The following is a 144,179-nucleotide window of genomic DNA, read 5'->3' on the forward strand; positions in this document are numbered from 1 at the left end:
CTTAAAAAGTCAAGGAAATCTCAGTGAATTATACTTCTCAAGAGGATGTTGCAGTTATGCAAGCACTTTTATGAATTCAAAGGATTAAGTGTTTTTTCAAATAACCGTTCTCTCTCAGTTTATGTTTGGGCAATACATGAAAAACAAGTGAAAAAAAACCTAAACAGTACAGCATAGAACACTTTGGCACAATTAAATAAACAGCTTCTGACAATCAAACACCTTCTGTTGTTTGGTAGACGTCCCAGAGTTACTTATCACTTTGCTCTTTGTGGTCTGCTCTGGCCACAAAAGCATTAGCTCAAGATGCAAAGCATTTCAAGTCATCTCTGCAATGGAGTGACATTTCTCAGAATATTTGACTCATGAACGCACCACCTTCTGGGTTGCGACTGGTGTTTACCTCTGATGTCGCTGACCAGACAAATTGAATAATGTACAATACAGTCAGACATAAAAATGTTAATTGTGGTCGATTTAGTGGTAAAATACGGAGTTTCAATAGTTTACATTATGGAGGTAATGGTTATTGTGAAAACATACTCTAACTGGTTAGTTCATTAGGCACATCTGTTCAATTTCTTTTTAACACAAATATCTAATCAGCCAATCAATTCCCCTTTGCAGCAGCAGCAATTTCTTACATATAGGCATGGAGACATGGTCAAAATGACCTACTGAATTCAAACTGAGCATCAGAATAGGTAAGAAATGTCATTTAAGTGTCTTTGAATGTGGTCTGGTTGATGCTGACAGACAGGCTGGTTTGAGTATTTCTGAAATTGCTGATCTACAACAGTTCTCGGTAGGGCTGTGCGATATGAACAAAATCTCATATCCCGATATAAGAATTCTATCGTCCGATAACGATATAAATCACAAAAATGTAACATTTTCTGTAAATTACGTGAATCTCGGGCAGCTCGACTTGTGTGAAGTGTTTCCAGCTGCACGTCATGTACCTGGAGTCGAGTGTTTTAACTGATGCATGAAACGATACATTTTTAGACATAAGTTGTAAAGGCCGCCGTTTTCTTTGTGAGTATTTATTACACGGCGTGCTGCGGGGAAAAGCCTGTTCTAACGTTTGAGTCTAAGGTTTATTTTTTAGCACCTGGCGGCTCTTTTAATTCTCATCCGTAAATAATCTGCTCTTTCACGTGATTCAGTTTATTTTGAAAAGTCTCAACAGGATCTTGAGCTTTATTGTGAAAGGTTTATGTGGAACATAAACAAGCGGACATGGTGTTACCGTCGTTGTTACTAACCACAACGCATAAAAACAGGTGCTTGTCCGTCAGTGTGGTTATATTACATATAAGAGAAAGAGAGAAAGAAGAAATTCATATAGCCACTACAGTGACCATCAAAAGGATGAAAAAATATTGCCGTAAACAGTTTATTTTGCGACACCACGAAACAAACGATAGCGTAAAATGAAACATAGACGTTTTTATATCATCTGATATATATCGTTATATCGAACAGCCCTAGTTCTAGTAGTTCTCTAGGTAAAAAATACCTTGTTGATACCAGAGGTCAGAGGACAATGACCAGACTGCTTTGAGCTTATAGAACGGTATCAGTAACTCAGATAACCACTTTTTACAACAAAGGCATGCACAAGGACATCTCTGAACCCACATTACATTCAACCTTCAAGCAGATGGGAAACACCGGGTGCTACTCCTGTCGACTAAGAACAGGAAACACAGTGTACCCATCTTCTAATAGCCAGATCAAAGCTTAGATCATCTCAATGGGTTTTTTGAACCTGACAGTGAGTCACAGTACACAAATTGGTCTCCACAGTCATGGGATCTCAAGAGCACTTTGGGCATGTGGTGGAATAAAAAGGTTCAGTCATTTCCTAAAACAAATGAGCACTTGTAACGTGTAAATAGTGCATTTTAAGTAATAATTTCCCTTTGCAGAACTGAGGCCCATTACTTTGATTTTAATTTTCTGAGTAGGATTCATGATTTTATTGTATTCAAATACAAACTCTTCCATTTTTACAGAGCCTTAGTTCAATGTACTCCTGCTTTCAACCCACCCATTTTCTGATTATAGACCTTGGACAAGGAATAATTTGCCATAAGGTCTTTACTTAGGTACAATTACACCCATTAATGATGGACATCATAATGGATGTGGTGAAGGAGGATTTTTTTTGATAGCCCACTGCTCTTTTTGTTGTAGATTTGTGTATATCAGGTTGCATGTCCTGCATTTAAATATGTTATGTAATTGTACAGCTGCTACCTTGACCAGATATCTCTTGTAAACAATATTTCGATCTCAGTGGGACTTCCAGGTAAAACAAAGGTAAAATAAACAATGAAGACATTATTCAGTTTCTGCTTACAACCAGTACTTGGCAGCTGTACAACACTGAACATAGCAGAGCCCTTGTTGTGATATCTAACCCTTTATCTCACAGTGCCAGGAGCTACTTTTAACCACCACAAATTGTTAAAGAGATTTTCACAACAAAGAAGTTTATATTCTGGAAAATTGTACTATCATAGTCACCATCTCTTTTTCACGTCCCCTACTGTCTCTTGCTCTTGGCGAAAAAAAAAAAAAATCCACCCCGAGTTTCTTGCATGTGTCTACTTCAGAAAATGTTGTATTTTCTTGTGGTGTGAGGAGGAGAGGGCACCTTTGTGCACATACTTCTTAATATGCAGTAAAAGGCTAGAAATGAGAAAGGGGCAGGCTTTTACAAAGAGATAAAAGAAAACCTAGCAAAGAGAGGCTAATCAGGCTGAAGAAAAAGTATCATCACACCACCACCCCCATCTCACTTATCCTCACCATTCCCATTTTGCTCCATTTATCATCTCTTCAAAGCATTACAGAGTCTTGAGATATGGGGTAGATACATTAAAATGCATCAAAATCAACGTATTTCCTGAATACCAAGAGATCTGTCTGTGAAGAGTAAAAAACCTCACATAGCTGTGTTCTTTCACTTTACTGGCATGTGTCCAGGACTTTCAATCAATTCCTTCACAGCAAGGACTCTGAAAGAAATTAAATTAGGTCCTGGGCATTGAACCACAGTTTCTCAATTGGTACAGAATTTGTTCACATTGATTTGGCCTGATTGGAGTCCCAGGCTTGTGTTTCCACTTAATCACTGAGCACGCCCATCTCTCGAACCACTATTTGCATGCACCCTTCCCCTCCGCTCATGTCAGTCATTCACAGCCCATGGTAACCTCGGGAATTTGCATGAACTCACTGGCCTGGACTTTTGCTGAGCCACTATTGCAGCTTCCGTTGCTGCAGCACAAATGTAATAATCAGATTTTGTTGTGTTGTTGTTATTATTATTATTACAGTGTCTTGTTAGAGTTAGCAATAGGCTGATGCTCTGCCAGGTCCAGAAAATTGTCCTCTGGTTACAAAAAAAAAATGTTCTGATAGATCGCTGTTGTTATTCTGACTGAGCACTGGCAAGTGATAGAGTGAAAAAAGAAGAAGCTTGGGAAAGACAGACAAAATTGTCTCCAGGGAAAGTAAAGTGAGGACAGGAAAGAACACAGATTATGCATGAGAGCGAACAAAAGAGTGGAAGAAAGTAGGGAAGAAAAGATTGCGAATAAAAAAGTGGCATCTGAACGAGACTTCTGAATGTCTGTCCGTATTCTATAGTCGGAGAAAACCAAACAAAGCATATCAGTACAAATGCTTCATACCAGCTATCAAGCATGGTGGTGGAGCTGTGATGATTTGGACTTCTTTTATAGCCACAGGAGCTGTCAACCATGAACTCAAAGTATTCCTGGGCCAAATGTGAGGGCATCTATCTGACAGCAAAAACTTGGGGACGATGAGCCCAAGCACAGTATCAAAACTTTAACAAAATGGCTCGTAAAGAAAAGAATCAAGGTATTGCAATGGCCCAGTCAAAGTCCAGACTGCAATCCAGTAGAACCTCAATCCACCCTGCTGTGGTGAGACCTTAAGAGAGCTGTGACAAGAATAAACTTGTCACAGCTCTGTACTTAATGTTTCACATGACTGTACGTGTTGTGTGCCACATTAACTGTATGAAATTGTTTAACAGTGGAAATAGTAACACTTACCTAAAGGCAAAGAGAAAGAAATAGTCCGCAGGGCTGTGTTATGCTACCAATCACCATCTACTCAGTCAGACTGTAAGGTGGAGAACTGTATAGAGTGATTGGTGCTTTATGCTTTTCTCTATCACAGTGGTGTTCACTTTACTTTAAGACTCATTGCACTTACACAGTCAGGGATAATGCACCATATGTTCTCTTTATGCTTCCACTACATTTCAACTGCAGTTTATAGTGGATCGTTTTGGAAACTCTTCCTGCTTTGGATGCTGTTTTGGATGTTTTAGGATTTATCCCATAATATGTTTTGACATAAACTCACAAAGATGTCAAAGATAATAACAGATATAGACAGATGATAACAACAAAAGATAGCACATCGAATTTTATACCTACAGCATGCTTTCCCCCGTGTAGTCAAAGATACATTCATGCTTGGATCTATCAAGAATCAACAGTTGGATAAGGAAGCAATCTTAAATCTAATTTTTCAACTCTACTCTTCTCTCTGGATAGCTTTAAGAGAGGTACTAAATTTAAAACTAGTTGCATAAATATGGTGACATCCCACAAAACTGGAATCAGTTGAAATATTGGTGTTACAGATAAGTATATAAAGAAGTAATTTTAAAAAAGAGATTTAGAAGTTGCGTGCAATATGACACAAATAAGCTCCAGCTGTAAAATAAAACTTCTGTCACTTGTAAATAAGCTTGTATCATTCATGGTAAATAAGCTTGTTATCTCAGACGGCACACAACAAAAGCTTCTACAGTAAGGATTCAAACATCGTCTTGATTCTCCGTCCTGTATTCCATGCATCTTCACACATACTGATGTACGCACAAACACACACGCACAAACACACACGCACAAACACCTGCTTTTTAATAAATGAGTACCTGTCATCAGTGTGCGGTTCTCACATTACAGCACTGTGAATTCATTAAGTGTGCCCTTTGGAAGTCCAACGAGCCAGGTGGGGTGCCGTCAAGCCTCCCGCCTTGCCTCACAATCACGCCCAGCATTTCAATTGCAAATACTGTACACATCTCAGTGCCCTTGTAAAAACACACATTCACAGTCATGCACATGTGTCTATACATCTAGCCATGCTTCACGCTTAACCCACATCAAAATGTTTACCCTGCATCTGTCTCACTGGACAGTAGCGATAACACAGGCTTGTCTATATTTCAGAGCAGCTGAGGTATTTTTGTAAGCACTGAAAAAATGACTGAAACTTTAACCTTGAAAGATGCATCCTGGTTAGTTTAGTCATCCCCTCGATTAATTCAGAATCTGGAATTATTTTAATCATACAGAGATTTGGTTGTATTTTGAATCGGATTAGTTTGTTTTCCTGCAGATAGATGAGATTCTACAAGTTCCCGTCTGACTCTCTATCATTCTTTCTTTCATTATGTAATGCATGGCCCTCTGGACTTTGAGAGATGCTTACTGTACGTGCATACATGACTGGGTTTGTAGCGTTAGGGTAAGCGCTGATAGAAAAGATGGGGTCAGAGCAAACCACTGCTTGGAATAAGTTTCCTGAGCAATGTCAGTTCAAAGTGACCTGACACGGTCTTATTGAGTCATCGCTAGTTTATGTGTAAGTGGTTGTACATGGAGGGGAGAGGGGAGGAGTTAGAGGCACTTGCGGACTGGCAAAGCTAAATCTAAATCCCCCTCTTTTCTGTCAATAATTCTCAGCTTTTTCACAACCCCCTCTAATCCTCTTTCTGACGTGAATCACCTCTATTTAGTGTCTGCACATGCTTTAAACAATCGGGCACAAGTGCACTAGCAGTTTGCTTGTGTGTATTTTTACGTGCTTCCATGCGTGTAAGTGTGACTTCCAATCTGTGCCGATCTTGATCTTCAGCATGATAATGGTCTTTGCTTTTATTTATGTGTTTCTGTGTGCTGTGTGCTAGCAGATAAGAAATACCGCAATGATTGCAGGTTGATGTTATGAGCTCGTGCTCCACAAATTCCATCATTGTCCAAAATGAGCATCAACATCAGATCTGTAGCTGACTGGTGAGAAGTCATGCTGCTGTGAAAATGTAATAAAGCAAAGAGATAATCACTGCTGAAGTTTGAATGATGGCTTTCTGTAGTGGATCTGTGCTACACTATAGTGTAGAGATTATGCACAATGCTGGCCAGGCAGGGAGCCTGCCGCTGCTGCTGACTCAGTGCAGGCATAGCTGGGGCTTGGGGGGTTAATGCAGCAGGGCCACGGGCTGATCCACAGTCCATCCTCATCTGCCAAAACTTCAAAGGATGCCCCAACAGAGTCTAAATCGCCATCTCCTCCAGTCCAGGCTCTGCAGAACACTCTCCCCTCCCCCTCAGTGCACAGGTCAAACTCAGCCTCATCTTTTATGTATTGCTTACCCCATTGATTGTGCTCTTAAGAGATTCATGAATACAGAGGGCCTATTTCCGTATCACACTCCAACATATGAAGGTTTTTTCTTTAACAAGAGATGGATTTTTCTCTCATTTGTTCATTTTTTGGGTTTGTTTCTATCTTTCTATCGCTTCTCTTCCCCATCTATGCAACCCTCTTCCACCTATTTTTGCAGGCAAGGTCGTAGTCATTTTTACTTTTGACAGACGTGTTTTGCCTATTTAACTATTTATCCCGCATACATGAATTATTCACAGTGCAGGTAGTGAATACTGTAATACTGGAGAGCTGCAGTTTACTTACAGAAAGATTAAAGGAGATGTTTAGTTGAAGTCAAACGCGTCATTTAGGTTAAATAATGTAATAAATATAACAAAGGTTATGCCGGTAACTTTTCAATGCATGTATATGGTCTTTAGGTCTTTTCTTGTGTCTAATGTATTCATTTATGTTCATCCCTTGGCTGTTTACTCATTCATGAATACATATGTTGCTCCATTTTTAACAAGCCAACCCTCCCCCCATCTGTCTGTTTGTGTACCTGTGTTTTAGTGATGTGTGTGTTATGCACCCCAGCAGAGTGTGAAATTGAAATTCTCATCTTTTCTGACAGAGAAGAGAGGGCACAGAAGATGTGAAATCTCATCTTTGACTTAAGTTTTTGCTATAATGTTTTTTAGTGGTACAGTATTCATACCAAAAACATTGTGTGGTTGAGAAGTTCCTTCATAAACATTTCATATTATAAATGTGTTACTATAAAAATTGTAGCGTATCTATGTCTGTTCCCTAACTCCTCGTAGATACGTTAATCAATCTGGATGAAATTTATAGCGTAAACTACCAGGATACCAGGATTATCAACATGTATATTAGGTTCCACTTTAGCTCAGTAGGGTGAGCAGGGGGCCATTGCTGCATATCTTCTGCCTGTCTCTCTCCACACTATCCTGTCTCTCTTCGCTGCTTCACTGTCTATCAACAGCAAAGAAATGCCAAAACAATAATCTTAAAATAGAATCTTTATAGAAACTAAATATACATGTAGTAGCTCATCTCAAAATGAACAGTGACATTGTACGTGTCTACATTACGTCTACGTATACGTTGCTCTTGGTAAATAACTGTCACTAAACCATTTTTAGAACAGTGTCTCTGGAATTTGTTGTTATGCATATCTGTAAATAAGTGTCCATCACGGACTGACACTAATACTAACAGTTTAAGACTTTGTCTCATATATGAATAAGTAGCTTACAAAAAAAAAGAGCAAAAAAATTTAACTTTAATTGTTAATTTGTTTGGTGTGTATGAAGAGCTGTTTTTGATGTCTCACTGTTTGCATTTATGTAATGAGGATAAAAGCATATTATGATAAATTAGTCTGCTTTTTCATATATGAGCATAGTGAACAAGCAGACATTAAAATATAGTTTTTATGTCCTACATGGAAAAATATTTAATAAAGTACTTCATGGTTTGAATTTGGTGTTCAAGATCATTTTACGTGTGGATAATTCCATCTAATTCTTAACACTCATTTAGCACCAGACCTCAGAATTAGTCTATGATTGGAGCTAAAATGTTTGATAAGCACAGCTTGCTCAGCTGGTTTTATAGGTCAGGTTCTTGATTAGTTTTTATCATACCTGAAGGGCAGAAGTTTTTTTTGTTTCCATTAGTAGGTTTAGATCTGCAGAAATAAAAATATAAATCAGGGTTTGATCAAGGGTTAGTTCTTGGTCTGTTATTCTTTAACCATTACATGCTCCTAGTTGGTACTATCGTAAACAATCATGACATTAACTTGTGGATGTCTAGAAACCTTTTTGTAACTCAACAGAGATGAAATGGAAATATTTGTTGTTGGTTTAAAAAATTTCCTAAGGTAGTAATTAACATGTAGTTTACATGTCAGGAACCTTGGCATTGTTTTGGTTAATGGTTTCAGTTTTGATAGCCATTTAAATTGGATTACCAGAACTGCTTTCTAACATTTAAACATGTCAAAAGTTGGAGAATCATTATCTCCAACTTACTTTTGTTCAAAACAGAATTACCACTAAAACCCTTCTCTTATGTCATGAAGCTCCCAGTGGTTTGGCCCTCGCCAGTAGGTCTCTGAATTGGTCAGTGTACACCAACCAGACCTCTCAGGTCATCAAGTGCACATCTTTTAGCTGCTCCTAGAATTAGATCTCAGTGTGCTGAGGATGCTTTCAGTTGTTGTGCTCCAGTTTGTTGGAAGAAGCTGCCCGCTGCCCTGAGGTCAGTTAGAACTGTCTATTCAAAAACAAACTTAAAACCTTTTTTATTCTCACAGACTTGTATTTAATTGTGTGTTTGTGTGTTGTGTTATGAAATGTGCTATATACATGCAATATCATATTGCTAAGTTATTTAATTTACATGTTTAACTTAGCTGTCTGGCATGGTAGAAATAATCTTTTCTGTATTCAGGCAAGTCAAAAATGACCTTATACACTTACTTAGCATTTGTTTAAGCTCGTGAATCCCTTGGTCATTAACCAACACAAAAAACCACAATGAAGAGAATATGATTTATTCCACTTCTGCACCAAATTCTAATGAACTTTTCATTACCACCCTGTTTGGAGCATCCACACATCCTTGTCATGTAAAGCAGACCTAAAGCCCCCTGGAGTGTTGGTGCCCTCGCCCTGACCTGTGTCTGTGCGAGTGGGTGTATGTCCAGCCTGTCCAAACCAAGTCCCACCCGGCGAGCGTCAGACAGACCACCATCTGTTCCATGCCCTCGCAATGAACTCCCTGCCACATCCTCTTCATCACCTTCATGGAATATCAGAAAAGAGATGCTTTCTAGAAACCTAATTTGCAAAAGCTTTGTTGATTCTCAAAAGCATAGTGACTCTAGTTTGACAGGATATTACAAGGAAGGAATATTTACTAAAAACACATCTCACTGTTGTTCTTTTTCCATACATAAACCTTTCTTTAAAACTTTTCAGAAGCTGAAAAAGAGTATAGGTGATCTGCACACTCTGCTTTTCAATATTAGAGAGTAGTTACCCTGAAACAAAGACTGTTTTCACCCTCCCTCAAAACACCTCAAGGATTTAACGCACTAGATTAAATAAGCACAAATAGGCTTAAAATGAATTCTGCATATCTCCTCCCTCTTTCCTGAAACACAGCTCCCCAAAAGATGAGTTTTAGGCTGAAAACAAGCATGTTAGTGCTGTGATTTTACAGCCAAACAACACGGGGCTTAGTTGATTATGCACACAGTCATTTAATGTCTTAAGCCAACCACTCTGTCCAAAGAAGACTAGAGTTTTCTTATTGGTTCTACAAAAAGGGGGAATGATTTGTGCATTAATTTAATTTTTTATTACATTATTTGTTGTATGTCTGAAGTGAACCTAGAAAAAGAGCAGAGAGCAGCAGCACAGCATGAGCACATGGCACAGGGACCAGCACGTTAGCCAGCAGAGCACCACAGGAGTGTTTTCATATGTTATAAATTCATTCTGACTCTTTTTATTCACTTCAAGGTGGAGAAATGTGCATACGCAGACAACAAGGGGTGTGGAATTAAGCACAGGAGAGAAAAGATGCCGAAGATGAAGCAGTAAAGAAGGTGAGTTACATTTTAAATGTTTGTTCTCCACTGAATCATTATATTGAACAAAGTGCTGCTATAAGCAGCTTTGGATGCACCTTTATTATTGCACCATGGCCAGTGACCACTTAGAAAGTGGCTAAAGTAGTATAAAGAAACACCTTAACATATATAATATCAACTTTATTAAAGCTCCTTCTCAAAGCACCTGCACATTCATAATTCACGCTTGACCTTTTGCAATCACTCTTCTGCACAGCAGATATAACCTTTTAGTGCATCCTTAGTGGAAACACATCTGTCAAGATTGACAGCCTACCATCAGTGACAGCAAAAACAGAAAGAGACACAAACACAGCACAGAGTGGCTGTGGGGTGAGTGGCAGGAAAGAAGGGGGGTGATAGAAAGATGCGTAGGTGAGATGAATGGGTAAAAAAGAAAAAAGGTTTCTTTCGGGCTGCTGGATGAAAGTGTTTTTTTTTCCCTCTTTGTGTAATGATAAGTTGTTAATAGGGCTGCCATGATTAGTCGACTATCAAAATCGTCGACGACCGATTTAATAGTCAACGCGTCGTTTGAAGCTTTGTAAGATCACAAAAGACGCAGGAATAAGTAGTAGGATTTAAGAGTGTAATAACGGACTGAAACAGAAGATGGCAGCACTGCATGTACAAGGATGCCAGCTGCCGTTAAACCCCGAAGAAGTAGCTGTGTCCCAGAATTCATAGCGCGGCCCAGCTCAGTTTCCAACAATGGCGGCAGCTACTTAGTTTTAATATTACTCTTATTATTCTTTCTGGGTCACAAAATAAAGTTTAACATATTTTCAGGTGAGAATGTAGCCGTGTAAACCTCAAATATCTGCTCAGTTTATCAAGACACCGCATATTTTCAAAAGTGCTCCGACGTTTTCTGAGACGTCTGTTACCCACTAGCTCGATAGCTAGCCGGGGGCAAGGCTCACTAGAGCCTGTGAGAACACCGGACTCCCAGCAAATCGTTTTCAAACCCACCGCCGTCTTTCACTACTCAGGTGAAACATTTAATATAAGTCACTTAGATAACTTCAAAATGTTATTGTTTGGCTTATTTTTTAGTATTTTATTTGTTCCTGAGTAAATCGGTTTGGCTGAGATTAAACTTATAGTTTTTACACAGCTGAATAAACGTCAAGCAGACAGCTGATTATCAGAAGTGTGAGATGCTGGGGAAAATACTCCGGTGTCCTGTTATATTTTAGATAGCAAGGAGTTTATTAAACCGAAACAATCTGCAAATTTCATTAAAATTTAATAAACTATCATCTTGTCTTTATTTTTAGTTACCACATACCTTAAAATCTTAAAGCTGTAAGCTAATGATAGTTATATAAGAGCAGATGCTGCTGGTGCAATAAGCCGTACGTTTTACGTCCAATGGATGCATGATCTGATTAGTCGACTAATCGCAAAAATAATCGGTAACTAGTCGACTATCAAAATAATCGTTTGTGGCAGCCCTAGTTGTTACCGAGTGGATGGTGGTGGTGAGATAAACAGTTTTTAAAAGGTGTGTGAAAATGCGTAATAGTGCTGAACATGTTTACTCTGCCAGCATAAGCACTCTAGCAATGTGGTGGAGACAACAAACAGACAGGAGGCCAAAGGATTTCTAAGGAGAAACAATAAAAATGCTAATCCCAGCATTAAGATTAACAACCCCACCTGATCATTTTCTTTTGCTTTATGTTGTGATCCATCCTGCTCATGAATTTGACATTTTTGTGCTTAAAAACACAACTATATAGCGTAAAATACAAACAAAGATCTCGCCTAGTGCTCGGTGGTATGCCTCATGCATTATAACCAAGTCCCAGTTCTAAGGATTTTATGTCCTAAAAATAATACTAATAATAAATAATACCAAACAATCTGGCAAAACTGTAGCTGTGCCCAGAAAGTACTTCAGTTTGTGTTGAGCACACAAAATGTATTACTGATACATCAGCCATATTCAGTAGAGTACTTGTTTTGTGATATAAAACTTCATATACCCCAGACCTGTTTAGTAATTGTTTCAGTTAATTCTGTTATTAATATTAACATATCAATTTAAGTGAAAATGTAGTAGTTAAAGCTGTAAAATCATAAAATTTTAGCTTTCTATATTCACCAGACATGTTAAAAAATCACTCTCCGTGCAGTCAGTCGACACATTTATCAAATGTGTCTGTAATTTGGTTGGCATGACAAAGCCAATGGACTGGACAAACCTTAGAAACACACACCTGTTTATTCATATATGTTCTTACAGTCCACACTGCATGTCAGCCAAAAAAACCTTAAGTCATAACATCTATGGCATAGATCAGGGCAGAATTTATGAACTATAGATTTATGTGTGTAACCATTAAGTTTTGGGCTAACTATAGTATCAATAATTGAATTGAGAAAAACTTTGGAACAAATAGGAATCTTATTCAAATAAACCCTTCATGAAGCTCATCCAATCAAACTCAGTGACTGGGCATGCAGAGAATAAGATTTTCTAGGCTGATGAGTCAAAGGCTGAGTTCTTTGGGCAGATCTCAAACCAACATATTCTGAAAACATGAATTAATGCCAGCTAATTGCTAATGATGTGACTTAAGTGAGGCATGTTGGTGGTAGCATCATGCTATGGGGCTTGCTTCTAAGCAGCAGGGACATGGAGAGAAGTCAAAAGTGAAGAAAGGATAAGTGCAGCCAAATCCAAAAAACCTGCCACAGTGCCAAAACCTGACATTGGTGAAGTGGTATGACACTCAACCTGAAGGCAGGAGTGGCAGAGAAGTATGTGAGGCTGGTGCAGGACATCTATGAGATGTATGTATGATCTCTGCTGTGGAGGCCTCTAAAGGAAGAAGAACAAGGAGGAATGAGTTCATGTATATGGCCAAGAAGAGCCTTGGCCATGTATATATACATTTACATGAACTCATTCCTTCTTCTTCCTTCTTTCAAAACAAGTCTCTGGTTGTCCTTGATGGGAGCCTAGACCTAAACTCCACAGAAACATCTTTAGAGAGACCTGATGATCACGACTCCTAATCCAATCTGACACGAGTTTGGGAAGATCAGAAAGATCCACAAAGATGCAGAGTTTATGGAGACTTACCAAAGAAACCGTGGGTGTGCACTTTCTGCCAAATGAGCTTCTACAAATTACTAAAACAGGTTTCTGAATACAGAATCCATAGTTTTTGATATTTTTGTTTTCACAAAATTGATAAAAAAAACAAAAACAAATTACCACTTTTTACATTATGGGTTACTGAGTGTAGCTAGATGGGAAACGGTGCAATAATGTAATAAGAAGTATTTTTCAGAAACTTGTGTTTTTTCATTTTTCCAGTATAAAAAGTGTGTTCTGCAGCTGAATTAGATAGGAACTAGTCCATCATCATTTAGTGGTTAATACAGAATCATGCATGGGATGACATTTTTGGCTCAGCTCTTGTACACAAGCCAACCATGAACCCTAAGGTCTGGGGATACTGCCAAAAAGCTGGATTTACAGCAAGCACAGCTTACCATTTGAAAACATATCATTGTATTGGCATGGGTCAACATATGAATCTATTTGAAAAGAAGTAATGTTCTTTACCAACAGACTCAAAGCCAAAGTACTGTGAATCCCAGGGAAGCCTGAAAAGGAAGTGAGGGGAACTGTAGCCAGAAGCAGAAATGGGTCGATGGCTGAGGCTATATCTAAGAATTCCTGCTGTGCAGCTACACTTTTCAATTCACAATTTTGAAAATGCTAAAATCTTGATGTTTTCCTGTGGAAATGACACATTTGGTATCCAGCATCGAGAGGCTTCTTTAGACTGTGTTTGTGGAGATTATGTGGCAAATGAGGACCTAATTAGATGAAGTCAATCTTGGCCAGTGGGAGGAGAGCCATGATGCTGATACTAGCAATCACAGCAGAACAGAATGAACACCTGGGGTTGGGAATATGGAGAAGATGGAAGAAGAATCATCAAATAATTGGGAAAGGTTATAAGTAAGGCAATGAGTAGGGAGAGTGCTTGGGAGTAAATGACTGGACATCCAGATGGATATTTCATACACCACTAACAGTGTGTAAATGAGATCTTTTCTTCATGCCACATTCACTCAAATGTGCTTGTCAATGATACTCAGAGATTAACAGAAAACAGCAAGGATGAGATTATCTGCTCAAGTCTCATTAGAAGTAGCACATTTGTTCTGCAAGGGGGCTTCAGTCGTGATTCGCTGCTTTTTTTCTTACATAAGTAGGCTGCAGTAGAGACTAGTTGAGAGATTAAGTGTAAGAAATCAGTAGTAAATGATTTAAATAGTAGCACTGTGCACATAATAAATTAAGGATACAAGCCCATTGAGTAAAAACAGGGTGCAATTCATTTAGACAACAATCTTAATTGAAAATAGTACAAAGAAAAAAAACTGAGAGATGTTATTGTATTTAATTGCATTATGTTTTTATCTACATTTTACACAGCATCACAACTTTTCTGGAAGCTTTCAGCAAATCAGCCTTAATCTACTGTCTGTCAGACAGAGAAGTAGAAACCAGCTTGAACATCTCACTTTTGTAGTTCACAGTAAGACATATTTAAACTTTTTCCTGCAAAAATGATTCCTCCCGTGATAACATCTGAAATGTAAGTGATGTTTAATGTGCTTGTTTGTTACCTCAGTATACAGTACCGGTAAGTTGGAGGCTGTTATCTGTCGGTACCTAAGCAATTTATGAAATGGGAAGCTAATTTAACTTGCTCAATGAACTGCACATTTCACACTTCATTTAGCTGTTCATAAAAGACTCAACAGCAAAGCATTATCAACACTTAATGCTTTGTTTCTAATAAAAACCCTTGACAGTAAAGGACCAACTTAAGAAATACTTCTATAAATGTGTTCTTAGCTCATTGTAAAAATGAAAAAACAAATTCAGTGACTAAGCATAATCAGGTGATATGATTTACATGATACTGTAGTCCTGATATCTGTGAAAATAGATGGTATTCAGCCTCACGCTTGAAACTAAATATTGTAGTTTGGCTCAAGTTTAGCAGTAGTAGATAACTTTTTAAAATTTGCAAGTCACTTACTTGTATTGAAACTTTCTTTAATGGAAAAGAACATTGTGAGCAGAGCAGAATATTCTGAACATTGCTTAATGCATCTCATTGAAGCAAGTAGAGAGGTGACCCTGAAAAATCCCTGAATCGTGCAAAGGGAAGTTTACGTATGCAGAAATATTGATTAAGATGGCCCTATGTGCACAAAAAACACGCAAATTATTAAACTGGGAGTTATTTTGCTTTTAGGATATTGGCTCAAGTAATTCTATCAAAGAGGATAAGATCGTGCATCTTTAAAAATGGTGCAGTTCTGTTCTGTTCTAATAGTTTGTTATTGATTATAGATGTTGTTGAACATCTGCACAGAGTGACATATGAAGGTGACCACTATCTTATGCAGCTGCCAGCTGCTGAGTCTCGACTAGGGTTGAGTTGGCAGGAGATGCTTTTTTGGTGACATGAGCCTTGTGGATGCTATTTAGTTGGGAATTTGCATGCCCTGTCCGTGCCGCCAGGTTTTGATGCGAGGTCACATGCTACCTGTCAGTGCACAGTACTCACCTGGTCTGACACCTGCTCTCTGTGCAGGCAGCATGTTTGGTTGAGGATCAACTCTCCACAGTGTGCAGGGGAGAGCTGGAAGAATGCCTCCTAGCCTCTGTGTGAGTGTGTGTCCAGCATGTTTATTCACTGGCTAGTATCTGTTTTTACGATTGCTTGCCTTGTGCATGTATGTGACACATTGGATTTGCATCCACCAGCACTCATACGAATAGGCAGTGGGTTAGACCCCCCATCCTCCCCTCTTGCTCAGTTGGATCACACTCCCAGATCTGTCAAGCATCTGTTGACGTGTCCTGGATGTGACATGCCACCCACTGCAAGGGAGAGACACAAATTGCCAAGCTTTTTCTTAGAGGCGTTGCACAGTTAGGACTTAAAGATGGACTAAAAGATTCAGAGCAGCATTTTGACACCTTCAATTAATAAGCAATTAAATCTGATAGGCAGGTTAATGCATTTTAGTGTTGAATGGGTTAACTTTTCCCGTGCGGCATCCTGGCCTTGCTTCCAGTGGCAGCAAGGAGACACTTGCTTTGTAATAAGAAAATAATGACATCTCAAGGCCCACTTACAGCCTCAACATCCCTTTTTACTTTCAGTGTGATGTGTTGCATTGTGCAGATGTAAAGTTATAGTCACAGTACTTGTGCAGCTACATAGCTACAGAACAGGAGCTGACATTAAGTATTAATATTTTGAAGTGGCAAGAAATTTCAGAAGCAACAAAAAAAAGTAAACTGTTTCTGTGTGTTGTCACAAAAAATGTGTGAGGGAAATGTACAGCTGCTTTGTTTCCCAGTGAAATAAAAATCATCAGTGTGTAAGAAAGAGGGGAAAGGAGAGGAAGGGAAATTTTATAGGCTGGAAATTTAAAACTTACATTTAATGTCCTAATTCATTTTTGAATTTTTAAATCAGACATTGTGGACATTGGATCTCTATTTGGTGTGTTGCTGAACTATATTTTTGTTAAACTTATTGCAAAACAAATTGAAGTTTACTAATTTTGTGTTATTTAAAGATTGCATGAAAATAATAGCCAGTTTCATCCTGTGTTTGATTCCTGTGTTTGATTGGTTACATCTTAGGTACTGTTACTAGGTCAAATCAAGGTTAGCAGTCATTCATTTATATTTAAGATGATAATGCTGAGTCGGTGAAGGAATCTAATGCTAGCTTTATGGTGTCTAGGGGTTGGAAATCAGTCATAATAGCTCATGAAACATTTGCCTCTTGTTGAATTCAGATGGCTAAATCCACAAAGAGCAGTGAATATTGGAGTAGTGACAAAGGCCAGCTGATAACAGTCTTTACACAAAGAAAAATATACTGGAGCTTACAAAACAAGTTAATATGTGACATATTTCCAAGTTATTCTTTTCCCCATGTTGCACTGCTGCACTCCTGTGTACAGGTAATCTCATCAAAAGGCCTCAGTCAGCTGCCAGCCCTTAATGGAAAGTGCCTACCAAACAGAAACAGATGTTAAAATTAATGCTTTTGCAGGGGCTTTTTTCCTGGATTTTTTAATCTGTTTAAGTTATTTCATTATAGAATTACAATAGTGGCAAATCACATGTCATTGTTTGGCATTAGGCCTCATGTGTATTAGTTTTGTTTTTGCATCAGTCCCGTACAATAAAAGTTCAGAGTACTATATTAGCTAAAAGCATATTAACACATAGCTATGTGCACTTTATGCCAGCTTTGTTTTCTGACATGTAATTAACTGTAGAGTCAGTTGCTCAAAGTCACGTGACACTGTGCATGCCTCTGGCAATACTGTGATGCTAATCTTGCCCGACAGTAGCAAGTGACTATACTGTGCATACAAGCAAAGTGCATGCACATAACCTGATTTTTACTGCAGTGAATGTGGGTCTGTATGCCTTTTCACATCACGAATGCTTTTACAATATGAATGAAGTCACGCACCATGCGGCATCACAGTGTTGGATAACAGGAAGAAAAATCAGAAGGCGGTCTAATATACCCCCCATTTAATGCTTGTTTTAAATGCCCTTTTTCAGTTTATATGTGCTGCTCTGAAACGTTTGCATCACTTAAATCAGCCGTAACAATGAAGCAGCGTTTGGCTACAAGTGTGTTAACACAGCAAAAATGCCACAAGGAGGAAAGAGTTGCAAGGCGTACATTTACATCAGCAGCATTAGCAACTTTTTCACATGTGGGTCATGCATGCGCTTGATGGATGAGGGTACAAAGAGTTATGTAGCACATGCACACAGATGCACATAGATCCTGACTCTCCACGTTTCGATTTAGCTTTCACCGTCATCACTACACCACTTCCACGTAGTCCCGAATTAGGCGCCCCAGATTTCATAGCTCTTAAGAGACAATAAAAGCACAAACATTACTATTGTGTGAGATTGTGTGACACAGGCTATACTTTTTACCTTCTGCTTTATGAGTTTGTGCGTTGGCAGGCTCGGAATAGCTTTTTGAATGTTACAGCGTCCCACTTAGAGGAATTGTTGCAAAATGCAAATTAAGGAGAATGATTGAAGCTCTTCATTTTTCATGCCATAGAAATATATAAATAAACAATCTGTTTTGGTCATTGTAGTGCAAAATCATAAACAAAAGTGAAATAATTTGGGTTTTTATTCATTCATCATGTTAAATTAGACGTTTCTTCAGGAACAAAAATAAATAGGTCAGAACTGTTTTTGTCACCACTCAGAAATTCTTCCCTCTAAATGTAGATGATAAGTCTGAGGTTCACACATTTTTCACAGTTTCCCTGCATGCCCTGGGGACACATGAAGATATAAAGCACAAGAAATGGTGACTCCTGTTGCTGTCCGCATGTATGATCCCAAAGCGGTTGGTACATATGAGTTGTCACTAGCTGAGCTGAAAACACATTGTTTTCCACCAGAAAATCCATTTGTTTCCATGGCGATGCTGTCCAATTTCCTTGACTGCTTTTTATGGATAGCTTTATTGAACTTTATTAAAAAAAAAGAATTGAGAGAGGGAGGAGAAAGAAAATAGTAATTTGTCACACTAATATAATATCAAGGTTTGTGAAGGTGGATTATTTGGAACAGGTCAAAGTGACCTTTTATTCTTATAGCCTTATTATCCTCTAAAATTGCTTTTGGGCAACACACATACTCCCCATAATCAGTTCTTCTTGTTTGTGCACCTCTGTTGTTGCTTTGTATTAAGTTTAATGTTCTAGTCTACATTGAGGATTTTGGACCGAACCCTAATAGCCTATTCTATATTGTTTTACTAAACTAAAGTTTTAATTTATCAGGGAAATATTTCATCAGCAGTTTTGGTGTTACCGACAGCTTTATTTAGGACAGCTGCACTGATATAATGTAGCCTGTAGGGTATTTCATAAATTACCATTGCTGGTGTATAAGTCTGTTGGTTTATTGCGCTTATATACTGCGTATATTCAAACAATCTGAGTTGTATTATTATTAGAAAAACCTGCCCTCGGGGCAGTTTTTGGCAGGCCCCCAGCGCTTTTTCACTGTGCTTGTGTGTGGCGCAGAGTTGTATTGTTAGTTTATCTTGTTCTTCTTTATGTCTTCATCAAACCACAAAAAACAGATGACAAAAGTTGTTTGTTTCTAAACACTTAACAAAAAATTCATATATGAATGAGAATACATATATATATATATATATAACAATAATATATATCTATTTTTCTTAACAAGCTACAAAGTCAGGCGACATAAATCTGTTCAGTTTTAAAGGAAAGCAAAACCTTGGGTTTAATGTTTACGTGGAATATAATAATGTTGGTATAGCCAGTGATAATCACCAAATAAACTTACATTTTTAGCCTCTAATTGTTAAAGACACATTTAAGAAACATAATACATAGTAATATTTAACCTTAAACTGCTGATTTAATAGTAAATCATTTATAGTTTAATTCGTTTATATTATAAATCTATTTATAACTCATTTAAATAGAATTTATAACACGTGTTTTAAAAGATAAAGATGTTAATATCTGCTCTGTGTTTGTGCAAGTTTCATTCAGATTGGCCCACCCTTAAGGAGGAGATGGGGTACATACAGAGTTACATATATACACACATGCTACAGTCATCATAGAAGATATTTTATAGTAGAGATCTTAAAAAAATAGATTGGGGTTGTTAAAGTTGTTAAAATTACAAATAGCAAGCTGAAGAAGTACCCTTACAGATCACATGACTGCCTTATAAAACTGATTTTATCATATCTGACTACAAACGTACCCTTTAAAAAGAAAGTGGCATCTAGAAGCTGCATCTTTGTCCTTTATTCTTACAGTATATCCATGATATATTCAACCTGAAGCCATACAACTGCAATCTCAGCAGAGTCATGGCCTTTCGTTATGGAGGCAAAGCAGTGTCAGAGCTACTCGAGTCCCTTTTCTTTAAAGACCAAAAGCTTCCTGAATGAATACATTATTTAAGAGAAATGTCAAGAATCCTGTTCAGCATGGGAGCTTTACAGTACTTTTCTATTGTTATATTATATCTTTTTTGTTGTTTCTGTTCATAATGTTTAACAGATGAAATTCACTTAGAATAAGAGAGTAACAGTTGCAGGACAAAGCTGTTGAACAACACCCTGCTGCACAGTATAAGTGTAGTTTTTCCCACATATAACCCAAAGATAAATCGCAAATAATTCTCAACAAATTAAACATTTTGGCAACTATTACGTTGTTCAGGCTTTAAAGTGTTAAAAATTCAAGGATTAAACTTTGAAAAACAACTATTATTATATTTTTATAGCACCTTTAACAGAAGTCGACTTTAAAGTTTGCTACCGTTAACATTAAAGTTCCTCCAAAATCTCAGAAATAGAAGAAAGGTTGAAGTAAATATAAATGAGCAAATCAAAAAATTACACAGAAATGCACTCGCACAATCCACAGTCCCTGACATAACATTAAAATGACCTCTGAATCGCTTGCGTGGTTGCCTCCGTTGGGGCATTGTGTACATTAGCTTGTGTTATTGAATTTCTTTAAACATCCTGCAATGACAGCTCTGCCTGACACCAACAACACCAGGCTTTTTCTAAAGTTAATGCATGCGTTAATTTGTTTACCTTCATCAAATAGACCTCATCAGCAGAGGAATTTGTCTCTGATGGGTCCTGAGCTATAACTCAACACAGTCACTCCATTTGTCAGAGGGAGCCCTGACAGTCAGCCTAATTAGTTTGGTTGTGACAAAGGAGCCGTCTTGTGGAAACCAGGAACATCAATCCATCCATGACGGCATGCAGGTTTATAATGCAGCCAATACAGTGAAAGGAAACACGCTTATTATGCGTCAGGTGAAACTACCTCAATCAGAAGGTAGAAGAATCTGTTTGGCTAAGCAAAAGAAAAAAACGCTTTAAAGCTGTGCCTTAAATATGTGTTTATTTGTCAAGTTATTTAAAATGTTTTGATAGGATGCCAGCAGCATATTTCATTCTTAAGTGTTTTGAATAAAGCCCACTAACAATCACAAATTACGGTGGAAACACGTTGCGTAAGCTGTCATTTATATGGTAAAGATATACTGCCTCCTTATCTTTTGGTGTAACATCAAGTGTTCTGGGTTGGAAATGAGATGGCATGCTGAAAGTGTGCTATTTCTGTCAAGTTACCTTTTTGTGTGACTCCTATCATGTCTGATATTGCTTGTGCAGACATACGTTTAATGAAGAATATCTCATAAACCAGAAGCAATCATGTGTAGCTTTTGTTCAGAGTGTTGTCTTGGTGCAGTCAGTGAGGACCGTCACTCAAGACAGTCATCTATCATTTAAGAGCCATTTTAACAGCAAGACATTAAAGTTAGTGGTACCCAGCCTCTCCTGGCATTCCTAAAAGCCACTTTTACATAATCGCAGAAAAAAAAAATACCATTTTCCTCAATTTTTTTTTTGGGTCCCTGGCTGTCTTAAAAATGTTCTACAACATTGTTCTCTGTGGGATTTTGTTTTTTTCTAAGACACTGTTTGCACATTCAGGATGAGAATATCCTCTCTGTCACTGTTGTTTCACTGCCAGCTGCAGCTCTCTCATGGGTGTCTTTCAAGTATATTTAAAAATGTGGGTGAGTTTTGTTGAAGTTGTTAGTGTGTGGCTAAAGTGGCTCGACAGAATTTCTCAATAAACCTTGTATGTATTTGTATTTGAGGCAAGGTAGAGAATTTAGTACTTTTTAAAATACTCGATATTTTGCAGGCAGCATTTTACTTTCCGTTTCATTGTTGATCTGTTCACTCAGAAAAGCATTACTGTAATTACATTGTTCATCTATGAGCCTCTGTAGTCTTTTTATGCTGTTTAATGGACACAACGACCGAGACTGTCCAAGCCAGGGCTCGAACCGGCAACCTTCCGATTACAAGGCGAACGCCCAACTCTTGAGCCACGATCGCCCCCATGTATGTTGTGTTTCGGTTTAAAAACTCCAGCAAGATCTATGGATCGTTCAAATTAACCAGAGCTTTATTTACAGAGAGACACTTTATTTTAAATTGCTTGACATTAAAGTTAAGCTTTTCAAATGTCATCTCTAGAGGCATCACAGCCTTTTGTCTGCTGGTGAAGTGCAGTGGCAGCACAAGTCTCAGAGCTCAGAAACATATGTTAAAACCAGAGAAATGAAACCAAAGCTATTCGCATGGCTTCATATGTAGGCACACCAGGTCATACGTGCACGAATACTGACCTGAAAAAAGAGCAGAGCAGGATAGCCCATTAAACCAAAACAAATACGTATTTTGCATTCAAATTTTTATGAAAATCCAGAGCGCAGTGTACAGTATCGCCTTACCTTTGCAACATGTAAGTATGCATGCAGGTAATCAAAGTATTGGGAGACAAATATGTCTTATTTGAAATGTCAAGAAACTCTTATTTGCCTATTTTGTCATAAACATATTGAATTCTGAATCATTTGGCATGTAGGAGTAAATATTTGTCTTTTTGAGAAGCATGTACACTGCAGTAATTGGGATCAACTGACACATCTAGGGTCAGCGTTACACTTTTTCACACGTTGTCTCATGTAATGAGTCACATAATCAATAGTGGGTCAACCATCGTCATAAGGGACAACTCCTACTAGGGCTTACATACCTGGGTCTCTCCACCATTTGGTCTTAGAACTGATGAAGCTTCTTGGATGAGAGTGAAGCGTCTTCAAGAAACTTAAAGAAGTCCCACTGCTTTTCTTTCCAAGCTCCTTAGATTACCATGACCTGGATGACTGAGAACCTACACAGACATACATTGCGGTTGAGAATCACATGGGTAAAGACTTATTGCCCTTTTATGTCTTACACATGGAAAGCAATAAAAAATATATCCTTTGTGTCTATAGCATCTTCACCTTTACGTCCTGTCTGGTCAGTAATATTATGCAGTATGCCTAACTGCAAACATTTGCACGATCGAAGGAGAACTTTACTGGACCTGGAAACTGGAGGTAAAGCGCTGAACCCTTTCTTTTGATTAGAAACAAGCACAGACACATAGACGCACACACACAAACACACACGTATGAGCCAGATTTGCTGTGGTGATTTGATCTCCTGTGAAGAGGAGATTGGTAATGTTCTTTTTTTTCTTTGGAGACAGCATTACCCAGGCTCAAGAGAGAAGTGAAGACTTTCTGTAGCCTTGCAGCCTCTAAAGGCTTCATGGAGGCTCTCTAAACCCCGAGCTCCAGCAACTAGTTTTCAGTGTTGATTGAGGAAGATAGACTGTCTGCTGTCTGTACAGCGGCTTTGTATTTTTTCACCAGCAGAAGCTGCAGTAGTCTTCTCACTCTAATGCTTATTGATTCCAACACTTCCTAAGATGGTGTGCTGTAAGTCAGTGCTGCTTTGCATTTCCATGCCACTTTTTTTTTATTAGTTTAAGTGTGACTCACTAATGGTGAGGTAGAAGAAGATTAAGAGTAGATTTTGCCACTGTGACGCTGCGTCCTTGCCTGCTTACGCTGTTAGATGATGAGGAAAAATCTATTTTACATTCATCTCATCTAACCCCAAAGAAAGCTGGCATCCAAATAGATTTTTTTCCCGCTGTGCTGATGAAGCCACAGGTGTTAATGAGCATTAACATTCATAGCCTGGCTTGTTTTATCTACTCCTGCATTTTGTTTGCACACCTTGCTGTTCAGCAATCACTTTAAATGCAATGAACTCTCTGTGGTTTTTAGAGGCTGTTTACACAAAGTAGAAGGAACAAATTCTCTCAAATTTCTTGATGTTCTTTTGTTTGCTTGTTGCTTTTCGTACTGTGGAAGCCATGATTTTAAGCACCCCTTCTCACTGGAAGACCCAAAGCAGCAGCTCTACACTCATAGCTAAGCCTTCATCAAGCTTTACGTTTCTTTACATATTGATGATTACTGGTCCTGTAATTAGAGCAGCAGAACATCTGTTATGTAATATTTGCACACTGTGAGGAGTGATGAAGGAGCTTGCACTTTGGTTACTACCGTCTTTTAGTGTGTGCAAAAATAAAAGCGAAGCTACATGTGCTATGAAACCGTGTGGCCATAAAGACCCCTATTCCACAGTTCAGTTGACACTATAATTAACTCCTGGCACACAAAATTGTGGTTGGTTACCCAGACAGGTAGACTTAACTGGGTCAGTCACCTCCAGTGGACATACAGCATAATACATAACCACAGGTGTCTTTGAGCGCTTATAACTGAAGGCCATACCTGACAAACCCGTTACAACCAGGTCCTTTGTGTTGTTGATAAACTGCTCTTTACGAGCGAGCAGCATCAAAATTCTGCATGTATATGCAGTCTGTCAGGTTAACGCATTTGTGTGTGTCTGTGTGCGTGTGTGTGTGCGCATGGGTATTTGTTGCTAGCAGGCAGATAGCCAACATGACCCAACTTCAGCTTTTCAGCTTTAGCGCAGCTCTGCAGACAGCTGTGCCACAAACACGCTGCTGTGGATCACCGCGAGGGCCTTTTATTTAGGTCACATTCTGTGCTTCAGTGGCCAACAGAAGAGATCTCTGTCAACTGCAATGAATACCTTTAGTTGGACACAGCCCACTTTTTAAGTGCTCTGCAAGAAGCGGACACTGTGCACGTCTTTGTTGTATGCGGTGGGTGCCGCATGTGAATTCACTCTTGTGAGTGCGTTGCGGATGGTGGGTGGGGGTGGGGACTGACCACTGTGGATTTTCCATTTTCACTCATACAATAAGAGAAATCTATTTGCTTAATTCTCTCCCTGAATGATTTAATCCTCTGGTTTAGCGGAGACAAGGAAATTGCATGAATTATTCCCCTAGTTTTTCAATTAATGTAGCACCTAGTTTACAGTCAAAGAAAATACTAAATCTTTCAACAGTACAGCCATTCACTTAACTGCACCTCACATGCACCCAACACCATGTCCTCAAGGGAAGTAAACGCTTGCCATGATATTTAATTCTGCTTCTCCATCATTTTTTTTGTCCTATGTTCATTTCTCCCACCCTAACTCCCAACCCTTTTTTTCCCCATTTTTTAAAAATAAAATATACCTTAGTGGCCTTTGGTACTGCATTGTAAATCAGTGTAATGAATTGCCTGCTGAGGCTAAGCCTCACTGCTGTCGCTGTGCTACCCTGAGGTGCGTGGGCTCTGATTATTGTCTTGTTAGCTATACCTCCAGTCCACTGGAAACAGTGTGGATTCACCGACCAGCCAGCCACAGCCCCACATGGGTAAGGAAGGCACTTTAAGGATGCTGATGTATGCCGCTCTTTTGTAGTCACCCTGTAAGGGCAAGGCCGTTTATTGCAGTCGCCTCAACCAGCCCAGAAGCTGTCAGCTGGGTTTTACTGGCCAATTGGTTTCCCCCCTAGAAGACCTAGAGGTATAGAGGGGGTATGTGATCACTGATTGTATTTGTGGGTGTGGGGATGTGCATATTTACTCAGCGAGCAGGTAAGCTGTAAAACAAAACTAGATATGTTTTCTTTTTTGTTTTAGTGCTACCCAAACATGAAAGCACTGGATTAAATTTGTGAGACAGGGGACAGTTGTGGTAAAGTCACTGCATTACCATCCCTGATTTCTTGTATCTTTGACTTCCATTGAAGTTTCATTTTACAGTAGCCTTGAACAAATTTAGCACACACTTGAAATAGATTTGATCTCTCCTTGCTACCTTTTCTTGCTTTAGTTCTCTCTGTTTCCTTGATTCACTGTCATTTTTTTGTTCACTGAAATGTAGTAGACTAAACAGAGAAATGGAGGAAGAGGCTTGAGGACAGATCTGGGTGTCTGGGACAACATGCCAAATGGCTGCTATATTTAGAAATCCTCCTTTTGAAGTTTTGAAGGGCAAAAATCAAAGACTTTGAGGCAAGAATAGGTCCAAGGCCTGTCAACATCAGATTTTCTCAGCTGTGAAGGACGGCCAAAAATCATCTTCCTCAAATAAAATCGGATGAAAACATTAAATTGAGCTTTTAAGTGTATGCAAATAAATATTTATAATTCTGTTTTCTGTCTCTCTCTGTTCTTGTTTGTTTGTCTGTTCTTCCCCATGGCTGTGTATTTCTTTGCAGAGCTAGTTTCTGGGCCTTTGCAGACTTCCTGCAGCAGCAGTTGAAGACCTGGCCACGATGACAATGAAAGGTCTGTCCAGCAGTCGCAGTCACCATCACACAGTGACCTGCGACCCTTCTTACGACTCGATGACCCTGGGACACTCAGATCGTCGGTCCTACTTCCTAAACTCTGGGGATGCTCATCCTGCTGACCACCCTTGCTATACCCAAAGGAACTCCTTCCAGTCTGAGTGCAGTACCTATCCTGATCTGGCCAGCTGCACTTTCCCTCGCAGACAGTACAGCTCTCACCATGAGCTAAAGGAGGAGTGTGGTGCTTTGGTGCCTTACACCGGGCCGAGCAGTAAGGGAGGTGGAGGAGGAAACAACAATCGCATCCCCTCTAACCTGCTAGAGCAGTTTGAGAGCCAGGCACCATTGCGGCGTGAAGGCTACCACACACTGCAGTATAAGCGCACTGCTGTGGAGCATCAACGCAGTGACAGCCCCGGTCGAATCCGCCACCTTGTTCACTCTGTCCAGAAGCTTTTCACCAAGTCACACTCCCTGGAGGGGCCCTCAGGGTCTGGTGGAGGAGGAAGTGGGAGGATGAATGGCAGCAAATCCAGTCCTGATGATCCACCATCATCCTCTGGCACCTTAAAGCACAGCAAGCGCAGTAAGAGCAAAGACCGCTCCAAGTCAGAGCCTAAGATGCGCTCTGCCATCTCAGGCTACTGGAGCTCAGATGACACGCTTGACCGGGAAGTGTGCCTCTACCATCATCAACATGCGAGCAACAGTGGAGGCCTGCCCTCTGGGGTCATGACTATGGGGCGTCATCCAGAAAAATCCCAGTCGCAGTATTTCATGGAGTCCTATAACACTATCAGCGCCCAGTCTCTCAAGACGTCACGTAGCAACAACGATGTGAAGTGCTCAACGTGTTCGGGGGGCAGCGGTGGAGGGCTGCCGCTGATGAGTGCACTCGATGCCCAAGTTCAGCTGAAGAAGAGCTCATGGTCTTCTACTCTGACGGTGAGCAGAGCAAGAGAAGTCTACCAGAAGGCCTCAGTCAACCTAGACAAAGCTCTGGTGAAAGCCGAGCAGGGACGCACTTGCCACTTCCTTCAGGTAGGACTGTTTACAACAGCCCCACCTCTAATGTGTCAAACTTCATGCATCATCTGGTGTGAGCCGCTCCTCCATGTTTCTGTTTTTCTGCACAAAATCTGCATTTGTTTGCTTGCATGCGTCATTGTGATTTAGAGAGAGAGAGATGGAGAGAGACTAATCAGGGTCACAGCGACCCAGACTCGTTCATCTCATTCCCCTGAGCTTTGATCTCTTGTTGAATTTATTCTTGATATAATCATAAACATTTTTCAGACTCATCACATACCATCTAATCCTCTGTGGTTGTGGTTGAATGCACTGAAATATTTACAATATTTATAATTATATGGCTGGGGTTTAAGGGCTTAATTCCCCTGTAATTCAAATTACGATGTAATTATATTGAAATGCAAATTCTTAAAGGCAGGTAATTTAGAATAAAGGTATAACAAGTCAGATTTTTACAGGAAGCAAAATTTAAGTATGTAAGTAAATTGAAGTAATTAAAATTACTTATGCAGTTACAATTACTTAAGTATTGCATAATTTCCTGGTAATTTTACAGAAAATACGCTGTACTTTTCAGGGCACAAGCCTTATTAGCCTTTTTACAGCTTTATTTTGTTACATTGTTAATTAATCTTCATTATGTTGATGAATTTTTTATTATTTAATCATCCTTTTTAACTTATGTTGTACTTAAGATTACTTACAGTATAATATGTGTCTCCCTTCTAGTAAAACACTCCATAATACAGCCCTCACCCCAGAAAGTACTTACATTGTAAGCTCAGAAAATATTATTTGTTTTTCCACTAAATTACCAGGAAATTGTGAAGTAATTAAAATTACTTATGCACAACTTACATTTACTTTCAATATAATTATTTCTTTGTTCAGTGTAAAAACCTGACTGGTTTGTGTTTGTGGAGCATTAATGACACCTTGCAGCATGGAACTACATTATTACAGCTGTTAACATTATAATTGCATTGGTCATAGCAGGATTGGTGGGTATATGGTTGTAAATGTCTGAATATATCCTATTTACAAAGAAAAAGTGTGGTGCTACTATGAGATCAGAGGTCAGCAGACAAAAAATTAAGAGAAAACCACTCTACTTCCTAAGCATGGTGGCCACACGCGCTCAAAAATACACAGGGACACATGCACACAGGGACCCGATCATGCTTCACTTTTCTGGGAAAAGATAAAAGTGTTTCAGATTTCATGCATTTTCATGCATTGAGCTGAGCTGCAAATTTAGACCCGAGGAAAGAAATGGAGAGACAAGCCGGAGAGAATAGACGAAAGCATGTGTATGTGTGTGCGGGGTTTTTTGGGCGGGGGGGGGGGGCAAATAAGGGCAACAGAAGAGTGCATGAATGGAGAAAGTAAAAGGCAGAATGCGAGAGTAGGAAAACATAAAAGACAAAGTTCTGTATGGCCATGCATTTTAACATCCTGAAAAACGGAGTGAGCAGATCAAGGAAGGATGTTGTCACTGCAGTGTGGCAACAACTCTTCTAGCCTAAAAGAGCCATTGCTTTTTCTCCAGAGAGCGAGACGGAAGGGAAAAGTGGCTTTCAAGGAGAGCAGCCTGACAAGTTAGTCTCCAGACACTTTTTGAATGCTTAAAACAAAAAGACATGCTATTTGCATCACCTAGTGGGATGGGATTTTGTAATCCGGTGTTTGATGTTCACACACTCACTTAATTGACCCTTTTCATGAAACATTCAGAGGTTACATCCACAGACTGCATATTAAAATGGGGATGATGTCATCAACTGGTTTCTGAAGTTTTGGCTGACAGGGTAGTAAGTTAACGTCTAACACTAGCACACCTGGTTATCAAGCAGGGGTCATGAATTGCAGTCTGCTAATTAGTTAATAGTAGTAAAAGAATTTGAGTAATCAAAACAGAAGCACAAACTTCTGGGATGGGCTCTACCTCATAGCATGCAATAAATCTGCATTAAAAATGCTCAGAAGACCAAATCCAAAAGGGTGGGTTATAAAAAGTCATCCTTACCTCATCGGTTGTAAAGAGTAACACTGGCTACAGAGACCATAAATAGTTTTTTGAGTATGCTGTTCGTTTAAGAGCTGAAGATGACTCGCTTTTGGATCCAGCCTCAAGTGGCCGTTAGAAGAACTGCAGTTTTGCCACTTCAGAGTTGGTGTCCTTTTTCCAACCCAGAGGGAGCGGCCTACACCATCCTCCATACTCTTATGTTCCATCAAAAAGCTGATTAAAGCAAAATGAATACCCTTTTTTTTATTTCAATTCATCTTTTTCACCCTGTCTTAGAATAATTCACTTTTGACGTCCCCATCCAAACCACTGTTGCTGAGATGTTAACACAGTCTGTAGTTACCCCTGACATCAAGGTCAGCTTGGTTTCCTAGCTACACACGAGTCTGTTGAATGATCCTTGTGAACTTTTTTCTCGCTCTGTTTCTCATTTCTTTCACTTCAGAGCTGGTGCCCTAACAGCCACTCACCTTAGCACTGCTGAACAAAACCCCCTTTGTTTCCCCCACCCTCTCTCTTTCCATGTCTGCTGTCTTTGACTCCCTCTCTTTTAGATTAGGGCTAGAAGATAGCTTTACCTCCTTTTATTTTTACCTTCATTAGTGTCTGTGAAAAGGCAGGAGTGCGCACAGAAGCTGAGGTACTGCAGCATTTTGTCAAAACAATTAATTCCCTGCATTTGATATGCAGCATGCATCACAGGACAGACAAAAGAAGGCAACTGGCACTGGCAGGCTTATGGTATGATCAAGGCAGACTTTGCATTGATACTGTTACTACTGAATCTTTTCAGGTATAAAGTTCAGTGCAGACAACTGAGAAAATATTGGGTTTGGGTTTTTTTTTGTTTTTGTTTTTTTGAGTCTGCTCACGATTCATGTGTAAGTATGTCTGCAGGGGCCCTGAAGTGCAGAGGGTGACATGTATATAATACCTCTTTACCTAATCTCACCTCATCTCTACAGGTGCCTCAGGATGAGTGGAGCAATTTCTCTCCGCTGGGGAAAGATGACGAGATTCCATGCCGGCGGATGCGCAGTGGCAGCTATATCAAGGCCATGGCTGAGGAGGACAGCGGCGACTCGGACTACAGCCCCAAACCCTCGCCCAAGGTCCAGGCACGACGAGCCAGCTACCTGAAGGCCACGCAGCCGTCTCTCACAGAGATGACTACGCTCAAGTGAGTGTGTACCAGGGCGCAAATTATTACTTGAAATTACTCGTTGTAAAGATTTGGATTTTTCTTAATTAAATAAATCTAAAAGGTAAGAAAAATGCCAGGCGTGAACTAAAGCTGTTTACACAAGAACACAGAGTTGCCCTTTCTTTAATGTAGCATGCAAAAGATTTAAAAAAAAAGAAAGTTGGCTCATCTGAAGCAGCAGCTGTGAGTGGTTTTGTGTTTTGACTGTTTGTTGTTAATCTGTGGGAAAAGATCTTGATTACATTTCTGTCCTGGGTTTGCGCCCTAATAGACTAATCATTTTTCCCCTGTTTGTAACTTTAGATCTAACTCTGTATTATAAATGAGCATATGCTACTGAATAAAATGTGTTAAGTGTGCCGAAAGCCTGGAGTCACTCTGCACAGTGTCAGTGAAGCAGATTGGAGAGATGAAGGGAATGAGAGTGAAAGAGAAAAGTCAACAAACAACTGAGATGGAGGCAGTCAGTGTTAGTCAGCGTACTCCCAGCAGCAGTTTGGCTTATGTGTAAGTTCCTGGCTCTTGGTGATCACAGATTAATTACCTTTTCTGTGTTTACAACAATAAAGACATGCCTCTATTTTCATAGCTGGCATACAAATACACAAACACACTGAACTGAGAGCGACTGAGCCCTGATTTAAAATCCACAATGCCAGCTCACCTACTGAAATCTCTTTAAAGAAGCAAGCGCTGTGTTCTTCAGAAATGCATTGAGTTGAGAACATCATCAGCTATTTCTCTCTCCCTTTCTTTTGAAGCAATTCTTTTCGAATGATCTGAGGTTAAAAGCTGAGCTTCATTATTTGAAGAGTTTCAAGCTGTTGTTTCTTGTTATATAGGGCATTCTCTGCTCTGCAATCTATTTTTTCACAGCATGAGTTTATAAAGTATTCAGCAGTAACAGAGTCCATCAAGATTTTTATTTATTTATATTTTATCTAGTCCACACTGTCAAGCCCAATGGCAGAACTTAATCTCTTTGCAAACAAGTGGAACATTCAATTTTTGGAACTTCAAATTGATTGAAATTGTTTTCATTTTAATTTCATACCACTTTTGTACTTTTTGGCCAGCATTCCTATAATATTAAAACACTGTGCTAATGTTCATGGTAAGGAAGCATGGTGGGAGGTCATCAATTACATTTTGCTGTCCAACCCTTCTTGGCATAATTGTGAACACGCATACACAGATTTGCTCTGCAGTGTGGGAGTTTTATCTGACACTTTAGTGTAGTCGCTTTAATTTTTCCTCCAAGTGCAGTGGTGTAGGTTATCTGTTGGCTTATTTACAACCTGTCTGATTGTCTCTGACAGCTCGTGTTTTTTGCTTCCCCAGCTCCACTGTAGCAATGTCATCCTGTTTCCTGTTACTTCTGGGAGTACCAGTTATCGTAATATCACAGAATTAAGGACCGAAAACGTAAAAACCTGAGTTCTAATATACCAGAAATTGCCTTTTTAATCCATTGTTCTGTTGTGTACAGTCAGTCAGTGAGTCTAAGGTTGTACATATCATTTCATCATTAAAAAATAAATCTAATATTGACAGGTTTTTAAATTAGAATAATGTGACCGCAGATGAACAGTAAATCACGTTACACATTATTCATTATTTAATCAAAACTAAACCAATATATGGTCCTGTGGAAAACTAAGTGCACCTCAATTGCTTGTAGTCTTTAGCAGCAATAACTTGGAGTAACTTGAGGTAATGACTTTCTGCGTGACTATCAGTCTCTTCTATTATTCTAACGTTGCTTCACTTCATGGAGCTTTGTGGATTTACAATTGGATTTAGCACTTAAAATCCCATCACAATATTTCAGTTAGAGGCCTAAACTTTGAATATTTTCTTTTTCTGCCATTCTGTTGTAGATTTGCTGATGTGCTTCTGATCATTGTCCTGTTGCATAATGCATTTTTGGCCAAGCTTTAGCTGTTGGACAGCTGTCGGCCTCACCTTTTATATAGTTGATATTTTGGATTTTGGTATCCAAAGATATTTGTGGTCAGCGCAGTTGGTGCACATTCCTGTGGCTTTAAATCAATCCCAAATCATCACCTACTCTACCACCGCTCTTCATAGCTGCTATGAGTTGTTCGTGCTGACATGCTGTGAGCATTATGGCTTAACATCTTTTGGTCTTGTCTGCCCAAATAACATTGTACCCAATATTTTGTTGTTAGTTAAGATGTAAATGTAAGCTAGTCTGCCTTGTTTTTTTTTCTGGTAACCCTTCCAAACAAGCCACACTTGTTCAGTCTTTTTCCAATTGTACTGTCGCCCTAACTTTAACATTTAACATGCTAACTGAGGCCTGTAGCGTCTGAGTTTTTTTTTTTAGTTTCTCTGTACTTTGCACGGCCTGAGCTCTCGGTGAATTTCCACTCCTCAGAAGATTGGTAACTGTCTTGAATCTTTCTCACTGTAGAATAATGGACTTTAAATTGTTTGGAAATGGCCTTATAACCCTTTCCAGACTGATGGGCAGCAACTATTGCTTCTGTAAGCTCATCACTGATGTCTTGCCTCCTTGACAGTGTGCTAACACACCTGAATGCCCCAGACAAGCTGCCAAAACCTGTGCTTTTATGGAGGTGCTCACACTTGCCTACAATCAGTTAAAGTGCATTTGATTAGCAACATGTGGCTGATGCTTTCCCTCTTAATTCCAATAGGAGTGTGCTTGGCTTTTCACACACTTTTTCTGCATTATCACTTTAGTTTTTATGAAATAAATAATGAAAGGATGTAATTGCTGTTGCTGTTTTTTGATGGTGTCCTTTCTTTATACCACCACACTGTATAACAACACATGATCTGACCGTTGGAGATATCTTACGTCATACTGCACTGAAACAGTTAAAGAACTGAGGACAGTCTGATGGCGCTGCACGAGGCTGTGACTGATTAGCTGTGTAATATACAGAGATGAGAAGAATACCAGTGGGTGCTCCGTCATTGTTACTGGTTTCACACACACACACACACACACACACACACACACACACACACACACACACACACACACACACACACACACACACACACACACCCTTACGTAAGTGCAAGTGGCACAGCTTGGGGCCTACTAATGACTTGAATTTGGCCCCGGGAACGCCATCATCATCTGATGGAACCCGATGGAACAAACCAAACTGCAGTGCTGCACATTGGAGATAGAGAATGAGGCGGGAGCAGCTGACATCTTGTTTTCACATGGTGCTTTTGGGAGCTGGCACAAGTCTGTTACACTCCGCAATGATTTAATAATCAGCCTTGTTGTTCCATATGTTTTCGAGCTCATTCTGTGGCCATTGTGTCCTTGACTAGCTGGGAATTGCTCCTAAGAAGTTGTGAAATTTGCTAATTCTCGTCCAATTGCAACCTCCTCCTTTATTAAAACACAAGGCATGCAGATAAAGAGTGTATATGAATGGTTGGGATTATTTCTGACAGACAACAACAAGCTCAGGAGAAATTACATCCTTTCTTGTTTCGCTCAGTCACAAACTCCAAGCTTTCTTTTTGCCATAAACATTTATTTGTGGCCTAGATTTTATCATGTTTACTGTGTGTCTCTAAGACACACCCTTCCATCCCTCCAACCACCGTGTTTAGGCTCTTTATTTAGATATACTAAGAGGGGAAAGCAAGGGAAGGATGAAAGCGGAGAAGGTAAAAGCAGTTAGACTAAGAAATCTTGTCACGCGGAGAGGCAGGGGGAACTGGTTGAGGAAAAAAAACATTTGAAGCAAAATGCAAAAAAAGACATGATGTGAAGATGAAAAACAGAAAAGAAGAATTATGTAGAATTATGAGAAAAGAACGAGAAATGTGGAGGTAATCGGCAGACGACAGACAGATTCCTGATGTAATGTCTTCATTTATGTCACTTGTTTCATAGTGGAACAGCTTGCAATATGCTAAACTCCCCCCAATCCTTAACTGGTCCTGATTACTGGCTGGGTCTGCAATTTAAGTGGCCACAATAGACATCATTGGTTCTATAATCAGCCCCACAGGGAAATCAAGAGGAGATGTGGATAGAAAAATGATGTGGGTAGATTCTTCCTTGACTTGATTCCTCTGTGAATCACCCACAGCCAAAGACACAAGGTGGCTGATATGAATGAGTCACACCAGTTTCGCTTTCTTGGTTTTAGAATATGTACCGTTTCAATTCTATAATGAAGTGAACCATTGCAGTACTGTAGGCAGTGCTGCATGGGGAAGTATAGTTATAGGTACAGTGGAACATAGACAGGAGTACAAACTTTATATTTACTCTGTGTAACATTTATTGAATTGTTTTGTCACATTTTAATTAATTGAATTACACAGACTGGTCTGAAATTTTGGGAAAGAGATCAAAATTAAAGGCCTGAAAAGTCTCTTCAGAAGCAACAGAGGTTGTGTATGTTGGTGTTGAAGGTTAAATTGCCTGACTGTAACATGGGAGATTGTTTTTCTCCTGTAAACTACAGGCTATGATCTTTTAACCATTACCAAAGTTTAGACTTTTCCTTTTCCTTAAAAATATCTAAAATTAATCAAATAACCACCATAATGCTTGATTAGGAAACTGATTGATTTGAAAGTTGGAGTTCTGATAGTAGTGGCAGTATCAGGTGTTCATGTGAAGTGCATGGGTTGTTTAATTTGATAGTTATTCGAATATCTCCGATGTTGTGCCTGGAATCTGCCTGCTTTCTGGTCACGGCTCCTAATGCATCTGTTACCACTGGAAACACTTTGGACTTACACATCTGCTCCAGTTGTTTTTTTCAGTCCCTGGTACTTGTTGCTGTCTGCTGGGATTAGCACATCTATCACAACTCTGGTCTTCTGCTCCTTGGAAACCACCACTATGCTGATTTAGCAGCTACTGCTTGTCTGTACCACAGGACTTTAGCTCTGTTGTTCTCAACCACCTTTCGTGGCATCTCCCATCAGGGCTTGGGGATTCCTAGTCCATGTGTATATTTTCCTGTACACTATCCCAGCCTCTTGGTTGGGCCTGTTAGTCTATGCTGTCCCAGCTTGGCTCTTAGATCCTGCTACTATGAGTTGGATAGTCTCTTGGGTGCTTTTATACACTCTGCAACTTGGATTCTGTCAGTTTCAGTAGACTCCTGCTTCTATGGACCTGGTGCTCAAGGCTTGTGCTGTTTTTTTAACCTGGCCTTTTGTAGCTATTGGAAGGATTTCTTTATGTCAGCCAGTTCCTCTATCTGTCGATGGTACATCCCAAGGATGGACTTGGTTGTCCGTGATAGTTGCTGTTTAATTGACTCTGTCTATGAGTTCTCTGTTCAGTTCTGAGATCACCCATTACCACTATATGTTACTCCCAGGCATGATATAGTTTGTTTGAGTTTGTTTTCTCAATCAAACTCATTTAGCTTTAATAATACTTAAGATATAATAAAACATGACATTTGGCTCAAAAAACTATTTGGTGATTCAGATACACCAGATTCCTCTTTTCCTGTCATCTGGTGGAAAAAATGATTTTCCTTAAAAATACAGTGGAACTATTAGAAAACATTGATGGAAGACCTCAAAATGATCAATTGTGTTGATCAAACAAAGCAGCAGCATGACTAACTCGTGAATTTTTCTGTGTCTGTGGAGTATCTTCTAGTATATTATTCTCAATATTAAAGAGCCAGGAGGACGGTCAGGCTAAATGGAGACATGTTTTAAAATTAATAACTGTCCATTCGGCACACTTATTCTTATCTCAGTAGTTTCTGTTCTTCCACTTCACCTCACCTTTCCAATCTTCCATCCAAGAATGAGTAATCTAGTTTGCTTTGCTGTGGTAACCGCGCACTATTTTAAGGCAGAAATGCATAATTAAAGCTGACCTGACATGAAGGCAGAGACTAAGAGTTGTATAAGCAAAGTACCTATATGCGGATGGTCTTATATGTGTGTGGAATAAGAGAGGCTACAAAAAGACGTGGCTCTCACCGTTAATTTGAGAATTTATATATAATCTGTGATGTATTCTTTCCTCACTTGGTTTAGTAGACCGCCATGTTCCTCAAGAATGAAGTGAGTCTGCTTTTTAGGTTTTATTTGCTGTGATTAATTCGTTCTTTAACTTGCATCCAATTGCTATTTAACCTAAACAGCAAGCACCCTTTTTTGCGGGTACGCAAATGCACACGTGCACATAGACGTGAAGCATGCTAAGCAATCAGGCTGAAAGCAGGTGACAATTAATGAGACATCTATTCATACCTTTCATACAGGATGTGTATCAAATATATTTCTGTGTTTTTATGTCACAGTCTCTAAATTAAGTATACCTCACAGGCATACAGAAACAGACGTTCATATCTCTATATACAAGAGTTCTCATGATTAAGCGTTTTAGAAAGTGCTTACAAGGAGCTTCAAGGACAAACTATCTAAGCTACTGTGAGCGGTTCTCAACAGAACTACGCTGTTTGATTAGATAATGGTGTGTCCTGAAGCAATTGTGGATTGATCCTTATCTTTCGGTTCACACACTTCCAAGTACTTGAAATTGCCTTCTCTTGCATTCTTTTCATCGCCCCCTCTTTACCTCTGCTCTTTTTCTGCCTTTATCATCCTTGGTTTTTCACCTTTTTACTAATCTCTTGCTTTTCCTGTTTTTACTTTTTTTTGTTTGTTTTTTACCCCTTCCTTTTTTCTTTCTTTCCCTCCCTTATGGCAGGATTTCCACAGAGCACTCACCCAAACTGCAGATCCGGAGTCACAGCTATCTGCGGGCGGTGAGTGAGGTTTCCATCAATAGGAGTCTGGACAGCTTGGACCCAGCAGGGCTGCTGGCTTCGCCTAAATTCCGCTCCCGAAACGAGAGCTACATGAGAGCAATGAGCACCATCAGCCAGGTTGGTGGCACTCTGGCTCCCATGCCTGTTTTTTGTTAGCCTCTACGGCCCTCGTACCTCTACTGTTACATCCGATAAGGCTGTGCAGTGGGAGGAAATCCCATCGGTAGCCATTCTAAGACCTAAATTAGCAATCAGGTCACCATCCGGCAAATTATGAAAAAAATATAAAAAAAACCCCAATCTCCTAATTAGTGTGTACGTGTGCATGCTGTTTTCTGGAGCTCAGATGATACCGATATTTTCAGATTGGCTAATTAAACAGGAGGGGATGCAGACCTCCCTCAGTTCCCTCTTTTGCCATAATACGCTCTTTCTGCATCAGCATATTTTGCGAACCAAAATGACAAGCTTAAGCTGTTCTACTCATTTAACATGCAGCAATGTGATTTTTCTGAATAATTCAAAGTCGGATAGGTTCCAAATAATAACGGGCATTTGAGGTGATGTGACAGTTATTGAACATACTGAAGAATTGGCCAGGAAACAAGACACACACTAGCCTGGTGGAGGTCTGTTAATGTATTGCCAGCTACAAAATAAGATGTTAGTCATTTGGGATTTTGAGCAGTGCTTGATACATTGCATTATTTGTAATGACAGGGGAACTTAGTTTATCTTTTTGCCTGGGGTAATGGGAATATGTACTCCCCTCTAAAGCCCAGGGGCAACAGTTTGCCTCACCATCTGAATGATGGACCCCTGAGACATCCCTTCAAGTCCTGGCATGGAGCAGGCCAAGAAGAGAATGTCACACTGGACCTGGCATCAACAAAAAGAATAAAGGTGCTGCTTAGGTTCTCTATTTCACTGTTTGCATCTAGTGTCAGCTGGTGTCAATAGACTGACTCAAGGTCCACAAACCTTCCTGATTCCCAACTCTACAAATGTGCACTTACACCTCTGACTCTACACTCTGCTTACCAAGTCCTGCTTCTTTCATTTGTGTCACTCCCTGTGAAGATATCCTGGGAACTATCCTATTATCTGCCCTCACATAACCCAGTCTGTCCCACACACCCATCTTGCAAGTCTGTCGCAAGTTTTCTGAGTTGTGTTTGCTTTAGAGCCTGTTTTGAAGCTGCACTAGCTAATGATGTAGGTGTAATTAGATGTCCTTGAGTCACATTTCAAATCCCAGTAGTCTTAGCTTTGACACTTCCCATTCTCACCTTTAATAACACGCGTAGTATTTCACTGTGTTGTATGGCCCTTTGAAGTTTTATCCTACAGGGATTCTTCCCCCTCTGCACCCCTTGGATAGTCTTTTATTTTTCTCCAATGTATTTCTATTTTAAGTGGGCTATATGTAAATTCCTATAAATGGCTTAAAGCTTCATAAGACGGCGTGGAGGTAAAAGCAGTGACAAAAATGAATTGCTGTACTCTGCACTGACATGGAAATTCTGTGATTTGATGTGCTAAAAAAAAGCTTGAATAGTGTATGATGCATTACCAAAAGGCACAGAGTTGTAGAACATAATTCTTTACAATAGTAAAGCGCTATATAAATACAGGCCATTTACCATTTACATAATTCACTGCAAGCAAATATTTCGATGGCTGGATTTCAGTCAAAAGATTTGAAAGATGTTTCTCTGGCTTTTGCTTCTGTAACATATTGTCCATTCACCTTTCTCTTACACTGTGCTGGTACGCACCTGTGCATTGTTATTTTTCAAGGTGTTCTCTTTTTCCTCTGTGTGGATGTTTGTGTGCACATACTGTATGTATGTCTGTCTGTTTTCCCCTCCTCCACAGGTGAGCGAGGTGGAGGTGAATGGGCAGATCGAGGCGGTGTGTGAGTCAGTGTTCAGTGAGATGGAGTCACAAGCAGTGGATGCCCTAGACCTGCCCATGCCTGGGTGTTTCCGTATGCGGAGCCACAGCTACGTGCGTGCCATCGAGAAAGGCTGCTCACAGGAAGAGGAAGAGGGGAGCGTCACAGCGGGAAGCAGGAGGACCAACTCACCCCCACGCACCACCACCACTGTTAGAACCATCCAGAGCAGCACAGGTGGGTGGGAACATGTGCTTAAAGCATGCATACTCATGTGCTGATGACTGAGTGAACATACATAACCTATTATAAATTCATATGAGTTTAGAAAGTATATTTTATGGATGCACTCTGATTTCTGAAAGAATATCTTAATACTGCACTTTACTTGCTTACTTCACTGGAATGTTTATCCATAAACACGCAATACACACATGATTGATGGTCATCAAGTCAAATCTTCTCCTTTCTTTCCCTCTTCTGCAGAAACCCAGTCTTGGTTATTTCCATAAAAAAGAGCTGACTCGGTTAGCCAGCTGCAGACTAGTTTCACTTTGCAAACACAGACCCTCTATATTATTATCCATCTGACCCAGTTTTCTTCTCTGATACAATAAGATGAATGCCGGACTGTTTTTTTTCTCGCATAAGAGCTTATTTGAGCTGTAAAGCTCACTGACTGCTGGATCTTATTTTAGCCCTCTTGTGTGCCTCATGGTCTGGAGTGCTTAGTTTTCCAGCATTACTGCATGCAGTATTGATGCTGAGTGGTGCTGGCATCCAGCACTGGGTGCTTCTATGCTTCCCGCTGCAAATCCAAATGTCATTCCCTTACACGGTGCACGTTGAGTCACCATAGCCTGACGCACATTGGTGTTCGCTTTCATTATTATTTAATTATGCCAATTAAAAGACAGCCTCTCCCCAAACCAGGTTGACAAAGGTTACAGCCAGCTAATTAAACACATTAACTGCAAATTGGAAGAATTGCAAAACTTGTTCAGTGAATTAAAAGGGCTTACTACTGACTCTGAGCAAACATTTATTTAAGGCTCTTTAAAAACTGCTCCAACTGACGTCTTTGCAGACTATCATTTCCTGCTCCAGTTAGTGAAATTAGACAAAATATGAATTTGCACCCCACTGTTTCTATCATTATATATCAAAGAAGAGGCCAAGTTAGGAATGCAATTAAAGGCAATGGAGGATTCATTTGATTGTTCTGTTGTTTGGTAGTACTTATTGATCTATAAAACGGAGAGAGTGATAAGAGGAAGACATTCAAAGCTCCCTCCTCGGAGGAAGGAAGAGATAATGAAGATCATCTATCAGGTGAAGTGTTGTAGGGCAGAGGTGGGACCAAGTCATTGTTTTGCAAGTCTCAAGTAAGTCTCAAGTCTTTATCCTCAAGTCTCAAGTCAAGTCTCAAGTAATGTCAGGCAAGTCAGAGTCGAGTCTCAAGTCACTGGTGTAAAAGTCCGAGTCAAGTCACAAGTCTGAAACTTTGAATTTCAAGTCCTTTCGAGTCTTTAAAAAAAAAAAAACGAAAAAATAATGTTGCAGTTATATGCTAAATGTAAATATTAGACCATGTAATTTTAAAATCTGTGTTTTTCTCAACACATACAAAATAGTGAACTTAGAAAATATACACAAATTGTGAAATTGCACCTCTTTAAAATGCAGCTCAATTAAACCTAGCTCCAAGAATAATTTTCACCGACAGTTCTGAGATAAGCTGCATGTTATTCTTGGATGCGGTTGTAGGACCGGCTTTAAAATCGCATGACAAAAATATCATACACATTAAAAAAAAACTGTATCACCAACGTAGCCTGGACAACATTTGCTAGTTAGATGAAGTCAGCTATCTCATCTTAGCATATTTATATGCATATTTATAATCATACGGTTCTTGGAGTGAGTGCACACACTCATGAAGTTTAGTAACTTCCGGTCACTGCAACAAGCCCAGGTACAGTTTACCGACAGATGGGTGCAGGACCTTGAAATGCACCGTGTCGAACGAAAGACCATCGTACGTATCATAAGTTTACCAGTCTCACAAATCGTCGTCATAAATATACATTCCTTAACCGTTTATTAATAGGACCTTTGAGCTCAACGGTAATTAATTAGTAGTGGAAATAATTTCTGGTAGCATCACAGAAATGTAGCAGTGACAACAATATTGTATGCTGTAATCGTACTGGGCAATTAGTGATACAAAAAACCTGTTTTATCCTGTGAATAAAAGCATATGTTTTTGTCAATGTACCATAATAACAGAAGCGAAACGCAATATTGTGTCAGGACAATTCACTATTTATGCACAATAAACAAAGGAGCATAGCGCGACAATTTCTGTTCAGCGCCAGACTTGCTTGTAACCTATATCACCAATTATGTTATGAAAATGACGTATTAACTACTAAAAAACACTGACCTTCGTGTAAATGCTTGGAGCAGACTAACCTGTGAGCTGGAGTGTTCTGGGACGTTATATTTGATCTTTGAATGGCTGCAATCCAGGCCATCCGTCGCGTCTTTGTTACTTCGGAAACATGGCTCGAACAATTTCTCCTCAATGACGTAATCCGATAACAACCGATCTCTTTACCCGTCGGCTTCCCGTGGCTGTCATGCGACCGGCTATTGCAGTTAATAATACAACAGCTTCTTGACATTTTTGTGTTTCTTTTTATCGCTGTATAACTGATTTTAATTGAAAGCCTGCGTGCGCTAGTACCGCTTGCCACGAGTTCCCAGAATCCTTTGCGGTTCTACCCGTGAATGACGTCACATTTTCAATCTCTATATAATATGCATGTTAAATTTTATATTTGGGGTAAAATATCAAGTCTTTTCAAGTAAACCGGTTCAAGTCCAATTCAAGTCCCAAGTCATTGGTGTAAAAGTCCAAGTCAAGTCACAAGTCTTAGAACATTTTTTCAAGTCAAGTCTAAAGTCATAAAATTAATGAGTCCAAGTCATGTGACTCGAGTCCACACCTCTGTTGTAGGGACTAAAATGGGGTTTTCATCCTAGACAGCTGCTACACGTGGTACAGGAAGTCTCTATTTCTCTGGCTGTCTCACACATGGCTTGCAGGGCTCGCTCTTGATCTGTAACACAAAGGCAACACCTTTAAACATTTGTCAGGTGACTGGTGACTAAGCAGAGATTTCTTTGCTGTAGCACATATTTTAGAAGCGGTTGCCTCATAGCTGTTGACATTTTAATGAACATCCTTGTGATGCCTTAGTTGGACAGATGATGGACAGATATTTTATTTTTTGGAATTTCAAAGATGAGATAATAGCCCGGTGTATGGTACTGATGAGGCAACATAACACAACTCCTTCCAGTTGACGGCAATATTCTGTCTCGGGTTTGTGTCGTACTTTGTCGACCTCTTGTTACCCTTGACCCTAATTTCCCACCGACCTCCTGGTATCTCAAAATCAGTTGCAACTAAGATTTAAGCACACAACATGGGACATTAGAACAGTGATATATTACAAGGTGATGTGGAAAGCATTTAACTGTGATTGGTACTAAAGGTAGGGGATTGCTTCAGATTACTGTCACAACTATACTACTGTACACTTCGTCACCTCAGATTTTCACCACAAATTCATCAGTCACTGTAATTAATTATCTCAACCTCTCCTTTGTCTCCCACTGGGGCGAGACCGCGATTAAGAGTAAAAGAAGAGATGGAGACTGGAGAGAGGAGAGAGGAGGGAAAAGTCTCTATGTGTCTGCATTTTGAATGGATGACTTTTTTAATGTGATCATCTGGTTAAAGTTAGGTAGGAGTTGTTCTCCTAATGCAGTGTGTAAAGTACAGGGATGGCAGATGGTTTCGAACCACTGAAACAACACCCTCCACATCTTAACACTCCTTAAAAACCCGATAATCAGATTTTACAGAGGCTACGAAGATTTCTGTTTTTGTTCCCAACTATTGAAGGATATTATAAATTTCTTTCTAACTGCTGTTTTTGGAAATGAACTGGAAATCTCAACATTTTAGTCATTTCAGTAAATTACTGGCAAATAAGCACAGGGGGGGATATGGTGCTGTTTGGGATTAGAAACAATCAAAAGGCTAGAATGTGTTTCAGCCGTCAAAGGCAGCATGTGCGGTAGCTGTAAACATTGCCTCCTGTCCATATTAATGTAGGTAACATGTGCACATAATGGGGATTTGCTGTAAAATTATTGTAGGCTAGCATTTTACAGCACTCAGTACTCAAAGTACCCTTTACCCACGGGAAAATACAGCAAACAATATGCATTTTATAATTTCATATTCATAACAGACATTTGACATTTGCAGTCTCTCGCTCTCTCTCTCAGCTCTCACATAGTAGGCTATAAAGAACATATAACTGTCGGCACGGTGACATCCTCCTAAGCAAACATTCACAGCTTTTACAGTTTAGTTTATTTCTGTTGTTTCACGATGTGAACACACGCACATTAATACATTTCACAGGAAATCGTCTGGGAGCCCAAAGCGAGAAATGAAGACGTTGTTGTGGTGAATATTGCATGATGTTTCTGAAGGCTGGTTCAAGCACCGGTTCCAGAAAAACAGCCCGCACTTATGGTTTTCAGCTCCCACTTGTCCCCACGGCAAAAAGCCAAAATATCACACACACACGCACAGACACACAGCAGGCAAGAGACCTATCAGCTTCCGCTCATGCTTCTCTCCGGTTTGCCCACTGCACTGCTCCAGCCCATTATTATTGATGATCTTTTTAATCCCGAGGAAGGAGACCGAAGTAAAGGGTCATCCTTTGATCTCTTCTCTTTGAACGTGAAGTAGCTGTGGCTGCTGTTGCCTGCGTCCGTGCCCGCTTAAACTGGCACATACACGCACACACACGTTAACCTGCAAACTCACTAACGCAGACATACTGCTATTGCCTCGAACAGACACGTTGGCCAAGACATCAGGTCCTTTGGATCGGTTTAACAAAATCTGGAGCAGATCCTCTTTCTAAAGCTTCGGAAAATCCATAGCAATCGGTTAATGTGAGGATTTTACTGCCTTTAAGCCCTGGCTCCTTCACCCCCACGTCATCTCCAGTTAACATATTCATCACCTCCTCACCCCTGCTTTGTCTTGTCCTCCCTTGCCTTCTTGCTCAACAGCTCGAGCCGCTTCCTTTATACCAGCGAAGCTAGGTGTGTGGGAGAATCAACCTGTTGTGGCACTTCTTCAGGAAGAATAAATGACCTTGTATTAGAAACCGTATACATGCATATCTTAAGTCTGGGAATTTTGCCATAGCTTCTTATAGTTTCTCTTTCTCTCCCCCTTGTTTCCCATGCTTGCTGACCTACTGTCATTTATCCAACCTCACATTTCCCAGCGTCTATTTTTCAGAGGTGCCAAAGGATTTGGTTTAAAAAAAAAGAAAAGAAAAAGGTATTCACGCCCTAGCTTCATGTAATCAGTTATAGGACAATATTTGATTTAATGGCTGTGAATTTTTTACAGCCCCTACCAGAGGCATTGTGCTGAATAAAGCATTCCTTAAGGCATGCTTGTGTTCCATATTGCCAATGGTCTTGCAAACACTCAAGGGAAAACAACCTCTTTGTTTAGTTCTCTTATGCAGCTTCTAGCATACTTTTTCTATCTGCTTGCACTGCACAAGAGCAATTAAAAAAAATTAATACTAATAAAATACTTGTCATAAATAACTGTAGTTTAGATTGGCCGCTTTTGTTAAAAAATGTTTTAGTGTAAGTAAAAGACAAAAGAATAATTAAACATGCAAATTAATATAAAGGTTTAGTTGCTAAACCTTTATATTAAGAACGGCTGAGTTGCTTTATGTGCTGCATTTAAAAAAAAAAGGAAAACATAAACTGAGAAAGGATTAAGAATTTTCTCATTTGATTAGGTTTGTTCTTAATTACTTCTCTACCACTTTCTAACGACCTTTGCACACTAAATGTGGTCTTGCTGGGAGTAAGTGTAGGCTAACTTCTTGTAACCAGATCAAATATCTAATAGATTCTGCTAAGAAAACCTCTGTAAATTTGGTATTTGCACCAAAAGTCAATAGGGGATCTCATAAAAAGCACAGTATAAATGACAGGGAATCTTATTTCCTGTAAGAAAAGGTTTAATGCTTGAGGAAATATGCTTATTGGTTTTATTTTTATTTTTTTAATCTTATTAATAAGCATAGCTTAATTAAAAACATAATTTTTGCATCAGTAGTAAATATTTGTAATTTCCAAATATCTAATACCAATGGGTATGAGGGATTTCTGGGAGATTAGAATATAATAACATCTGCGCTCTTACTGTAGTGGCAGTTAATCACAGTAGGAGTTAGTGGAAAGGTGTCACCAGAGGCAATGACAGAAACCTTGTTGGTTTTGGTATTTCCTATTAGTTACAGACAGCAGCATTTTCCCACATTTGGTTTTCTATGTTTAAAAACACTCAACATACTGGTCTGAGTGTGGAACACTAAACTTACTGCGATGTTTTCGGGCTTTGCTCTGTTGAAATCACTAGCCCTGCATGTGTATTCCAAACTCTGCCTTACAGTAGAGAACTGCAGGCTGAGATAAATCCTGTACAACACTGCCCCCAGGGGCTCAGTGAAACACAGCACCACACCTCTGCTCTTTCTTCCTTCAGAAGCTCCGTGAGTGGGCGGATGAAAAACTACAAGACAGCTTGACCCAATTAAAAACAATCACTGGCTTTTTTCCAGGAGCTCTGTTCTGGGAGAGCTTGTGCGAATAAATATCTCTAGATGTGCTAAATATATATGGCTGGGATACAGACTGCTGAAGTCTGGCCGAATCAAGATCAAGCCAAGCATTGGGCCAGATTTCCCCTCACACCTCCACCAGCCCACGCAAATATCCCAGAGCAAGGCAGAATTTTGTGTGTCATATGTCAGGGTGACTCATATGCTATAAAAGGGAAGAAAAATGCCACTTTAGGCTCTCTCTCTGTGTCCTCCTATGTTTTGCTTTTTCTCTCTCTCAAGGTGCGTTTAAGGAGGAGTACAGGTGAAAGGCCTTTGTGGCAGCATTAAGTTTGACAGATCCATCAGTCGCATGAATAATGACCACAGAGTAGGTTTTCTCAGCTTCAGGCTGCGGTAGTCAGTTACTGTAGATTTGGCCATCTGCTTGCCGGTTGTGTCCGTTGATGAGTGATGAGATCAGAGCAAGGTCAGGACTGAAAATGTAGGGCAATCAACTTATTTTTTATTGTGTCGTTGCCATGTATTCTGACTGGTGGCCAATTCTGCAAGTTCATTTTCAATATAAAATGAAAGGGATTAGAAACAGACAGATGTTGGGGAGAAAAAAAGATTGTATTTTATATAATCTGCATACAAGAAGATTAAAACTTCAACAATCCCACAACCCCCATAGGAACTGTGTGCAATAACAAAGGCTAACCCTCCAATAAAATTGCTGCCACTTGGGTTTAGGAACAGCTTAGTGCAAAGGGACACTTTCTTATTATTAAACCACAAGGTGGCAGTCATCACACTGAGTTTATGAATCACATCCTCTGTTTGGCTATTTTTGTGCTTTCAAGTTTTCACATTAAAGGAACTCCAGTTGTATATGTAGGGATGTCAGTGGTGTTGCTTTCAAATTTGGTTGTCAAAAGAAGTTCTCAACTTTTGGCACACCATCTCACCTGAGGATAGCTAGAATGGGAAGACTTCTAATTGGCTTCCAGTAGGAGCATGACTATATTGTCTGGCTATTGTACATATTCTAAGTATTTCCACATTTTAAGGGATCTCCTGTGGTTTAGGGATTAAATCTCCAAACATATGACTATTTTAAAAAGAAGAAAAAAGGGAAGTGTAACTGGATAAAAGATAACTGTTTTAAAAAATGCAACAGTTGTTTTCTGAAGGCCTTTCAATGTTTTTATTTGGACATGGGCTGATTTTTCACTCATTTTTGGTTTATTCCTCGTACCTGACCATTTTCAGAGGAATGCTTTATGTGTGTTTGTATGCTATGCCCTTAACACTGAACTATGAACCATTTAAGCATAAAATAGGCAACTAACTCAAGGGCTGAATCAGTGCTGTGTGTGCACATAACAGACAACCCATTTTAAACTGTATATCTAGGACGTTTGTTACTAGTAGCCCGTCACAGTAACACAGTTTGACAGATTTAAAATAGTTTGGGGTTGTTTTTTTTTTTGCTTTTTTAAGGGGTAGGGTGAGCTATTAGTCAGACGCGTGGCATATCTTGGCATGGTATGCAGTGCGTCCTTAGAAATTTTGAGGGAAGTGGAGAAGTGGAGAACAAAAGAAGAATAGGCAGGTCTAAAAACGAATTAGAAACCCAGTGGTGGGGGCAGGATGCATCAAAAATGTGACAGAGGACCTGACAGATGCATCTGGCCCTTCAGTTTATGCAGCTACTGTCTCAAAAGCGTCTGATTGGCAATGGCTTAATTTTTCAGCATGGCAGTGATCCAAACACAGTGCCAAGGCAGTAAAAGCATACCTGAATAGAAAAACAGACAATGGGACGCTATCAGTCACAGGGACATCGACATTACTGAAGTAGTGTGGGGTTTGAATGTCCTTCAAGAAGCCTGGAGAACTATTCCTGAAAACTACTTAAAGAGATGAGAAGAAAGCTTGCCTAAGAGAGTTCAGACTGTGTTGAAGAACAAAAGTGGTCACACCAAACATTGACTTTAAAGCAAATTGGAATTGTACAAACTCTTTTTTGCCTCATGTTGTACTTTCTTTAAGTTAGTAAAACTATATCCAGTTTTCCTAGCAAAATATAAAAAGATGAGTGGCTCGATACTTTATGCACAGTTGTCGTACAGATAAGTTATGCGACATATGTACAAGTTAAAAATGAAGCAACAGTGGTGCCAATTTAGGATTTAAAACGCGATACGTATTTGAATATCTCAGTAAATCCCTGAGCAACAGGGGCATTTATGAAGAGAGAGGGGGGATTTTTATTAGCGTACAGTTTTCACTGTGACCGTACGCGGGACTGTCCCACCCTTGAATGACTTATTAAGTTTGCTTGCACGGGGCGGAGGGGGCGAAATCAAGGCGCGTCTACATCCTGACAGAAGATCCAATATCGTCAGAGTGAAAGAGGAAAACCGGGAGAGAAGATTAATCTCAGCACAGTTCTGCCGATTGACCCTTCACATGCCGTTACTTCAGTGTTTGTACAGCGCGCTGGTGGCCATGTGTGACTACTGGATACACCTTTGTGAGTACAAACTGTTGTTGTGTTTGCCTGTGGTTTGCGAGCGAGGTGAGACCGAAGGCGAGCTGCTGCAAGAAGCGGGGAAGATGAGCGATGGCACCTTCAAAATAAAAGCATGTGCAGCGAAATGTGAACCCGTAACGCGCTGAAATTGTGTTAGACTATTTGAATAATTCGGGTAAAGATATTTAAAGGGTCGAAGTGGTGTCCACAGTAGAAATAATGCACGTAAAACCTACCGGTCACATACAGGAAGTTATACTTTTTCATTTTAAAGTGCGTCAGTGGCGTTTTACTGTGAAGGTCCAGAGCGGAAATTTTATTGTGACACTCTTTACACTGAGATCATCCGTGCCCATCCCGTTCTTTCTGCTTATTCATGCTTCTAATGAAATGACTTAAAAAACAAACAAACAATAAAATATAACGATGACCAAAGTGCTTCATTTAATGTTAATGGAGAATAAAATTAAGTGATGCAATTTTAATAATAATTTTAAGAAAGTACATTCTTACCTTCCGTGGTATTTTTAAACCTTATAAAATCAACTGAAATCTAAAAGTTTTAACAGTTTCTGCTGAGTCATCTGTGTAAAATGCTGTTAAATTAACTTTCAGGCCCTCTGCAGCTACTTTCCCTCCAAACTGAACTCCATTTGAACATCTCCCCTGTGAGATTAGCCACGAGTTACATGCCTTCAGCCTCCGCTCATAAAAGCCCAGAAATGTTGATCGTGTTCCAGCTCCTGGTTTATTTTGGTATATGTCTGATTGGGCTGGGTGGGGGGCTGGGAACAGGTGTGGCCTGAATGGCGCAGAGTAAGCCCTGGCACAGCATCACAACACAGTCATCTGCAAGGTCTAGTTATTTAGGTCAGACCAGGGGCGATTCTAAGTTCACATTTTTAGGGGGGGCTCAACTCCCGATCTTAATGAGATGCATGCAGTGCTTTGTAGTTAATATTAATGGAATATGCTGTTTGCAAATGTAATCAGCCCTTTTCACATTTGCAAACCTCAATTCAATTGGATACACATTAAAATGTATCCCTCAAAGGCAACCTAATTAGTTATGACCTATTGTAGTGTCTTTAGTAATCGGAAGGTTGCCGGTTCGAGCCCCGGCTTGGACAGTCTCGGTCGTTGTGTCCTTGGGCAAGACACTTCACCCGTTGCCTACTGGTGGTGGTCAGAGGGCCCGGTGGCGCCAGTGTCCGGCAGCCTCGCCTCTGTCAGTGCGCCCCAGGGTGGCTGTGGCTACAATGTAGCTTGCCATCACCAGTGTGTGAATGTGTGTGTGAATGGGTGGATGACTGGATATGTAAAGCGCTTTGGGGTCCTTAGGGACTAGTAAAGCGCTATATAAATACAGGCCATTTACCATTTTCAGTAAATCAGAGTGAAAATCAGAAATTTCAATATAATGCACTGGTTTTAGGGTGGAGCCTTTAGCTATAAAACTCAAGGCAAAGTCCCAGTCGATAAAGAAGTTTAATAAGTGTTTGTTGTAGAAACATGCACAACATTATATCTCGATCACATAGAGGCAGTTCACCAAATCATCAAGCACTTAAAGTAGCATTATTCAGTACAGACATAGGAAAATCAACCTGCCACTCCACAGACATGTACACGAAGCAAACTGGTAATAGAGTTGTTTTATATTAAAGTTCATGAATTCATACAAAGCCTCCCTTTATTATGCAGTCTCAGCACAGAGTGTCATGTACCCCTATTTCACAAGTGGAGAATAGATTTGTAGTCCATCACATCAGTGTAGTGGCATTCTTTTAACTTGTTGTCACCTGGATCTGGAGCTGTGCTGTAAACAAACACAGAAGCCTAATTCTACCAGAACAGGAACAAACATTTTTAACACCAGCTCCTGGGCTAGGACACCGCAATGTCACTGCATCATCACAACAGCTTGAACTTTGGCTATATTTCAGTTAAAGCGTGTTTTGAATCTGCATCACTGATTTGTGGCATGAGATTATCTCTGCATCCTTTTTCTGACGCAGCAACAAAAGTTATTATTAGGCTATTAATGACAAACCTGCATCAGAAGCAGCAAAACCTCTGTGTGAGCACACTGTAATATCATGATATCAACAACACTGGACATAAAGTCTGTTTGCACTCAGTTTTTAATAGACATGTTAGGAAAATATAATAAATGAAGATAATCCCAGAAAATAACACTAAAATACGCTGTTATTACTTCTATTAATATAGTTATTTTTAGGGGTGCTCAGGAGTTCATGACAGACTTCTGTGCGTGCAAGTGAGCATCCAGAGGGCATAGGAGAACCATGCTGAGCCCCACAGTGAGGAATATCACTGGTGCTACTTACCAGTCCAAGGCCTCGGAGGATAGATGGAGGGCTGCTAAGTCCCCACTGCTTGACAGATGAGCAGTCTGTGGCCCCATGTTTCTTTCCAACCATCTGTGTTTGAGTGAGTCATGCACAGGGTTGCCAGCTATGCTGCCTGCCTGCTCACCTACCATCTTTCACCGTTCTATTTTCAGATGGGGCTCAGTGTCCCTCCTGAGCACAACATGCTCTGGACACATGCACATGTACATTACACACATGGCTCCAGTGATTCAACTAGGCCATGGTCATGTGAGATTATGTTGCTATCATGTAAGTGAAAGAGGGCATCCTGAATATAAGCTAATGAGAATTCTCCTGCTGACATATTATAATCAATAAAGGCCTTCATCACAGGAACACCAGATTATCAGGTCATAAATAACTCAAGAGTTAGTAAAGGCTAATATTTATTTATATATTAAGCTTGGATGTGACAGTTATTCTGCCACTTTAGTTTTAATCAACACCTCTGCTACACTCTTCTTGATTTTATTTCTTATCTCAAATATTGCTTTTTTCTCTCATTCTGTACGGTTTGTGCAAACTTTACCCAAAGGGATCATTTCTATCCATCAGTTTTATTCAGTCAATTGTTCCAAGTCTTCAGCAGTAACTCAAAATTTGCCCAGAAAACTATTTTCTCTTGGGAAATGTTTCACCACTATAAGTTTTTAAATGGCAGTTCTTCAAATGTTTTGCCATTCAAACTGATGCAGTGTGATACAAGTTTATTGTTCCCATAAATTAAGTGAACTTTAAACAGCAGAGTTACAGGATAATGCTTCTCTTCCACATTTTCTTGTTTTTATCAGCTCCTCTACAGCTCACTGTAATACCATGTGTTTTATGCTGGATATCTCTTGGAGAATAGGCACAATACTTTATTGCTTCAAGCTGTATGTTCAAAGCTGCTGCTGCAGATTTGTTGGTTGCACATCCATGATGGGAATCTCCCATTAAAGATTAAGATGAGCTTCGAGGTTTGACGTGTTGTGTGTTTAGAGATGCTCTTCTGCATTCCTTGGTTGTTTGAGTTATTGTTACCTTCCTATCAGCTTGAAGCAGTCTGTCCATTCTCCTCTGACATAAACAAGACCACTCTGTAAATCGTCTGGCACCAGCAACCATGCCACAATCTAAATCCCTTAAATTACCTTTCTGTCCCATTCTGACTCTCAGTTTGAACTTAAGCAGTTTTTGTTGAGCATGTCTACAAGCCTGAGTTGCTGCTATGTGATTCGCTGATTAGAAATTTTTGTTAATGAACAGTTGAACAGGTGTACCTAACAAAGTGGCCAGTGAGTCTCTTGTTCTATTTTATGAGTTTGGGAGAGTTAGGAGTGGTTTAGTGTACTGGATACAAAGCTGCCTCAGGTGTGTGCATCTGTGTGACTAACAGATTCAGTCACGCTTTCTTTTTTTCTCTCTATCTCCTTTTTTACCTTTCAATTCAGTCCTCAGAGAAGCTATTATTAGTCCACACTGAGTTTGGGTTAGAGACTTAATGAGGGGTTGCATGATGAATGTGTACACTCAAGGAAAATTAAAAAGTAGAAGCTATGACCTCACTAAATATTTACTGAGTCATTCACCTGCAGCATTTGTTTAGTAGAGCAACTGACATGTCTTTGGATGCGATGTGCCAGAATTAACCTTCACTTTTAGGTGTTCTTGCTGAGGTTTTCTTAACTCGCTTTCAACTTTTCCCCTTTCATCAGCCTGCTGATTCCTCAGCACTGTGGTTAAAGTTAATTCCAGATTTCTGGTAATCCACTCGAAGAGCTGAAATGAGACTAAAGAACAAAGATAAAGAGGTCAGGTGAAAATGTTGTTAATTAAAACAGCTAAGCACTAAGCCATGAAGCTCTATTGGAGCTCTGCAGAGCTGCATGTTTTCACCCATGTTTTATCATTTAAAAAAAATCTCCAATTATTTGGAAAAAGTTGAAAATGCTGCACAAGATAATTTTTACTCTGGTATCTGCTATTTACAACTCTTTGCGTTACAGAAGATGTTTATACCTCTCTGATTTATGATGCAGTATTTAATAATGAATGTGTATTAGTTAGTGAAGCAGGCTTTTTGGTGCCTTTTTGAACATCAGCATTCAAAACTATGTTTTTTTCTTATTACTCACATTATTCCAGTTTCAAATAAACAGGAAAAAAACTGCAACTCATCTTCTGTATCTTTGAACTGGAACATTAAACAAGTAAAGTCAAAGTCTTGCACACCATCTACTTTCAAGATTTAGTAAAATTATGTCTCGCAAATGGCAAATTTTTAAAAACTGTGAACTTTCTACCATGACTTAGCTTTTTATAGAAATAAACAAAATATATGAGCACATGGCAAGATATTTTGCATAAAACAGGCTAATACGTTTATGCTAATTATTTTAATGTAATTTCTCTGAAATGTAATTTATATATGAAGCTGATATGTAGATGATATTAAATAAAAATTGATTTTTGTTTATTTTTATCTTACTTGTAAACAGAAAAACAACACAGGGCAGTGTTTCTAATGAAACGATCATTCTTTCAGTCCTAGCTGGTCACCACTAGAGGGAGCTGAATTCCTACTCATAGAATAATTCCTTTTGGTGTTTTACCACAACAGTAGGTTGTGTATGTGAGGCAAGTCATAAGTTCTCCTCTCAGATTACTATCAGATATTATTTTTGGTGGAGTTTCTGCCTCATCAATGCTACCGGTGTGTTTTTCTGTGTGTGTAACATACACAGGGACTGGGAGAGAGGAATTAGTCATCAATAAGAGTTGCTGTACCCCTGAGTGATGACTGACATTCATGCTATCCTTGATGTATATATGCCTCCAAGACACTGACATCAAACAGTGTTTGCTGAGGACGCTGTACAGGAATGCACCTTTGAGCTCCATCAATCCTCCGAACCATTCCTGTTCCTCGGTAACGCACAAACACATATAGTATTCTCTGAATCCTGCTCTGGCTGTTAATTATAGGGATAGATAAAGCCCTGTGTTAGCAACCTACGCCTCTGTATGTGAACTACACCTGTGTGTCAGTGGATCAAAGGTGCCATCCTCTAAGGTGGAATTATTATTCAAAGAGGGATGTAAATTAAACAGTACTCTGGTGTCATCTGTCTCTGATTCTCTCTTCTGCACTCTCTCTCTCTCTCTCACACACACGCACACACACACACACCTGCATAATGCTGTCATTCTACTTGCTTTGATGGTTCGAGTAGGTGTGTTTGACAGGAAACAAGGGCTGGGTCAAGGCATGTAGTGACACACTAGCACAGGCGCAGCACACATGTGGAATAAAAAGGAGAAAGACGCCATTCTCAGTTGCGGTTGGCAGCTGTAACTCGATGGGGTTTTTTTTGAGCATCGGGGTGTGTGTACGCATGCGACGGTGTCAAAGTGTTTGTGTGTGGCTTCTCCATTTGCAGCTGCAGGATCAAGCCCAAACTGGGAGCTCAATGTGGGTAAACTGTGATTTGGCTATCTCTCTTCCTGGAGAAGATAAATCCTAGCCATGCTGGTGTGTCAGCCGCTCAGTAATTACTTCATCCTGTCACGACTGTCTGAGAATGCAAGCCAGTGGGAACTTGCACTGTCGCTCTTTCACTGACTTGAGTGGAAAACACTGAGCATCTCTTTCACAGTGACAGCTTAAGAGTGTTAGTCACAAGATAAATAAATCCAGAGGAATTAAATTTAGTTCAAAAGTTTTACATCTGTGGATCTGCTTTTCTAGCTTTTCCAGCTCTGTTTTAAATGCATCATCGATGTGCTGGACCGTATACCTTCCTTCCTAATTTTTTTATCCATCAGATGTCTAAAAGAAAATTCAATTTGAAGGAAATCCGGCTCTTGTGATCCTGATGTAGCAAAGTAAAGACATGCAATATGAAATCTTTCACTAGATGTCATCATAGTTTCACCTGCTTTGAAGTGTTTTGCCAGTTCAATTTGGCAATCTGGACCAACTTATAAGTGTTGTCCCATATAATGCACAACCTAAGGTCTGATGCAATGTGATCGTAAGTAACCTTTGATTAAAAGTTGGATCTGCAGGCCCTTTGCTATAACATAGCATCAATCAGGTTTAATTATTATGTGTTTCCATGACCTGAATCATCAGTGATTTCCTGCCTCGACATGCTCTGGAGCAGAATAAAAGTGAATAGGATAAATCTGCAGGACTTAAAGCTTTTTAGGTGGCTGCTGGGTGTCTATATTTACTTACGACTTAATTGGTCCCTGCTTGTTACGGCTTGGAATGCTTTGATTATAGCCGTTTAAGGAGGAAGAGTGGTGCTTTTGACACAGGAAACACAAGCAAAGAGAATGTCATTCATTCCTCTCGTCCTGCCATTGGTTTGGAACAAAGTTAAGCGAGCGGGGGAAAATGAGAAAAGGGCGCGGGGAGGAGTTGACAGGGCTACTGCAAACACAAAGAATGGCTGCGGCAATGCACCCCTGCTGTCTCCACTCTGCAGAAAGTGCACATACAACAGTTTCCTGTTAATGTGAGGAATTCACTATTTTACTTTGAGGATTACTTAAAAAGAGTAAACCGCTCATTTGTTGTGTTAGATCAGGTGGATAGGGGCTCCACTGTCAGGTAGGGACTATCCCACTCCCCATTTTTGCTCTTCCTGTCTGTGTTTTGGCATCAGGGGCAAAGGAAAAGCAAAGCCCTGAAAGGATTTCCTTAGTGTTGACTATGGATGATCCTCGTGGCTCCTGAATGCTAAAGCTGGGCAGGGCAGGGCCTGCAAACTTAAACCCCTCAGGGAATGAAAACATAAGAGGGAGTGGGATATATAGTTAAATCTCTTCCAAAGGAGATGGGAGTTTTTTTGAAGAGCAGAAAAACATGTTGTTGTTTTTTTGCCATATTATCTTTACAGAATGTTGAAAGGTTTTACTTTATTTGACAGCAAAATTATGTGGTTGAGAGTTCTTGTTGCTTTCACTGTTCTGGAGAGGGGAGAGAATATGTTGGAGTAAGTCAGAGGAAGAGTGCATGGCTGTAAGTGGGTGGTTTGGGCTGTGCAGTGTGGGAGGCCAGGCCCCAGTGCAAATTAAAGACTTCTCTGTGAAAGTCCCAGACTCAGCTACAGTAATGTGTGCGTGTGTGTGTATGCCTTAGTAACTGAGCCTGTGTGCAAGCGGCCGGCGGGGAAGACACCCAGCCCTCCTTTTTTTTTCTTTTTTTTTACCAGTCATTAAAAATAAGCCGCAACTCACCGCTGGTGCATACTGAGAGACAGCAAGCGGGAGAGAAAGAATGCATCTCCTCTTTCTCCTCCCTTTCTTAAAGCTTTGCTGCTTCACTAACCAAGTAAAACAGAGAGGAAAGAGGAGGGGGGAGGCTGTGTCGAAGGGGACTGATTTGACTCAGATTTTTGAGACACATGCTCAGGACCCTCCCCCTTGTATAAAAAAAAAAAAAAAGTAGCAGGAGTTTTTTTTCCAGGAGGGAAGAGAGAGAAAGAGATGAATGGGAAAAGGAATGCAGGAGACAAACGGGTGCTCTCAGCAGGAGAGTGGGAATGCTGGAGAGACCATTGTTCCTCCCCCATAAGATTCAGCAGGGAGTGCATGTAAACACACAGGAAGAAGGGAGAGAGGGGTGTGAAAAGTCACACCTGAGAGAGACACCCAGAGCTCTGTATCATCTTCATAGGTTTTCATATTTGTCCTGATTCATGCCCGTTGCATTCACATTCCTTTTGGGCACACACGGATGCCTATAGCGGCAATCTCATCTTTCGTTCTGCCCCCCCGACCCCGTCAACAGGATGTATAGGGTCAGAAGGTCAGGAATGAAAACCACAAAAGACTGCACTAGTGTTGCCTGGTTCTTGTTCCAAATCCCCCCTTTAGCCTCTCTTGTACCTCCTGCCTTCCTTTTTCCTTCGTTTTCCCCTTCCTCTCTCTTAACTTTCCATCTACCCCCACCAGTTTCTCCTCTCATATAGGAGAAACAGAAGGCCAAACTTTTGGTTTTTTTGGGCCCAGATGGCTTTAGTGTGCCTCTGGCAGTGGATTAGGCCGCCAGTGTCTCCTTTCCCCTCCATGTGCAAGTGGTCAGGACAAAGAACGTCAAAGAGGGGGAAAGGGGGAAGGAATGCGAGGAGAAAAACCCCAGTGCTGTGAAACAACACCCGACACTGATGTTTCATGGCATTCCTGGAAGAGTAAACTCAAACGCTTGTAAAAACAGCAAGCCAGCTTTCCTTTTACTTTTTGTGCCCGGTCATTTTATGAATCAAGTTTTGACTTTCTTTTTTTTTTTCTTTTTTTTTTGGGGGGGACTTTTAGTGTAACTCCACAGGAAGCTTGTAGCATGCCTTTTCTTGTTGGAGGAAAGAAGAAGTGAACTTTTGACCACATTCTGCTGCATTTATATGTAAATAACAACTGCAGCAAGCAGTGATCCTTCATGTAATGACATGACATCGGTATTGTGTTTCAGGCCCCAAAGCTCTGTGCACGCAAGCGTGCGTGCGTGCATGTGTGTTTGCGTATCAGCCTCTTGTGTTTTTGTCGCCTTTGTGTTTGCTGTTTATGCCCAGTGAGCATTATTCCCAAGGCTTGTGGTTCTATTTTTCTGTGCTTGGCTGTAATTCCACAGGCTTTCAGTTCTAGAGGACAGTCATGTTTTATCTGAACTGTATTCAGCACTTGGAGACAGTGTGGTGGCAACACTGGTGTGTTGCGTGTATTTTTAGTTTAAAAGCCACTGGCCTAAGTGGCTTGTGTTATCCACTTAGCAAGACAAAAAGACCACATCAAGGCTTCTCTCTTCTTCTTTAAAAAGAATTGAACAAGTGTCATATTCTGAGACACTGCTCAATCGCAAATATAACTTCACGTAATGACTTATCTGATTTCCCCCTCAGCTGCATGATTCTGTTTTTCGGTATGCTAGACTTGTTACAGTTGCCCATGCTGTCATTGCCAGCACATCTGATGTGTCACCGCGCACACTGAGCTAGTCTGCTCTTAAAGTATCAGTCACTCTGTGAGCAATGCTGTGGGAAATGAGTGCAGTGAAAGCATGCGTGAGATGTGTGGGTGTGCTAGTTTTAGTGTTTGAGCTAATACTCAGGTTTATGGCCCACAAAGCTGCTGGAATGTACAGTAAGTGAAGTAAACGGCATGGCACACTTTGTCCCATCTCACTTCCCTTTCTGTTATTTTATCTTTATCTCTCTCTCACGCTTTTCTAATTCTCCCCCTTATGTTGAGTGACTATATGCTTGCTTTCAGCCCCTGCAGGCAGGTCTTTTGGACAGAAAGAAAAGGCTGATGTATTTCTTCGTGTGTCTGTTGGCTCGTCAGGCCGAGGAGAAGGGGAGAACAAAAAATATGGCCTGGAGCCATCACAGGGCAGGTCTAACAAGAAAGCCCCTTGATTTAAAACAACAAAAATGTGGGCTTGTCTGAAGAAGACAAGCCCACATGCTTCACGACTGTACAGGGAGGAACTTTGAGAGTATATATTTATGTGAAATCCTGGTTGATTATACCTGTCAGTGCAACAAGTGTCATCTAGCATGCATTTACAGTGTTGATGTTGGCAATTACACTATTGTTAGAGTAATTGTTAGTCATTTGATGATTTTTATATACATGTATAAAACAATCAGCTGCGTAGTTCAAGAGTGATGTGATCCTAAAACATTAGATCTACACCTAAAATGAAAAGCTTAATGTGAACTTTCAGTTTTTTATTGTTTTTCCCCTTTAGTTTTTAACGTCTCAGTCCACATTGTATCTGTCCACACCTGTCACTGATTGACAGGGCGAGGAGAGCATCAAGCCATAAAAGAGGAATCCAGGTAACCAGGCTTTCTATTTGAACTTGGAACACAGGAAAGTAGGTTAAGTGAAATAAATCTATTGCCTAACAGGGAGCAGCTGCCTGCCAGATTTAGCGGTGGCTGACAGTTGTAAACAAACTCTTATCTAGTGATTCAGGAGACACAAGCCTGCCAGGGCAGTTACCCACTGTTGTCACGGGTTGCTGTCAGTAGGGGCACGCTGAGAACACAACTTTGTTGATAGCACTGCTGGTGTGAGGACACTAGAGGCATATTTGACACATGTTTCATACTGATATGCATCCTTATGATAACGTAAAAAAATACATTTAAATCAGCAGTTTCAGGATGTTTACAACTTTGGCACCATTTGCACTAAAGACTACCACCCCCAAAAGCACTCACACATGCTAAATATACTCCTTTAAAGGGCAGTGCAGACCGCCACCTTCCCCTCCTTCTCACATATATGCATAGGCACACACAGTGAGCTATTGTTACTGAGTGCTCAGGCATCTGGAGAGCAGAAACCCTTTCTGCTGCCCTTTGACCTCTGGTGGCTGGGAGCTGCAGACTGACTTCGAAGTCTCATAGAAACTTTTAGGTGACTCACAGGCCTGTCAGAAACGTTCATGTTTCATTGTATATCATGTGCCGTGTTTGTTGTGTCTGTAATACTAACTTAACAGTGATAAGTAACAAACAGCTAATCTGCTATCTTAAGTTTTGTTTTTAGCATGTAGAAAATGTTAAAGGACAAGGCTTCTCGTAATCTCTTTCAGTTTCTTTCAGTTTAAAGTAGCCATCTAGAGGCAGTGTTGAGTCAGGATTGGTATTAGTGCTGCACTGTTGTTCAGAACAGCAGTGAAACGTCATACGGTCTGAACCTTTCAAGTGCTTGTCATCCAATAACACTGTCCCTGAAACACAATGACAAGCCTTTTTGAAAACAGTCCAAGAAAAACTGGTTGGTAGACTTTAGCATTCAGCTGTACAAAGGCAGCTCTTCAAGGCAAAAAACCCCCCCAAAAAAAACAAAACGCTCTGGGATATTTATTTACAGCGCAGGAGCGCTCAGCTGCCGTGCCTCTGCTGATATTCTGCTTTTTGTTTCACTTTTTCACTTCAGCTTTTAAGTTTTCCTGTTGACTGGTGTAACCTGTCAGAGTAAACAAATGACCAGTGGAAGCTCTTTCTCTGCTTGCTGGTGGTAAAATACCAGGCCTCCCAGCAAACTTTATGTTGCTATGTGATGCCATGGTGACGCTATCACAAAGGACTCCAGCTGGGCCTCTGTGTGAGTGAGTGTGCTTGATGGGGAGTGAGACGGACAAATGGACAAAGTGAGCAGAAGGAGTCGGGCAGTAACTCTGTGATTTACCCCAGTCCCTCCTCCTCCGTCTTGTTCGACTCTTCTTCTGTGTTCGCTCTTCTCTCCCCTCTGGCAGACCCTGATCCCAAACATAGTGCAGCTGGACGCAGCTGTCAATATTCCCCCATACCGACCGCCCCTCATCCCAGTCTTTGTATTTCTTTGGATGGTGGTGGATTTGCCCTTGGCCCCCGCACGGGGGAGCTCATTCCTGTTAGCTAGCCTCTTAAACCAAACCGTCTGCTCTTTGAAGTGGCCTATCCCACAGATATACAGATTGGAGATTACAAGGCAGCTGCCTGCCTTCAATCTGTCTAGTAACATGAACACGGTGATTAAATAAAGGAAACAGCATACACCTATGCAGGCACACAAATGGGGCGCAGTCAAAAAAAAGAAAAGGGAAAAAAAGAGGTGGCTAGCGAGTCTGTTTTTGTTCCTAAGGCCGGAGAAATGAATGGAGACTTGCTTTGTCTCAGGGGAGGGAAGAGGGCTTTCTTTGATATTATCAAGCCCACGGGTGGGGAGAGTGCCCTGCCAAGAAGAACTGCTATTCACACCAACTTGTCTGCATGGGACTTTTGAAGCGTTTGTCAAAAGAGGATTTGGCAGAGAGCCACTAAAGTTTTGTCATTCACAAACTCCTCTCCTCTTGGAGATGACAATGCTTGCAGCAGGCTGCACCTACCTCTCAGTGGGAAGAGAGATAAAATTCCACATTCTTCTTTCCATTAAGCGAGGAAGTTAGTCCTGTTTTGTTTTTGTTTTTTTGCACACAAGAGAATATGAACTTTCTTTACTCTTTGATCAAGGCTGCACTGACCTGATATTATAAAGTGACAGACAAACCTCTCTGTGTGCTCGTCACTGTTTATCTGTGGTTAGTAAAGAGAGGTTTTCACATTCCTTTCTAAGGGTTTGATGGAGTCATGCATCACATTCCTGCTTTACTCTGTCCTTGAATGCTTGCGAGTGTGGGAGGTCCAGGGCAGTATAGCTGTCTAATGCTTTCATGGCTGTAAGGCGGTCAAGCTATTTTCTTATCAGCTATGTGGAAACTGGAAACTTGGTCTCAGTCTAATCCGGGAAGTTGTTTTGGTCAGATGTTTTCCACTAATTTTTCTGTACATACAGGCTAAAGTTAAAGGATTCACTTGTTTAATTTCATTATAGTTGAAAGATTTTTCAACATAAAACTAAAATCCTTTATTTTGTTAAATGCTTGACTTCACATCCTTTCACGAGTTTGCATACGAGTCACTGGTACAGGCTGGTACGCTGCTGACAACAGTTCCTGATGGATAGAGAGCATATTATTGGCAGGAAGTGTGCGGTCTGCCTTGATGTGGAGAAGCTGAAATGTTAAGCAGGGTTGTGTCAATGTTATTTGTGTGCCTCTCCAGGCCTGTGTGCGCGTACTTGTGCGTGGGCATGTTCAGACTCCCGAGTGTTTACTTAACCTGTCTTGGCATTTGAAACCCCTGTCATTCTCCACTGTGTCTGGCTCTCACAGTGACAGCTAGGGTGGGATACAGCGCGTCGTCTCCAGTTTCATGCAGTCTTTTTCTTCTTTTTTTTTCCTTTGAGCAGATAAAAACCCTTTTTAACCCTTCCGTAGGCTTGAGAGGAGTTCACACACATATACAGTCATCCAACATGTGCACATACACACACGTGTGACTTTTAGATGACTTCAGGGAATAGAAACTGAAAGATGATGCATGCTCTCTTTTGAAACCCCATGGTTGATAGGGGCAGGACCTCGCCCTCTTTCTGTGTGTGAGTGCATGCGTGTGTGTGATGTACATCTTTTTGTTCTTATGGGTTTGTACTGTGTGACCTTTCTGAAGATTAGACCTGGATGTCGATCATTTTCCCTAGAAAACTGTTAGAACGAGACGACAGTGCAAATATGGCACACTTAGATAAGTTTGTTGGTTTTGGCAGTAATTCCCACACATACACTATCTGTAAAGAATTACATATGGTATTTAGCTTCAGAAGGAAATACAGTAAATCATCCTTTTTTCCCTTTATTGTGGTTTGTTTTGCCATCATCAAAGACACTCACAAGCTGTGATCTCCACTCAGTGCAGCACTCATCTTATCTGAATACTTTCCAGCTTGTCAAGAGGCTCAAATCTTCAATAGGAGGAGGAGGAGGAGGACGGGTACAAACGAATGACTCTGACAAACCAAAAGGATGAAGTCAGCCCCACTGCTCACCTCCAGTATGTTAAGGCCTCTCTGTAGCTGTCAGCGAGATGGCAAGACACAAAGCAAACAAGAGCTCTCCCTGTAATAGTTATATATAGCGCCGCGTGTGCTGGGTGTGGTTGGTAACAGTTGTGTGCCGCGCACAGGCTCCCGATCTCACCATGGTAGGATGTTTGTCTTTTGTAGGGATTAAAAAGGGATCCAGGAAACCTGCCGTCCTAGTTTTGCCACAGAACGCAGAAAGGGCGACCTACTTTTGATGGTAGCACTAAGCCAGGAAGGAGACTCCAAATCATAATATAGTTAGGAGGTGGCTGTTTTTGTCTTTCCTCACACAGGCTATGCTTCTTGTCTTTTGGCATGTTTCTAAGGCTTCTGACTCAGTGTGTGTGTGTCAGAGAGGCTCCATTGTCTGCACACAACCTGTAGCTGTAACATGAGAGGGTGAGAATGCAAGAGGAAGACAGTTACTGGGAAAAGCAATGATGATTTTTTTTCCCATACATACTTGCATTTAACACAAAGCCTCGGGGGTGCATGCAGCTCTGTAGCTGGCTTCAGCAGTGTCATTTACCTTCTGTCACATAAGGACGCATAAGCAGGGAGAGCTATATTTGGCACAATCACATTGCTCTGGATGTGTACAGTCAGTGCGTATAGAGCTTAACCATCCAGATCAGTGGGTCAAGTGGCTGACATACTAATCCTAACACCTAGATGCAGCTCTGATTTGTCAAAGTTGGCTCTAATCTACTGCACATTTTGACTGCAGCACAGACATCTAAGACCTCTGGGTGAACTGCCATCTATCTACATATATGTAAAAAATTAATTTCAATGGTGGTTACTGTATGTTTGATGTCCTTCATCTACTTTACGTTTACTTCTTTAAATGTCTATTAAATTATTATTGTACTTGCATTTAAGTGGACCCTGCTTCACAAATATCCACTTCTCTCAAACCTCGCACCTCTAGGTTCTAACACAGACTCAAGCACCAAGATATTTCTGACATCTGTCTTTTTGTGTGTGTCTTCTTTGCAGTGTCATCATGCATCACCACCTACAAAAAGACCCCTCCTCCGGTCCCACCACGAACTACCCCATCCAAACCTTTTATATCGATCACAGCCCAAAGCAGCACCGAGTCCGCCCAGGATGCGTACATGGACGGGGGTCCCGGCACACGAACGGGTATCAGTTCCCAGCCGGGCCTGTCCAACTCTACAGAGAGCATCGATAGCATGAAGGCCCTGACGGCAGCCATAGAGGCAGCTAACGCTCAGGTGCACGGCCCTGCGAGCCAGCACGTCACCAACAGCACCATCACCATCACTGCCACCGCCACCACTTCCGCAGTTGCACACGTCTCCGCGGACACCAAGGCGCAGAGAGAAGCTCTCCGCAAGTGCCTGTCCATAGGGATCCAGGTTTGCAATGAGACTGGGGTTCAGTCAGAGTTCTAATCCAGTTTTTCTGCCATGCAGACAATTTGAGAATTTCTCCCCCTTCTCTTAGGTGGACCCAGAAGAAGGAGGGCCCACAGAGGAGCAGTCTAAATTCCAGTCGATAGGAATTCAGGTGGAGGACGAGCGATGGTGAGTAGAAACAAAAAAGGGAGTAGATGTTCTTAAAGGGAAACTGGATAAGTAAGAAGAGAGATGAAACAGGGATATCAGAAAGAGGGCTTTTTGAAACCAGGGTAGGTTGATAATGTGCGTTACAAGCTTTTGCCCCCCCCCCTCCGCACTGGCTTCCCTACAGCAGCTGTCCACAGTTGAGGGGTGGCTGGCGTCAGAGCCCCCTCAACTAAGGGCCCCAAATGACAGCTGGGCCAGAGGATGTGGTATAGGGAGATTGGAAAGCTGAGGGGGTGAGTTGACAGCCATCTGTTGCTCCAGTCATTGTGATTCAGGCTGTTTGGGGCTGCGTGTTTGTGTATGTGTGGGAGGGAGTGAGGGAGGGAGAAGAGGAGGGAGATTTATTGAGTTTGTTTAGGTCCGAGAGACCGCTGCGCTGTCAGTTAGCCGTTTATTCTGTTGCATGTTCCCAGTTTGAGGAGAAGAGCCTAGTGTGCTCGCTGTTTCATTAGCTCACACTGCACCACACTCCTTTAAGTTCTCTGGTGGGACACAGCCATTTGTAGCTTATCTGTCTGCTTTCATCCCCCCCACACACACACACACACACACTTTTATTTTTTTAAGTCACCTTCTGTTTAGTTAGGAAAGCTAGTCAGTTTAGCCAGTTCCTGGTTTTTGCAACTCATTGAAGGGATGCTTCTAAAATTCAAAGCGACATAAGCTTTTATCAAAGGTCACAGAGAGGGCCACGTCCAGCACTTCAAAATGTGCTGGATGTGGAATGTTAGGGGATTTCTGAAAGGAGGAGGTCTCAGCTGATCAACCATGCTCTGAGTTCCTGGATACGCCAAGCCAAATATTAACTCATCCAGATAGGCTGTAGTCTACCTAAGTTTGGACTTGTTGTTATGCTGGACTGCAGCTAATGCATTTTTCTGGTTAATGTTTGGTGTTGGTTGGCATGTATTTTTGTTGATACATGCATGACTGTTTACCTGTTGGCATTCATCTGTAATGGTGTGTGTGTGGGTGTGTATGAGTGCACACCTGGGAGGTCTGGGCATGCTGCCCCCTACATTAGATTCCCAGACAATGAGAGTGCCAGACTCCTACGGCCTTCTTCAGTGTGTCTGTAGGTGTGTGTGTGGGTGTGAGTGTCTGTGTGTTTTTATGCAGCAGTCATAGGTCATAACCTCAGCTTGCTGTTTGAACTAGGATTAACTGACGGGCAGTGGAAAGAGATGTAAAAGTGTTGGAAAGAACAAATAACATGCTTGTCTTTAGACAAACATCTTCCTTCTCTCTTTTACCTATTTTTTTTAATATGATAATATTTGTATATGAAGCATTTACTTAAATGCAAACTGAACAAGATGACTTATTTGATGTAGGTTGGTCTTTTACGACCCCACAAATTAAATTTAGGGTATGTTGGACACTGTACAGATTCTTTCCTAATCTCACCATGAAGGCTAGTGCCAGCCCTGATTTTTCCCGTCACTACCTGTCACCAGCAAGAGGAGGAATTAACACTGCTATGGTTTTATGAAGGACTCTCTCTGTATTTGTGTGCTTGTGTGCATTCTTCGCTTTCTTCACCAAACATTCATCTGATGTACTTCCTACTCGGCAGATGTTTTGCTCTGAACCTCGTGTTCCAGAAGTCCAGCGTCTAATATGAAGTTGTTTAGACAAGTGTTCCTCATGTTTTGGCTAAAAATTCTTTCTGACACACTTTCACCATGGTATGTTTTCAGCAGCTTCCTGCCTTTGTCATCAGAGGCTTTAACAGTGTAAAGATGTAACCACGGTGATGTCACTTACTGGGTTGTGGACCGCATTTTAAAGCCCCAAAGTTGACGTTTTAGCAGCCACCGTGTTTTTTATGGCCAGAAGTGACCATATTTGGATGAGGGGGTGGAGCAGTAAGTTATCAGCCAGGGGTAGCAAGGGAAGTTAGCAAGCTGTAAATCACATCAAACCAAACTATTTCTCAGATGATTACATTTTAAAAGTCTCCAAATGGCAAAAGTACTGCAAACAATGTACAGAGGTTCAGTTCAGTGACTCAGGTAAGCTGAGGTGAGGCCTAGCAGACACCTCATGTTATGTTAGTATGAAGAAGAAAATTAGCCACAGAGACAAAACTATTTTCAATGTTTATTAATTAAAAACTGCCATTTTTGATACTTTCTGACACACTTCATTTCTCAGCCATGGGATTTACCATTTGGCTGATAGCCCATCAAACTGCAATGCCTTTGTTACACACAGGCACTGCACTAGTCCTGAAAACGTAATATAAGGGATAATTAGCAATGTTAGCCTTTTTGTTTTTGCCCTAGCTGACTGAAGGCTTTCGTTAGACATTAAATCCAAATAAGGCATGTTTCTTTTTTTAGGGCCATTTCCTCTTGCTTTTAAGTGTAAACCAAGTATCTGCAGATGACAGGAAAATGAAGAAAACGTAGGACCTTCTGGTTCAGAGCAGCAGCAACATATGGAATGCAAAACTCAACCTCTGTGGTGATTTATCACTTTCTATTACTTGAATGTAGGAAGAGGAAAGATTTTCTGTGATTTTTATTAGCTCTTGCATACCTTACTTGTGTTTTATAGCTTTTTTCCTCTTTCACATTAACTTTTATCCTTTAAAACGCCCTAGTTCTTTTTGTTCTTCTGCCTCTTGTCTGTTGATCTAACCGTCTGTCTGTCTGGGCAGTGTTTGGCTTTGCCTGTTTCTGCCCCTGCAGGAAGTTGTTAGCAGCCTGATAGAAAGCAGGCTGTGGTCATTAGCTCTGAACACCTGCTTGGAGGAGTTATTCTTTAACTGCTCTTCACACTCACACAAACATACACGCACACGAAGGGCTGCTGGCATGTACACGTAAAGCGCATACACGCTGTTTGATCTACCCGACGCCACTCCCATCTTGCTTTCTTTTTTTTTGTGTTCACAGAAGAGGGGAGATGAATGAGAAAAAGGGGGAAGTAAAGATGAATGGGTGGAGTTCAGGAGGAGTGTGTGTCCGGAGATGGGCTGAGCGAGAGGTGATCATTTGTGTGTGTCATGCTGCAGGCAGGTCAGGTTGAGGTTTCATGTGTGAGAGGACTGTGGGCAGTTTTTGGTTTAGAGTAAAGCTAACAGGCCTGGTGGAGAGGGTCTATTGACAGGACAATTGTAATCCCATATATGTCTCACAGTAGTATAATGGATTTTTGAATGGGGGCATTTGTGTTAAACTGAAATGAGCACTAATACCCAGTTATTTTCTTTAATCCTTAGAGCCCATGTCCATGAGGGCTTTTATGCCTTTTCATCAAAGTGTATCACTTATTTTTAAAGTGTCTCAATGACCACCACTCTGCTACATTTTTGTATATGTTATTAAATTATGTGCTTTAAGTCGTGAGCTGTAATCAATTATTAGACTAATGGCTTGTCCAATCACTGTGAAGTTAGCATGCCAGTTCCCTCCCCCTCCTCTCCTCTCCCAGCACCCGCATCCCTCTAACATCCCATTTATCTCTTGGGTGGTGAGCTGCTCTATAGAACATCGCCAGCTCTGTGTGTGTGTGTATGTGTGTGCATGTCTCTGCTGTTGCACATAGTGTGGAGAGACTTGGCAGAGGCTGCCCGACAGCGGCACAAAGCCTCTGAGTCAAATGCGACATGGCACGCCCAGCTGTAGAGAAGGGTTCCAGGTGTGAGTGTGTGTGCATGTGTGTTTTTGTGCTACCACTATTTGTGTATGCGCAGCGGTCCCACAGCAGGGCTTGCGGTGTGACAGAGGCCTGTACACACTGTTGCTATTGAATGAGCCAGGTGACAAAACATACACGCACACTCACACACAAAAGATGTTCCACAATACAAAAGCTATTCATCGCTGAGATCATTGTGATGATAATTGCTGCTAAAAGGAAGGCTATAAAAATAAACTAATCAGATGTTTAACAGGTGAAGAATCAATAATACCTTTGTGCGTCCCACGTAAACTTATTCTTACATCTTCTCCTAGTCACCGCAGAATGACCCGCTCCAACAGTGTAACCACAGCTGTGCAGGCTGACCTCGACGACCCATCAGACGCTCCGGACCTGCCGCCGCGTCTCTGCGCCACCATGCCGCGCCAGCACTCACGTGATGCTGCCACTTCCACCGTCAGCATCCAGGGCTCTGGGAACCACTACCACGCTTGTGCCGGAGATGACTACGGGGAGATGGGCTTTGACCCATCCATCCTGCCTCCTCCTGACCCCTGGATGGACAACGTACCTGAACCAGAGGGTGAGGCTCTGGAGGCGGTTGGGCGATCGGTGTGCCCGCGTGACGGCCGCTGGTTCCTCAAGTTACTGCAGGCTGAGACAGAGCGTATGGAGGGCTGGTGTAAACAGATGGAGCAGGACGAGATGGAGAATGAGCTGCCTGAAGAGAGTGAGTTGATTCATTATGTTTAGATGTCATGATAAATTTTACTCTGTTATGCAGTGATATTAGGTCTATTTTTCCTCCTTTCCTCCTCTCCTCTTTTGATTTGGAGGGTGCTGGTATTCGTGGTACTGGACCACAATAGCTGCTTGTTCCTGTCTCAGGCCCTCTGGCCTCCACAGACATACCGTGCATACTTATCAATAGGCCACTGCTGGGCCCAGCCACGCTTGTGTCCTCTGGATACACTGCATAACGATCTCTCACACAGGGTTTGCCGAGTGCCCCTTCAAGGCAACTATTTCATCTTGATGTAACACACAGAACAGCACTCGCCTGTATGCACACATCGAAATATGTTTTACACACGTACACTCAAACAGACATACCAGACTGAGTAAACAAGCCACAGACTGTAAGCACTGTATTCGTACCTGCGCAGCTGATTTCATGTTTTACTGAAAATGCCATTGCGTTTGCAGCTAGTGTTTTGGTTCCAGGCAAGAGATTTTCTCACAGAACATGGATAACAGGGAGGCTGTCTCAAGGTCATATTTTCCCTGATCCCAGACTACAATGCACACGTGCACACACAGACACACTCACACGCATCCTGAAGGGGTTGAAGTCTTTGTCTGCAGCACAGGTTCATTACTCACCCTCTCAGTTTCTAATAGCACTAGCCTTATGTACTAGCAGTTGCCTAGCAGTTGAGTCCATATCACTGATCAGTGACATTTAAATTAGTTGTGTAGCCTTTTTTATCTTATGCATGAGGCTGCTGGAAAGTGATTGTAAGAAAAATAAAAGGTTGCTGTTGAGACCAGGTGCTTGATTTGACCATGCTTAAAACATGCAGTGTTTTGCATTGTGTGTTTAATGATTTTGTATTTTTGGAAAAAGAATTGTGAAATATAAATGGATTTCTGTCATTCTCATCTGATGTTCACAGATGTTTTGTATTTTGAAATGCTCGTACGAAGCAGGTTTCTAATCCATCCTTTTTTGTTGCATTACTAATGCAGCCCCTCTGTTAGTGGTGCAACATGCCTGCAGTATGCAGTCCTGTGAGTAATTGCATTGTGTGGGTGTGTGGGTGTGTGTGTGCATGCATGTGCGTCTGTGTCTTTCTGCAGTCCTGGGTAAGATCCGCAGTGCAGTGGGGAGTGCCCAGCTGCTGATGTCCCAGAAGTTCCAGCAGTTCCGGGAGCTGTGTGAGGAGAATCTGGTATGTGTCACCTCATCCTCTGCATGCTCCCCTCAGCCCTCCCCCACACTGACATCATCCTGCACAAATCACTCTGACAGGCCAGGCCAGAACTCATTTACTATGCATCTACTATAGACATCACATCTTTGCAGTCACTCGCAGATGAAAGGAAAGAGCATGGCTGCGTGGATATCTGAATGCTGATCCCAGGATTTACATATCTTCATTAAAACCCAGAGATTTATGTTTTTTATGCCTTTTGTTAAAAATGTAAAATTCTATGTTGCATTATTTATAGATTATTTAACAAACATTTAAGCTATTTAAAAACAGCAAGATTTATTTAACTAAAAAAATCATTTTTGTCTTTTACTAACTGAGAAAAAAATCCAAAAATATACAACTGGAATACTGCTGTGTTTGTGTTTATGTAGCAATGGATTGCTTAACCTTCTTAAGTGAAGGATGACAAGACAGATTAAGAAACTGTTTTTTAATCACAGCAGGTCTATGATTCAGACCAACTCCTGTACTCCCACTTATCACAATATGATGCAACTGTCTCACCTGATTTATAGAAAATCTGTTCCACTGCAGTTCTAAAAAATGTTTGGCTAAACAGTTAAAGCCAATTTTGTGATTCCTCTAACTCCTATTAAATATTATAGAGCAATAGTATTTTTTCGAAAAAGTGTGTGATAATCTTATAAACCGTATTAATTTTTTTATGTGTGGTTTCCATGCATGTGATGTTTGTGTATCAGAATCCAAATGCGCACCCGCGGCCCATCTCTCAGGACTTGGCTGGATTCTGGGACATGCTCCAGCTGTCCATTGAGAACATTAGCCTGAAGTTTGATGAACTCCACCAGCTGAAAGCCAACAACTGGAAACCTCTGACTCCTCCAGAAATTCAGGTGCTGACACATACGGCAAATACGAGCTTCAGCCAACTCCATTTTAAATAATCAAATGACCTAACTGCAGTGTTGTTTTGGAATGCTCCACTAACCCGCATGCTATCTTCTGTCATTACTGTATACTTTGAATTGTAAGTCCTAATGATTTACAGTTAAGCTTTGTTGTAGCATGCTTACATGTGTTGCTTACTGTCATGTCGGCTGCCTGACGCCATCACTTGTATTTGTGTGTTTTGTTCTGTCTTGTCGACAGTGAGCTGCTTTTGAGAAGCCACTCTACCTGCCATGCACCGTTGGGGCCTGCCCATCTCCAATGGTCTTTTACCTCACGCAATGGCCACCATCGTGCTGTCTTTCCCCACACAAATGGCTGCCACTGTGAACCATAACCTCATTAAAAATTGCATGCTTATGCCGGCAACAGCCACACCGCTCTTGCTAACCCTCATGCAAACCGGCTGCAGTCGTGTCGCTCGTCCATGTGTTTACCTGCAGCTTGCCATAAGGACTCTCTGGTCTGTCTTTAAGACTATTTGTCATTCCTGTCCAGGAGAGAAGGATGCCTCCTCCTGTGCCAAAGAAGCCCCAGAAGGGCCACCCTCCCCTGGCTAGGGACCGCTCCCTGGAGAGCTCTGAGCGCCAGCGTCTGGAGGCTCGCAAACGCCTGCTAGCTGCCAAACGCGCCGCGTCAGTTCGGCAGAGCTCTGCTACCGAGAGCGCAGACAGTATCGAAATCTATATTCCTGAGGCTCAGACCAGACTATGAGACACACAAACTCATATAACAACACACAGGTCCAGTACACTGTCCCATAAACACAATAGCACTGAATGGTAATGCTACGGTGCTAACATACTGTAACATAATCACATTTTTTGCAGACTTCCCAGATCACTGTGAAGTCAGTTGCTATGGAAGCTGGTTGAAGAAGTAATGTACACTTACAGTATTTATTTATTACTTAATTAATTTATCTTTCTGTCTCTTCTTCCCTTCATTTCCTTCTCCCAGCTTTGATGTAGCACTCCCTCTGTTCCTTGTACCTCCACCTGCTCGTTGCTCCCAAAGAATTATCTCACTAATCCCCACGTTTTAAGTGACCTGATATTACAAAGATAAGCCTGGTGTAGCACAGCAGTGTTGCTTCACACGGATATGTTTCAGGAGCCCAGGACGCAATAACATGGTGGAGGGATTCTGCGCGTGTGTAGGTGCTTACGTGCAAACACACAGGCAGTTGTAAGTGATGTATTTAATCTATCAGATCAACTGAAGAGACCAGACCAGAATCATTCTTGATATTTATTATGTTATATTTTCTATTTAAAAAAAATCTAGTTTTTAAAAAGAAATCAATATCTGACTCTAAGAGTACTACAGCCACAAAAGTCTGTGTTTTGTTTATTGAGGTCACATTTTAAAACGTAATATTAAAAAGCCTGCTTATAGAGGCAGCTGGTAACACAGTTCACCTTCTGCCTGAAAGTGGGTCCTTCCAGTTGCGGGAGGAAAGGTCAAGAGGTTAGATTTTGCTCCTTCAGGTTCAGCAAAGTGGCTCCTCAGACAGTAGGAGTTAGGTTTTCGGCCTCTGCAAAGAGTGCAGTACCCTGAAAGGTTCCCAGAAAATGCCACAAACCGAATATGTGTTGTATGTGTGACAGGATGAGCGTGTGCGTGTTTTGGTTAACTTGTTTGTTTCAAAAGTGCTTCCTATTTTTCTAGGTCTAAAGGGTCCTAGCTGTAATCGAAGATTAAGGTAGCAGCATCAGCAGACTGTAAAACAAATCACCCGTCTTGTCTGAATTGAGACTGAGCAGAACAAGTTTGTATAAAGGATATATAATGACATGAAGTGCATGCTTACACAAGGTAACTGATATTTTTGTCTTTTTTAACAGATTTATTCCTTACTCACACCACGTTTAAACTCTTCAGTGTAACAGACTAAGCTAAAGGACTCATATGTGGTACAATACTGGTAGTTGTACGATATTTTATTATGTCATTTTTAGACAAGAAGAGTTTATGGACAGTATTGAGACTACGGGACTGAGAAAGGACTATTTCTCCTCACTGTGTGTGCACTCCCTCTGCCTCTAAATGAAGCAATTATTTGAAGGTCATAAAGAAAAAAAAAATCCAGTTTCTAATATTTTGTATTAGTGTTTAATTTATTGATTAGGAGAACAATGACTGTTTATTGCCATTGTTATTATATTATTATTATTATGCACTGAAAACAAGGCCCTTATACTGTGTTTGTGTTTTATTTATGTTCTCCAGCATGACAGGCGCCTTTTTTGTCTTTTCCGTTTCAGTGATCAGCCTTAATTTCTATCGCGCTAGTCGAGCACAACTGCAGTCTCAGGGGAAGATGTGTGTGTGTGTGTTTGCGTGTTGGCGAGGTTCAGAGAGAGAGTGTGACTGACTTCATCTGACTGTATATGAGCCATATTGTTGTCTCTTGTTGTACATAATTCCTGCCAGCAGGATAGGCCATGATCTTAATAAAGCAACCAGTGTCCATACCATATTCTCAATTATGTTTCTACTGAGCGTCTCAACCCGGCTTACTGCAGTAAAACAAGGTACTTCTGTCAGCTGCTTGAATGTGGAGACAATCCCGAGTCAGTTTATGGTCACTTAATTCTTCACGGACTAGCAGAACTTTGGTGTGTAGTCCAATTTTCTGTATTGATCTGATAAAGTTGTGTGCCATTGGATAACTATAGGAAACACGGTATATTCCTTTTATTTGTCCCACAATGTTGAACTACTACCTGAGCTTTTCATCGAGAGATGTGCGAAGATGATGTAACCATACAGTATGATTTGTAACTCCTTTAGTTGGTCAATAAATATTTTTAGAGAGGGTGCTTGTAAGTATAGTTCAAACTTCATGCCATTTAATATAGACAAAGCTCATTTTAGTACTTTTTCTTTGGAACTTGTTTTAAGTCAAACTGTCTGTCGAATAAACAATTCATTTATTTATGTTTATTATATTAACATATCAATATAACCCTCCTGGTATAGCAGGGAGTTAGAAACCAGAATGTTGGATTGTGCTTTAATTGCTAAACTCACTCCAGCAGTCCTGGCAAATCTGAAACTTGTGATGTAGTTATATTAAGAGAAAAACCTTCAAATAAACATTTGTACATACATGAATGTTTCCCTATGTAAATGTAAACTAAAAGAACAAAACAACATATTACAAGCAGATATACATTTTGTAATTAATGTTATTACACTCTTGATGTTATGGCACGTGTATGAGCTCTTATCAGCATTAAAAAACCTCATTGCCATAATTTTGTTGTGTTCATTTCTTTCCTGTCACATGTGTTCTCAATTAGAATATAATTAAACCGATTACAAGGCCAGCGTGGTGTGTTTTTAGGGCATTTCCCATCCGCAGGGGCGGATCCCCATAATTAGACGCCGCTTTTGGCCTCGGCTTAGCCTTGACGTTTCTGTACGTGCAGCTTCTGGTGATTTGTCATTCACACATCAGTCATGCTGAGGCGAGGTGTGCTGGCTTCGGTGGCTAGAGTTAGGGTAAAGGGTTGTGGGGGTGTTGTCTCTGTGTATGGCCTGCCCTGGGTCAATCTACCCATCATATGGTCCTCTATGGTGGGCTGCATCTGCCTACTTGTGTGCCTGGAGGTCTGTTTAAACCCTTAGTGATTACATCATTTAGATCAGACCCAACCTCTGTCACCTCTGACAGGAACCGACAAAAGGTTCAAAGGAATCCTGCCTGTTCCACCTATTATGCTATTAAATGAGTTAATGTTTCATCAGTTGATCAAAAGTTAGCCTATCAAATATGATAATGCAGCATGTATAAATGCTGAATTTGTCAGTGCTACATGGTATTAACTGCAGTTCAATTGCATTCAACCCCTGATCTTGAGTGGTTACATATCATAGCCTGCTAGTTAGTGAACAGGTAACGTTGCGGATTATCATTTTAATGAAGATGTTTAAAAAAAGATCCCCTTAAAATCCTAAAAGTAAACTGCTGTTCAGCTTAAAAGACGGGTATAATAACAAAAACAGTAAGGTGTACCTGCCTGACCTAATACAGAGAACAACAGAGAAGCATTGCCAGATGGGAACAGCTGTACTCATATGTAAGCTTCCTTACACTGACTTTATTGGCACGTAAACCCTGTCAGCGAGAAAGTGTTGACGTCTGCTGTTTACCTGTGTTAATTTATACAGGATTATGCTAATGCATGGGAGCTGTTTTAAAGCATTCGCACACACAGGACTGCATCCTGTAGAAAGACAGGAATGCTACACTATTGTTTTCTCATATTCCCTTCTTTTATATACACTGAACAATTAAACTAAACACACTACTCCCAACATTAAGGGATAAATGTGTGCAGTAGAGTTAAGTGATCTGAATGATCCAAAGCAGGGCAAAATACTTGAATAAAAATGATCAACTCTGAGATGTAGAAAAAACAAAACTTTATTTGAATCCCATGTGACCCCTAGTTGCCACAAACATTGCACAGTATGAAAAGAAATCACATCATTGGGCATCATGTCACATTAACTATACACATGGTCCTATTATACAAGGAAATGTTTTTTGGTGATTTTTTTTTTTTTTAAAAAGGGCTGTTTTTTTGTCAGGTTGTAAAACAGCAAATGCAGAAAAACATATGTAGTGTTTAATTTTTCCAGTCCACTGGCCGTCATTTTTCGCTGAGTGATGGGATAAAGGCTCATGCTAAGAACCTGCTACATTGGTCTTATGAAACACCCCTCAGTGACAAAAAGAAAAGTTAAAAAAAAAGAAGCATAAAGGGTTTTTTCCTTTTAAAAATAGCTAAAAGTAAATAACAAAAATTAAAAACTATACTTATGAAAACAAACATTTACTACAGTAGTGAATAAGTTTGTCATAGATGCCAAGAGCAAAGTATTTTTAAGACACTGAGATGACCTTCCTCTGCCTTTAGTGTGCAAACAAACAAGGCAGACCAATCATGAACTGATCTCTGAAATGTTGAACAATAATAATAATAATTAAAGAAAAAAAAAATTAAAACGTGTGGGTGCGACCAATCCACCTGACCGATCTGTGAAGGAGGACTGATTCTTGCTCTTGCTCCGTTTACTACAATACAGTATAATGGAAAGACATAAAGACAGGCAGCATTGTTCTGATAACATTTTTGGTCCCTGTGTGCAAATAAAATACACATGTAGATACATAAAGATACATGTATATGAAATGTATAAACAACTTACAGCCAAGGCACCTCGATACGGTTTTTCTTTTCTTTTTTTTGTTCAATAAGAAAGAAAGAAAAGCATCCATGTCAATTTGATTGGTATACCAAAAATAGAAATGGTCAGGCTTTCGTGTGGATTTTGTTCTTTGTTACGTGCAGACGAGTCACTGAAACGAAGAGTTCCACAGCTGAGATGCAAAGTCAGTCTCTAGTTCCTCCACTTCTGTCAACTTTCCTCCTTTAAGCGACCAGCTGTTTGGCCTGCAGCTCCATCTCTGCAGCCCGTTTGAGGGCCACATCCACCAGGAGCTGGAAACCGCTGAAGTCTTGTGTGAGGTCTGGAGGGGTGGGGGGAGGGGTGTTGAACAGCCCACTGCGGGGGCTCAGGTTGCCTTCTATGCTGGTGCTGCTGAGGATGGTGGTAGTGGGGGTGGCGTTGGGTAGTGGCTGACTGCCTGGCCCTTCTTCCCGGCACCTAAGCAGCGCTTGAGCCTGCACGGCATGCAACAACTCAGCTGCCCTGTCACAGTTCATGCCGGGCGCGCTGGGGTGGGAAGCTGTCGGGCTGGTTTGCATTGCTGTGGTGACAGTAGTGTGACAGATGACAGAAGGCCGGGTGGGCACGAGCCCAGGAGACGGGGACGCGGAGGTCGGAGAGGGCACGGTGGGGGACACCGCTTTTCTCAGGACGCTGGGCACGGCGGGGTCGAAGCTAGACGGGTGCAGCACCCGTTTGTCGTAGCTCTCTTCTGTGGCTGCCGCGGGGCTGCTGTGTTTCGGGGACTGGGAGCTGTCAGAGAAGCTGTCACCAGCTTTGCTACCTTTCCTGGATATGGTGAACTGGTTGGGATCTTTGCCATCTTTCCTCAGCATCTCCGGGAGAAGTCTCCGGCGTGCGTTAATGAACCAGTTGCACACCTGCAGAAGACGATAACAACAACAACCCACACAGTCAGAAAAGGCGCGTCACATGGCTCGCTTCCATTCTGCCTTGCGCTTTGAAAGAAAATCTGCTGGTACATTTATCCCCAGGTGCAGTCTGCACATGTCAGCAGAGAAATCGAGTGAAAGGTAAACCCTACCTATCACATGCTGACATTTCACACACCGCAACCATTTCCTGTTTTAATCATTTCACCACTGCAGAAATGACAAAAGACACCTCTGATTATAAGCTAACCCCTTTTTTAATAAAGGTCAGTTTAGATTTAGAAATCTTGTCTTGAAAATAGTTTTGAATAAAAAAATAAATCTCTTTTGTAATAGCAGCATTCACAGTTCACTCCACTCTTTTTCTCAGTCCTCCAGGCTAGTCGTAACTGGCTTAAGGAGCCTTTCAGCTCTAACTATGTAAATGACTCCGCATTGTTCCCAGACAGCTGGGATAGAAAAGGGGCTAGAGGGAGGGAAATTCCTGTCCAAGTGCCTCGGCCAAGCCCACAGCACACAGGGAGTAAGTTTACTCACTTTGTCTCAGACTTTTATGTTGCAACATCAAGCTGATCTAGATGACCTTCAATTCACAGTGTGTATGTGTCATAATTTGTTTGTGATCCAGACAGGAAATGATTCAGTCAAGCTGACACTTGTTTCCTCTTGACTTTTACAGTGGTCTATTTACTCTCTCTGGGCTTAATGGCAGAAAAAAAAACAGCTTCAGGCGGTACTATCTTTTTTCCGTCAGAATCTGTGCCCGTACCTGCAGTGTAGAGAGCTGGGTCTGCTTGGACAAAAGGGCTTTCTCCTGTTCAGAGGGGTAGGCGTTGTAACGGTGCTCATACAACCAGTCCCTGAGGATCTGAACGGACTCCTTGGGCAGATTTCCCCGCCGTTTTCTCTTCCCACTGCTCCCCGCGCTGGACGACAGATCCAGAGGGGCGTCCACGCTGTCCTCATCGTCAGTCTCGCTGCCCGACAGCATCATCAAACCTAAAAAAATCACGAGCGAGTGCAAGAGAAGGACAAAAAAAAAAAAAAAAAAAAAAAAAGAGCGTGTGAGGCCAGGACAAAGAAGAATTTATATCCTCTAATGTCAAGCCACCCCGTTGTCAGAGCGGCTCTGCCACAGCCGCTCAAGTTGTCTGGGAGGCAGCTGATGTGTCAGAAGCAAGCTGTCAAGTTCAGCCATGTGATTCATATAAGGAGCCAGGGAGGGTGTGAGGAGGAGGAAGAAGGGGAGGGTGGATGTAGAAAGGGGGGGACGTCACAAAGGCTAGCCTGATGCTGTGTCTGTTATAAAACCTGCCTCAACAAATACAAGCCAGGTCTATTCTAGACAGGCTGATAGCTGGCACAGCAACAATCTCTGTGTAAAAGGGGAGAGTTTGTTTTGAAGAACAGGAGCGCTGAATCTGAAAGATTACAGAGTCTGTATTTTTTGTTTTTTTAAATGGGAGGCTTAGGATCTAATCGAAGTCAATCATGATCAAAGGAAGTGCTCTGAATTGCTTTGAATGTCAAGAGTACAGCCCAGGCAAACTGATGTGCTTTTGAACTGCTTTTAAATTTGTCCCATTTTCCATCTGGCATATTATATATTAAACATTTTCAGTCCCATTTAGTAACTAACCAATACAAAACCTTAATATGCGTCCCTCCTCTTTATGATAAAGACACACTGAGGTTTATTAAAGACTGGCTCCTGTGATTTTAGGTCAATATTTACACCTGGACACCAGCACCTAGGCTACTGTACGGGAAGCCAAGCGGTCATAGCGAATAAAACAGGCCAGGATATTTATTGTACAGCCGTGAGCTCCCGGGCAAACTAGTGGGAAAGAAGTAAGAAAGTTCCCAAGTCAAGAGTGGCCAACAGGATGAGGTAATTACGTAGGTTGGAGAGGCGAAGGGGGAGGGGAGACCTGTTGCAAATAAGCGTCTCCAGACTAAACAAAAGAATCCAGGGCTGCCTGCTCCTTTGTACGCGTTTCAAAAGTTTCTACTCGCAAACAGCGACTTTGGCGCAAACTTTCCACCAGCCGAAATACGTCGCTTCCACTGAAAGGCCAGAAAAAAGACATTTTAACCCGAGAAACACGACAGTTTTTCTAAGTTTGAACAACTTGTAAGAAGGTTCTTTTGTGTGCGTGCGTGCGCGAGCGAGCTGCACCACGAGGTCCATGAATGTAACAAGGCAACAGCAAGTTCCCACAATGAGGTCAGGATGAACATTAGCCTACATTTGGATTTTGGTCATATTTTAAAGGCGCTGGGGGCTGTTTCCGTTCGCTGTTCGTAACTAAAAAAGATACAAAATATCGAGGTTTTTTTTAAGCTTACAGGCTGCCAAAATGTAACAACCCCTGAAGTCACAACAGTCGCACAACTTTTGACTTGTATCGACTATCACCACTTATCAAGAACCGAAAAACTTCTTCACAAATGTAGCTTATATGAGGTTTCCACCGTAACAGAAAAAAGGCGAAAGCGTCTTTTAAATCATTCTGAAAGTTGTCCCAGTTTATACCGCGACTAGGAAAACAACACACGGCGACACAGTCGTGCGTTAGCCTATTGTGTGAAAACTTGAATAAAGCACATTTAGATAACCTAAAACGGTGGCTAAACCTTGCTATTGTCGACTTTTGACATCGCGCCAACACATGGCAGAAAAAGCCCCCCTGTCATGTCTGGAAAGGAAACAATAGACTGCATGGTTTGCATATGAGGGAAACGGTTCTGTTACTCATTCTTTAACGCCGTCTCCGTCTAAAGTCGTTTTTTTCCTCTTCCCTAATACTTTAATGTTATTTCTTTTAGAAATCCCACCTACCCTTTTTGGTCTTCATCTTGAAAAAATGCCCGCTTATTCCTCGGCAAGCGGAGAAGACAAATTCTCTGTCAGAGCTGTGTTTTCCCCCCTAGATATCCCCAGCGTGTATCCGAAATCTCGAAAATCCTTGTTCATTAAAAAATGCTTCTTTTTTCCCGTTTTAGATGTTCTTCTCTCTTCTAGTCGTCCTTCTTTGGAGACTTGAGGTGGCAGGAGAGGGGGGTGGGGGGTTGTGGGTTACCTGAGATCTCTGCGTCCCTTTCTGCTCAAAGCCCCTTTTCTCATTGACTGTGTGTTTGATCCTGAAACTGGGTGACAGCTATCTTTGACAGCTGCGTGACTAAACGCAAAGATCCTCCCACCACCAGTGGAGAACAGGAAAAATCTCTGACATCAGCATGGCTTGTTCCACTGACATGAATACAGTCTTGCTGAGCTTTAACTGCTGCTGACCCTACTAATAAAGTGAATATATATCTATATAGATATATAGATATGTATATCTATATAGATATATAATATGCAGAAAGCGTTGTTTAGGCGGGCAAGCAAAATGACAACAATAGCAGACTGGGGGATAGCACTGCGGACCTCGTGGTAACACCTACAGATTAAAAATAACTAAACTAACCACAGTAATTTAAAACATATATATAGCACATTATTGCTACAGGCTATGCCGCATATTTCCGAATGAGCGTCGGTGTGTTTTTGTGGTGCAAGCTTCATCGCCTTATCACAGTCTGTGGTTTATCACCTTTCGTATCGCTTGTTTACATCGTGAAGAATTACCTTCACGTACTCCCAACAATAATTCTTCTGCATGCGAGTGCTTTTTAACAATGTGGCTTCGTATAGGCTGCTGCAGTGTGTTACAATAGGGGCCTCGTGTTGTGTTTATGGTAATAGCAGCAAATCTCGTGTTTATACTACTGTGCATCCCCCTCCTCCTCCTCCTCCTCCCGTGTTGTGACTGTAGTAGTCCATTCTTCTGTATCCCTATAGATACGCGTGAAACGTTTCTTATGCGCTATCGATGTCACCCCGATTGAATTGTAAACATTATATAAGGAGAAGCTCCTGTAATTTCTCACCAGGAATGAGGAAATGCTTAAAAAATACAGTGTGGACATGGGTGTAGCTGCGGGATATATTGATCAAACCTTGCAGCAGCTGGAGGTTAGCGCACCAGCTCGGCTTACTAAAGACAACAGCAGCACTGCGAAGAAAACGATCAATGCCTTCATTTGTATGCGGTGCACAACCATGCGACAGCTGCTGTAGCATCGTTTCTTTGCATGCATTTGTTCCAGACATGCATTCAAGTGCTCTTTGCGGAAGCTAAATGTCGCCTCCGCGTGCACACAAGCGGAACTGTACGTGAATGCAACGCGGCGTGCAGACACGAGGTCCTCGGGGTCCCTCTGGTGGTGATTTAATTGCACTGCAATTCAGGCGAAAATAAGGAAGGAAAGAAGTTGCTTTAAAATACCTGGAAATTATGTACTACGTAAAATTACTTAGAGTATAATTTGTGTCTGATTTCCTGTTGAATACACTAGCCAAAATGAATGCATAATGTGTAATGATAGTATAATGATTGATGTAAATACTTGAATTATTACCTCCTTACTCTGTTGTATTTGTCGGTTAATGCAATTACATTGTAATTTCAGGTCAAATACATGGAAAGTCAAGGGGAATTTCACCTTTAGTCACAGGCTGTATTAGAAAGTGTTATTATGTTTCAGTATACTATTACAGCATATTAAAACAAAACAAAAATAAACAGTCACCTTTACTGATTATTAATGTTAATGTTGTTTGGGGTTTTTTTTGCTGCTATAAATGTACACCCACTCACTGAAGTAATATTTTTATAATCAAACACAAGCAGCCTGAGTGTGTTTTCCAGCTCAGTCACTGTTAAAAATAGAGACGACTAAGTTTGGCAGGCCAAAGCCAGCTACTGTCAGATACTAGGTATGCTTCCCATCAGTTGTGACATTAAAATAGATCAAATGATATTTATTGATTGGCTGATTTTTGTAATTAATAATAGCAGTAATATTAATAGTCATTTAGTCTGATAGACTAGCTGTGCTGATGACTCATTTTAAACGTTGAGCATTTCATGCTTTCTGTATAATCAACACATTTGGCGAGCTTTTTTGAGTCATTTCTTTTATTAATATCTACACTTACTATGACGGGAATTCAGTGGTGATGTAAGACGACAAATAAAGCTCAGTGTTTGTTTTATACTTTCCAGACCGAGATAACACTGCACTTGTTTAATGAATGTTTTTATGTTTATTTTGTAGGATTAATAACAAGAACCACATAAATCTGTTTAGAGGGGAAACGAATGTAAAACGCTTTGTTTAAAGAATAGACACGATAATTAGCTGAGCGGTAGCTCTGCTGCTTTACTGTTGTGTCACTCGACTCATTTGACTGTGACGCATCAAATCCTTCACATTTGTCCACGAGCATCGCGGCTTCAGTCAGGACGCCCGTGGAGAGCTGTGTGAACTTACAGACAGCCACAACTGTACAGGAAACTGGTGGTTTTTTTCTTTCAAAATAAGATTGTTGTGGTTCAAATATCAGAATCAGAATACTTTAGGGTTCACAAAATGATGAGGTTCAACCATAATCTGGTAAATTGTTCCCATATCCGGGATTTATGGCGGACTGTGTTTTTCCTTTGTTCCAGTTCATTCGCAATAAATCAATAAATAAAAATCCTAGGCCTAATTACACTAAAACTGAGCTTTACGAACATCTGCTTTAATTAACACTTTGCTATTCTAAAGCGAGTAATTGGATGCGCTGTTTTTATTTAGATTACCTTGTCATTTGAAGTGCTCATTTCATTTCAAGTCATCATGTTAGTAAAGAGGAAGAAAGTGTATTTGATGATTATGTGGCTATTTGAATGAAAGCAACACCACAATGGACTTTTTGAAAGTAAATTAAAACCCAGTAAACGTGGTATTCTTAGTGAACTAGTTATGAGACTTCTTAAAACATAAAAATAAAAACGTTCACTATTTTGTAAGGATTTTTTGCACTTTAAAGTTAAAGCATCTTTTCCTGTTTATCAGCATGAAAACATTTTTTAAAAGTTTGACTTTTTTAAAGAAACTTTTGCTCATTGATCTAAGGCAGTAAAGCATGATCGCTCATAACGAAGGCGCACGTGTGCGTAAACCATGAATTTTATTTTGAAATAATTCAACTGAAAAGTGTTTTTTGGCTTTATTTCGTCGGACTTGATTCTGTCGAAGAGGACTGGGTCCTGTTACAGTTTGGAGTCTAAAATTAGGGAGGCACCCCAACTGCAAATGACGCAAGAGGACTAAACTGGACAGTCTAGTCGTCTCTGTGTGTCAATGACAGCGGGACTCAGAGCCATGGAAACCTTCCCTACAACTTTGCTGTTGTTGACACGGAGAGTATTTTTAGCTATTGTTGTCATCTTTCCGTAACAGCCCAGCCGCGCCGTTCAGTATAAAGGACTCTTTCAAAATGCAGTTGTACAACAGTGTGCTGACACACTACCCGAGGTCGTCTCGCAAAGTTACAATAACTTTGTCGACCGCTTCTGCGCGTTTGAACGGGGCAAGTTCCTCTGAGGCTGACAGGCCGGGATTTACTCAACCAGACGCAACTTCAGCGACCAACGGTGATCCGGTGAGCGAGTCTGTGTCTTCCGCAAACATGCCTGCCTTGTCGTGTTACGAAGCTTCAACCATGAGGCCAATTTACTTCACCTCGACTGCTGAAATTTTAATCCGGAGACCTGATGGAGTGGAGAGGTCTGTGCCTGTGCATGTTATGAGGGAGTCCAAAGTCAAACCACCTTCCCCAGACTCTCATAGCGGTGAAACTTTACTCTGTAATGACTGCGACCCTGATGTGATAGTGGACTTGATAGATCAATTGAGCAATGGGACAGATGAGCTTTTCCCAGACTGCCCAGAACTGACTGGAAATCAGCTTACCAACAGCAACAACACCAGTGGACCCAGAATAGAAGAATACAAGAGAACGGTGGAAACTTCAGGTGGGGATGATGGAATTTCACTAACTATTACCCCCTTCAGAAGCAAGACGTGGGCCTCATTGAAAGACAAGGAGCTGGTTCCCCCCAAGGCAGTACAGCCTAAGGGTCTCATAAAAGAAGATTTTAGCTTAATGAGCACGACCAAAGCTGCTCCAGCATCAGAAGAGAGACGGGCTTTTGAGCTCAGTGTTCTGCAGGAGTCCCCTCCACAGAGAGTCCAGGAGAGAGGGGAGATCAACGACAAAGTCGCCCGATACCTGGCTGAAGTGGAAAAGCAAAATAAGTACCTCCAGGAGAGGCACAAATACAGGTATCAAATCATTCCAGATGGCAACTGTCTGTACAGGGCTGTGTCTAAAGCCACATACGGGGACCAGTCGAGACATGCAGAGCTGAGGGAGCGGACGGTGCACCACATCGCTGACCACCTTGACGAGTTCAACCCTATCATTGAAGAGGATGTGGGGGAATTCCTGATCAATGCAGCGCAGGACGGCACTTGGGCCGGTTACCCCGAGCTTCTCGCCATGAGCCAGATGCTGAATGTCAACATCCACCTCACAACAGGGGGCAGCTTGGAGAGTCCCACTGTCTCCACCATGGTGCACTTTCTTGGAGAGGAGGATCCTTCCAAACCAGCTATCTGGCTGAGTTGGCTGAGCAACGGTCACTATGACGTTCTCTTGGACAGGTGTCTGCCCAACCCAGAGTATAAGGACTGGTGCCGAAACTCGCAGATGCAAAAGAAACGGGACGAGGAACTGGCAAAGTCGATGGCAGCCTCATTATCCAAAATGTACATTGAGCAGAATGGGTCCGTGTAAACGAAATACAGCGAATTACAGAGGAATAGAGATGAATGGTTCTGCTTTGTTTCTACGTGCTTTAAATTATTGTTTTTTAAGGATTTTTTAAGGAGCAAAAAGACGTGCAGTGCACATACTTTGGTTCATGTCTATGCCAGCGTTTTGAAATTAACGCTAGTTGTCTCCGAAAGAGTTTGACAGTGTGTGAGTCTGTTCTTGATAGTTTGGGTGATGTTGACATGAGTGAAATTCTCTAATGCTGTTCAGATGTGGCTGAGTGCTTTTGGAGTGTACTATTTTTATTTGCCCTCTCTCAGCTGACCAGTTATTATTATTTTTTTGTCGTGCTTCTCATGCTTTGGCAACTGCCCAATATTTTCAGACAAAGAGAAATCTGGTTTGCATTTTCCATGTGTTTAGCTACTCATTTGCACAAAATTCCTCTAAGAGTAGTTCACAGTGCTTGGTTTGTGTCTGCGAGAATGATTCAACGGTTCATTTTCCATTATTCCAGTACTTTTTCGACATTTGACAAAGAATTTCAAAATAAAGTTAAGACAAAAACACACTAACTTGCAGTGGCTTCATTTTTAATTTACATGCTCGTTGTCCCGCTATTTGTTTATCGCCTACATTTTCATACATTTGTTATTCAGCTTTAGCGATATCCACTGTTTCATCTTAGGTGTAAGGCAGTCCATAACCACCACATCACCACCACAGTTCATGCTGCAGTCATCCTCCACTCACCAGTGTCCTAAAGTGAAAAGTGATGTTGGGAATTTATTACATGATGTAGTGACCCTGCAGCCTCTCATTCAGGTCAGGCTGCCGAACTCGGTGTATTAAGGGACCACGGCTTCAATACACAGAGTACAAGGGAATGTGCTCTGTGTACTGAGCTATGTTAAAGCTTAAATAAAGGGTGCACAGTCACGGTATAGGCCAAAATGTCATTTCTTCTGTAATTGTTTTCTTTTTTAAAAACTGTAGATTCTGCTTGATTTCCTAAAAACTATATAAAAGGAAAGCAAACCACCCAAATACAGCTTGCAAATACTATAAGCTAATCTCAACATATGGATGTATTCATATTGTAATAATACTTTCCTTTTTGGCATTTCACATTAATGTCTGCTGTTCTAAATACACTTGCCGGTCACTTCATTAGCTACATCTGTTCAGATGCTCACGGATACAAATATCTATTTATCAACACCTGAGTGCATTTAGGCATCTAGACATGATCAAAAACCTGCTGAAGTTCAAACTGAGCGTCAGAATGGGTAGAAGTGTCTATGAACGTGGCATTGCTGTTGGTGCCAGACTGGCTGGTCTCGGTATTTCAGACTTGCTTATCTAATGGGATGGGATCGCTGGGGTTTACAGAGAATGCTCTGAAAGAGAAAAAAGTCGAGTGAGTTTAAGTCCTCCAGCCAAAATACCAGAGGTTGGAGGAGAAAGGCCAAGGAAGGAAATACACCAGTCACATCAAGGGGTGTCGAACTCCAGGCCTCGAGGGCCGGTGTCCTGCAGGTTTTAGATCTCACCCTGAATCAACACACCTGAATCAAACGATTAGTTCATTACCAGGCCTCTGGAGAACTTTAAGACATGTTGAGGAGGTAATTTAGCCATTTGAATCAGCTGCGATGGATGAAGGACACATCTAAAACCTGCAGGACACCGGCCCTCGAGGCCTGGAGTTCAACACCTGTCATTACAACCGAGTAAGAAGAGCATCGCTAAATGTGCAAAACCTTGAACCTCGAAGCGGTTGGGCTACAGCAAACAGAAGACCACACTGGGTGTTGCTCCTTTAAGTTAAGAACAGCCAAAAGTTACACGGGCTCACCAAAATGAGACACAGCAGAAAACTGGAAAAACGCTGCAATGAACGAATGCTATGAATCTCATTTTCTTTTGCTTCTGCCGTTTGGTGTAAACAACATTAAAGCATGGATCCATCCTGCCTTCTATCAACACTTCTGGCTGGTTGTGTAAGGGCGAGGGAGATGTCTTCTTTGCACACTTTGGGCTCATAAGTACAAACTGAGTGTCATTTAATTGCTGCAGGCTGCCTGAGTATTGTTCCTGACCATGTCCATCCCTTTATGATCACAGTGTCCTGTTTCGTGAACATGACAAAGACATATAGAGAAACTTATTCAGCTGCTTTTTAAAGCCATATGTGTAATTTATGAAAAACTCATGTACTGATAAATATTGCGCCTTCCTTCCGTTAGGTGGCACTGTATGCTCCCAGATGCTCAGACAAGGTATCAATAAAGGTATTTGTATTCTTTTAAAAACAGATTACAGCGTTGGATTATGGGATACAATACGCAGAGTTAAAGTGACTGCGCAGTGGTCTTCAAAAATGTGAAATGGCATGTTTTGGTATCACGGGATGCGATGACTGGGAGAAATGGTGGTTTATAAAGTTTTACATTTATAATTTCTAAGACCACCCAAGTTAGATTTTGAACATTGATTAAGAGCTTCCTGACTCTGGCAGCTGGAAAATGTTCAAAATGTCCGAAAATATGATATGTGGTATGAAAATCCAACATTATTGTGTTTTTACAGCCCCCGATTTAAACTTTATTATGGATTCTTTACAGTGATGACGTAACGCTGCAGTCACCGTCATTTGTGTGTGTGGGGAAAAGTTTTATGATTTTTAATACGGGGGGAGGGATAGTGCCTCTCCTGTTCCTGCGAGTCTACTACGTTCACAAGGCTTCTTAGAGCAGAGGGGCAGGTGAGAGTTGGACCGAGCTGGCTGCTTCACCGCAGTACTGGCACACAGTCAGCTCAGAGACGCACAGGGGGCAGAGGGAAAGTCATCCACGGACGCCCGTCTCCGGTGTGTAGTGTCGAAGGATTCCCACGCGCAACACGGACGGCGACGCGGTCACCTCGACGCGGTAAAGCCTCCCCACCCCACCCCACCCCACCATCCCCCTGCTCGGAAGTTGGCTGTTACTTTTAAAACAGCACAGAGAAGAGCGGTGAAGTCCTGGAGCTCTGACCTGAGAGCCTGTAACAGACATGTCGGGACACCGGGTGCAATTCGCGGACCTTCTTCCGAGTGATCATAAAGGAAGTCCCAAATCTCACAGTAAGAAAACAAATATACACACATATATATCTGTTGACCTTGATTTTAACAGATGCCAAGTCTAAATTATGAAAACTTTGCAGAAAATCTAAAGATGCCGTGTTTAAAGTTTTTACTCACAGTTAAATACTGCTGTTGCTTAACTTTAGTTACCCAAATAGATCCGTTACATTGCTGCTTTCCTAGTATCCTGTATCTGTGCCCTACTGTAGTCAAAACAGTTAAGCTGCCCTCTCTGCGCTGTCTTGCATTGTATTACACTCCTCTTCATGATGCAGTTATCAGCAGAAAACAGTCAATCCTCGATGATTACATGTATTTTTATTTAAATATGAAATGTTACATGCTGCCTTCTTTCTTGCTTTCTTGCTCATTGATATCTATGTTAATGTCATACTGCACATGTTATATATGAGTGACAGTGTGTGGCCTTTGTGTTGACCCCCTGCTTTGCCCCACTCCTCGGTGTGATCCCATTCAGTCTCCACTCAGGACACTTATCTGAAGTGGCAGTTGCCCTTTACGTGCTGCAGCTAACTTTTTCTCCTCAGGCCTCCTCTCATTGAGTGTCATGCTGTGTCTTAAGTAAGGTGACACTCAGGTTTGGGCACATTTATTGACCACTACAACTCACAGTATTAAAAGCACAACGCTATTGGCTGTAGAACAGAGCCGGATTTGGGGACTTGGATTTAGTGCTCTTTATTGCTCTGCTGGTTTAAAGGAGTGCTTCTGATTGCATGTGAGGTGTGACAGAGTCAGCGGTGCTCGCCTCTGCTGCTGTATGCTGCAGTGTATGCACTCCAGCATGAGACACAGCTCATCTCCATGGTGACAGGTTGAGTGACAGAGCACGTGAAAAAGGATGCAATGGAAAATTGCCAGTTTGCTGCAAACCCCTCCAGAAGGGTGGCATCTATAACACACTGTGGTTCCACAACGGCACATGTGCACGGCTTGGGATTTATATCTTCGATGGCAGCTGTACTAACACCATGATGTGTGTGTTTGTGTCACATTCAGTAGTGTGCGTGTGAACAGCAGAAGTGCTGATGTTGTGTGCAGGTTAGGCTCAGCTTGTATGCAGGGCATGCTGGGTTTGATGGTGGAAGGACACAAAAGCAGCTTCAGCAGCAAACTACACATTCTGACTCAGCCCATCCATGTTTTTTGTGGGTTTTTCCCCACGTTGCTTGCTTGGAACCAGGTGATAGTGGGGTCAAGTTTCAGGCTCTTCTCTTTTTATGATGTGCAGACACACAGCATCCACATTCCACAATAACATAAGCAACTTGACGAGTTTATTGCGAGCAATCATCTCTCATTCAAATATTGTATTAGCAGCATCAAATTAAAAAGAAAAAAAAGTACCTGCATAGCAGCAGAACAGCAAGTCATTCATCACTCTGTTCATTTTCACAGCTATAACAGCTAATGATCTTGGCATCATATAGAGAGAACATTACAGCAGATGCGAATATGTCAACTCACATTACTGGTACTGAGGAAGCATTGTTGCTTTTGCCGCTGTGCAATTTGCATGAGTCAAAGAAGGAATCAGCAATATGTTTTTGTCGACATTGTCAAAAATACACTGTTGTTGCTGCGGCGTTTCTGCCCTGGATTTGTCTTTCCGAAAACAGGCAGCATTGTGGCGTCTTTCTTCCTCGGTTATTTTATATTCATAATGTTTGCCAAGCAGACTTTTCAGTTTATAAAACTGTATACGATTGCAAGTTATTACTTCACTTTTTAGAATTATTGAGAATCTGTGCATGATAGCATCCGTTTTATCATACCTATTATCCACAGAGATAAATGGCCTGTATTTATATAGCGCTTTACTAGTCCCTAAGGACCCCAAAGCGCTTTACATATCCAGTCATCCACCCATTCACACACACATTCACACACTGGTGATGGCAAGCTACATTGTAGCCACAGCCACCCTGGGGCGCACTGACAGAGGCGAGGCTGCCGGACACTGGCGCCACCGGGCCCTCTGACCACCACCAGTAGGCAACGGGTGAAGTGTCTTGCCCAAGGACACAACGACCGAGACTGTCCAAGCCGGGGCTCGAACCGGCAACCTTCCGATTACAAGGCGAACTCCCAACTCTTGAGCCACGATCGCCCACAGAGCTATGTGCAGACAATGTAAAGTATTTAATTTATTTGAAAACGCTAAACACATCCACCCCAGTGGTCAATTTTGGGGGAAATTCAGGTTATTGAGCTGTGCTAGTGTGTATCAACAGCAGCAGACATGTTTTCAGATGGATGTGGTCTTGAAGACAAGGTCAAGCTCTTAGTTAGTCCATAGGCTAATGTTACTAATGAACACATGGCCCACTAATTTTGTAGTTCTGTGCCACTGCCAGTGCCATCTTTTTGGTACTATCTTTAGCCATTATTATTACTGATGATGATGTTTGAAATTTAAATACACGGAACATTTTTCTCTATATTATCCACCGAAAAATGACATTGCATTGTTGAAAAGAAGTAAAACCTTAAATCTATTTCTAGACACTTAATAGAATCTCTACGAATTTCAATGATCAAAAAGTCTTTTAGATTTTACATTGAAATATTACCACGATTTATCTTTTGTCTTTCAGAAATTTCACAATGTATATGATCAATACATGCTTTTGATTCAAAGACTTATCTGTGTGTTGAGAAGGATTAACTGTGACTAAGATGGTGATATGTCTTTCAGTGAGCTATTATACCCTGGACAGCTGCACTCGGGACCATGATGTGCATCATCTCATGTTTCCAACAATATTTGCAGATTATGTCAACAGTCTTGGGTGGTGAAAAGAAGATATCTTGTACGGAGTTCCCATCAAAGTTCTTATACAAAGAGAACTGTTTCACTATTCATCTCAGTCTTTAACTACGTCTTAGGTGGTCTATACCAACATGTTATGTTAACCAGTGCTGTTATCCTGTAAGGCTTCCATGGCATAACAAACTATGACCTCCATATTCCTCTTCATGCCCATTACTGATCATCACTGATCTCACTTTGACAAAGCTTATAGTTAGGCCTGTTCTCCTGTTTCCGTTTGCTATCTTCTTTTTCCCATTACCACCAACTGGTTGGGGCAAATAGCTGCCCCTCCTTGAACCTGGTTTTGCTGGAGTTTTCTTCCTGCTGAAAGGGAGTTTTTCTGTCCCACTGTTGCCAAGTGCTTGCTCGTAATAGATCGCCTGCTCATTGGGTTTTTTACTCTAATATATTAGCATCTTTAATCCACAATGCAAAGGGCCTTGGGGTGACTTTATTATGAATTGGTACTTGTTATGTGCAGCAGTGAATGCAGTGTCACGTTTGCTGTAGTGTGAATGTGTAAAAAGCTGCTTTAAATTAAAAGAGCAGGAAGACAGCTCAAGATGTATAACCAGTGCGTCACATTTGCATGTTCAAATGCAATACCGTATCTGATCTTGATTTAATTACTTTACTAAGTTCTGAGCAGATGGCAAAATTTGCTTCATATAATGTGAAAAGTTGTTGTTCTCACATAGGAGAAACACAATTTAATAACAACAACACTGTAAAAGAAGAGGGTCAAAGCAAATGAACCAAGAAATATTCAGTCATAATTAAAAGGGACCATGCCGTGTTGTTTAATCCATTAGCCCATTAACTTTTTGTCAGGATGTCCATGGCGGCATGTTATCATACTTTTGGTCTCTGTGTGATTGCCTTGGGAAATTGGCAAATGATGTGTTGGTGCAATAATCCCAAAATATGCTTCTTTACCAGCTCAGGAATGCAGGCAGTGTCTGTGCCAGTGTCAGGCTTTTGAAACCAGTGGGAGATGCACTCTCTGCAGCTTAAAACACGCTGTGGAAACAAATCAAATGAATGTAAAGGTGAGGATGATGCATAGCTTTAATTTCCTCACACAGACTTTCTATCGATAGTTCACTTACTACTATATTAACATAATCTTTGAGTGAATGGCTGTCTAGTAAGGTGTGAAATGCCATATGTAGCGGGCTGATCAAATTTGATAGTCACTTGAACGGACTCTTCTGGAAATGACCAAGCTCCTGAGATGCTTAACAGCTGTTTTCACAGCAGATTGAAAGCATGTCCCTTAGGGGCTCTTAAGTTTCTTAAGAGAGTAAAACAAAGATTTAAGGGTATGCGGTGGCTTTATCTGCCAGACAACAATATATTGGTGCTTTTCCGCCTTTAACTGGGGATGCTGCATTCTGACAAAAGGCAGTAATCTTGAGTTTTTACCCACTGTGTTTATTTTTCCACTGAAAATACTGATACCTCTTTGTATCTAAGCTTATGAGCTCCATCAGTGTTAGACATTGTGACAGTTATTACTACCACAAAATTACTGAAATTTTATATTTTTAAAGCAAGTTTAATTCATTGATATTAATATGTAGTGCAGTCATGTTCAGTTAAGGTTTAATTCTGAACTCTGTTATCTCATCTGTGGACTTAAATACGAGGACACAGGAGTGTGGCGTTATCTGTGACCTTGCAGTGCTTTTGCTGGGAGCATCTCTTATCCAAATAATTACAAACTTGACACTAGGATTAGATCTTGAGCAACACATGTGCCAAGTTTTGAATAGGATTGACTGGTGATCAAGATTGGCAAAGAGCAGACAGACTAACATATACAACAGGTACAGCAGGTTGTCCACTGCTGTTATAGATTTGGTGGTTTGATCTCTGACCTCACCATGAGCTCAAGTGTCCTTTGACAAGATGCTGATCAAGTCCCTCCCAATACCAGGCAAGGTCCTCATGTGACAGCTCTGCAAGCATTGTGTGTTTGTGTGTGTGAAAATGAGTGAATGAGAAACACATTTTAAGCACTTAAAGTTAAAGGACACGAGTACAGACCATTTACATGCAGAGATTCCTTTATTTAACAGTGAGATTACATGTAATGTACGTGGAGTGCTCAGTAAATCTTTTCAAATATACTTGTGTGTATTTGATCTTACATTTCATCCATTTTCTGCTGACATTTTCACATTGCTCACTTTGTTCAACTTCAATGTTTTTAAGGAAAACTCAAAGCACTCTCTACATCAGGGGTGTCAAACTCAAATACACAGTGGGCCAAAATTCAAAACTGGAACAAAGTCGCGGGCTAACGTTAATATTTATTGAAAAAAAAAAAAAAATCTTCCTCCAGATATAAGAATGAATCTTTTCTTATGGACTCAAATAAGTTTTGCTGGAAAACTGAATATGGAACAAGCAAAGCTTAATACTAAACAATATATATATTAGCTGTATAATACCAGTAGGCCAGCTCTAATAGTAATTTGGTATGGCTTCGCGGGCCAAATGTAATTAGGCTGCGGGCCAAATTTGGCCCGCGGGCCAGAGTTTGACACCTATGCGCTACATGTAAATATTGAAAAGGGGGAAAAAACAGACGCGTTGCATTCTGCTTCCTGACTTGTGATTTTTTTTTTGTTCCATCATCAAGTATTTGTGAGAAGGGCGAGTTAACATAAAGGTCATTTTTGAGAAATGAAGTCAAAGGCAAATATTGTTTTGAAAAGCCCCCACACACACCCCTCGCCGAAAAAAAGGAAATACCACAAGAGGAGTGCGACTTATTGTACAGTAGATTGTGGCTAGAATTACTTTTGGTTGAGTCATCACTGCTGTCTCACAGAATGGCTTTGCATCATTAAACAGTGCGTGCCTAATGAATTATCCATCCTCTTCTGGCTTCTCTGTCTATCCAGCAGCAGGACGCTGATTTGCTGCAAAGAGGAACCAGATGTTTTCTCTCTTTCTTTTTTTTTTTTAAATTCTGTGTTTTGTTTTGTTTTTGTTTTTTTTAATGGTTCCTTCTCATGAGTTCCTTCCTAAAGAGGATGTAATGAAGTATCTACATTTTTCTCTCAGAAGCAGTAGAACTTTGGAAGTGCACGCAAAATTTGACAACGTCAGACGAGACGAATGGCAGGATAATGAAGTATACCTGTGTTCCACGGCAACAGCTGCACACAGGCCGCTAAGCACGATGCAGTTAAAGCTCCTCATTGGCTGCTGCAGCTTAGAGCTCGCAGACTTCTCAACATTGTTGTTCCCGTCACTGAGTTTTCGTCGCTTGTGGAACGAGTTGAGGAGTAAACAAACACGTCTATCATGTTTATAGTCATCTTAAGTCTGGGAGGATATAAGGCTTGATAGCACACAGGCAGGAAAGTACACTGTTAAAATGATGACTCCCGAACGCGCCATAGCTCCCTGCACAGCTGTCATTCATCCACCCCGAGCAGTGGTTTTTGAAATATCTGTACTTCTTTATTGCTGATTAGAGACAATCTGGTTGCCTTTCTGTGCAGTTGGAACACAGGGTGTAATAACATTCTTTGCATGTTCTCCCCCAAGCAGTAATGATGCATGATATCAGGCCTTATGACATTTTTTTTAGCGAAGGGAACAAAAAATTGACTCGGACACAGATGAGTGAGAAGTCAAATAGCCTCTCCTTTGATGTTGCAGCGAGGTCATGTTCAAAGGAAAATATCAAATAGGTAAGTTGGGGAGAAAATGAGGCAGTGTTTATGTGAGTGAGGCTGTGTGGTGATGCTTAATATTAAGTGTGTGTCTTTGTGTATATGAGTGTGCAGGGTTACCTGATAATTAGGCTTTTTTTGTGGGGGCTTATCATCAAACTCCACGCTGATGATATGAAGTCACCAACTGGGATTTTAATGACTTTCCAAATCAATCAAAAGTTCTGGGTCACTTCCACAGAGGTCAGCCTAGACACACACGCACACACAACTGATTTTTCATGTTGTGAGAATAGGACACATTCTGGGCGGGAGGTCTGTTCACTTTTTTTTGCAACTAACTTTTATATCTGCTCATTAGATGTGAAGTTAAAATCCACAGCTAGTTAGCTTAAGTGATCAAAGACTGGAAAATTAGTGATTCACCAATTGCAATTTTCTTATCTGATTCCAATTTCCAATTTTTCTCTAAGGCTACGTTCACACTGCAGGTCTTAATGCTCAATTCCGATTTTTTTGTCTGCCTGTTCACACTACAAATAAAATGCGACAGCAAACGCGCTCTAGTGTGAACGCTCAAAGCGGCCCACATGCGCAAAAGAAGACGTCATACACAACGCGCTCTGTTTAGACCCAGACCAAACAGTATTGTTTGACTGATGGCCCTTAATATAAAGACTTTGGACTTTACGTTTCCCAATTTTTGCTTGAAGTTAGTTATTTACATAATAATGTAAATAACCTAATAATTATCCTTATTGCTGTTTTAGAGGAGCGGTGCTTCAAAGGATAGTTGCAGATTTCTGTCAGAATCTGCAGATTATACAGTACAAATAACATGTTCACGTTGTCTTCCCAACAGTTTGACTAACATCTACACTGGATGGCCAGGAAGCATTCACGATGTCTTCTCCGGCGCTGATAATTGGCGTCTTTTTTGTGTCAGTGACATAAAAGATGGATTTAATGCGACGTGACCATTCAAACAGCAGTCGCTTTCTGAAACATCGGATATGTATTGGATTCAGTACCACATTCGAAAGTGACCCAGATCGGATTTGAAAATATCGGATTTGTGCCTTTCACACTGTCATACCATGATCGGATATGGGTCGCATAGGGTCAAAAAAATCGGATTTGATGCGCTTTCGCCTGCAGTGTGAACGTAGCCTAAGTGTGACCTGCCTATCCGGATTTTTATCGCTTATCTTTCTAAGAAATAGAATAGAATAGAAAAGCCCTTTATTGTCATCGTACATATACAATGAAATTGTGGGTGCTCCACACCAACTGTGCCAGAATAAAATAGAAATAGTAGACAGCAGGAATAAATAGCAAACAGGAGAAATATATGCAATCAAGAGACACATTAGAAAACAAAGTTGTGCAAAGAAAAAACTGAATAAAGTCTGTGTGTGAGTGGCTGAGTGATGGGGGTTACTCAGACCGTGGCTCGGATTATTGGGGATGTGGGGGGATAGTGTTTATTGACAGTCCGAATGGCCCAGGGGAAGAAGCTGTTTGTGAGTAAGTACTGTAACTGACGTGCGAACAAAACCCGACTTCTCTTCAGTTTTTTTTTTCATAATAAAATAAATTGTTACATTTTTTTTTCCCCCCAGACTGCAGTAAATTACAGGATCTGCTGTCAGTTAAAATTATGAAAATAAAGTAATGTTCTACTATAAGGAGGCACAAATAACTGAAAAAGCAGTTTCTTTACACCCACGTTGAAATATGACATGACATATTTTACCTTACCAAACAACAGCAAGTGCATCAGATTTATACAATAAAACAAATGTCAAGTACTTACATAATTTTCCATATTCATAACTTCACCCGACAGCAAGACATTGACCAGTTTTCTCTTCTTCACTCATCTCTTTAATTTTCCTCATAATTACTCTGATTCTTTGCTCATACCGAGGCTGCTGGCTTGTGGCTGGATCTGAGCTCTGGATAGCTTTGGCTTTCGTCACTTTGCCTTTGTTGCCTTCTTTAAAATGTCCATGTTCAGCTGGGTGAAGGTCATTTCAGCGTCTGATTAGGTTTGTTTTTAAGAACGTTTCCCCTGTGGTTTATTTTGGTGAGCTTTGTGTCTTCCTCACTCACAATGAAGACACACTAGCGTCCAATCACCAGTCGGGGCCAAGACCGCTAAAAAATCTCTCGATTTGTGTCCCTGGCCAGTCAGTCTGTGCTTGAACAAATTCTTTAAGTTTTTGTTGCCTTGGTTTTGGTTCAAGTTCAATTGAGTCTTCTTCTTCATGTTTTTTCCAGACACTAATATTTTGTGGTAAGTATGCGTTGCGTTGACACACAATCTGTGCAAACTAGGATGCAAAAGACACATTTCATCAGGACCTATAAGGTAAACACATTTTCTCACTTACACAGTCTCTCTGACAAGCCCCTCCTGGTTATATGTAATTTATGCTCACTTCGATAAAAACAAGCCATCTGACACCACTCATTTGAAATTCCAAACATTTTGCTTCAGTATCTAATTTGATAACTGAGCTTGTGGATGGGAAAATAATCCACTCCCAGTCAATAACCACAAGCCACTCCTGTCAGTGTGATAAATGGGAGGTTTAGCACGAGGCTACAAGTGGGGGTTTGTAAGTGGATGGGACGCCGCTGATTGGGTGCGGTCGTAGCAAAGGGCTGTGGGAGGAAAACATCCATCCAGAAAGTGCTGAGAAGTTTGGTGATGACCCTATAGCACATTATAGGAGTTTCCAGCTGGTTGCTGGAAGACTGAAGGGAGAATAGGGAGTGACAGACTAAGCAGTGCCCTGTTGCTTTATCAAAAAACATTATCAGTAATACTATTTCTCATGAGAGAAGGCAAATAATTATAGGCATTCTATGCGCAGTAAATTGTTTGCCTTCTTTTCACTTGCTGTGAATTTTCAGGTCAAGTTGGGCTAATCCACTTTGCTCCCTGGATAGTCTATGAAATACCAGCATGCCAATAAGTGTGATGCTGGCATCAGCAAATGGCTGCTGATCCTTTGATTCATACTTTAATCTGAAGACAAAAGATTATTTTTTTTAAATTAGAGCCCTTTCTATTATATTAAACCACCTACTGCATTTAAATCCAGCCATTCTCTATTTGAAAGATGAATAGGGCTCTTACAGAAACGCAATTCTCTCTCATTTCTTTTGTATAAATGCTCCCAATTAGAAAGGGAAAACAAATTTGAAATCACTCTGCGGAGTTCATTCTTTGTTATGATTGATGACTGATGATGATTTTGCCTCAGCCCCGGCACCTTTCGCCTTAGCTTATCAGAGCGCGTACAGCTGCTTTAGTGGCCGGAAAACTGTGATATTTAACGAGACTCTCTGTTATGCACTGTATGTGACACTGAATGCCATGATGATGCGGACTTGGCTGTCAGGAGCCACTGCAAAGGCCAGCAGTTGTGTAAGAGATTTAATGGCTGTGGCTGGGAGCCTAAAGAGAGGGCAGCAATCATCAGAACTTTTGGCAAGGTTAGCTCGGTCCTTTATTCTCTGCTTCTCTCTTTCAATCGCTCTGTTAGTCATCCTAAAGTAATACTCTGGTGCTTCCAAACTATGTTGCCAGTAACTTTTTAACAGAAATCACAAATGTAAGCTTGATGATATCTTTGATGCACCAGTGTAAGGAAGGATGAATTAAAGCTTTCATTTTACCTGTTTTCTTCTGTTAGATCTGCCACTTAATGAAAATGTTAAGTACTGGAAATGGTCTTTTATATATATATCTTGTTTTTAATACTTGGATAAAAATGCTTTACAGCCAGTGACTGTTGGAAGTGTAGAGTCCATGGATATCAGGAAATGTTGAGCTTCCAGGTGCTGCTTGTTTGATTTTGTATTTGATAAATAAAATTCATGCTCTGTTGGGTTGAGACTGATTTGGACATTGAAGAATGTCTAATTTCTTTGCCTTGAGAAATGCTTATGCATCTCCTTTGACATTGCAGTGTGCCATTACATACACAATTCATCCTGCTACATCCCACTCATCAATCACATTATCAATAAACACTAGCGGCCCTGATCCGATGGGAGCCATACATGCCAATGACGTAATCCAAAGAACTCCTGTCCAAATAACTTTTTTAAGGCCTGCATAGGTTCTGTTACATGATTTCTAACAAAGTCTACTTTGGCCTTTGGTTCTTGAGTGCAGCCGGTGCTTTTTGCATTCACAAAGGCGTCTCTTGACTGTAGACCTTGACCATGATACGTCTAACTCCTTGAGAGTATTCTTGAATTGTTTAGAAGTTTTGAAGTTGTTTTTCTTAATCATGGAAATAATTCTGTCATCCTGCACGTTAGTCAACTCATGTGGTCTTTCCGGCCTTTTGGTGTTGCTGAGCTGTTGTTGTTGTTGCTGTTGCAGTGCATTCCTTATTTAAAGAATATACCGGATTACTGATTTTGCCATGTCTAAAGGTTTTGCTAGCTTGTTTATTTTGGTTTTCCCATGTAATGGCAATTATGATTTCCGATGAACAGCTATCAAATGCATATCCAGCACTCTGGAACCTACTCCAGAGCTTTTATCTGCTTAATTTCTCATAAAACGATAAGGGAACAGGCCTCAACTGACGTTGAAACTGGTTGTCAGTCAGTGAGCCTGTAAAAATGGGGAACTATGAATAATAATGGTTGTAATTCCTAAATATTTAATGCAATACTTTTGTGAAAACCTTTGAATTAAAGCTAAAAGTTTGCACTTCTTGATTTTTTTTTTTTGATGAAATGAGAAAATCCACCGTGGTGTAAAAAAGGCAAAACTACAGAAATTATGTAACTGTCCAGATTTTTATGGAATTAATTATGTCTGAAACAAGGTATTGTAATTCCTCTCACTTTAAAGTTGACTACAGTGACTTTAAGCTAACCTTTCCTGGCTTCCTGACTTTTCTTCACAGAGCTCTTTTGAATACCACTTGACGGAGATGACCATATTTAAGACATCCCCCCACTTGACATTAAGCTGAACCATAAATCACAGACGTTTGCATGTGTGTGTGTGTGTGCTGTAATTTATTCAATTAATTTATAAGTATTTCAGACTTAGTTTTTTTTGGATTCATGCCTCACCCGAGCCAAATAAAACAGACATTGTTACTGTTTTTTGTCCCCAGTATCAACAACAGACGCTGCTGGTTGAGTCATTTTGGTATGATGCAATTAGAGTAAGCCCAGCTGCACATTTTGGATGACCAAGATCAAATGTATACTCATTAACTGTTGTAAACTGTAACTGCGACGTGCACTATTATGGTTAAGAGTCCATTTCTCTAACAATTGACACTTTCAGCCAGTCCATGATGAATAAATGCCTTAATGCCTCCAGAATCTAATTTTACTGGTTGTTTTTTCTTTCTTGTGCGTCTTTTTTATACCTTTGTGTTTTTTCTACTGCCCACACATTTTTTTTTTTACAGTGAAATTACTGTTAGAGCAAATGTAACTGTAAAAAATAAATTACTTCAGTTAAATAAACTGATGCCTTGTCTTTGCCTTGAAGATGGTATAATCAGCATTTTCATTATGATAGATAAGTTGTTTCCCATCTTTTTTTAAAAATGAAAACACAGCATACTGTGATTAGCATTCAAATAAAAAGAAAAGTCACCAAGCGTTACCTCAGATGTTCACATCATTACTACCACTGCTATAGTTATCATCTGTATGGGGGTAGCTATAAGAAGTAGCACTTGAAGAAGTGACCTTGACACAGCTTCAAAGCGAGAGTATAAATGTTACTGGAAAGTAAAGCTGATTAGTGACTCATGTGCATGTGACTAAACCATTGTTGACTGAGCCAAGAATGTACTCCCAGCTGCTAGTTAACATTATTAACCCACAGCTGCTAGTTATCATGGCCGCCTACTTTTTCTGCCATCAAAAAGCTTTTTCACAGTGGGGAGTGACTGAGGTGAGGAAGAGTTAGCTCAAACTTTCCACTGACCTTCATAACCTCAAAGTCTCTCTGGCCCAGATTTACCCGAGTCCCTGCGCCTTCCTCAGAACTTGACACTGAATGGCGCTCAGGACTTTTAATATCATGGCGTTTGTGGGTGCTCCTGACTGATAGAGGTTTGGGGTTAGTCTTTGATGTTCTTTGTGCTTCTTAATGAGGATCAGACTCAGGGGTTTTTTGGCCAAAGTCCTCCCTCCTCCCTTTTCCACTTGGAGCAGTGGGGCAGCAGAGATTGAAGAACTAGTTCCACCTCAAGAGAGGAGCATTTCTTCCCCCTCCTTTCCCCCTCTATACATTTTATCCTTCCTCTCTCTCCCACTCTTTCTTTAATCAGCCTCTCTGGCACCCAGAGCGTCTCTGCGTCTCTGAGTGAGTTCATCATTTCATTAAGGAGGCCTTGGCCCAGATGAATCAGGGCTCTGAAGTTCTTTCATCAGCACGTTGGGGAAGCGGGAGAAACGGTTAGGGAGACCAAGTGCGACAAAGCGCAGGAAACACACCAAAGGGGGGTCCAGCTCAGTCTGGACTGGGCCCGAAGGCTGAAACGTGTGTGTACACAAGCCTGTGACAAGGCAAAGGGTCAGGGCAGATGTCAGATGAGGGTTGGGCCCTGACTAACCTCTGATCTAAGTTCTAAGGACAAAGGCCAACCAAAAACACGTGTGGGCTGGTGCTCTAGTTATGTTCCCTTTCCTCATGAAAAGACACGTTTGATGAATTAACTTTAGAAAATAAAGACCCACTGAAGTGTAGAGCTTAAGCACAGCACAGTCTTGAAGCTTGTGAGTGAGTCTTGTCGGTCAGTGGTTGCAAAACATTTCACTTCTAAATGACACTGACAGAAACCCTGTGTTTTTTTTCCCCCCAAAGCTTCTCAAGACTGAGCAGATAAATATGTTGTTGCGTGAGAATAGATTTGTCCTTCAGTACATTTTGACTTAATGCACTGTTTCCCTTTAGCTTGGGCTGCCAACATTTGCTGCTAGCTATTTTGTATGCAATTTATTACAATTAGCCTGAAGCAAATGCTATTTCTAGCCCAGGAACTGGACTGTTAATTCAGATTATTGCCATAGAGGAAAACCATAAAGCTTGGGGGCCATTATTCCTGCAGAATTTCAGGCATGACATATTGAAGAGGAGCAGAGCTACTGAATATGTTTCTTTATGTCTTGAGAGAAAACCCTTAAAACTCAGCCTCATATCTTGCATGAGTGGCCCCTGCACCCCTGTTACTTGTCCATTCAGTCATGCAACTTTACCTCCATCCCATCACTCATAGCGCCATTAACTGCGATTTAATTTAACACCACCCACCTATCTCACACCTCATATTTAGACCCCAATGTGCCACCCTTCGTGTCTTCATTCCTTTTGTGTCCCTCCTCATCAGATGCTTATCTCTGTCCCGCGTTTATCCAGGCGGAGCCCATGCTGTTGGTTCAGCAGATCTCTGCTGCTGACTGAAGCCTTGTGTGTTTGTGTGGCAGTGCACGTGTGTGTATGTAGGTCTGCCCACTCGCATCTATGCGTACCGCTGGAGGACTTCCTGTGGTGTTGTGACATGGATGCTGGTGTTTGCTGTCACTGCAGTTCATGTGTCGCTTTGCCCCCACTGTTGCTCCCTTACTGCAGAGACTTTGGGAACTGCACACATGCACACACACAGACACATACATTTAGGAAAAAACATACTTATTATGTAGGTTTTTTGTCTTAGATTTCTGGCTCTCGAAAACTCTTAATGTTTATGTGTAATATAAATGTGTAACTGATACTAGCTTGTTCTGCACGTGGCTATTAGGTCAGTTGATACCTTTTTGATGCTACTGTTAATACTCCCTGTAGCCAGAACAGTGAGGATGGCTACTTTTGAAAGCTTATCAACCCAAGCTTAGCATATTTGAGGGTGTTTGGGTGTTGTGCATCTAAGGTCAAAAGCAGTTCTGCACAGTTCCTGCTAAGTTCAAACTTAGGCTAACTATATATAGGAGACATTGTTCATTGCTATGCTAACAATTGGGTACAGAGTATCCTGTACCTAAAACAACTAGACTCCACTGTAATGAAGGGTCGTAAATCTTATACAAAAAAATTCAGTGGCTACCCTATGAAATACTTTTTTTCCTTTCTTGTTTTTCCCGATTCAACAATCAAGAATGGGTTTGATTGATATCCTAACTGACAAAGATGGATCTACTGCTCATTTAGTGCTCAAAACTGGAGGTAACTTTGTCCTGAGTTCAGAACAACAACAATTGTTACCATATTACCATGAGCATGCCAGTTCAGTGGCTGTCATGATAAATCAAGAAAATATGCTGCACTTCTTCTTGTAAAAAAAAAACAAAACCTTATTTGTCAGCCTTTCCTCTGGCTTCTGGTTTTTATGGCCAACTACATTTTGAAATACATGCACTGCATTTATCTGCATTTTCATTAAATATAGAAAAGCAAATCCACACTCTGAACATTCTCCTTTGTCAGCCACGAATGGAAAGCACAGCACTAACAAACATCACTGGATGACACAGAAAACTTTCAGAATCAGAATCAGAATACTTTATTGATCCCTGGGGGAAATTATTTTTTGTTACAGTGCTCCATTTTAAACCAACATTAAGACAAGACAGACAATACGCTAACTAAGAATAGTACAATATATACATATATATACATACATACATACATAAGTCACTTATAAATAAATAGTTGGAAAAGAAACATGTGTAGACATTGTCACTAGACATTTGAAAACATCAGATATGTTTGAATGAATTAAGGTTACATAAACACTGATAGCAGCACCACTATAAAATTAGTTCTTGTCGCCCATCCCTTTGAGTGACACATTGTTGTGGTACAAAAAAACATATTTGAAATAACTTATCAACATGATCAGCATAGTTTCTGCTCTAAAATACACCCAAAGAACACCCTCAGTTATTCCCCATGTGGCTACTTCTTGTAACCCCCTATTCCAAACCATTTTTAGCTCTTTAGACTACGTGTTGCTGTTGTCTCTAGTTTTAATTTGGCATACCTCTGTCATGGTCCTGGGCCATGTGGGCCCAGTATTCTTAGTTCTTTGTATTTTTGTATTTCGTTCCTTATTTAGGCCATGTTTTCTGAGTTGCCCTGTTGTGTTGTTCCCTAAGTGTTTTCCCTTCATGGCTTTTACCCCCTGTGTGCCCCTCTGTGTATCTGTGAGCCCTCGTCTCCCTTTGTGGTTGTTTCATGTTTCCCCAGCCCGTTATGTCTGTGTTTCCCCGTGCTCTCTCTCCTCCTGTCTGAACCTCTGTGCCTGTACATGTCATGTTCAGTTCACCCCGCCCTGTCTCGTTATGATTATCAGTGTCACCTGTGTTCCCCGTGTGTGCCCACTTTCCTCGTTTACCCTCTGTGTATTTCTGTCTGAGTCTCCCTCTGTTCGGCGTCGCGTTCTCCCTCATGTTGTGTGTTATCCTCCCCGTGGTTCGGTTCCTTGTACATCTCATGCTTTAGTTTTCCCAGTTTAGTTTATTTTGTATTGTTTCTCGTGGCCAGCAATAAAGCTGTGTTTTTTGAGTTTATCCCCGTGTCTGTGAATCTGCATCCTGGGTCCTTCTCCTGCCTGCCACACAACGTATCATGACAACCTCAGCCTTTGTCATAGCTTTGTTACTTTATTGGTTATGTGATGCTCAAAATTATTATTAGCTATTTTTTTACAGTGCTTTGTACCACGCTTACAGTATCTGCTGTCTGTTGAAAATGTGCAATGAGGATGGATGACTCATGACTGTAGACCAAATCTACCTACGGGTACAAATAAAGTAACCTGAACCTAGTTCAACTCGAGAGCCAGATTTATCTCTGGGTTGCCGTGTCTTTGCTGGATATGACTTTCAGATACTGTTCATCACTTTTTTTTAGGCCTTTTGCTTCCTTTGTTCTTCATTTACTTCAACTTTATTTTCAAGGACACACTGCACAGAATGCTGAGACACTCCACATTGCTAATTCTCTTTGGGAATCACTTTGTTAGTGAAAAAAAAAAAAAAAATTTCTGTTTCATGAACTGTGCTATTTTTATGATTTTGCATAGATTGAATTGAAAAAATGGGAACTAATCATGTATTTTTATGACAGGCTAAAAGACAGTTTAAAATTGGTTCTTTGCTAAGTTGTCTGTTATGTGTGAACACAACAGTGGCACACGCTTTGAGTGAGGCGCCTTTTTATGCTTGAATTATTCATAGGTACGTGTAAGGTGGGCTGACAAACAACCAAACATACATCGGAAAATGCTCAGGTACAAGGTTGGGACTTACAACGAGTGAAAAAACAACCAGTGCCCAAAGAAAACCTTTAAAAGACCTTCAGAAAGCCTGAAGAACTATTGCTTATAACCACACATAAAAAAAGAAGGTTGGCTCGAGATTTTTTCTCAGTTCTGTAAGTCACATCTCATGCAAGCACTTTGCAGGATAAACGGTTTTATGCACTGGAGGAGGCCCAAGATGCTCAATGAGGAATGGAAGAAATTTAATGCCACTGAAGCTCTGTAGAGCTCCTTGCATGGCTGGCTAGCTTAATCTGTCTTCCCTTTTCCCATGTACGTATAAAGATTTTGAGATTAAAGCAAGCTTTGAAATTAATTACAGATTTTAATAGACACTGTTAAGTGGTGACAAATAATTTATTACTGATGAGGTCACGTTGTAAACAATCCTATAATGTTTTATGCATGCCTCCGTGCCTCACTCTCTTTACCACTGTAAAACTCCCATAGTGTGTTCCACATAGTCTGATTTACAACTTGTGATATAATTTAAATGACTGATATATTTGTGATGTGGTGCGGAGTGGTTTTTACCAGTGAAAGTGTGCAAAATTATGGGCTGGTAATCGCTCATTTGAAAGCTGTCAGCTCAGTTTTGAGACTGAAGCCATGAAAACCTCTAATGAAAATCTACTTTCTTGGCAAGCATGTTTACACACAGACATGCACACATGCAGGATATAGACACAGACACACACACACAGATTATTTCCAATCCCCCTGAGAGCGCTTAGACAAATGGCATTTTCACATGTTAAAGGTCACAAATGAAATAGCTGTTGTGAGCATAAATTTGGACACACTGCAGCTGCGACAGTAGAGAGGAAGTCATCGATATAAAACACTGGTTACTTCAGGTTGAAAAACCTCCTGAATAATTGCTGCAGGATTTATCGTTGGCCACATTAAGGCTCATATTGTTCTGCCAGCAGATTCTTGAGCAGCATATGTCAGCTAGGATGAAGCATTTCTTACCTTTAAATCATAATATCCTCACCATCGTCTGGAAAATATATATTTTTTGTTCTTTGCACCATAGAATTATATCCATGTGAGCTCACTGGTGAATAAAATAGGAGAAAACAAATAAAATGTATCAATAAAGACACATAAAGTGGAACCACCTATTGGCTCAACCCCGGATTTGCTGACCTTTGAACCAAGAACACGACACACATCATGTAAGTTTATATTTCCATAAAGTTAAAGCTTGAATTCTGTGCGCTATTTTGTTACTCATGAGTGAATTTATGGTCTATATTTGAACGTGTGCTTGATCCCTCTTTCTTTAAGAGCCAAAAGCAGAAAGAAACCAAGGTTGCAGCTGTCCCAGCACGCCATCGTTCGTCCTCCATAATATATGATTCCCTAAAAGGCTCCTTTAGCTCCTTCTAGCTGTTTAAATGCTCCTAAAAACAAGATCTAACAGGCCCTTACGGCTTGGTTTCGTGTGCTCCTACTTGGGTGTTTTCATGTGTGCATGGTTTTTATATTCACATCTAATTAAGCTGCGCTAATGACGAGCAGCTTGGAGATAAAATTACAGGTTTTTCAGATATCTCATCTTGGAGTTATTTGCTTTTGAATATCTTATATTTTCCCAGCTTGTAAGAGAAGAAGAGCCGATGGAAGTGTTTTTCCTGGGTATCCTTTGCTTTGGAGCATTTGCCTTTGACTGCTCAATCTAAAAGAGCTCAGAGCTGATGTTTGAAACCTCATCTGCCTAATTCCTTCACAGAGGTACTATTGTTTTCACAACATAATACATTTTTTGTGGTTTCCTATCACATCTGTCTGGTAGTTTTCCACCTTGACCAGAGACAGAAAGCACTGTACCACAGGAATCTATGCCATAAGAATCTGGTACTTTTTGCTGGATTGTATGCATGCAAGTCCATACTTTTTCACTCCCATGAGCTTTATGATATCATTTGTTATGAATGTGCTCTGTCTTTGTTGTAAGACAGATGCTGCTCTTTCAGGATTTGGTAACAACACCTCTCTGTCTCTTTTCTTTTTATTGCTTTCTCCTCTTTCTGTCTGCAGCCAGTGATTGAACTAAAAATCAATAAGCCATAAAGAGAGCAGAGAAGCCTCTTATTTACATCAGTCTAAATGGAGAGGTAGTTTGTCTGTCCTCATATCCTCTTTATAGACTTCAGGCAGAAGCATTCAGTTTTCCTCCAATAACATACTCGACAGGCTGTCCAGATAAGAAGCTAAGCTCTGATAAAATGCTGAGGCGTAAAGGATAGGACGAGGCTGTGAGTTTAACGCTTAGCCGCTGCCTCTGGGGTAAAAGGGGGAAAATATATGTTTGGACATTTCCAAACTGTGTGTAAGGAGGCTGTTAGCATGTGACTGCTCACATGTCCGTGCCCGTCGAGGGTGGAGAGCCGGAGTGACTCATAAAGCCACAGGGGGGCCCCAAAGACAGGACTTGAGGAGGTAGACTTCACAGTGACGCAGAATCAGCATTCTTACTAAAAGCTGTGTTAATGACTCTTCATTCAGCTCATTCTCTTCCTCTGTTACAAAATGACAAGATCACACCAAAATGAGATGGTATGACCATAGAGTTTGCTTTCTGTCGGGGTCATTTTAAAGGTAGATGGTAGAGTCCATACAACAGATCAGTCAGCTCACATCAGGCATTGCTTAAGTCACATTATAATTACATGGAGCTGCAGTTGTTTGATGATCTTGTAAACTCTCTGAACGTGCTCTAACGTGCTCTGAAATCATTTGATACGAGAAGATAAATTCATCATTTCCTTTTGAAGAAACTCCCGTTCTGTGCTTAGTGGCTCCAATGAGAAGTTTGAAGTTTTCTATTATATTTCAGCATATTCCAGATGTCCACACCTGGTACCACACCTGAAAAGTCTTGAAACTTTAAAAACGCAATTTGTTTCCAAGGGTTAGTGATCAGACACTTGAAGCATAGCGCAACCAGATGAAAATCATAAATTAAAAAACTTGTAAATTTGCCAAAGTAACAAAGACCACTGTGTATTTTAGGCTGTCGAGCAGTGGTGTCGTGTGTCAAATCCACCAAGAGTCTAGAAATCTTATAAAAAAAATATGTCACAGTCTAGCTGTACTTCTTTAACAAAAACGTATCATGCAATTTGTTTGGCAGGACAACTCTGTTGTGTTCTGTGCTCCTAGTTCTAAATCATATACGCTCGCTGGCCACTTCATTAGGTACACCTGTTCAACCGCTTGTTAACACAAACATGTAATCAGCCAGTCACATGGCAGCAACTCAGTGCATTCAGGCATGTAGACATGACTGCTGAAGTTTGAACTGAGCATCAGAGTGAGGAAAAATGGTGGTGCCAGACAGGCTGGTCTGAGTAGTTCAGAAACTGCCGATCTACTGGGATTTCCAGAGATTAGTCTCAAAAAGAGAAAATATCCAGTGATCAGTGAGTGTGCTGCTTTGAGCTGATAGGAAGGAAATAGCAATTGAAATAACCACTTATTTCAGAAGAGCGTCTCTGAACACACAACTAAAGCTACAGTTCACAAAATCTGCAACAGAACATTAAAAAAAAGACCATTGTCTTGATTTCTGCTGGTAGGGTCAGAATTTAACGCAAACACGATGTAAGCATGTATCTCTCCACAGCCTGATCCTCCTATGGATTCAAAAATCTGTGCCATAAGGAATTAAGGCAGTTCTGAAGGCTTTAGGTGCAACTAATGAAGAGGCTAGTGAGTATATATCAGCTCATCGCTCATGATATACCGACATAACATATCCTACTTATTATCTGTGGCCTTACTGAAAGCTGCTGTGTCGTCCTTTAAGTTTCAGTCTGATCAGAAAAGAGTTGCGAGTGGACTGTAGCCAGCTTTAAAACATCAAGCCGCGCTCTGATGTTTAATTAGTGCACAGATGAGTCAACAATAATGTAGACTCGCCTTCGTCAATTTTGTTTGTTTAATCAACAGCTGATGATAATGCTCTAGACAGCGGCTCTCCTGACCGGGCAGTCGTCTCTGCTGTCTGTTGAGTGAGTGACAGCCCCTGCTGCTGTGATCAGTCCTGCATTTAATGTCTTGAAGCAGCAGATAATGTGACATGCTAGGTGACTTTCCCCAGGGAGCAGCAGAGCGTTGGGACTAATTGGTTCTGACTGTCAGTGAGTCTCATCGTCTTATAGACTTCTTTTGTTGCCTTTTCTTTACCCCGGGAGCTGGAACCAGTCCAACAGCTAAATCTAAAGAGGAGAGTAAAGGATTTTGTGTTGGAAAAAAGAAGGATAGTTTTAAGTTGTTGATGCTGTTGATCAATTTTAAACAGAGTGTGAGGTCTAGACAGACTCAAACGTTCATTTTATGAGTATGTAAAGTACGGAGAACAAAAATGTGGTGGTTTGCTTGGCTGAGGAGCTGTTATTCTGAAGAACATTTACATTTTACTGTAGCTTCCATGAGAGTTTGACTCTCAGTGATGTGGGTTGCCTGGTTAAATCGACTAAACCCGTTCTACACGATACAGCAGTTTCCAATGAGCTGTATGTTTAAAAATTATTCAACAGTATTTCTGTGGCGGTGTGTAATGCGTCCTGGACGATGACAGAAAAGCCAGGAGAGAGAGAGCGTTGCAGCCTAGTTTGAAAATCTGCATTTTTGCACATAGACACTGTAGCACAAGTTGCCTCCCTGCTTGCTGTTGTGTCTGTGTGTGCCTGTGCGTTTCTGTCAAGCTTGTAGTGTGCCTTCAGTAACTGATTCAGCTGCTGATATTGAGTGAATGTTACAGTCAGTAATGATTCACGATATGGTTGGGAGGGAGCTCTGAGATGGAATGTAGGAAAAGAAACAACCAACCCCCCGAGGGCTTGGAAAACATACACAACTTACCCTCTCCCACCTCCGTTCCCTCCTAAATCCCACAACTCTCAGGTCCACCTCCTTGTCCTTTGTAAGTTACAGATACTGACATTTTTGTTTTGGGTTTTTTTTTTTTTTTTTTACATGAACAGACAGTCAAGTCTGTCTGCAGATACTTTGCGGTGATCCGCAGCTTTGATTCCCTCTTTTTAGCTCTCATCAACCACAGCAGACAGCTGTTTCCAGGAAATCAGCTCTGATAAACCCACCTGCTCAACGCGAAACAGCTCCCAGACAAAGTTGGTGAACATACTGGAGCTTTTTGCTGATAAAGAGACGGGCGTTTTCCAAAATAGTGCTGTGCAAGTCGTGAGCCACAACTTATTTCTTCGTATTTGTTGTAAAAATGAGAAATAGGTGAAAACTATTTATTGAAATGTGCAAACATACACAGAAATACAAGGCAAAAACAGAGTTTGTACAATTCTAATGCGCTTGAAAGTCAATATTTTTCAACACAGCTTGGACTTTTTTAGGCAAGCTTTTGTGTCGTTTTTATAGTTAGTCATCAGGAATAGTTCTCCAGGCATCCCGAAGGACATTCAAAGCTCTTCTTTGGATGCTGGCTGGCTTTTGTCCTGTTCTCCCCAAGATGATCTCACACTGCTACACACTGCTACACGCTCTGGGGAGGCCAATCAATGACTGATATTGTTCCATTGCATGTTTTTTTACTCAGGTATCCTTTTTAGTGCACTGACAGCGTGTTTGGGATCATTGTTAATGAATGAAGCCGCTGTCAGATGCTTTCTAGACAGGACTGCATGGCTAAAAATCTAACAGTACATTTTCTGCATTCATAATTTCACAGATTTTGACAAGCTCCAAACCATGACAGAGCCTCCACCCTGCGGTCACTCCTCACCTCTGTATATATCAATAATGATTCAAACCAAAAATGTTAAATTTGGATTTCCCGTTGTTAGGAATGGCTTCTTAACAGCCACCCTTCCACTGAGCCCATTTCTGATGATACTTCAGTGAACACTTGCTCATCTGAAGGGCCAGATGCAGTCCAATCTCAGGTCTTTGCTGGATTTTTCCTGTTTCTTAAGGATATGATTCCTGTTCAACTGCTGCAGATGTTTTTGTTTTTTTGTTTTTTAGACCTGCACCTTCTTTTTTTGTCCTTCACCTGTTCAGTTTCCTCAGAATTTTTAAGGACACACAGCGCATCATGTTGAGGCGTGCCAAGTAGCTCTTGGGGGGAATCACCTTGTTGCTGCAAAAATAAAAAATTTTGTCTGTCAAACTGTTTTATTTTTGCAATTTTTTGACTATTCAACACAAAAAAAAATTGGAAAAAATATGTTTCTTCAACAGGCTGCAAGAAAGTCTGGCTCCTTTGAAGCAAAATATAAAGATTCTTGCATAGTAAATAAGCACTTTCAAGTTCATCATAAGCCACGTTGCTGATGTTCACAGTTTGTTTTGGTCATTATTCAATTTTAAAGGCATTTTACTAAAGAAAAATGTGTTTTGAAAGTGATGATAGGGATAAGAAAATAGAGCTGCGTCTGGGTAAAATAAAAATAATTGGATGAAAGTCACAGAAAACTCCAATAACCACCTGACCTATTATGACAAAAATGTTCGTGATAGCAGCTTTAGACTATCTCTGTCAGACGTTTGTCAGGTCTGACAGCAAGCGTTCTGCTGATTATCAAAAACTGTGCATATGCTGGAAAATATACAGGAAGCTGAGGCTACAGCTCAGTTAATGGGGAGTGAGTTTTTAACCTCTGCCCCCAGGTCTAATAATAACTGTCAGATTCTGAAGGCAGTTAATTAGAGAAATACCACAAAGGCACTCAGACAACCCTGCTGAGTCTTCTAACGTTCTTAAGTATGCCAAACAGCCCCTCCTACCCACACATATAAGCCATAAGCAGATGTTTTCTAGGATTTTGCTCCTATAACCACCAATGCCACAGTGCCACAACTCAAACATATCAGTCCTCCAACTGCTGTCTACTCCCTGCTTATATTTGAAACATTGACAGTAGGGCTGCCACAAACGATTATTTTGATAATCGACTAGTCACTGATTATTTTTGCGATTAGTCGACTAATCAGATCATGCATCCGTTGGACGTAAAGCGTACAGCTTATTGCACCAGCAGCATCTGCTCTTATATAACTATCATTAGCTTACAACTTTAAGTGTTTAAGGTATGTGCTAACTAAAAATAAAGACAAGATGATAGTTTATTAAATTTTAATGAAATTTGCAGATTGTTTCGGTGAAGTTTAATAAACTCCTTGCTATCTAAAATATCTCACACTTCTGATAATCAGTTGTCTGCTTGACGTTTGTTCAGCTATGTAAAAACTATAACTTAGAGGAGCCACCTCGACAGGACAAGACTCAGCAGTCCATCTGCATCTTAAGGATAAAGGACACTCTTTCGAGGATGCCAATGTTCACATTTTGGACGGAGAGGACAGATGGTTTGAAAGAGGAGTGAAAGAAGCCATCTATGTCCACTGTGAGCGACCATCTTTGAACAGAGGCGGTGGTTTACGACACCAACTCTCTGCCATCTATAATCCAGTTTTGAGTTCCCTCCCCAGACGCCTTAACGCCCACTCACATCCTGGGCCATCTGATCTCAGGAATTCGCATGATAAGGTGGGGCCAGATTTCACAATGATCTCACCCGAAACCCTGGCTGATTGGGACCCACACCCAGTTTCACACCTTGGCTCAGGCGATTAGAGGATCATCAGGGGGTCCTTTTGTCCCTCTGTGGGGGGTCACTCCCACTAGGTTTAAATCTGGGACTCCCCACCATTTGACCTTAAAACTGAAGAAGCTTCTTGGATGAGAGGTGAAACGTCTTCAAGCAACTTAAAGAAGTCCAGACGCTTTTCTTTGCAAGCTCCTTTGACTACAATGACCTGGATGACTGAGAACCTTCACAGACAAAAACTATAACTTTAATCTCAGCCAAACCGATTTACTCAGGAACAAATAAAATACTAAAAAAAAAGCCAAACAATAACATTGAAGTTATCTAAGTGACTTATATATATTTAACCTGAGTAGCGAAAGACGGTGGTGGGTTTAACGATTTGCCCGGAGTCCGGTGCTCTCACGGGCTCTAGTGAGCCTTGCCCCCGGCTAGCTATCGAGCTAGTGGGTAACAGACGTCTCCGAAAACGTCGGAGCACTTTTGAAAATATGTGGTGTCTTGATAAACTGAGCAGATATTTGAGGTTTACACAGCTACATTCTCGCCTGAAAATATGTTAAACGTTTATTTTGTGACCCAGAAAGAATAATAAGAGCAATATTAAAACTAACTAGCTGCCGCCATTGTTGGAAACTGAGCTGGGCTGCGCTATGAATTCTGGGACACAGCTTCTTCTTCTTCGGGGTTTAACGGCAGCTGGCATCCTTGTACATGCAGTACTGCCATCTTCTGTTTCAGTCCGTTATTACACTCTTAAACCCTACTACTTATTCCTGCGTCTTTTGTGATCTTACAAAGCTTCAAATGACACGTCGACTATTTCTGAATGTGGAATACTTGTGGGTGATTGTTTTGCTCCTCTAGTTTGAAACGCACATCGATGCCATGTCTGGATATTGCTATTTTATAATGTATCACATTGCAGGCTCAATTGGGAAACTCAAATTACATTCCCATGCCTAAATACTATGTTTTTAAAAGCCTTTGAATCAAGTTCCCGGCGTTTGTCTGCTGTACAGTCAGAACTGGCTTCAAGCCTGGGAGGCATCCAGCCCACAAAGAGGGCTTTCATTTACTCCCAGCATACAGATGCACAAATAGCTTCAACTATAGTATGAGAGAGTTACCATTCAGTCACAGAGTAAAACCTATATGGAGTTGGTTTTATCACGGTCACTTTTTTTATTTTTTAGGATTGACGTAATCCTTGGCATCACGATTTCGTAAACATGGGAGAACTCTGCCAAACGGGTGACACAGAAATATAATCTGACACAATTCTGATGTTTAATCTTATGGTAATGTCTCTAGCTTCTTCACTTTTTCTCCCTTTCTAAAATCCATCTGACATACAGCAGTTCCCATGAGGTTCTTAGCCCTCAGATTTTTTGTCAGCGAACGGTTCATTGGGAAAGTATGTAGGTCAATCTGCTTTGCTCTTTATCTAAAGCAATACAGATATGTGGCCATATAATTATTAGTTCATATCTATATGATGAGTAATGTTTCCCATCATGATGAGAGGGCTTAGTAGTGAAAATGGCAATCCGCTGGAGGGAGGAGCTTAAATCTTCTGTACAGAGAGTGCATGTGTGTGTTTTACCTCTAAATTGCTATGTAAACTTCTATTGCGCTATTTAATCATGCCATCCGGTTTAATAGTTCCAAGCATAGCAGTGGATGTCACATCTGGCTTTTCTGTATTGGGACTTTTCTGTGTTTTTTTTTTTTCCTGAGTGGTGCAGAACCGGTTCAAAAAGAGAAATCATCACTGAGCTCGTAGCCCAGTCCATGTGGATTGTTGCTCTTTTATAATGTGTTGCCTGGCCACAGTTGATCCTTTCGCTCACTGTAATCCATTTTCTAGTGCTTAGTCAGTACGCACGCAATCACATCCCTGTGCAATATATCACATGTCCATTTTGCATCCTTGTTAATATTACACAAGTGCCACAGCCTCAGAGCTTAAAAAAAAAAAGGTGACCTGCTGGTAGAGTTAATGAGCCTGTCAGCATCAGCAAACTGTGTGTATATATATATAGAGAGAGAGAGAGAGAAAGAGATGTATGTACATATCTAAATTTTTTACACCATATAAACAGATAAAAATAAATGACAAGTGTTTTGCTTTTAAGATTGAAAGCTGCTTCTTTATGCTCTTTCTCTGCTTGCCTTACCAACATGGATTCATACTTTTATGTGCTTGTCTGGCAGTGATCACTGTGTGCTGTAGAAGAAATTTCATGGGTCAGCTGATTGTTTCAAGCACATTGTCAGAAAAAAAGAAAAAGAAATGTGTTTGCTTTGTGAGAAAAGAGAGTATTTTGGGGGATTCGGAGAGAGAGAAGAGCTTGATGTTCCTGTCTTTTTCTCTCCCAGCCAACTTCTTTTCTCTTTTTTTTCCCTTGTCACAGCCGATGTCGTCGGTGCCGCAGTTCAGAATAGCTTCTCTGTGTGTGTTTTGCACACACACACGCTGTAACATTCCACTTCTTAGGGCTCTGTAATTCTCTGTAAATTCCACCACTGAGTGTGTTGTGTTGTGTGTGCGTGTGTGTGCATTCCTGCCTCTGGAAGCCGAACATCTCATCACATTGGGAAGGCTACAGGCTGACTGGATGTTAATAACTAGAGACCATCAGAGCAAAAAGATGAACAAAGAGAGGGAAAAGGAAAAATAGGACGAGGTGAAGTGGTGATTCTACCAGAGCGTGGCTCTGAGCGGTTGGCTGATGACGTGAAGTGCTGCACACACATCTGGAACAGCTTGAGCAGCTGCACCTGAAGAGCAGGGCTCCTCCACAAAGCCTCTGCCGGCACTTTTTCTGTATCCCCGGTGCTCTTTTTCCTCCCCCGTTTTCTCTCGCAGTCTCTAAATCTTTTTCTCTCACTCTCTCTGTTTACCGCCTGCCGGAGCGCTGGGATGGTTACCCGCTGTGCATCAGCAAAGAAGAGCGAGTGAACCGAAGCAAAAGGGAAGAGGAGAGAGGAGGCGCAAGAGGACAGTGACATGGGGGAGAAGTATTTACCATGAAGTAGAAGAGAAGAAGTTGACAACCATATTATGAGCGTAAGTGAAGAAGAGAGGGGGCACGAGAAAAAGAGAGAGGGCGATGGAGAACGAGAGAGTGTGACAGACGCGAAAAGAGAGGCAGAGAGGGGATTAAGAAGCCGGAATGCGCTGACACTGGAGACCTGACTTTCTGTTTGCATTTGGCACAGCACATCCTGTCACTCCACAGGTTTATCCACACACACACCCATTTACCAACACATACACACACACATCTACCGTTTGCTTTGGATGATGATCTCAGGAGGCCACGCCAGGAGAAGGCAACACCTTCCAAGGAGCTATTAACCTCCAACCACACAGCTCCCCACCCCCTCACCATCATTTTTGCCTCCCACCCAGTTTCCCAAAAGTGCCCTCCCTCCTGCCCTCCCTCCGTCTGGCCCTGTCAGCCTACCTGCACCACCACACAGCACGCTGGAGCTAAAGAGTAACAGAGTCACACTCACTGAGACCTAAGAAACTTCTGGATTGCTCATGGGACATAGCTGCAGTACCATCAGCTGAGAGGGATAGAGAAGCTTTACTGATCCACTAACCTGCAGGATGTCTAAAGCCTCCAGGCTTTCGCGGCCCCCTCCGGCAGGGGGTGGATCCAAGCTGCCCTCTCCAAGGAAGGAATACCCCAGTGCGCCCGCTTTTGCAGGTCGAACCCGGGTCCTGAGCGTGGGCGAGAAGCTGATGAGAGCAGGTAGTGATGCTATCCTGAGCAGACAAAAGTCTTTAACGGCAGCTGTGGCACGGGACAAAGCACAGAGTGAGACCCAGTCTGAGATTCAGGCCCCTAGCCAGAATCCAGGTGAGAAGAGCCAAAATATGGAGGGGGTCCCTGCCAAAAGCAGGATCAGCCCACCTAAAGTGTCAAGTCACCAGCAAGGCTCTAAACACAGTAAGTAATAAACAAACACACACCGCAGTAATGTTTTACGTGTGAAAATATGATCCGTTCGCAGTAGAAACTAGAAATTACAAATTGATTTCAGCTTGCAAACAGTGCAGTCATTGCTACTGTCATGGTCCAAGTTGTGTTGTCTGCATCCTTATAGACTGTTTAACACTTTAGGTTTATGACTTTTATCTGCTGTCTCTTCCCTGTCTCGTGACAACGGATGGGTACAAGCATGTGCACTTCGTAGGCCTTGAAATCAGACTGAAAAAAATGATATATTTTCACTGACGATAACATGTCCCCACAGCCAATAAGCAGATCAAACAGGAATCAGAGCATCCACTTTGACTCGTATGTCCATGAGTTTTAAGAATTTTTGAATGCCAGACTCCTCCCAATGAGAGCAGGATTAAAAAAAGAGTTTTTGCTGGACACCATGTTGCATTAGTGGTGTTCAATGTTTCTTCTCTTGTGCCTTGTGTAGCCTTAACTCTCCTGTGCTGATGTATTGGTCTCACCGAAACAAATGGGAAAGGTTTGTCTTTGGACACTGAGTAATGATCTGTCTGAGCTGGGAGAAACAACTGTTTATGGGATCTTTTTTCACTATCGCACTGTGTTCAACTCTGTTGGGTGCACATTTTTCTTTGAAAAAAATGAGGCAAGAAGGTTGAGCAAAGTATCGTTCCCTTTTGGCCTTCTCACTAGATTCACAGCTCTGCAGGGCAGCGGCTTTCATGTCTCATCAGGACACAGTCACCTCACACTCTCAAAGGCAACTTGACCAAGATTCCACGAGGGTGAAATTTGTGTCCTCTGTGCATACAAGCTGTTACTATCTTTTTTTTCTTATCTTTTAAAATGCGAACTGACAGTCACTCTCGAATCACTCTCGACTGCTCAGCCTGTAGTCAGAGGCAGCAGTTGAGGAGTGTGAGGGGGTTTTAAGTGTGGGGGGGGTGACGTCGATGTAGGCAACAGGGGTGAGTCAAGTAAAAGAGTGACAGAAGGAGGTCAGGAATGTAAGCAGGGCATGCTGGGAAATCAACAGGTCTGGAGCTGTTTCTGTGTGCGAATCCCTCCCTGCAGTAAAGACAGGTTATAAGGGGGGCAGTTTGTACTGGAAACCAGATGCTCTTTGTGGTGTTATAGAAATAAATGGCCTTTCTACACAGTGGATTCCTTTTTTAAGTGTTAAGGTCAGTTTCTACTCAGTTCATTTGCTTCCAATACAAGTAACTAAGCTACTTTAAAAAAAAAAAAGAAGAGATAGGAGCAGGAAATTAGACCTAAAATCTAAACTGAACACAACATACACCTCCAGCTGAAGGACATAGAAAGCATTATTCTACTTTTTAAAGTAATTCTTCTTTTATCTTCTTGCGCAGTTCTGCTTTTTTCCCATCTCACTCATTATTTTTCTTTTGCTCACCGTCTTGTGTTTCTTTGTCTCAACAACACCCTCTTCACTTTTGTTTCTCCACGAGTTTTTCTCCTCTTCATTCCTTTTTCTCCTGTCTAGCTTTGACAGCATTTGAATCGGTTATTGAAAGATGCCACCATCACCACCCACCCACCCCCACACACACACGTATAAACTCACAAAAGACCATGAAAAAGAATAGATTAACTGTGTGTATTCTCTATATTTCACCCATGTCCCACTGTGCATTTCAAAAAGCTTTTTTTTTTTGAAGGCTGAGAGAACTCTACATTTCTGGACAGTAACTTTGAAGTTCTACACTGAAAAGCCAGTGCATCAGCACTTCAGTCTCTCTAGAAACTGGCTATACAGTGGAGTGATTCCTCTACCCTTTGATACATCACGCTTTACTTTTACAGGACATGGAACTGCTGTTCACTACATAGAGTCATGTGCTGCCCAAGAATCGATTTTAAGTAGGCCAGCACTATTAAATACCCTTTCATTGCAACCTAATGGGCAGCTCCTCGTGTTCCCTAGTCATTCATAGTCTCTATACAAGCCAGGCTGGTTAATGCAGGGGGTTCTGACGGCAGCAGGTCTCGATCTCCCAAGCTAATTGCAGTTATAGGGCATGACGGTAGCTAAAGCACAGACCCAGAGGGTCAAACAGAAGTGATGCACATAGTGCTAGCAAACAGTAAGTCCGTATGACAGGTGACATTTCCGCCGTGTGAAAGCTTCAGAGCTGACTGCTGCTCACCAAAGGGCCCAATTTCATCCTTAAAGTGGCAGCTTCCACCAAAAAGCAAAATCCGTTTGACATTTTCTGTCCAGGGAGGGTGTAATACAAGTGTCAAGCATACATTAAAGTCCAGCTTTCCCTTGATGGTGCAAAACACTGCAGCAAACCACTATCAAACATTTTGTCAAACGCTTTTTTTCTTTAGGTGTCGCTCATCTTATATGTGCATTTATAGATTGGATTTACTTCTTATCGAGTATGCCAAGTTCAGAAAAAAGGAAGCTGACACCCAGGCTTTAAACCTGAATGTGATTGTGAAACCTCCGTCTTTTCAGAAGGCTTTGAAAAAGATTTAGAACCCGGCTGTTAGGATTTGCAGCAACAAGAGCATTAGTGAGGTCTGGCTCTGATGTTGGATGATAAGGCTTAGCTCGCGAAAAATTATTCTCAAGGATGTAGGGTGGGATGGAGGTCTGGGGTCTGTTTAGTTCAGTCGAGTCTTCTGCCATTCAAAACTAGAAAAGAATAATCAGACCAGGATTAATTAGACCAAGCTGTACTTTGGAGGTGATCTTCAGTTACAGTAAACAACGTGGTGAACAATCCATCCGTTTTCTTCCATCTGCTCATGGTCACAGTGTGAGTTGGGTCCTATCCCAGATGTTGTAGGGTGAAAGGGGGGTGACACCCAGGGCAAGTCACCAGTCTATCTCAGGGCTTTAGACACAACCAACCATTCACGCTCACATTCACACCTACAACCAATTCTAAAACATGAAAAATAGCAAAAAAAAGTGAGAATTCAACAAGATAACTTCCGCTATAACATCAGTTACACACCAGTCGCTGTTATCAACCATTATTACTTACTGAGTGTACCAAACCAAGTAAGATTGTATTACCTTAACTGATGAAGGTGTATTTTTATATTCCAACTTTTCAAGGCACGATTACTGTTATTTATCCTCTAAAAGTGCAGTCCATTCATCTTCATGCTTTTATTTTCTGGAATTAAAGAGTTAACCATAAACATCAACCCGAACTATTGTGCAAAGCTAGCAGGGAAGTTGATAAAACTCCATGGAAAGGTTAAAGTCTGGAAAGACTTTGGCTGATAATGACTTAACCTTTCTCTAACTCACATCAGTCGTTGCTATCTTCAAACCTCGCAGACGCTTTTCTGTATTTCTTCTGAAACTTGAAAGTTTTGCTGCTTGTGAATAAGCATTTAAATCCTTTGATCCTTTGACCAGTCGGGCAAGGATTTGTTCTCAAGATGCATTTGAGATAAAAGTCACTGCTCAGATTCTGGATGACCTCACCGTCTGGTGATTGAGAAAGTGTGTCAATAAAAGGTTGTAAATTATGCCTGCATTTGCTTAGCTAGTCCAGACATGGGCTGCACTCGGGTTTTATTGAGTTTTTCTGCCTCGCGTGGTTTTGAAATGTGTTACCACATCAGTATGTGAAGAGTTGCTTCAGCTTGTTTTCAAGTGTCAGAGGTTATTAAGACTGCTTCCTGTTGACAACAGTGTTAGTAGCATATGGACGTGATTCACTGGGTTACATGTTTCTGCATGTAATTCTGCTCACCCTTCAGTATATTTCACAGCTTTGCACAATCATTAATTGTTAATAATCTTGAGTAATAGGGACAGTTTGTATCTATGAGTGGCTGTCTCACTTCCTTGTAGGAGAAACTGTTTTGTGTGATGGGAATGCGTTTCTGAATTGGGATGCGATCATCCATTTCTTTGAAACTGAACCCAAAAGTGGGGATTACAGTAATTGCAGTCTCTCGTGACTCTTAAAGCCACCAGTTGTCCCAGACTTTTTCTTCTTTGACAACCATCAGACACACAAGAGTTATTAAGAATACAAAATGCTCCCACCACCACAACAACTGGCCCAGTAAAACAGATATGTCATTTGAATTCAGGAATCAGTTTAAGTGACTTTTTATATAAAAGTTTTCATTCTTGAGGATCTGTGAGCTGCGTTTCATTCTGCCAAAAGAGGTTTGAGTTCCATTTACCTTTTTCACCATCCACATTTTTGTGATTTACTTGACAAATTGATGTCAGTAAGCAGGGGGTTGATTTTAAGCAACCCCACCTCCCACCCCCAGCACTCCCACCTTGAATCAAGCAATCACAATTTTTCATTGCTGGGATTTATATGATGAGTTGCTGTTCGCATTCATTTGCATACGACTGAGGAAAGTATGTTTAATCTTTTACGCCGTATGAAAAAGAAATGCACCGCGCTATCTCAGTAGTATTCGAGAAAAGACCACACAGTGAGAGCAGTAGCAGCATACCAGCAGAAAATTAAAATACTGACCATAAAAGTCAACATAATTTAAAGGAGGCAGCATGTTTTGCTAAGGTTGGAGCTTTTGTGCCTCTATTGACTGAAGTCAATTAGCAGAGACTAAAGTTTTGAAAGAACTTTTCCTCCAAATGCCGCAAGGGAGGAAGCGACAAAGCCTTGGTGTTTTCTCAGCTGTGGGAGACGGCTTAGCTTTGTCATTGGCTTGTCAATAAGTACCTAGTGACTGAAGAAGAGTCCAGTGAGTCAGTCTGGGAGTAGGTGAGTTAATGGTGTGTGTGGACTCGGGGTCTGTGTTCAGAAAAAGAAATGTGACTCATCCGTCAAGAAAAAAAAGCAGACAATAATTGGGCCACTGAGCAAGAACAAATAACTTTGGTTATGTGTTAACTCATGAGTGTGTACTGTTGAGTCTGGTGTGTGTTTTTCTTTTGGGGGTTTAGCTCGGGGCAGCGATGCTTCTTCCTGATTCCGGAGGCTGTGTGGTGTGGTTCTCACAGAGAGACAGCAGAGGGGATTGGGTTTTACTGCATGTCAGATTAAGGATAAAACAAAAGCCTTAATCTCTTTCGTGCCGGCCCTGACTTCAAGTTCCAGCATTTTCACTTGTTGATGTCAAACTGGTTATCAGCCCTACATGTCTTTTGCATATTTACTTTCCTCTGTGGCCTGTCATTTGGCTTGATTACACAGACAGTTTCTTCAAAGCTAATACTGGAAATGGGGCATAAAATTCCTTCAGAGTAGACATCTCACTATTAGATTTTTTTCAGTTTAATGCAATGTTTGTGTGTTCTTGCCCTAAGCGTAAATGTGGTTAATTCACTCAGCTAAAGGGATGTAAGCGGATGCAAGGGCTCCCTCAGGGTTTTCTATCAAAGAGTTGACAGAGAAATCAATATGTCTCCACCTCCCCCTCTTACAGCTTTTTGCCCCTCAGGCAAATGTGTACGTGCGCATAAGTGTGTCTGTGTGGTTTTCAGCATGTCTGGGTGAGCATGAGTGTGTGTGCACAAAAATCGCTGTATGCCAAAACTGCAAAATGTTCTCATACTTTCGTCTCTGTAGCTCCTGCTGTGTTTATTTCCTTGATGGTTGAGGGGAACTGGATTTTCATGAATATGTTTCATTAATCGTTCGAGTTATTTAAATAAATGTTATGTCCATGTGCTGTACAGATAAGAAGCAAAGCTGTTTTTGATTTGTGTTGAAGGTATGTTTGAAAGAAACTGTTCAATACTTTTTGGAAATATCTTTATTACCTTTCTTACTGGGACTGTTGTGTCCATTCTCATGTCAATGTGGTTGAAGGAAACGGTTTCCAGGGCCTAATCCGTGGATCGACTTCCTTCGAGGCGTGGACGTCTATCAGCAGAGAATGTACCTTCACCTATCAGCAGAGAATGTCCCTTAGTCTGTAACACAGTCAAATATATTCTCAAGTAATATTCAAGCATGCCATTCAGCGTGTTAGTACGAGCTCGGGAGCAGCTTGGGAGAACAAGAAAACAGAGACTGCTTCAGGTTGTCTTCCCAAATTGACTCAACTTTATTCACAAGTACAACAGTTTATATAGAGGGTAAAATTCATGAGACAGCAGATTATCAGTTTAAACCAGTACAGACCAAGATAAGGGAGCGTCTTCCTGCCCTTGGGTGAAGAAGCATCCTTTGTGTAGTTTATTAGTTCAGCTACAATTGTGATTATCTCAGCGACATATTTTCAAGGCACAAAACAAAGAGTTCTTACATTAGTGAAATCTGAAACAAACCATTTGGCCTTCAACAGGCGTCTAAAAGATTAAGAAACTAATGTAGCTGAGGGAGTGATCTCTGTGGTATTTCAACCTTGTACCAGCCTGTGATTCTCACACATCAATTCTTGGGTCAAAGAGAAAAATAACTAAAACAAAGGGGCCTTATTGAATGACAGAGTTTTCCTGTATAATGTCACTATAAAACAATATCCAGTAAATGCTACCATGGTACTAAAATACCTAACAGTTCCCCTCTTTTATTATTTTTTAAAATAATAACTCAAATAGAAAGGAAAAATCACAAATGTAATAACATAATATAAAAAGCAAATCATAAAATGTAATAGTTCACAACCTAATGTTCAATATACACATCAGGAACATCATTGGTAACATCTGGCACATCCTCAGGATCAATTTGTGCTAATTGCAAATACATTGAAGTAGCTGTACTAGTAGCTATATGGGTTATCATTGAGCGTACACAGGGTATCATGGTTTATTGGTGGTGTCTGTGTTGCTTTCTACTGATTTTAGAGAACGTGAGGAGTGTACTAGGTGGGTGTCTTGCCAAGTGGAGCATGAGGTATTGTCAGCAAAATGTGGCTTGCAGAAATGTGAACAGGGTTGCACTTTACAATACGAAATAGTAAATAAAAATCCTAAGGTTAATGCAGTAGATATGATTAATAACCTAAATATATAAAAAAGACAGTTCTTTAGTCGTCTCCTGGCCTGGTCCCAGGTTCGAGAGACCCCGTATAAGCGTCGTGTGATGACAATGGGCATTTCATTTTCTCCATTATCAGGATGAAACGAGTCTATCTTTATCAGGTTAGACATTGTGTGGTACTCTAGGCTTTCTATTCCTGTTGGATGTTCGAGTACCTTGCTGTGGCTCTTTCAGGCGTTGTGTGTTAATCAGTGATTGTGTGTGTGTAGGTGGATTGGATCCGGGCGTTGGCTCGCCTGAGTCGTCATCTACTTGATCCGACGCCTTAGGTGGTTTGGTGGGGCTGGTCTTAACCCTGCTGGCATGAATCCACTGAGGTTGTCCATCTGTTAGGATGCTGGTTCTCGTCACTGCAAGTACAGTCTGGGGGCTGGAACACGCGGCCTCCCCGAGTGCCCTTGGTTTTAGCGACTTTACCAACACCGCATCTCCTGGTTTCCACGGATGGGTTGGATCTATGGAAGGGAGAGGCTGAGAGAGACAAACTTTCTGATAGTTATTATTCAGTGTTTCTACCAGGTTATGAACATAGTCAGACAATGCAGTGTCTATGTCCCCTTCCAATAGCGGTGCCCCTCTGGAGGCTGACCATGGTGTTGGAAACGGTCTTCCCATGATTATTTCAAATGGAGATAATTTGGTTGCTGCGGATGGAGTCATTCTAATCTCGCAGAGGATTTGAGGAAGTAGTTTGATCCAGGTCATTCCTGTTTCTATCATTGCTTTAGTCAGGCGATTTTTTATGGTCCTATTCATTCTTTCTACAACTCCTGAACTCTGAGGGTGGTATGGCACATGATATTTCCAGTCTATTGCTAGAGTTTTAGCACACTTTTGAATTACTTCTGATGTGAATGAAGGTCCTCTATCACTGTTAATTTGGTGAGGTATTCCAAATCTGGGTATTATTTCATTGCACAACTTTTGACAGACTACTTCTGCAGTTTCTTTTGATGTTGGGTAAGCTTCTACCCATTTACTAAATTGGTCCACTATTACCAGTAAGTACTTGATGCTTCCTTGTGCTGGCATGTGTGTAAAATCAATTTGTAATGTATGAAATGGGAAATCTGGTTGTGGTAAATGCTGATGTTTTGCTTTTGAGCTACCTACATTAGTTCGTGCACATGTTAGACAGGTTGCTAATATGCGTTTTACTGCGTGTGATGTTTTCTCGATTACAAATCTTGATTTTATTGCTCCTATTACCCCTCTTTGTCCGACATGACTCACACCGTGAAAATGGCGGACAAGGATTGGCAGTAGTGAAGATGGGAGGGCAATCAAACCCTCAAGATTTTTGTATAAGCCGTCTCTGTTATCTAAGGTACAATCATTACTTTCCCAGTAAGTGTAATCTGAGGCAGAGGCTTGCTCTTGTATGAATTTTAGGTCAACATTTGTTTCTAAATAGTCTGGGAGTGTGCATCATAAGGCGGCGGAGCCGTAGGTTGAACGGATGGGCATATAAGGCTAGTTTTTTCTGCAGTGGATTTACTAGAGCCTACACTGGCTTGATTTAAAGCATTTACGTCTGGCTCGGGTCCTTTTTTCCATAGTGGTAGCATGCGATTGGTCACATCACGACATTCTATCATATATTTTTTACAGGACTTTTTAATCAGCCTACTTTCCTTATCACAAATAGTATTTAACATTTCTACTGACCTGTTTTCTGGCGATAATCGTTCGGGATAGGGCTCCGGAAATACATTAGGATGCATTAAACTTACAGTTCTTAAGTTCGAGACGAAATCAGTCACGTAAGCACTTCCGCATGTTCTGGATACGTAATCATGGAAGTCTTCATTGATTCGCGAGCGTGGGTTAAACGTAACCGGAAGTGGGAGTCTTACTGAGCCGCTATTTGTGATTTTATATTTTATTTTTTTCGGTTTTACAGTTAATTTTGATTTTTTTATCGGACCCGTCTAAGGTCTTTGAATTATTCTGACCCATGGTCAGTGATTTCCAGAGGGGTTTAGACGCTTTGAAGGATTTAAGTTAGTTTTTATTTTTGCTGTGGCACACCTGAGGTTACTTGATTTTTTTGCTAGCAATTTTATCTTTTTAGTGAGCAACTTCTCACTTTTTAACGAGCAACTTCTCGTTTTATGACCCCAGGCAACTTCCTGTGTCCTTTCTGCTGGTGAGCAACTTCTTAGTTTATGACAGCAGGCAACTTCCTGTGTCCTTTCTGCTTTAATTTACAAAACAACAGGCAACTTCCTGTGTTTCTATGTGGGCCACTAACGAAGGCTCCTCAGCGTATCCCACTTGTTACTATGTGGGCCACTGAAGAAGGCCTCGTCAGCGTATCCCGTTTCTATGTGGATCACTGAGAAAGGCATAACACAGTCTTATAAAATAAAAGACACGTGCCTACCTTCGTCAGTATCCCACTTCTGACACCAAAATTGAAGGAAACGGTTTCCAGGGCCTAATCCGTGGATCGACTTCCTTCGAGGCGTGGACGTCTATCAGCAGAGAATGTACCTTCACCTATCAGCAGAGAATGTCCCTTAGTCTGTAACACAGTCAAATATATTCTCAAGTAATATTCAAGCATGCCATTCAGCGTGTTAGTACGAGCTCGGGAGCAGCTTGGGAGAACAAGAAAACAGAGACTGCTTCAGGTTGTCTTCCCAAATTGACTCAACTTTATTCACAAGTACAACAGTTTATATAGAGGGTAAAATTCATGAGACAGCAGATTATCAGTTTAAACCAGTACAGACCAAGATAAGGGAGCGTCTTCCTGCCCTTGGGTGAAGAAGCATCCTTTGTGTAGTTTATTAGTTCAGCTACAATTGTGATTATCTCAGCGACATATTTTCAAGGCACAAAACAAAGAGTTCTTACATTAGTGAAATCTGAAACAAACCATTTGGCCTTCAACAGGCGTCTAAAAGATTAAGAAACTAATGTAGCTGAGGGAGTGATCTCTGTGGTATTTCAACCTTGTACCAGCCTGTGATTCTCACACATCAATTCTTGGGTCAAAGAGAAAAATAACTAAAACAAAGGGGCCTTATTGAATGACAGAGTTTTCCTGTATAATGTCACTATAAAACAATATCCAGTAAATGCTACCATGGTACTAAAATACCTAACAGTGGTGTTGAAGAACAGTGAGAATAATGGTCCTAAGTACAGACAGCTTTTCAGATTATCGTCTACATGCTGTAGGTATGTTCTGCCACCAGGGGGCAGGTTCATAAACAACCAGTCTGTGGGCTACTTCTGCTTTATCTGCTGTTAGTGTTTCATCCAGCTGCAGAGAAGAGCAAACTTGTACTGAAGGAGCTGAAACAAGTGTTAAAACAGTGAAAACTATCTCCTGGAGCCACGACTGGCTTCAGCAGATGCCTGACCTTCACTGAGCCTGGTTTTGCTGGAGATTTCTTCCTGTTAAAAGTTTTTCCTTCCCACTGTCGCCAAATGCTTGCATGCAGGGGGTCGTCTGATTGTTGTTTTTCTTTGTATTATTGTACGGTCACGCGTTTCTCTTTGTGGTCACATCCGCTATCACTCCTTTCCCTGTTCCGGCTCACTTTTAAACCAGTAATCGCTCGACTAATGCACAGCGTCATCTACGCTGAGCTACATGCTGTTGATCTTTTGAAGGACTGCACACAAGTATGTTTGCAAATAGATTGCATAAGGCTCTTTGTAAGTGCTTCATAGGCAAATGCATACACAAACAGACACAACCATTGCACCATAAATCTGCCATGAGCACTAATCTTGTGGACTGAAAAATTACTCAACATGCAAGTGCTGGAAACTGCAGTGTCCCAAACAGCCACTTCAGCCCTATAAATATGTCTCCAGAGATTCCAAAATGACAAAACCTACAGCAGGAATAAATATGCAACATCTGACACACACACACACACACAAAAACCCCTCACTGTACACTAGCTGATTTTTGTTCCTTTTGTTCCTCCTTAGTTATGCATGATTAAAAGAATGGCCTCTTTGAGAAGAGTGCTTGCATAGTAACTTCACCCCTTAGCTGTCTGCTACACTTAACGGATGCTATTGTTAGCTGATTATGTAATACTTAACCCTGTCATTGAAATATCGTCACTTCTAGCCAGAGAAAGATGCAAGTGGCCACATTGCTATAGTCAAATGCCATCTTTTATATACAGTCCAATGTGGAGACCAATGGAAAATAAGTCTACTAACATGTCACATAGTAAACTCACATACAACTTAATTTGGCCAATGGATATGCTACACAGTCAATAAAAAAAAAACAAAACAAAACAGTAAGGAAATATATAAACAAGCTTTTGCTGTGAAAACTCAAAAATGAGTTTTGTGCTGTAACCATTTACTGTGACCTTATAGTGATGACAAGACCGTGGAGGTCAAGTCAAGACACATTTGGAGTGAAGTGGAATGAACACTTGATTCAGGAGGAAACCCCCCTCCCCCAAAAAGCTCTCTTCAGCATTGAGAAATATCACCAATCTACAAATCACGAAAACCCTTTAAAACTCAGCAATGAACCTGGGTTTGTTTTTTTTTTACAAAAACTAAAATATAAAACATATAAAGCAATGTTTTATTTGCGAATAGATTAAACAAGACAAATTTATTGTCCACCAGTCTTTATGCCTATGTATCACTTTCATGTTGATTTGGCATCATTTCCTCATTTATTCTGGGCAAATAAAGTGCACACTCATCCATTTTCCTAACTGCTTGTCCAGTTCATGGTAGTCGGGGTGGGAGCTGAAGCCTGTCCCAGCTGTGAGTGTGTGTTGTACCCTGCAGCAAAAGGCAGGGTAGAACTTAGGTCACCAGTCCATTGTAGTGTTAACACAGAAAGTCTGTCAGGCACAGGCTGTGTATCAGGAAGGAGTTGGACCCAAAATGCAAACCTCAGGAAATGAGAAATAAACTCAAAAGCAACATTAATGCAGAGCTCTCATTTAACACAAAATAAAGCAGGTCAGGATGAAGTAGTTAATCATTAAGACTCTTTCAAGAAAACTCACACTTCGAGGAAGGACACAAGACATGAGAGAGAACACAACAAAGGACAAAGAAAGACTGAGACAATATATACACAGGATAATGATTGAATGGAAAACAGGTGGGAACACAGCTCGGGGATAAATCACATAATGACTCTGGAGGAAGTTAACCAAGGCACGCGATACAGAGAAGAACAGGCAACGAAATAAAACAGGACGAGAGCCACAACTGGAACAAAAAAGACCAATCCAGACAGAAAACCATAAAGGAGGCAGGAATAAACAGGGATACAAGGAATAAAGTAGAAACCAAACTAACACCAAGAACAAGTATACATCTACCACCAGTTACCAGATTGTGTGTACCATAGGATCCAATGTGGCTGCTGGATTAGAACATGATGTTGCTTTCAAGCCCCTTTTAAGTTTCAGTGTTTCGTTTGTGCTTCTTCTGCCTTAAACAATGTAGAAATTTGTCGTTCTATCGGGGAATCAATTTTCCTTCTCTGAAATGTCGCTCTCTTAGACACTGTGCTGTCATTATGTTACACTCAGGCACACATGAAAATAAAACTGAAACTGAATTTCTGGGTTAAGCCCTGCTGACCTTTAGCTGACACTACTCTGGTTAAATACTCCTCATGCAAATCATTTATCAGAAACATAAAAAAAAACAATCAGTCACTGTTCTGAAAGTGTGTCCAGCCATTTGAGTGAAACCCCAAAGTTTCTCTATCTGCCAAGTTTGTTTCATTTGGCCTCTTTGTGCACTCTGTGTGGTGTGCGTTTGATAAAGCAGGATGTCTAAGCCCACTTACTAAATCAGAAACTTCCAAGATGCTCAGTAGACAGACGGCCCTGTGAGATCCTCCATCAGGTCATACATTGAAGGTCTTTTCTTGAAAGTACATTTTTTGGTTGGTTGTCAGTTAGGGCTCTATTTATTCTTGAGTTCAGAGAGCGCATTTGATTTTTTAGTTGACCCTTGTTCTTTGTGAAGGGAAATGGATACTTTGTGTTAACAGAATTCCATTTCCCCGCTGGAATAAAAGCCTCCTTTTGCTCAGTAAATGCAGTTACAAAATCAAAATCTGAAGCATCATCCATGTCTGAAGCACCACAGTCATTTCGGATTTTCCCTTTTGACTTTACCCTGTCGTCTGTGCCCCTTTACTGCAACAGCAGCTTTTAGTGCCTCAGAAGTGCACTCTTCTGTTCCAGTTTCCTGCACTAAAAGTGACAGAAGACTGTGAAGATATCATATTTGGTGCGACAGTCACAGAGCTCAGCAAATAAACAAGATAAAAGGAAACCTTGATTTCTTAAAGAACTGTTCAACTTTGTTCATTTGTGATCCAGATAGTTATCCACCTAAGATAATTTATAAATTATCAGATGTAGATAATTTATACATTTCTTCACTTTTCGTTTATTTATGTCAAAGAAGTCGAGCACACAGCCAGCATCCTGTCTTTTAATATCACCATTCAGCCAGCTAGTGGTATTATATCCTGGCTGGCTGGCTCTTTTTTAAATGTCTTTATGTAATTACATGCAGAAAATAAAGATGGAAAATGAGTTCCAAGATGCCTGATTGGGAGCGTGTGGTTCCAACAGGAAGGCGCTGGCTCGTAAAAATTATTGATGCTGTACACCATGTGATACGAGGGCTGAGCAAGATGAGGCAGCATTAAATCCCACTGATGTATAGGCCTCATCTTCTCTCTTTATCACTCCCTTTCTCTCTCTCTCTTGTTCCTGTGAGAGCGGAAGACAGATGAAGAGGAGAAATTAAAAAAGTTGGAGGCGGGGGAAAAAAGGCGGATATAGCTGGTTCGAACTTTGCTTTTGTATTTTGCAGGTTTTCTCTATATTTTCTTGGCAGCACACATGACGTTTCTTAGTCACAACACAGCTGTAGCCCTGAGACAGTTCATACGGGTACATGTAACAACGTGTATTTAATAAAGCTCGCTGTGAGGTGCGATATGAAAACGTTTGTTTACGCAGAGTTGTAGTTACCTGCGTGGTTGATATGGAGGTTTCCCCTTTTGGCGGGGGACATTATGGGTACTCTACCGGATTCATTGCATGGATGATAAATAATGGTTAGAGTAGCGAATGAGTAAACAGCTCTTTCAGCAATAGCTTGCTTTGGGTTTGCAAGTTGAGACACATGGAGTGTTTTCTGTGAAGCCAACTGTTGCTCAGAGTGAAAAAATCCCCCTTTTTCAGAGTCTCTCTGTGAATGTGAAACTGATAAGTCAGGCAATCCCCACTGCTTGAGATTTATTTCAACCCCCATCAGTGTTTTCTCGCTACTAAAATCCCACCTCAGTTTATTTGCAAAAGCCAACTGTTTCAGTTTCTCCGTAAACCCTGAAGCATGTGTGTGGTTTTACTTTTAGGGGTGAAATGCCAGGAGTCAAGTGAGAGGGGCTTCCCCCCCCAGTCGTTAAATGTTTATGAGTTGTGCTGCTTCAGGCTTTTGATAATCAAATAGTTAATCAAAAACTTGGAGTATAGAGTTGACCTTGGCTCATCACAGCACCACTGAGGGTTTAAAGCCAGAGTAATCATGCATTATAAATGAGGTGAAACAGTAGAGAATTATGTTTGTTTCTCACACTGTTCCCATTCACCAAAGCACTAAAGTACAGTGGCTGCTTATAGTTAGAGTTAGTTTTTGTTTGCATAATTTAATAATTTGACATTTCTACCTAAAGTTTGAACCACCAAGGGGCAGTGTTTTACCAGAAAGTTTTGATGTAGCTGTCCAGTAAACAAGAAGTACATCCAATGTTTGATTCGAGATTGTGGTGGTACATTAGCAGTGAGTGGTTTTCTGCTTCTTTGTGTCAGCCATGTTCACGGGGCGCTTTATGAATGCTTGGATTGGCTCCAGTCATGTGACCCTAAATTGAATGAATGGTTAAGTAAAAACTGAAAAGATGGATAGATGGTCCGGTACACCCTGGTTAACCGTTTTGTAGATGGTTTTGAAATCCTCATTGTGTTGTTGCTGCAAGCTGAACGCTGAGCGTATAAGCATGAGGGATTTTTAACAAAATAACGCTACTGTTAAGCTAACATATAGCCTGCAAGTAAAATTATTAAACATTCAAAAAAGCACCAAAAAGTAATAAAGAAGCTAAAAATAACTTAATCAAATATAAAGGAAACTACAGTTACTTAAAGGCATTTTCACCATTGAACTAATATTTGTTTAATTATTTACAGAGAGCTAAAGCCTGGATTAAACTCTGTTATGGACACGGACAGGGAGAGTAATCATTCCTGTTATACTTCTTTGAAGTCCACTTGCATGTGCCGCCTGGGCACAGGCGTAGTTGGTGCATAGTAATGAAAATTAAATGTAAATTAGTCAACATGCAGGCAGACACGTACCCTCACATTTACTGTCTGATGACGAATTTGACATCCGTGGGACCCTAGTGGACTTATAATCCCTGCTTTATTCATCCATTGTTGTTATTGAATGCAGTTAAGTGGGAATCAGACCTCTCTCGTCTTCCTCTTCATGCTGGAAATGGGACAACCCACTGTCTCTCTCACCCACTGTGTTTGCACAAGAGGTGGCAAGAGTAGCTTTCTGTTGAGGTTTTCCAGTCATGCTAACCACACGCTAACTTCTCCACCATTGTGGACGTGTGACAGTCATGATGACAGTTTGTGTGAGTGTAGCCTTATTCCATATTCCATATACTGGAAACAGAGACTGTTAAATCTTTTGAAAAGTGTTGGCATAACTTTTACTTTGGAGGCAAAAGTGCTTGGTGTCACACATTTTCAGGTTTTCACTATCGTTTGGTTAGCGGTTGGTGAGCATTTGCAGACAAGTTAGCCTTTCCCATGAAAACAACAGTTGATCACGACAACCTATTAGCAACCAAAGCAATCCTTTTTTTTTATTTTTTTTTTTATAACTTTTTATTTATCATTTTACAGTATGGGAATACAAAACTTAAGGTCAGCATGGGAGACATTCACAGTTCCAGTAATAGCAATCTACTTACATCATGGTAATATTCATTTATTCAGTGCTAAGGGGAGTACACAACCCATTTTTCCCAGAGCTTCTTAAATTTCTCGAGCTCGAGTCTAAGGACAAAGGTAAGCCTTTCCATTCCAAAAATTTCTTCCACTATCCCACGCCATTGGGCCCGAGTTGGAGGGTCTGCCTTTAGCCACCTACGGGTTATGGCCTTTCTGCAGCCAGCCAAAAGTATTTTCAATAAATAAATATCTTTATGTGGGAGTGCCGTAGGCAATTTGCCAAGATACAACGTATCAAATGAATAGTCTATTGTAATCCCAATTATTTTGTTTATCTCAAGGGCCACCTCCCCCCAATATGGCTGAATCCTTGGGCAGGCCCAGAAGACATGAAAATGGTTTGCCATAGGGGTTCCACAACCTCTCCAACATAGGCCCTGGCTCTGAGAGCCTGTTTGCCGAGCTGTGAGTTTAGGAGTGTTAAAGAATCTCACTACATTCTTCCAACCAAACTCTCTTAAGGACCTTGAATTTGCAGTGGTAGCCTGAGACTCACATATTCCCCACCAGCTGTCCTCCGAAATTCGTGAGCCTGATTCCCTCTCCCATTTATGCTTAATGTACAGCGTAGAGTGATTTTTAGAGGCTTGTATACTACCGTATATTTTTGAGACCATCTTTTTAGAGTCATTTCTCTTGTATGACTCTTGAAAGATATGAATTAGGTTGTATTCGTTTTCATCTCTGATTAGCAACGTCTTGTTGTAATAGTCTCTAACCTGCAAGTATCTAAAAAAGTCATGCTTTGCCAATCCGTATGTATCTGAGATGGTTTTATAGCTTTGGAATCCCCCATTTGTTGCTAGTGAACAAAAAGAAGTAATTCCTCTCAGAGTCCACTGTTTAAAGGTCCCATCCAGCCTGGCAGGTACAAACTCCGGGTCATAAGCTATCCAATTCAAGGTCTTAGCCTGCTTTTCTATTTGTAGTTTCCCCACAACCCTGAACCATAGTTTCAGGGTGAACCGGGTCAAATGGTTCAAATCTTTGTAAAATTTTTCAGCTTGGTTCTTATTTCCTAAAAGAGACTGTAATGGGAAGTCTAATTGTGTAATTTCCATATTTTTCGGCCAAAGCAATCCTAAAGAGGGTTTTAGTGCAACACCCTCATTGTCATCTAGCAACCGCTTTGAGTTATTTGCCAGCCAGTTGAGAAGCGATCAATATTCTTTCACAACCAACAAGCGGACAACTCTTGAGCAATTTGTGCATAACGTTGTGTCAGAAACCTCTGCCTATTAATTTATACTACAAAATTAACTTCATAATGAGGGTATAGAGCTACATTAATCATTTTCTCAGTTTTTAAGCTATTATTACAAGACAGACATTAGTTAAAATAGTTTTTATTGAAGTCAAGAAGATAAGAGAAGCATCCTTCAACAATGTAATGAACCATGGCAGTGACTACCATACCATCTATTACACAAAGCTTCAGTAAGAACCCATTTTAACTGCAGTTGGCATCTCTTCGACACAATACATAGATGTGTGAGACATACTTGTGGATTGCTTTTAGCTATTATTTTAAACATATTCCTGACCTATCCAGTAGCTTTAAAGGCAACAGCACTGATGAGAGAATACTGTCTAAAACGAACACTGGACTCAGACAGGCACTAGCTCCGTATGTGCAGCCTAACTGTGTTAACCAAAAATAATTGAGCCAATTTTCAAATGTACCACTTTTCCTGCAAAACAGATGTGATCTAACTGCCATCTCCTCAGCAGGGTCTCAATCAACCACATTTAACACAGTGGCTGTACATGTTCTTTCTGCTCTGAAGCCATTAAGATGGCGCTAACCCGTGAACCCTGAATTATAAACTGGTTTTCGGTTAATATAAGAAAATGAAAAGAATAGATTCATAACACAGACTACTGCTTCTATCATTTTGTCCTGAATTATGTGTCTGACATGTCATTTTACTTGACTTTTGTTTCCTCTAACACAGCAGCTAAGTGTATTTTTACATCCAGCTTTATTGGTCTTTTGATATTAATATTAAATGTAGAAGTAGCATGTCTGTTCTTCACACGACACGAGGAATATGTAGAAAATGATCATATTATATTTGTTTCTGCTAAAAGAGATTTATGCCTCATGCATTGAATTTTAAATTGAACTTTTTTTTGGCTAGAAATAAAACAGACTTCCTGGTCAAAAATGGCACACGCCATCTTTTCCTTTTGATTCAGGTTTCCTATCACGTCACATAATTACATCTTACAGCACTTGAATCTTTGACTTAGGTGAAAGTGTCTTCGGCTTCACATACTCCTGCTGCTCAGTAGCTCCTGGTATGTACAGTAGTGCCCTCAGCTGTACAGCTAATAGGATTTCAAGTTGAACTTGATTAATTTTTCCCCACACTAGAGTTTCACTTCTCCCATGCTGTTTTGTCAAAGTGCATGATGTGACATTTATTCATTTTATCCCTGCTAGCACAGCTTGTTCAATTACAGTGTGACTAAAAACTTCACTTCTCGCCAAGTTTCTTTCCCCCTAAATATGAAACGCTGAGATGGGTTTGACAGCAGCCCTGTGCCTCTGAGCATCTTTGGTACATTCTTACAGTATTAAACACTAGAATCATTGAATAAGGGATCAAGTGCGCTCCTCCCCCACCCACATTTAAATCTGGGGATTTTTACAAAAAGGGAATAATACAGTGTGGCTGTGTGATGAAGCCATTGGTGAGGCAAGCGTGGTTTTCAGCTAGGCAGCTAAAGCTATCATGAGACTGACGCAGCATTTCAGCCTGAGCTTGCAGGCAGAGAATGAGGGGATTTCTGCTGAACGGGTGCGAACAGCTGGAGGTTTAATATTTCACAGAAAACTGGGAAGAATTCTGAGACAGTCGATTTCTCCACATTATTTCACATTTTATTTTTATCTAAACTCCGAACTAAGACATTCCAGTTCAGGAATCTAATCAAAAAAAGGTTAATGTGTTGTCAGGGGTTTAAGAAGTGGAAACAAATTAAACATTCAGTGATTCAGTGCAAACTTTAAATCTGATTATTTTTCATTCTGCACAAGTCAATTGTTCATAGCCATTATTTGTTGAAGCTGCTTCCTGACAACGATTGTCTCCTAGAATTACGCCTAGCCGAGTGGCCATTTGTCTTGATCCGTCCTGACCAACAGCTTTGCAAGCCGCCCAGCAGAAAAATGTAGATGGCTTTGATAGGCATCAGAAACCCTTATCTCACATCCCCTGTTATATAAGATTTGATTTCTTATGACCAGAGAGACTGGACGAAAAAGACAATGTAAGGCAGGACAAACAGGAGCCATCGTGCTGTTATACAACTGGCAGTGAAACAAGGACAGGATTCAGATGTGACTGTTTTGGAAATGCAGTAGAGTGTGTTTTTGCATGCAAAGAAAGTTTTGGAGTACTCTGGTGTGAAGTCGTCTCTTTTTACCCGCCTTTGAACAACAACAGTTTCAAGACAAACAAATCCACAGGTGTATAGTGTCAGGAAAGATGGTTTGTGTCATGTTCCTGGATGGTGATGTACACACAGTGTGTGTGTGTGTGTGCATCTAGCCCTGTTGCATTAAACCATCCTCTTCTGTGTTTGACTGCTCCCAGTTGTTCATCACAAGCAAGTGGTGGTAAAGTTGGAGTAAAAGTGAAGTCAGCATACCAAAAGCGGTTTGGTTTCCACTTTGTGCGTTTGCACGTGGACAGATTTATCATGTATCTTCACACTGTGACCATACGGAGCTGCAGAACTGCCACAGTTGAGATGAGAAAGCAATAATTCTTTTGTTTTCTCTGCGCTGTCGTTTTATCTTCTCGGAGGCAGAATATTAATTCTTAGTGCTGCATCATAACACGTTTGTTTGCTGTTTTGTGATCCCATAAAATCCTTTGACAGGCAGACGGGGAGCGTTCTCATAAATGGGAAGTCAACAAGGGTATGCAAAGTTGCTGATTGAGGCCCACAGTTCACAGTGAGACAGCCAGCAGTTAATGTGATGCGTAACCAGCAATCATCAATTATTCATCGTTGAAACATTTTCCAGAGTACCAGGAAAGAGTGCTTTTATGGATAGGCAAATTACTTATATCTTTAGGGCTGCTTTATCTCTAAATTCCTTGCAGACATGCTTTGCATGTTAAATATTTTGCTGCAACGATGCAGCTAGCTTTAAAGCCCTTGCTTATAGGGAATACTTATTTGTTCATTTTTATTGTGACATTACATAAAACATCTGATAAATATTTTAGTCTCATTATTCTTGGACATTATAAATGCATTTTATGAAGTCTGTAATTCGTGTCTCGCACCAGAAGGCACAAAAGTGCACTTATGGGGCAAACTCAATTAAGCTAAATGCTTTTTATTACTCAATAAACCTGATTAGGAATCACATTTCTGTGACAACAAAAAACATGCATTTACTGTTATTGTTTCCTGGGCTGCACTTGCTGTGATTTGAAAGAGTTACGTAACAGAGAGAATGTATGAGAGGCAGGGATGGAGGGATGGCCAGATGTAGACTCGGGTGGGAGAGGAAGAGAGCCTGACCTGACTGACTAACCCAGCTGGTGGCCCAGCATTTCCATCAGTCATCGCCTTTTGTCTGTCTCTCACCTCTTTGTTCACAGGTTAGTCTCAGATTTCTTTCGCTTTGTAAACCTGCATGCCTCGGGTTAATAAGCTGATTGATGTCAAGTGAACTCACCTGTTAACTGGGACATTTTTGTTGTGTCTTTGCAAAGTTCAGACCCAAACCTTACCAGAGTTTTGGTGTTAGATACCAGTTTTTAGGAAGTTTAAATTCTGACATATTTCCCATGATGGAATTTCGGTTCAGAGCTTTTAGGAAGTGTTTATGTAAAGATTTGTTTCCCATAACTTGGCAGTGTGTTGTGTTAATATACTATATAAGGTTGTCAAAATACGAGAATCAGGAAAACACTTGATACCATTCTGACAATAGCTTGGAGTCACCAAATGAATTTTTTGGTCTCTTTGGTCTTTGCACCTTGCTGCAGATTGCTTCCTTTGCTAACACGGATTTCTAATTTGTGTTGTACAGTTATTTCATTTTTAACCTTAATTTATATTTTATTCCTTCCTAGTTAAATTTACCCTTTTTAATTTTTCATATTTATTTCCTATCTTATTCATAGCCTTTTCCTTTTTTGTTTTCTTTAGGTCACGAGCAGTTGTCCAAGCATTTCACTACATATTGTACTGTGTATGACTGTGTACGTGACAAATAAAATTTGAATTTGGATTTGCACAGATGTGGAGATGTAAAAGCTACGGAGCCCCTCTGATGACATGGTCCAAAAAATAAATAAATTGTGGCCACAAAATACTACTTCGTGGGCACGAAATGGGTATAAATATATCTCAGGGCTCTCAAAATTTCAAAATCCCTGGTAGCCCTTCGGGCAGGGACTCTTCAGTTTTTGGTAGCCCAAAATAAATGTAAGTAGCCCGAATAAAAAAGAGAGCAATTTTTTGATTGATGTTTTGTTTCCTTTACAATATTATACATTAAAGTATAATATTGTAAAGGAAACAAAACATTAATCAAAACAAAAACAAATTACAACATTGTATAAAAATTACAATCATCAACTCAAATACTTGGTTCTAATTGAACAGAAATTTCTATGAACTTGTAAGAACTGTGTAGGACATGAATCAGTCTGTGTCAGATCCTGAATTTGAAATTTCCACTGAAGTCACGGGTAAGAGACAAGTGGAACCAAGATCTAGGCCATTTGCTTTTTGAATTTTGCAAAGACTGCTAAATTTTGCCAGTGGTAGTTCACTCTTTGCAACATAGTACGCTGTTCTAAACAGATTTTTCAGGTTTATTTTTAGTATGTTATTTGCAATTGGTGTTTGTTCTGGGAAAGATATTGCAGACTGAGCAATAATGCATTTCTTGCATTTCTCATGGGTTCTAATGGGGGCCTTTCTTAAAATGACTGGTCCCAGTAACAAAGGCGCTTGTTGACTCAGAAATCGAGAGAAAACCAACAATACACCTGGCAGAACATCATGTTATTTACACGGGTGCACATAAGTGGTCCGCATGTGCGCATTTGCTGTCAAAATAAAAGACGCGCACCAGATAAGAAGTTGCAAAGCACTGTTTTTGTCCGCTAGAGTGGGATTTTCACGGCACATTCCGCACCACATCTCTGTGCGTTCATCATTTGTTTGAAGCCAGCTCACCTCCTGCAACCACTTTTCCGAGAATACGTGCTTCTTTTGTGGTTCGGACTCCTTCTGACATTTGTTTGGAGGCGGAACACCAAAGTAATTGCTTAAAGGAGCTTGCTTCTTCGACATCTTTAAGAGTTCTAAACAAATGTCTGTCCTCCTCCAGAAAATCTTATGTATGCAAACACGCGTTGCAACTTCATATCTTGTGCGCGTTTTTTTTATTTATTATGACAGCGAATGCGCACCTGCGGACCACTTATGTGCAGCCCCGGTTATATAGCTCGTCATATTGCAGCCACAGAAATTATTTTGTCCATGAAACCATAAAGCTGCACTTTCTTTTTGCCTTATAGTCTGATTTGTCATAACTTTTCCATTTTGTGGTAAGTTTTTCTTTGGCTGTCACTTCTTCACCCTGACCTGTCAGCAGAACTAAAATATATATCCTGCTGCTTTTACACACACCCACATAACGGTCAGCGATTCTCTGCGCGATCAACCTCTCATATGTTTAAGCTTGCTGCGGGAGATTTCACTTGTCATGTTTGCATAGTAAGCTAACAATTGATAAGACGATGCCAGAGGAATTGGTGCGCAAATTATCATCACTCACAGATCAGTGCTGTCGCTCTCTATACACAGTTCGCACGATTGCAAAGTGAAAGCAAAAAAACAAGCGCAAATTCAAACGCGACTTCAATATGTCACATATTGACAGTGGCTCACCGATGCCAATGACATAATTACCCAGCTACATTTCTGAAAGAATGCAAAAGCATTGACATATGTTTTTCCTACAATAGCCCGACGGGCAGGGAAGAGCTAGATTTTGGTAGCCCGACTGAAAAAAATCGCTAGCTCCGGGACGTCGGGCTAGCGATATTGCAAGCCCTGTATCTGATTGAGGAATCACTCATCTTTGGAAAAGAGAGTTTATTACAGAGAAATGTCTCTTTCCAAAATAAAAGCTATACTATCCGCTTCTTCTGGGCTATATTCTCAGCAGCATAAGGAGAATCATGTGCTAACAGCTGTCTAAATGACTCGGCTAAAGTTAGTAGCATGCTTGCTTTTTTTTGTCTGCTTCCACTTGTCTTTGCACTGGGATGATGTCGGCGTAAATGTGCAGTCATATTCGTTGTGTTCCCGCTAGTGCTTTCAGGTTAATCTCGTTGAAATGACCTTAACGCCACAACACGGCAAATCTCCGTTAACGAGCTACCGCCGATCGCTCCGTGCATGGGGCTAGACGGCCAACACGTTAACGAGCTAACTGCGCTAACACACTAGTTCACACCAATGTAATTGAGCATTGCATGGCACATCCAACATACTGTTTTACTTTAGTCCATGACTCGCTTACCTTCAGGGTCATACGTCACATGAAAACCAAAATAATTCCAAACGCCAGATCTGAATGAGGGTGGGGGAGGTGCCCTGCGCTCTTCCTTCTGTCTATGCTGTCTGTGTGGAGCGCTCAGTGGATCTGCGCTCGACAGTGCAGCCTAGGCGGAGTAGTCGAACACAGATTCACTGAGCGCTCAACACAGACAGCATCGTCAGAAGGAAAATTGATAAAATAAATTACAAATGTTGTATTGTTCGATACATATGCGTACCGAACCGAAAGCACTGTATCGAACGGTTCAATATCGATACGAATATCGTTGCACCCCTATATATGTATATAGATATATATGTGTATATATATATATATATATATATATATATATATATGTATATATGTATATATATATATATATATATTATTAATATCAGTGGAAATTGAACAGCACACATGGAGATATATAGTTCAATATTGGCCAACAGATCTGCAGACTTTCACTAAGACCTGTTGGTTCATGGGTATAGCAATTTGATACAAAGCGGATGTCTGTGGAGGACCAGAGGGTAATGGCATTACCTTATCTTTGAGCGTCCCTTATGTCATTCTGACAGTTGCTTCATGCTTCACTTACGCTGCGCTTTAGTAGTCAAAATGTTGCTGCAGTAGCCAAAACAACGAGCTGCACTGTGTGAAAGTCAGAGTTGTATGCAAGGTCGAACACTGCCTAACATTTGAACATAACATGGACTTTAAAAGCATCCCTAAGTCCACTTTCAAAATACCAATGTTTTGTCAGGCAAAGACGATTATTCACAGTTTTTTTTAAAGCATGAACAGCTTGGTTGATAAAGAACACGTGTTTGTATATCAAAGTGAGGATCCAGCTGTTTGCCGTGAGTTATTGTAGATTTAAACAGCGGGTTCACAGTTTTTCAAATCTGTCTTGAAGCGAGCCATAAGGATTCTGTTATACTGGCCCACAAGCCGAGAATCAGCAAAAAAAAGAAGAAGCTGAAACTTGGCAGGGGTGTGTTGAATCAGAGTTTGGTTAATCACTTTAATGCATGAATGTCTCTTTGTGTTGTATTTGTAATACTTTGCTCACATAATTACACCCTACAGCACTGGAGTCTTTGACTCGAGTGAAAATGGGGTGAATTGTTAAATTGAAAAAAAATTTGGTTTTTAGTCATATTCTTTGCCCGGCGGCTCTTATTGGACCCTTTTTTCTGTATTTTATGGCGTTACAAGCTGTTACATTGAAACCACTTCCAAAACATGCATTTAATCTTTTTCCCAAGTTGGGATGAAAGAGCTGTTTTTATAATATAAAGAAGATTTAAGATATATTAACAATTACAATATTAATGCTGATAGAAGCTGAGACCTAAGACATTATCATTATGAGTATCAACCAGTAAAGATTTAAAGGGTGTGAAAAATTAACATAATTCTTTACAACTGCACATGGTTGTAAATGGATTTTCTTTCTATTCTGGATTCTTTTTTTCCTCATGTAAAGCAGTTTTTAAGCCATTCTGACGCTTGCTCCTGAAGGAGAGAACTGCTTGTGTCTTCTCCTACTTTCTGCTACTCCCTTTAGAGGATCTTCCTGTCACGATCAGGTGTCTGGGAATGGAGAGAGAGGACCCAAATGAAAGACACGGTTTTTATTAACTGGAGCTAGGTTAATAAACGATTGAAATAAACAGAGTGCATGCACACGAGGAAATTACGACAGCATGACCGGAAACAGAGACCAACTGAGTTCTTAAAGAGACAGGATAATAACAGGATAGGTAACAGGTGGGAACATGGCTAACTAATGAAACAGAGTAACCAAAAGTAAACCTAACGCACATAGGACAAGAGACTTTCACAATAAAGATGGAAACCGACTCGAGAAACTAAACAATGACAAAAAGTCCAAACCCCAAACACTGGGTCAACAACCCAGGTGCCATGACACTTCGTCTGTCTCATCCTATCCCTAGCATCCTCTTCTGCCACACCAACCCTCGGCATTTCCTCCTTCACATCCATGAACCTTCTCTGTGGTCTCCATCTTTTCCTCCTGCCCCAGTTCAACATACTTTGTCCAATATATTCACTCTTCTTCGTCTGCACGTCCAAACCATCCTAGCCTCGCCTCTCTAACTTTGTGTCCAAACTACTCAACCTTCTTCTCCTGACTTTCACTCCTCTTCTCTTCAGAGCATACTTCCATCTCTTTTCTACTTGCTCCCTGCTCTCACAGCGCACCACGTCATCTGTGAACCTCACAGTCCACAGAGACTCTTGCCTGATCTCATCTGTCTACCTGTCCATCTCCAGTGCAAACAAGAAGGGTGTTCAGAGCTGATCCCTGGCATAGTCCCACCTATACCATGATCCTATCTGTCACTCCTACTGTACACCTCACCACTGGCTCACTGTCGTCATACATGTCCACATACAGTACCACAGATTCTTTTTTGGCACCCTATCATATGTTTTCTCTAGATTCACAAACACACAGTGAAGCTCCTTCCGACCTTTAGGTTAAAATTTTCGCTAGCCTCTCTCGTGAACATCTCCATACCTCCACAGATATATTATAGCTGCCCTCACTCCCTTCTCAATAATCTAAAATTGTAAACTTCCTGATTAACCACTTATGTAATTTACTTTGTATTAACCAGTTTCTTTACTGAAATGTCTGTGCAGTTTTACATTCAGAGCTGTGATCTTAAAATCACAGGCCAGTTTTTCAAACCGTTAGCAGGCTAGCTGACTTTGAAGTAGCTTCCTGTCTTAATCTGTAATGACTTCGATGCCTCGCTCTGGTTGTCTTGTTCTTTGCTTCTGAGTTTTGACTCTGACAGATCAGTGCTGGCCAGTCTTCACCACAGAATGATGCACATAATGCTCTCTGTAGAATATAATTTCCGGTGCTGCCACTTTAATTCATTTATGCACGTGTGACTCAAGGACAGACAAACAGAAACAGAGTCATGTGACCCCTCTGACCCTTTGTGCTATGTTTCCTGGGTGAGTTATGTCTCATTGTTCCTTTCTGTCACTGTTGCAGTGGGCCACAGGACAATCAGACTGGCCTCATAGTGCCACATTCACTTCTCCAGCCAAGCTGTGATCTCACACCTCTCACTTCGCATTCTCATTATTTCAGGCTCTTATTAATTTATTTAATCAATAGCCGTTTAAGATCTCCTCCCCGGAAATGCATAATGGCAGCAGATTCATCGGGCTGCTACATCAAATTATGGGCTTGACTGGTAGGGTCTCTGGAGGCTCAGATGTGTGTTTGTGATGGGTTAAACACAGGTTGTGATGCACGGTACTGTGCATTGTTTACATAATGATAGCTCATCATCTTCAGACAGTCCCTCAAACCTGAAGGGCAGTGAGCCTAAACTTCAATAAGACTCCTCTCAGAGTATCCGATGCTGACTCAGAGATCACACTCGTCCAGTGGCTCCATTGTTGCCATGAGCTCAGCTCTGAAGCCTCCCTGTGGAAGATTATGAAAGTGGCTTTAAAATACAGAGCAGCAGCTCAACGGGGCTTTAGATGATTTCAGGCTAAATATATGTAAAAGGCAGCTCGGTCCACAGGGTAGAGTGGGATCTGGGTGGAAGGCAGCCAAGGCCTTTGGTGCCTCCTTTTTTTGCTGTTTTTGTTATGCGCTCTGTATCAGTTTGAAAGATGCCCTGCAAACTAAAACCAAAAATAAGAGCCAACAAAAACTGTCACTTTGAGTTCAGAGTTTTTAAGTAAAAAGAACTCAGCAACAATACCCCTGACTGTAAAAACAGATATAAACAGGTGTATTATTTTAGTTTATATACTGACTGTTCCATCTGTGCCACTTATAGACTCAACTTCATGGAAAAACAGTTGCTAAATACATCAATAACAATTAAAAAGGCTGAGAGTTTATTCATTGTTAACGCTGCTTAAATGTTAGAAGAGAAAAAACAAAAAAAGTACATTAAAATCATAGATGTCAGTGTCACCAGTAGGTTTCAAATGTTTTTTGGTTTTTTGCATTACATTGCAGTCCTTGTATCAGCCTTGTTTAACACATCCAGCAGCAATGCATCAGCTGGCTTAAAGCAAAGGTCACATGACAAGCTGTCCTTTTCAGATAAAAGGAGGTGACACAGTGTATCCAGTTCTTTTTCTTCATGTGACTCATCTTTAGATTGTTAAGCACGTTGGCCTAAAGAGGGAAAAAAAGTTAGCTTGCGAGCCTCCTTTCCCGAATCTTAATTTGTTCATGAGTACATGGGCATACAGTTACATATGTGTACACACCCATCCAAGTACGGCACTGTATAGACATCACTGCACCTGCTTTCTGTTATCGTGCACAGAGTCAAAAGCTCTTTCTCTGTCTTTATTATGTGATAAAAGCAGGAGAAATAAATGCTGACGTACAAAGCCTACATGCCGGCACACCTGAGCTGCCGAGGGAGTGACTGAGCACATTTGATCTTTTCATGCTGTTTTTGTACTAA

General features: G+C 41.0%; 3 protein-coding genes across 4 annotated transcripts; 2 read left to right on the top strand and 1 right to left on the bottom strand.

Annotated features, from left to right (window-relative positions):
- The first annotated feature begins 26,422 nt into the window (after window positions 1-26,422).
- Window positions 26,423-73,866, top strand: dlgap1b (discs, large (Drosophila) homolog-associated protein 1b). 2 transcript variants are annotated; one of them, XM_085362883.1, is made up of 11 exons: window positions 26,423-27,481; window positions 30,467-30,681; window positions 37,424-37,601; window positions 38,262-38,387; window positions 39,363-39,618; window positions 63,498-63,883; window positions 63,972-64,051; window positions 68,059-68,474; window positions 69,605-69,696; window positions 70,443-70,595; window positions 71,149-73,866. In XM_085362883.1, the coding sequence occupies exons 1-11, from the start codon at window positions 26,423-26,425 to the stop codon at window positions 71,362-71,364; spliced, it is 3,177 nt and encodes a 1,058-aa protein (XP_085219009.1). In that variant the 3' UTR covers window positions 71,365-73,866. The 2 variants fall into 2 exon arrangements, with proteins under 2 accessions (XP_085219009.1, XP_085219010.1); XM_085362884.1 differs by lacking the exon at window positions 38,262-38,387.
- A 1,302-nt stretch (window positions 73,867-75,168) lies between these two features.
- Window positions 75,169-79,925, bottom strand: tgif1 (TGFB-induced factor homeobox 1). The gene is made up of 3 exons (XM_085362296.1): window positions 79,630-79,925; window positions 77,557-77,786; window positions 75,169-76,775 (listed from the first exon to the last, which is right to left on the bottom strand). The coding sequence occupies exons 1-3, from the start codon at window positions 79,643-79,645 to the stop codon at window positions 76,098-76,100; spliced, it is 924 nt and encodes a 307-aa protein (XP_085218422.1). The 5' UTR covers window positions 79,646-79,925; the 3' UTR covers window positions 75,169-76,097.
- Window positions 79,926-83,029: 3,104 nt separating this feature from the next.
- otud1 (OTU deubiquitinase 1) lies at window positions 83,030-85,069 on the top strand. The gene has a single exon (XM_085362297.1). The coding sequence runs from the start codon at window positions 83,164-83,166 to the stop codon at window positions 84,523-84,525; it is 1,362 nt and encodes a 453-aa protein (XP_085218423.1). The 5' UTR covers window positions 83,030-83,163; the 3' UTR covers window positions 84,526-85,069.
- The last annotated feature ends 59,110 nt before the right edge of the window (window positions 85,070-144,179 follow it).

This window comes from Diplotaxodon limnothrissa, linkage group LG9 (genome assembly GCF_057381915.1).
Source record: "Diplotaxodon limnothrissa isolate DT_005_m linkage group LG9, D_limnothrissa_male_GT1.1, whole genome shotgun sequence".
Classification (NCBI taxonomy): Eukaryota; Metazoa; Chordata; class Actinopteri; order Cichliformes; family Cichlidae; genus Diplotaxodon; species Diplotaxodon limnothrissa.

What these genes read in the sequence shown, in the direction of transcription:
- dlgap1b (XM_085362883.1), top strand. Translation starts at nt 26,423, where the DNA reads ATGACAATGAAAGGTCTGTCCAGCAGTCGCAGTCACCATCACACAGTG. An exon ending in GCCTGTCCATAGGGATCCAG is followed by an intron (nt 63,884 to 63,971) that starts GTTTGCAATGAG and finishes CCCTTCTCTTAG; the next exon opens with GTGGACCCAGAAGAAGGAGG. An exon ending in AGCTGTGTGAGGAGAATCTG is followed by an intron (nt 69,697 to 70,442) that starts GTATGTGTCACC and finishes TTTGTGTATCAG; the next exon opens with AATCCAAATGCGCACCCGCG.
- tgif1 (XM_085362296.1), bottom strand. An exon ending in CCCAGCTCTCTACACTGCAG is followed by an intron (nt 76,776 to 77,556) that starts GTACGGGCACAG and finishes CGTCTTCTGCAG; the next exon opens with GTGTGCAACTGGTTCATTAA.
- otud1 (XM_085362297.1), top strand. Translation starts at nt 83,164, where the DNA reads ATGCAGTTGTACAACAGTGTGCTGACACACTACCCGAGGTCGTCTCGC.